This window comes from Mercenaria mercenaria, chromosome 4 (genome assembly GCF_021730395.1).
Source record: "Mercenaria mercenaria strain notata chromosome 4, MADL_Memer_1, whole genome shotgun sequence".
Lineage (NCBI taxonomy): Eukaryota > Metazoa > Mollusca > Bivalvia > Venerida > Veneridae > Mercenaria > Mercenaria mercenaria.
In genome coordinates this window covers 51,618,217-51,762,395 of record NC_069364.1, presented here as the reverse complement: position 1 = coordinate 51,762,395, position 144,179 = coordinate 51,618,217, and the positions used below count along the sequence as shown (strand labels likewise).

At 34.1% G+C, this 144,179-nt stretch overlaps 2 protein-coding genes across 7 annotated transcripts; one reads left to right on the top strand and one right to left on the bottom strand.

Annotated features, from left to right (window-relative positions):
• Window positions 1–28,392: 28,392 nt before the first annotated feature.
• Window positions 28,393–62,296, bottom strand: LOC123551688 (cyclin-dependent kinase 8-like). Of its 2 annotated transcripts, none has more exons than XM_053541160.1 (13): window positions 62,101–62,296; window positions 56,301–56,376; window positions 55,306–55,416; window positions 54,467–54,607; window positions 46,907–46,964; window positions 46,061–46,192; window positions 45,388–45,531; window positions 44,566–44,635; window positions 43,152–43,224; window positions 40,634–40,731; window positions 37,049–37,139; window positions 36,119–36,235; window positions 28,393–31,701 (listed from the first exon to the last, which is right to left on the bottom strand). In XM_053541160.1, exons 1-13 carry the CDS (start codon window positions 62,226–62,228, stop codon window positions 31,588–31,590), a joined length of 1,353 nt encoding a protein of 450 aa, XP_053397135.1. In that variant the 5' UTR covers window positions 62,229–62,296; the 3' UTR covers window positions 28,393–31,587. The 2 variants fall into 2 exon arrangements, with proteins under 2 accessions (XP_053397135.1, XP_053397136.1); XM_053541161.1 differs by having other exon boundaries at window positions 36,137–36,235.
• A 3,841-nt stretch (window positions 62,297–66,137) lies between these two features.
• On the top strand, window positions 66,138–126,840 carry LOC123551687 (uncharacterized). Of its 5 annotated transcripts, XM_053541157.1 has the most exons (11): window positions 72,597–73,928; window positions 82,000–82,126; window positions 97,771–97,869; window positions 98,145–98,217; window positions 109,229–110,187; window positions 111,434–111,550; window positions 111,952–112,086; window positions 114,795–114,950; window positions 115,689–115,847; window positions 119,039–119,106; window positions 119,737–126,840. In XM_053541157.1, the coding sequence occupies exons 5-11, from the start codon at window positions 109,380–109,382 to the stop codon at window positions 121,030–121,032; spliced, it is 2,739 nt and encodes a 912-aa protein (XP_053397132.1). In that variant the 5' UTR covers window positions 72,597–73,928; window positions 82,000–82,126; window positions 97,771–97,869; window positions 98,145–98,217; window positions 109,229–109,379; the 3' UTR covers window positions 121,033–126,840. The 5 variants fall into 5 exon arrangements, with proteins under 5 accessions (XP_053397131.1, XP_053397132.1, XP_053397130.1 ...); XM_053541156.1 differs by lacking the exons at window positions 72,597–73,928; window positions 97,771–97,869 and adding an exon at window positions 66,138–66,242; XM_053541155.1 differs by lacking the exon at window positions 97,771–97,869.
• The last annotated feature ends 17,339 nt before the right edge of the window (window positions 126,841–144,179 follow it).

Genomic DNA, 144,179 nt, shown 5'->3' with positions numbered 1-144,179 from the left:
TGATACAGATCCAATGAAAAATTTGGCCTCTAGAGAGGTCACAAGGTTTTTTTATTATTTGACCTACTGACCTAGTTATTGAAACACGTGATCAAGTTTCGAACTTGATCTAGATATTATCAAGTTGAACATTCTGACTTACCTCTATGAAGATCCATTGAAAAGTATGGCCTCTAGAGAGGTCACAAGGTTTTTCTATTTTTAGACCTACTGACCTAGTTTTTGACCGCAGTTGACCCAGTTTCGAACTTGACCTAGATATCATCAAGATGAACATTCAGACCAACTTTGATAGAGATCCCATGAAAAATATGGCCTCTAGAGAGGTCACAAGGTTTTTCTGTTATTTGACCTACTGACCTAGTTATTGGCGGCATTGACCCAGTTTCGAACTTGACCTAGATATCATCAAGGTGAACATTCTGACCAATTTTCATGAAGATCAATTCACAAGTATGGCCTCTAGAGAGGTCACAAGGTTTTTTATTATTTGACCTACTGACCTAGTTTTTGAAGGCACGTGATCCAGTTTCGAACTTGGTCTAGATATCATCAAGATGAACATTCAGACCAACTTTCATAAAGATCCCATGAAAAATGTGACCTCTAGAGTGGTCACAAGCAAAAGTTTACGCACGCACGGACGCACGCACGGACGGACGACAGACGACGGACGCTGCGCGATAACAAAAGCTCACCTTGTCACTTTGTGACATGTGAGCTAAAAAATGGAAAACCACAGGTCTACAACATGACACAAATGTAAATGTCGCAGGCTCGATTTGACTGAGTCTGTTCATAGACGTGTTAAAAAAACCCAAAAAAGACAACAAAAAACAAAAACAAAAAAAAACAAAAAAAAAAAACACACACACACACACACACACAAAAAACCCCAACAACAACAACAAAACAAACAAACAAAACAAAACTAAAACAATGGAATAAATCAAAACAAAACTAATTGCAGGTTTAATTTGATTAACAAATAAAGGGAAAGATGTATATTCAACAGGGCAAGCCACTATCTGACAAACCACATCTCTAAACAAACTTTACTAAAGTAAATGTTACTTAACGGTTGTTATCATTACATATACATACACTGGAAATAAATATGTGACATTTAAGCACCTGTATTTATAGAGTTATATATTTAGTGCTATACAATATAACTACTGTATTCATTTAACATTCACGGATTGCCTAGACCTCAAAAGTGATGTATATTAGATCAAATATTGTTTGACAGAATGCATTTATTTACGCAGAGTAAGGTAGAAGAAATCATCAAACTTACAGAAATGACAATATAATCAAGTTTTGGCTAAAAGTATGTAAAAGCAATGAAAACAAATATATTAAGCATGTGTATATTTATTTACTGAGATATAATGAATTGCATCCTAGGAAAATGAATTCGGTTTCGTACGCTGAACAACTGTTAGCACGGTTAGGTTTTTACGAAGTTTGGCCAGCACAAGGAGTAGTTGATGAGAAACTATTTTAGCAAATCTTAAACAAAGGGTTATGGATATTTTTGTACAAGATTTAATCTTTGAACATAAATGTACATACCATAACGTCCTGGAGGACGAGTTTCATTTTGTCATTGAGTGCCGTTTTCTCATTTACGTTGGCAATATATAAGAAAATACTATTGGCAAAATCCAAGTAATTAACAGTTTTTGCAATTGTTACAAAGTGAAAACGTAACAGAAATTCGAAATCTCTCGACTTATTTCTATAAAGCTTTTCAATTGAGAAACAGGTAGTCAAATGAACATTAATGTTTGAAACAACATAGATATTTACACCTAGAAAATTTTATTAAAGGCAATTGTCATTGTTACTGTATAACCTTTTCTGTCTGTGTTGTATTGCATTGTGAAAGGCAAAATATTTTCATGTTATTTTGTCTCTCCTACAAAGATAAATTTCTGCGTTTTTGATACTTAGTGATTTTGGATGGTTGCATTTACAGGGTATTAAATCGGAAATGTTTAGCCGTCTTGCCATAATTTTGATATTTAGATAAACTGGATACATGTATTTATCATGCTATGCTGGCAGATCTTGTAGGATTTCATGCAAAATAAAGATTTTTCTTCTTATTCTTCTTCATATCCATAATTGGAAAAGTCTATGCTGTCACATAAACCAATAAATAACACAACTTTGAAATTTGAGTCACTACAGCTACATCGAGCATAATAACAAGCAAAAACCATAATATGCAAGAAAACATTGAATGAAATGATATACTTAAGATGTTTTTATTTCGAAAGCTTTAAAGAATCTGTATTTCCTTCGTGTAACACGCATGAATGAAATCTAATTGTCCAAATTTTCTTTTAAGTTATTAGGTTTGGAACAAAAACGGTGTAAGTGCTATATTAAAAAGAGAATATAAAATGGATTTGCGCGAACCTTCGTTATGACAATACAGGAAAGAAGCTATCGCATAACGTATTTGAGTAATATGTTTTTATTATGCAAACGATCTTAGCTAATATACTTAAATATCGTATTTGATTAAAGCTGCAAATTGAAACGTGCTACGAAGAAAATGATATTTCTTATAAATTAGGTACTGCACATTAGTAAACCAAGACATGATGCCGTTTAGATCAGTCGTTTTCATTTCTCATTTTGGTAGCTGAAGGCCGAAGTTAAACAAAACAATAATCAATTAATTGAAAGCTACATAGTTTGGGTGACATTTTTCAACATGGCCATTTCCACCTAGTTTGACATAGAATGTATATGTTGAGCGGAAATAACCAGTCTGCGAGATTTACAAAACGCGCAGCACATATATCAGATTTTTGTCTGTTGGTTACCTGCGCGACGATTGCGCAGGATAAATTTGCTCTGCGTAGCAGTCAGTCACCAAATTTCAGTATCTCAAACCCGATACAAAATGTAATAAACCCAAACTACTACAGTCGAACTTAGCACATTTCACCAAATCGCTTGTATTATTTTGAAATCTCACATTTGTTTTTGCCAACGTGAGCGTATCTCTCCACATGGCTAAGATAAAAAAAAATAAAATTAAAAGAGACAGAAGTAAAAGAACAGCTTGTTCAAAACTCATCAAACAGTTCTTGGCATTCGAGAATACAGTGAAGAAAACTTTCAGATAATTAAATGAGGTATAGCTCTGTTTTTACCAACAGGTTTTAACTGCAAGTCTTTAACACTAAAGCATTCATGAAAGTGTGATATCCTGTAGGTAAAGTGAAAAATAACTTTATTAGTGATGATAAAAACAAATCGTGAAATTATAAACATGTTTTTATGTTTTCATGAAAAGCATGTTAAAACATTGACATTGTTAGATCTATGCTATTAAAATATTTCACCTTTTTAACATATTTTCTTGGAGATGCATGTCTGTGCTTATATCAAATCCAGCATTTACGTGGATAATTTGATTTAAACATATTTCCCCAAAAATAAAGTACACACATTAATACATGTCATACTTTGATCAAAGCAAGACAGGAAAGGGTGAAATGAATAATTCTAGTATTTTTCCTTTAGAAATGATTAAATTAAATTCATTTCAGCCATTATAACCATACAACTACAAATATTTTACGACTTTCATTAAAACGCGAATAAATTATTACATTTGTTATTTGCGCGGGATTGCCTGCTCTTTACTAATATCAAAGCCTGACTTTACGCCGATGTTATAAGTATTTTCTGAAAATATTACTAGATTATGAATATTTATTTTTATTATTGTAAGATGTCTATATTGTTGCAAACAATGTCAGCGAATACCTTTAGAAATCCGCACCAAGTTACAACTTACACAAATCTCGTATCTATTTATTTGTTTATTATATTGGTTATTTCCGCTGATTGCCCTGCCTGGGATAAGTGACTCTATTATCATCTTTAACAGAAACAGTATGTAAATTACCAAGGACGTGAATATCTCCTTGAAATTTCTGCATGTATATATACGCTGACCACGTTTTTCAATATCTATTATTCTTGCACACCGGACTGGCGTTTCCGGTGATTTTACCCATTCCGGCAAAACCCATTTGGCACCCACATACCAGATGACTCTCGTGCTGTTAATGACAACTAGTGGTTCATGCACTGATAATATATTGTTTATGTAAAAAACGAAAAAAGCAGGTACCTTGATACCTTTATGACGTCACTTCTGCTTACGGACGTTAATTTCCCGCGCTTTGTGTTTATTCTATAAGGAAGAGTGCTACGTAAGTATTTCTACCTATTACCGGTAAAATACGGTATACAAGAAAAATAATCTGCCAGAATGCTAACATGTATACGCTATGCAAGAAAAAATATCAGTCATGTGTTTACGAATCGGATAGAACCTCATTACCGCCTAATGCGCAGGTGCCCTCGGAACGGATATTTCTATCTGATTCGTAGCCACATGACAGATATTATTACTCTGTACAGCTTTATCAAAAGAGCCCGGCCAAATCACACATTCGCGCGTGTCTTGTCTTCGTCAGTTTTAGCAGAAATCAATTTTATGTACAAAAAAAAAAACAAAGAGAAATATCAAACAGGGAATGCCACGCACCAAAAGCGCAGCCTCCTCAAAACGAACCCCCCCAGCACGCAAACGCGTGCACCACACACACACACACACACTCAAAGCTTACACATCAGGACAAAACGAACAACACACACACACACACTCAAAGCCAACACATAAGTCCTCTTACCAAAGGAGATATCCATATGTTATAAGCGCAGACCCATTTATCAAACGCGCAAGGCAGTTACCCTGCGCATATAACAAATGTAAAATAAGGCTGTTGCCCGATTTACAAATCGTCACGCGAATAGAAATTTGTTATTTGCGCTGCGCGATTTACCGAACGCGCTGATTGGTTATTTGCGAGTACACCTTTTTAAGGGCCTATAAAAGGTGTGGGTTAGTCCCTTTAAATCTCTGTCTTACACATTACAAAGGATCAATATAATCTTATGAACTTCTTTTTGTACTACGGAGGTGTCGCTGGGGGAAAAATCCAGGATCATTGTGAAAACTTTTGGTGTCACTTTCGATTCATATATATTAATGTATTTATTGTGTGTGTTATTTTTTGTAACAGCAATTGTAGTACACATACAGATATTTTGAAAATTTATGCTCAATGCTATCAATTAAAAAAAGTCTAACAAATTAACAAACAGAGGGCTTTGAAAAATTTAGTTACTATGGCCACATCTACCATAACAAACAAACTTTTATGAAACTACCTTACACGTGTTTAATGAACAGGGATGTTAAATCGTAGGATCATATTCCGTTTTAATTTAGAAAGCTGTTAAGTATGTGCATTTTCTTCCTGTCATCTGATGTGTTTAATAAATGACAATGGTGCAAGCTGTGTTTGAATTATTTAGGTTTACGCAACGCTCTATAATTGCTACAATAAGACGAGAATGTTCCAATACTTTGGTACGAAACCCTTGTTATGATTATACTGTAGTCAGCGGCAGTTAAGTAGCTTTCATTCTTTTATCTTGTATTTCAGTTTCATTTTATATTTATGCAAACTATTTTTCTAAACATACCACACAAACTTTAATGATCTTATTCATGGACAACACTGGAAAGAGTGTCCTCTGGAAAAACTTGTTATACTTTAATAAATCAGTACTGACAACAATTAGACGCAGACAGGTATGCGATCAGTGTAGATCTAGTTAAACTTTATACCAGGTAAGACATTTTTCTATTACTATACAAATGTTCTTTTGTAGCTAATATACTTGCTTAGCATAGAAGCGACAATTCAGGGCATATTGCATTCAGTGTCGGACAATACAACAGTATTATGCTTGTTTAATATTCACAAATGGCCAATGTATAATAAAAGATAGGTTATCTTACGCATATTTTCATACATTTCATACATTATGGAAAGATTATTCTTGGATATTTTGCATAATTTGCCAATATATTATTGCATATTTTGTAAGTAAATTAGTACTGCTGGAAAAACGTTAAATTCAATTATACAGCATCAGTGAGTAGTGTAAATATAGAGCCCACATTCCTGATTAGACATTTAATTGTGCTGATTAATAATGGTCTTGTTGACATCTTAGCTATGTTTGGAACTCGGTCATTTCAGATGATACATTTTATTCCGTATACCGAAACTAAGAGGTCAATTTCGCATTTGGGTCATAATCAGTCAATAATTAGATCACTTAATAAAACAATAAAAAAACTGCTCACACTACAAAGGCAATTTTCGCCAACATTCATGAAACTCCATCAAACTGTCTGTTTGCCTAGGGTCTACAACAAAGATATTATCTTTTGGTCTATCAGTACTACGTACGCTACTTTGTTTGGCGCGGAGTTTCTTACTTGTATGTGAATTGTCTTACCTTCATTATTGATGACACTGTACAGATGGGTAAATGTAGGCTAGATGTATTTTCTTGTTTAAATTTAAGACAGCATCACATCAAAATTGTTGACTAGATACAACGACATATTAGTTGAAACATTCAGTAAAATTAATTAAAGGTAAACGAAATTCGTCGTCGTTGGCATCCGTCTGTCTCATGAGACAATGGGTTTTGCGCCTTGGTTTAGTCCGTAACGGCAGCGCCTGCTATGACTGAACAGTCCTATTCTAGAGTGTCAAAGTTTATTGCAGTTACTGCAGGCGAAGCCTGTATTAGTCTCTGTGGGCACTGACCCTGCCCTCTGTCGTCTGCGAAGCCCGCCCGCTTAGCTCAATAGGTAAGAGCGTTGGTCTACGGATCTCGGGGTCACGAGTTCGATCCTCGGGCGGGGCGTATGTTCTCCGTGACTATTTGATAAACGACATTGTGTCTGATATCATTAGTCCTCCACCTCTGATTCATGTGGGGAAGTTGGCAGTTACTTGCGGAGAACAGGTTTGTACTGGTACAGAATCCAGGAACACTGGTTAGGTTAACTGCCCGCCGTTACATGACTGAAATACTGTTGAAAAACGGCGTTAAACCCAAAACAAACAAAAATCTGTCGTCTGCGCTCTCTCTTCGCTTCTCACAGATCTTCTCTTATTCTCTCACTCGTCTCAACACTGGTCTTGACGGCAAGTCCCAGGCGTTACGGTCTGCAAACAGCATTTCCTTAAGAAGGAGCTTGCGCACCTTGGTGTTAGCACGGAAGCGGGCGAGAATGTACAGGTTCCCATCACTTCTTGTGCGGATGTAGACGCCGTCCTCCGTACTGCGTACTGCTGCAGCACAGAAAAGAAGATGCCGAAGTATGTAGGAGCAAGGACACATGCTTGTTTCACGCCGCTGCGGATCTGGAAGGGTTCTGAAGATGATCCGTCATATTTGACAGTGCCTCTCATGTCTTAATGGAGGGAGATTATCATCTTCAGGAGCTTGGGAGGCATCCGATCCTGCGCAGTAAGGTAAAGAGGCCACACCTGCTGACCAGGTCAAACGCCTCCGTCAGGTCTATAAAGGCGATGTAGAGTGGTTGTTTCTGCTCGCGCCACTTCTCTTGCAGCTGTCGACAGTCGACCTTCCCGCTCTGAAACCACATTGGGCCTCCGGGTAGACGCGTTCCGCAAGTGTCTGGAGTCTGTTCAGGACCACGCGGGGAAGGCCTTGCCGACGATGCTGACGCGGTAGCTATTGCAGTCACTGCGGTCACCTATGTTTTTGTAGAGTGTTGTGATGTCGGCATCCCGCATGTCCCGTGGGACTGTTCCTTATTCCCAGCACTACAGTAGAAGCTCATGAGGGTGGTCGAGGAGTGCCGTCTTTTTCCCAGCCTTGATGACCTCGGGTGGGATTCCATCGCTTTCTGGTCCTTTACCACAGGCAAGGGAGTCAATAGCCTTGCTTAGCTCCTCTCAGAAGGGTGGAGCGTCAAGTTCTTCCATGACTGACAAGGGGTCGGTGCGCTCAACTGCTGAGTCGGAGACGACGTTCTCCCTAGAGTACAGCTGCTGGTAGTGCTCCGCCAATTTCTCCATCTGCTTGCCGCGGTCCGTTATGATGTCGCCTGATGCGGACTTAAGCGGTGCGATCTTCATTACGCTTGGACCAAACGCTTTCTTCATGCTCTCGTACAAGGCGCACACGTTACCACAGTCAGCAGAGAGTTGGATGTTCTGGCACTGGTTCAGCCAGTAGTCGGTGGCGCAGTTTCGAGCGATCTTCTGGGCGTCGTTTATGGCCTTCCTGAGTGTCTTTTCTGAAGGGACCCTTTTGTACTCTAACAGTGCTGCGCATTTTGCTGCGATTGCTGCCTCGAGTTGTGTGATCCTTGCTTCAAACCAGTCTGGGTTGTTCCTCTCCCGCGAGCCGAAGGTGTCCATGGCGGAGTTGTAGATGGCGTCACGGATGTGCCCCCCACCTCTCATCTGCACTGTTGGTTGAATGGAGTTTGCTAAGCGCGCATGAAGGTCCGGAACAGATATCATGTCTGTGTTGATGCGTGGCCGCCCTTTCCGCTTACAGGTGTGGATCCTTTAGAGCTGAAGGCACACTTTCGTCAGGGCCGTGACAGCTGCGGGTTATGCAGACCACAGTCAGCAGAGAGTTGGATGTTCTGGCACAGGTTCAGCTAGTAGTCGTTGGCACATTTTCAAGCGATCTTCTGGGCGTTGGTTATGGCCTTCCTGAGTGCAGCGAGTGTCTTCTCTGAAGAGACCCTTTTGTACTCTAGCAGTGCTGCGCATTTTGCTGCGATTGCTTCCTCGAGTTGTGTGATCCCTGCTTCAAACCAGTCTGGGGTTTCCTCTCCCGCTTGCCGAAGGTGTCCATGGCGGAGTTGTAGATGGCGTCACGGATGTGCCCCCACCTCTCATCTGCACTGTTGGTTGGACAGACCACGAGGGCCTCTTGGATGGAGTTTGCGAAGCGCGCAATGAAAGTCTGGCACAGATATCATGACAGAGGTGTGGATCCGTTAGAGCTGAAGGCACACTTTCGTCAGAGCCAGCCGTGATAGCTGCGGGTTATGCAGACCACAGACAGCAGAGAGTTGGATGTTCTGGCACAGGTTCAGCCAATAGTCGTTGGCACATTTTCGAGTGATCCTCTGGGCGTCGTTTCTGGCCTTCCTGAGTGCAGCGAGTGTCTCCTCTGAAGGGACTCTTTTGTTCTCTAGCAGTGCTGCGCGTTTTGCTGCTATTGCTGGCTTGAGTTGTGTGATCCCTGTTTCAAACCAGTCTGGGGTTTCCTCTCCCGCTTGCCGAAGGTGTCCATGGCGGAGTTGTAGATGGCGTCACGGATGTGCCCCCACCTCTCATCTGCACTGTTGGTTGGACAGACCACGAGGGCCTCTTGGATGGAGTTTGCGAAGCGCGCAATGAAAGTCTGGCACAGATATCATGACTGTGTTGGTGCATGGCCGCCCTTTCTGCTTGGAGTTTTGGATCCGTTTGAGCTGAAGGCACACTTTCGGCCCGACCAGTGACTGGGCGGTGTCACAGTCAGAGCTGTGATAGCTGCGGGTTATGCGGACACAGTTCAGTGAGCTTTTTCCGGTGACAACAAGATCCAGCTGGTGCCAGTGACAGGATCTTGGGTGTGGCAAGGACACGCTATGGTTGAGTTTTGTCCGGAAGAAGGTGTTTAGTTTCATTATAAGTAAGTAAATTGTTTTTTAACGTGACATGTGTTATATATACAGTACATACATATTGCAATAAATGTTCATTCTTCACAACACCCGTCCCTATATCTCACCTTTTAACACATTACACACTTAAAACATGACCGAAAAATGGGACTTATAGTACTAATATGGTATCATATTTATGTAACAGCAAATATGTGGATATTTCATTAACTAAAACAGTTTAAAAAACTATGATAAGTAAGATTTTCGTCACACATATTGAATACTTTTCTTACTAATTCCAATAGTTTGAAATGATGCATATTCATGTATATAGTGTTAATATTATCTTAAGCTTCACCTTTAAAAAGTTCACTTTGTCTTTTAGCATAGGTTTTTGCGAAATCAACTTCACGTAATCACAAATTATTAATTGTCCGAAAGCCTTAGAAATCAAGATGCATCTTTATTTCAAACTCGATAAACCCGTATTGTTACCCTATATTGGGAATATTTATTTTTGATGCTATTTTTTTTCTAATTGACGACGTTATATGTAACTGGTATTTCTAAGATCGATAACTGAGCCCCGTGTAGTTCTGGGACGATCTGTGTATGAAAAGAATTGGAACCACTGCCTTACACTTTCATGATCATACGAGGCTACTAATCGGGTCTTAACACTTGGTTTTGCTGTGACCCTGTGATTCCAGCAGGTGGGCAAATTTTGACTCCATACCTCATGTTTTTATTTCGATGTAAACGAGATGTGAAACTAAAATGTGTAGTCCTGTTTGGCGCCATATAACCTATACTGTGTTGGCGCGCCGTAAAACCAGATAAATAAATAACTAAAATAAATCAATGACTGAGGAAGTTAAAACGGATAGGTATATTGAAAAGGTCACGTTATCTAATGAAAAAGTACATAGACCAGTATTTAACCAGACAGTCCTGTCTCGGACGTTTGTTAGGTGAGTTACATGCTTGTTACCAATATCAGACTCTCGTATAGTTCGAGTCACATAGTGGGACTACGAACCTTGTAGCATTCATCTGAGGGATCAGTTTGTTTTGCTTTGATGGTTTATTGACAAGGGATTTACAATGTGTTATTGTTGCGGTAATCGCATTGTAGTGAGTCTTAGCAACAAACGGTGTCAAAAAGATCCAATATATGTAAATTTAGTAAGAATACAATAAAGCGGGTAAAAATTGATTATAAATGATGCGCGGCCTCGAAATCTATTTATAACTATGTACCGTTTTCCCAGAATTCTATTTTTAGCTGTAGAATTGTTGACATTGATATTTTGTTTGGACTCTTTAATTTGGTATGTGCATATTGTTGTTACTTCTATTAAATATATTTTCCTCTTTCCTTTCTTACATTATTTTACACTTATTACCTTACGTTTTTTATAGAAAGTATCGCCCTAAACCTAGTGTCCTAGTTTTTAACATGATCATGTTTACAAAAGATAAATTTGGCTATTATACTATATAATTATTATATATAAGCGTGTTTAGGTTGCGCAGGTTATATTTATCGAAATATTGCTTAGTTTTCTTATGAAATATGTCATGTTTTCTAATTTTCAAAATTCATTGTTAGCCTTAAAACAACATAATGAGAAGCAAAGTGTTTACAACATATAAACTACACTACGCGCTAAAGGTTTGTAGCGCAAAGGAAAGAATGATATGGAACAACAAACATGCCACTTTCAGTGGATGGGAACATCATTACATACACATGCCTACAGTCAACGTCAATATGACTAAAAGTAGGTACAAGCCAGTTACTACAGAAGACCATGAATAGATAGGTTTTATATTACCAAACTGTACTTGAAAGGCTAAGCCTGGATATATTACGAGTTAAACTTGTCGTGAACATTGGTAAATTTAATGTGTATTATTTACAAATATATCTATTTTATAGATATATCTAATATTAAAAACCTGACATTGGTTCAAAGGGTATCATTTACCATTAATGACTTATTCATCTAGAGTGAAACGTGGGATACCTTCCGTATGAAAATATACATAAAATGTAGTGTAGATAAACAACGATAACGAAGGAAAAATATGTATCCATTCATTCCTAAAATGGAAAAGTAAACAATTCGTGTATGATGAATGTCTTATAATACTGTATGTAATTGTATTTGTGCAGTTCGAGTATTTCTTGAGTGAAGTGCTTTACACTGAAGTGATGGCTACAATGAAAGTTTACAGATTACCTTTCTTTACCCTTTTCACAGAAAAGGAAGGAAGTAATCCAGATCTTGACGAATTAAGACTGACAAATCGTTCTCATCGCTTGTTCATCTTTTGGAATATAGAAAACTCGTTATTTGCCTTCATACATATAATTCATATATGATTGAAATTATTTCTTATAGGGATGTAGTCCTCACGTAAGTGAAGTTCTCTCCACACTTCTACACGTAGTCGACTTCCTATCGGATGATTGCGTGAAATACTTCAAAACGACGGGAGGCATTGCTTGCATTTTGACAGTATATTCGCGTATTTATAAAGCATGAACAATATTTACAATCAAATGAAGACTGCGGGGTTGGGGGATTATAATAAGGATAAATATTAGGCCACACCAAATTAATTTATTGGTCATCGGATTTTTCCCAAAAAATTTAGGAGCGGACGAGCGAAATAAAAATAAAAATATTTGTTTTTGGATTTCAACTATTTTTGGAGCGGGCTAGGAGCGATTTGAAGAAAAACAAAACAAAAAAAAAACTTGTCACAAAAATCAACAAGCACTGCAAATACATATCAAATGGCTTGAAATTACATAAAAGAACCAAAGATCTGTAAATGTTGAAAGTTTAATGACAAACTGTTCCCAAAATACATGACAGCCACACGACACCTGACTCAAATATATCTATGTTTACCGGGTCGCGCTACATTGTAATATTTTCAAACATTTAGACATTTAAACAAACTGGAGGGACAACAGGCGGAAACAAGAAAATCTGGCAATTTGACCATATTTCTAGTGTATAGAACAAATGTGTTCGCTAAGTTTGTATCCTAGGCAAGCCAGTACCCAGGCCACATAAAGGGTTTCGCCTTAGATTCTATGTCACTACATAAGAATAAGAAAGCTGTTACTCTCATGTAGTATATAACAGAAATCATTATATATATGGAAAATACTGCAATCACCTCACCAGCACATTAGGTACTCATGACCAATATATCATAGTGTATGTCAACTTTCAATGCAATTTCACCAGATTCCAGGAAGTCCATCATCCACTGATAGCCCAATTCACTTGTAAATTCAATGACAAATTTTGCACTTTCTGTTGTTCTTTGATTTCACATTTAACTTTAGTAGATAGAAAAAGGCTGACTTTTGATAAATGCATTATCTTCCTCAGTTTCTTTTTGATAAATAGATCTGATTAAATAATATTCTTGTATTTCAAATCTATATGAAAAATAAAAAGGTAAGCCTTTAATGCATGTTGTCTTGGATTGTGAGTTTGTAAGCTCTTTAGGATTCCTTTGCTCTAATAAAGTTCCATGTGCGTACCCCTTCTCCGCCAGGAAATTGTGTTCATTTTACATTGCTGATAGAAGCAATTTACCATTCCTTAAAATCAAAGTTATTTCAACAATTCATTATTTATGATGTAATATTGGTTGTGAAGTCTAAATTGAATTATACCGCCTGTTCATCATTTAAGTACTACCAAGTTACTGCTGATATATTAATATAATTTTAAGGATCGCAGTAAAACGTTGTTCTAATCATCAGCCACTATTAGATGACACTGTTTAAAATAATGTGATATTGATGTTCATCTTGAGAAAAAAATGTCTTGCGGAAACTCTTCCTAATGATCTTTCCAAGATTTATTTACACAATCTAACTGTCATTTCGGCTGTCAATTTTGCAAACTGGGGCAACACAGTGCCTCAAACATGTTCATCCGGTATCTTAATGGACAATTATGATTAAAAGTATTAAATTTTATGAATTATTGTCTCTTAACAATGACAATAAGGTCCCTAAACAGTGAAAAAATGCCCGCCCTGAAATTTTGAAATCGGTTGGCAAAAACTGAAGCGAGCGGAAGCTGATTTTTTTAAAAAATATTTGTTTTTTAATTCTGGACAAAAATGGAGCGGGAAATCCGTTGACCAAGTAATCAATTTGGTGTGGCCTAATATAAAAAAACAAAACAAATATTTTGCTTAACTTTACACTTTGTCTAAATATTGAGAAAAATGTTAACCATACGAAATACATATATTTGTCATATCAATTAGATAATCCGATTTACGTGGAAACAATATGCATCACATTTGACTTATTTTCTATACTTTTCGGCATTTCTCTTTACTCAAATTCATCTTAAAATTATCGACTTTGATTGAAATCCGAGTCATTAGTTCAATTGCTGTCTAATGATTTTTAATCACACACGAATCACACCTACGGAAAACAAGGCGACTTGTAACGGATTTACATCAGTGTGTGACCCTTAAAATTTTCTAGAGGTAAGCATTTAGCGGTATTAACTACATAATATACTGTTATCACCATAGCAATGTACAACCTCGGCACTCTAATATACAAAATGACACGTCTTACAAAGACAGAAGCCGTTTTCGCGCAGATTTATAATGAAAGCGTGTTTTGGCAAATTAGATAAACGGACATTTTTTGTTATTTTATTAGGCTTTTATTTATTTTTCATGATTTTGTATTTTTCCGAATATTCGAATAGTGAAACAGTATTTGAATATTCGTGTAATGAACGAATATTCAAATATTCGAATATTCGTTGACGGTTGTAGGACATTTGCCCCCCCCCACCCCCAGGACATTTGCCCCCCAATGAGAAAATGTACTACCAGACATTTGCCCCCCAGTTGAAATGGTAGACAGGTCGACAGGTTGACAGGTCGACAGGTCTACTCATCCTATTGATTTATAATAATAAATAATAATTATTAACATGTCTCTTGCTATATTATTTCTTGACAGGTTGACAGGTCGACAGGGTGACAGGTCGACAGGTTGACATAGAAATAAGACAAGTTGAAAGGTCGACATGTTGACAGGTTGACAGGTTGACAATATGATAAATTGTCAGGTCGACAGGTTTACATTTTGACAATATGATTCCCGACAGGTTGAAAATATGACTGATTGCTGGTTTGTGGATTTTTTAAGTGTTGTCATGTTCGGAATTTTATTTGTATTTATGATTGTTCGTAATTGAGTTTTGAGATATCATTCATAAGTATATGGTAAATATCCCCATTAGGCGGTACCTGTGGCGGTTTGAAAATTCTTGCAGTATGGAGTCAATTTTATCGTGAAGGATTCCTTTCATTGATTTGATTTTGAGTTTAACTATGCCCCATGCACCTTCTATTCCATTAGTGCATGTTCCGTCTTCCGATTTGAACTGTTTACTGTGTTTGACGGTTGTATGTGTATATCCTTCTTTTTCCAGTGAGGAATATGCTTTCCTACAGACTGAGTAAATTGTACATCCTTCCGTAACCGACGTTTTAACGATTGGTATCAGTGTTTCTTTATTTCTTTTTTCCACTATTTGGAAGAGTACATTTCGTGTCCCTTTCTCCTTCATACCAAAAACCCATGTGACCTGAATTTAAATAAAATTGATTTTGAACTTTCGAATTGTGTATATGATTTGTGCGTATACACTAAAAGAAACATCACGTATTTTTCACGGTTTTCTGTATAACTTTAAAAAAATTAAACAAACGAAATATAACAAATCAGAACCTGTCGACCTGTCAACCTGTCGATCTGTCAACCTGTCGACCTGTCAACCTGTCAACCTGCCGACTTATAAACCTGTCAACCTGTCGACCTTTCAACCTTTGAACGCCATTATATTCACAGATTAATTTCTTTAGATTTTTTTAATTACTCCCAATTACTTTTTTAATTGAAACAATAACTATTAGGAATTAGGGCTATAAGATTTTTTTTGTATTCCGAAGTATATAGCCTTATAATACAATTCAGTAACCAAATTACTCATTTATTACACCAGAATTTTTTTTTGCTTATACTATACTTGATCCGAAAGATGTAAGAAACAAAGACATTGTTCTCTGCAATATGATAACTATATTCTACTAAGTTCCTAAACAATCACTTGGGGACAAAAATATTGGGTGGGGGCAAACAAATGTCCGTTTCAGAAATAAGCACTGGGGAGGAGGAAGGGGGCAAATGTCCTATCTATCATTTCAACTGGGGGGCAAATGTCTTGCAGTCCACTTTTTTATTGGGGGGATGGGAGGGGGGGGGGGGCAAATGTCCTGGGGGCGAATGTCCGGATCCCTTCGTTGACATCCCTATTTAAAAGCAATTTTTCCATTATATTGTAAATTCTTTTTTTTTGCATTTAGCCGCACTGATATGATATATTGAATTTTTTACACAGTAAACATATTTTGACCGCCATTTTATCTGATAAATCTTTGAAGATTACTAAAACTTCCTCATTGGCGTGTTTGAATTTTGAAAGGATCATGAAAGGATATCAAATTATGTTTATCTGTCATCCACTTTTTGCAATTGTGGTAAAACTTATTTTGACATAAACCAGTATGGTATCATTTACTTTTGAGCACGGTGAACATTTACAGTGAAATTAAAGCGCGCGACTACAATAGAAATTATAATATGAATGACAATTATGTAATATTTACTAAGCTGTAGGATTAGGAGTACCAAAATCTGCATAAGGTAGATATAAAACATTTATTTTGACCGTATCCCATAGTTTCAGATTTGCATATGAAACCGAACGTTTTATCGCTCGCTGAACTAGCTTATAAATAACATTAAAAAGTGGAACATTTTTTAAAACTGAACGACTGAAAAGTCGAGATCTTATATTTATTTAAACATGACCTCGTAAGTAGGAGTCCGAAATAGATGCAATAATTTGCGCAATGATTTGCAACAGTTTTGATTGAGAGAAGGAGATTGAGGTATGTGGTATTTAAGATCAAACACATTAGTCAAGCAACAGCATTGTATTTATTTCCTAAATTTACAAATCTACAATAATACAGTTTACTAATATATGCGCAAACACTGGCCTCACCTGATCTTTGCTTCTTTCGATCTTTTATCCCCTATATTTAGGCTTTGATTGCAAATGTTACTTAGCGCAATCAGTAGTGAGTGTTCCACGCTACGCACCCGGGAATGACCTCTACAGGCTGGTATTTTCGGATGATGCTGAGCCTGGGGAATATTGAAAACACTAATTTGAAATGCGCACTTTGAACAACCGTAGTTCGATACTGACATATCTAACATACGTAACGTCGTAGATATATGCTATAGTTTGTTCCATAGATTTTATAATACATCTATTCGAATAATACTTACCAAACCGAAATCAAATTTTTGAAGAACGGCTGGTAATTCATACAGAAAGGCAAAACAAAACTTGGATACCAAAAATAGTGGCCTTGCAAAAAGCCCACCGAGGCAGCTGAGGCAGACAAAATCGACCGAGGCAGAGGAGGCCGAAAAAATTAAAAATGACTGAGGCAAGTGCCTCGGTTGCCTCAGTAGTCGCTACGGCCATGATTTTGCATATAAATTGTAATTTCTTGCAAGCGACGAAAATCGGGATCGATCCCTCTATGGCCACATGCGATATACCGAATGAGATATATACTATCGAATTAAAAAAGATGTACTTCCGGCACGTGTACTGAGCGTCTGACTTCGGATTTTTTGGAAGAAAACGCTTTTTCCTTGTGCCTAATAAGCGTTCACATAACTTGTCCGAACCACAACGTCTTGTACACCAGTACAAATATGGGCAATACAATATTGTTTTTTATTCCAAAACCTAACTTTAAATTGATAGGGAATCGATCCTGCACGAAGCGACGAAAATCGAGACTAATACGTTTACTTTACATAGTTAATCTTACAGAATTTGCGAGGGTCATGTGTTCGAATCCCACACTCGGAAAGTTTTTTTCCCAAAGTTTATGTGACGATTTTTCCTTTTTAAACTGAACAGGATTTAATTGCAATCAATACTATCTAGAGTTTCGATCACGAAAATGAAAATATAGTAAAACATTTCAAAGGTAGGAGAATGAAAACTGAAGCAACAGCTAACTTTACCGCAATACAAAGTATATTAGTACTCTTTCAAAACAAAGTACATGTAGATACGGAATGCTCGTGTAAAAATCATTCTGGTCAAGGAAGAGTAATTTTAAAAAAGAAATCAGTCATAGGTATTTTAAATTCATGTGGTATTGTTGTTTAAATCAAAACTTTTATATCGTAAGTATTTTTATGATTATGATATATTTGTGTTTCCCTCAATGCCATTAATACCAGAAAAGCATATGTTTTCCACTGTCAGAACTAAAAATAAATGTATTTGCACCCATAATAAATACTGCGTTAGTGAGTCATCGAATAGGAAAATGTCTTATTTTGTGTTGGTCAGTTAAACAACGAATAATGTCGTTATGTATTTGAAAGCTTTATATTTAATAAAATCCTTCACAACAACGGCAATAAAATTTCTCTGTTTTCAAGTTTCAGTTAACGATTTGTACATGTATGATAAATTATGAAGCTATAGGAATTCATACAATGCATTACATATTGTATTTTCTGACACCTTGGGAACTCATCTGTAGATTACTGTTATTGTTTCTAAAAGTTTTGAAATAGTGTACTTCAGGTTGCAGATTCTGGGAACAATTTTCTTACAGGATGTACATGTATCTACTCGTTATGTGAACATCTAATTTCATTAAGTTCATTGTCTTGCTGTGATTCCAATGTGTTTAGTTGATGTCTCAAGTTTTCAATATTTTGACAAATGATATCGTCTTAATAAACCGTCGTAAACTACAATTATTTCGGACATGTACAACACACTCTATAGCCTATGCTTTATTGAAACATTTTTGTATCATGAATTTCTTTACCTGAACAAGAGCATGAAATTCCCGTGTTAAGATAAGTGCATGAGAGTTACTCACGAGTTAGCTATGATCTAGGCTTTAGAATTTCCACGTGTTTAAACAGTTTTTAACAACGTACTGGAATCAGATCCTTGAGACTTTTTCTTTGATGTGTAGAGGACAAAATCAATCAGATAATGTACTTACGTCATGATTCATGTGGTCTAGAAATTTGACAAATACTTACAGTAATAAATAGAACTGTTTTAAAATATCTTGGCTTTGTAGTATTTACTACTCATCACCATACGTAGATAATTGCATTACAAGTAGGCAACTGATTATAATATAAACATCGCAGGAGGTGACATAATAATTGCAGCCGTTTTTCAAATGCAGCACAGTAATTTTGGGAGACCAAAATGATAACCAAGCACGTCATGGACGAATGTAACCCTGAAACTGGCAGTGTTAGGGGGTGATGTTACTTTCAATTATTTGTGTTTCTTAAATGAAATTCCTTTGTTTTTGCACGCTTAACAGTAAAAAACGCAGACTGTTACATACATTGTATTTTTAATAACATAATTGTAATGTAGTGGTGTCATCTATTAACACATGGCACTGACTGTTGTGAAAAGCTTTAAGAACTTCTTTATAGATCTAATACTGACATATATTTCCGGAAAAATTCAATGCATATCATATATAAGTAGCGTGGAGGTGAATGTTTGTAAACTGTATACATTGATAGACCAAAAATAAACTGTATATTTTGAATGATGCTCCTGAATATTATAATATTCTCAATTTAGTATTTCTATTATCAAATCGTTTTATTAACATAGCAATAAAAGCGAAATGGTGAAACAATAAGCCGGACAAGATATCTGGAAATATAGATATATAACATCGTCTTGTGAATGTGAGAACTGTGTATGACTAGAACGTACCTACCGGGGAATAAATTTTTATCGCTCAATAGGCTCAAATTTCGAGAGATGACTAATTTCAAGGTCAGGATTAACGTGATAGTGTTATATTGAACTGGGGAATTCCCCGGTTTGTGGCTTATCCCCGGTACGTTGGTGTGTATTCATACGAAATTACCCAGATGGCAGCGTTTACAAACCCACACACGTGTGTGTGCGTGTGCGTGCTAATTGTATGCACGTCTGCGAACTGTGGGTTACGGTTTGGGAAGGCTGCGTGTTTGGAAAGTGGCTTTACCTGTAAGATATTCATCCTTGTTTTTTAGTTTTATCTGTACAAATTTTACCGGAACCAAATAATGAATAACTTGGCTATCTCCACTAAAAGTTTCATATGCCAGCTGATTTGAATGGCTATAAAGATGTAATTGAGCTCCATGATTTAACAAACAAAAGTGAAAAAGTGTGACGACTAGAGTTCTATAGTTTGGTACAGGTAAAGGTGGGGATTCGAGGGTCCTCCTTGAGGAATATTTTAATTAACAAGAGAATATGGAGGATTAAAAATCATTTCAGGCAAGATACTCAGCTTTTTAAATGTATATGAGAAACATATGATAAACTAGATCATTTGGATAGATTTGAAAAGTCCCAATATTGATCAAACTTCGATAAAAGACTTGCTTAAACACTTTGTTCATTACACAAGAAATAGGTCTACAAATCTTTATTGCGGTATTGCGTTGCTCCTTAAATGATATATGTAAGCAATATTCTGGGTACATTTTGCAACTGACTGTGTTTATATATGGTTGGAGGTAGGCTGAAACCTTCCTCAATAAATATAATATTTTATGGTCATCACTTACGATGCAAAAACAAAAACCTGATCACTGTCCACATCCTCAGGTTAGGGAACTATTAAAAGTTAAATATTAATAAACATGAAGAAAACTAAATGCAGGTTTAAGTTGATATACAAAAAAAAGAAAATTATGAATATTCAACAGGGCAGCCCACATTCAGAACAAACCGCAACTCTAAACAAACTTTACTTAAGTAAAACTTTACGGACATATTAAACAAATGTTACCATTACATGTACATACACTATAAATAAATATGTGGCACTTTAAAGGGATTTCCTATAGCTTTTTATGCGCATCTTTCTGCGCACCCGATACTATCTGTAGAAAAATTGAAGTTTAGTCAACATTTGTTGAAACATGTGACAGACAATCTTAGATATGAGGAATATTGTATTAAATAACATTTTTCAATAAGTTTTATCAGTAATCAAATGTTGATACTGGTTTATTTTGTATTGACATTTATCATGTCTGACATGTATCATGCAACTTGCTATTTGTGGTTGGGTTTTGACAGCGCATTTTAGTACAAAAACAGTATTGTTCATATAATGTTGTAGACAATTAACTTTGTATTGATAAGATAATATCTGCTTTCAAATAATTTAGTATTAAATTATAGAAAGGATTGATTAATTAATTTTGTTAACTTCTACCAGATATAATCTATTTGGTCAAGTTCAGGCCATTTTTTCGTACGAACAGGTGTTGTATTCAAGCGGTCTTAACATACAATTTAGCCTGGTTACCCATATATTTTTGGCTATATTTTTGTTCACAATACAATTATCTACACACCGGGAAAACAGGAAAAAGCAGTTTCTTTACTACGAGTATTTTTCATTGGAAAAAAGTTCAGAAAAGTGAATATGAAACAAGATTTATTTTTTCATTAATACCTATCATTGTAATGATAAAGTATTAAAAATATGACTATGATATGAAATATATATATAATAAATTGATAAAAAAGAATAAACCTTATTTATATTTTGCTGTCTTGATTCATGTTTTGGTTAGTATTTATAGAAAAAACAGAAAATTATGAAAATGTTGAAAAATCTCTAGCAGTTTCAGCAACAGTGGGTGTGTTCAAAACAAATTTTTCACCAAAACAAGCTTGGTGACCCATTTTTTTATTAGTTCATTGTTTTCAGCACAAAATTTCCTATCAGATACGTGAATTTGCTAATAATCTATGAAATGAAAAAATACTATAGGAATTTTCTTTATGCACCTGTATTTATAGTTAAATATTTAGTGCTAGACAATATAACTATTATATTCCTTTAACATTTTCAGGGCTGCCCTAGACCTCAAAAGTGATGTATATTAAATCAGATGTTGTTTTATATAAGTTTTGCATTTTTTTGTATTTGAACCATTGAAAGAGAAGGTATTTTGAATGTAAATTAGTATTGGGAAAACAATGAGTAGAAACGTACATTATTTGTGCGTATAGTAAATTATTTAATGAAATAGGTGATGCTAGAATTGTTCTGTTTGGTAATTCTTTAGGTAGTTATTTTACACTAGCGTTCTTTAAAACTAAGTTTATGGATAATTAGATAACATATGGTAGGGTTCCCCTGCAGAAAGTTTAGGTGTATAATATGTAAAGATGCGCTTCATTTATACACGCTTAATTTTTGTTTTTAATAAAATATGGACACAATATTGCATAATAAAAACAGATTTTTTGAATGTTTGAGACAAAGTAATTCAAGGCAAGATACATTATTTGTTTTGATACATTATAATATGTTTTGACAAAATTTTCAAGTTATTTTGAAATGGTTTTTGTGATATAATTAATAAAAGCATTTAATCATATTTCATTCAGAATATTTTGATAATTCTTAAACTCTTGGCAAGTATTTGATATTGAACTTACTGAAAAACATTGCTATTTTCTTATTTAGGCTTATTTAGACAGGCCAGGTTAATTTTATTTACACAGAATTTCAATAATGGCTATAATTGGAGAAATCAAACTACTGCTGACTCCTTTTATTTAAATGAGTCTGAGATATTCATTACTTTTTAACAGGGGATGAAGTAACACATATACATATGTAATAGATATATGCACAGATTTATCAGTTGTCACACAAACCAATAAATATGACAACTTTGAAATTTGAGTTACTATAGCTACATCGAGCATAACATGCAAACACTATAACATAAAACATGCAAAAAAGCATGACATGAAACATTTAAGGAATTGTTACACATTAATGACTTAATTTTTATATCGAGTTTAATAAATAAAGATTTTTTTTATTTCGAAAGCTGTAAGGAATATGTCTTTTCTTGCTGTCACACGAATTAATCAATTTTAATTGTCCAAGTTGTGTTTTGTAACAAAAACAGTGTTAATACTATATTAAAAAGAGAATATAAAATGGATTTGAGTGATTGTTTTTCATTATGCAAATGATCTTAGCTAATATACTATATATCTTTTTTGATTTAAGCTGCAAATTTAAACGTGCTACAAAGAAAATGATTCTTCTTATAAATTAGGTAATGCACATTAGTAAACCAAGACGTAATGCAATTTAGATCCTCATTGTGGTACATGTAACTGAGGGCCGAGGTTAAACTAAACAGTAACATATTCATTTAAAGTTACATAGTTTGGGTGAAATTTTTCAACATGTTCATTTCCACCTTGTTTGACATAGAATACCTGAAATGTGTGGGTTAGTCTCTTTAAATCTCTATCTTACACATTACAAAGGATTAATATAGTTACCTGTCTACGACTAAATGTTATCAGTACTGGCTTAAATGAATATATCTAGGTTTTCCAGATAACACTCTTTCCAATGTTTTCCATGAATACGATCATAAAAGACTGAGTGATATATTTAGAAAAATAGTTTGCATAAATATAATATGTAACTGAAATAAAAAAATAGAATGAAAGCTATTTAACTGCCGCTGGTTTTGTACCAGAACATTGGAACATTCTCGTCTTAGTGTAGCAATTATAGAGCGTTGCGCAAACCTAATTACTTCGAACAAATCTTGCACCATTGTCATTCATCAAACACATCAGATGACGGTACGAAAATTTTAACATCATCATTCATTAACCACATGTAAAATAGTTTCATAAAATGTTGCATGTTATGGTAGATGTGGCCATGGTAACTAAATTTTCAAAACCCTCTGTTTGTAAGTTTGTTTGATGTTCTTTTTTAAAAAAAAAATTGATAGCATTTTAAATTTTCTAAATATTCATATGTGTTATTGCAATTGCTGTTACCAAAAAAACATTAAATATATCAACACCAAAAGTTTTCACAATAATCCCGGGTTTTCCCATCATAGTTTATATCACAACCGCTTCGTAGTACAAAAGAAGTTCTTTCAATCCTTTGTAATGTGTAAGATAGAGATTTAAAGAGACTTAGCCACACATTTCAGGCATTCTATGTCAAACAAGGTGGAAAGAACATGTTGAAAAATTTCACCCAAATTATATAGCTTTAAATTAACAAACATCTATAAACAGTGTCTTATATTTTTAGTTCTATATTTTGATATTTTTAAGTTAAGTATTTATGTGTTTAATGTTTGAGATGCATAATTATAGTAAAACCTTTTACAAATGTCACCTAACAATTAGGTAAAACCTGGCCTTTAGACCAAGGTGACTTGCATTTTAAAGTATCCTTGCTCTATTGTCTCAATATAGGTTTCTTACAGACTGTGGCAATATCAAAACAATGGTATTTCTTGAGAGGTGGCTGGTTGCACAGCATTGACCGTTTGTCCTTCCAAAATACCAGTTGATCAGTATATGACTTTATGACTATATGCCGTGTGGCGGCTGTAAAAGTCTCCCTGTACTTGGATTCAGTGTTGTTATATTTTCTGGTCCTTTGGGATCATGGAGTCCATTCAACATACGTGTAATAGAGTTCCGCTTAAGCCTGTGCGAGGTGGCGTGAGAGATGTTGCGTATTTCATTACCTCTCATGAACAGACTCAGTCAAACCGAGTCTGCTATTATTCTTCTTGGTCGCATTCTTTGCTTCCAAAGGATCTTTTTACAGATTTTATTAGTCCTTCCTTAAGTATCATACAGAGCCCACATTTCTGATTAGACTTTTATCAGAATAATGGTCTTGATAACATCTGAGCTAAGTTTGGAACTCAGTCATTTCGGATGAACAACTACGTGAGTCTGAATTTAAGCACAACCTTGTGTATACAATACATTTCATTCCATATACCGAAACTTAGAGGTCGATTTCGCATATGGGTCATGATCAGTCAATAATTAGGTCAATAAATAAAACAATAAAAATCCTGCTCACACTACAAAGGCATTTTTCTCCAACATTCATGAAACCCCATCAGTCTGTTTGTCTAGGGTCTACAACGAAGACACCAGTATCGTTATATCGTTATATCATCTCCTGTTCTATCAGCACTACGTTCACTGCATTTTTGGCGCGGAGATTCCTTTTGCTGCATCTTGCAGCAACTTTCGTACTTGTATATGAATTTTCCTACCTTCTTATTGATAACACTGTCCGGTGCAGTTTAAGGTATGGGTAATTGTAGGCTAGATGTATTTTCTTGTTTAATTTTTAGACAGCATCACATCAAAATTGTTGACAAGATACAACAACATATTAGTTGAAACCTTCAGTAAAATTAATCAGTTAAACGAAATTATTTGTTTAGTTTTATTATAAGTAAGTAAATTGTTTATTAACGTGACATATGTTATATATACACAGTGCATACATATTACAATAAATGCTCATTCTTCACAACACCCGGCCCACTGGGTCTATGTCACCTGTTAACTCATTACAAACTTATAACATGATCTAAAATGGGACTAATAATAATAAGGTATCATATTTATTTTACAGCAAATATGTGGATATTTCGTTAACTAAAATAGTTGAAAAGCTAGGATAAATAAGAATTTTACCACACATGCTGAATACTTTTTCAACTAATTTTAAAAGTTTGAAATGGTGCATATTACATGTACAAAGTGTTAATATTATCTTAAGCTTAACCTTTTAAAAAGTGCACTTTGTCTCTTAGCATAGGCTTTCGAGAGATATTTAGCAACCTTTCGAAGATATGACACAACTAATGTTTTTAGCTTAACGTTACTGTTCATTTGGACGAACTGCATGTTTGACCACTGATCCCTAAACATATTGTCTCTATTATTTTTATAAAAACACAGCCAACTAAGAATGAGCACCGTTCTCTACAAAATTTATATTACACAAGGTACAGAGGCTATTTTCTGGTTCTACTCCGACATATCGTCCTGTTGGCAGTATACCTATACGAAATTGTGCAAGTAATGAGCGTTTAGTTCGGTTCAAATTTAATTTAACGTATAGTAGTTTTCTTGCGTAAACGACAATTTAAATGTAACATATGTTCCTAATTTTCTAACTGACACTAATTGTTGAGACCATATATTGGAGTATTAAGTTTCTATTCTAGATTTACACAATTCGAGGTCAATAGCAATGTTTTGGTCAAAGTATTCCGTTGATTCTAGTTTATGTAACATATCCATCAGATCACTACACCAGTTATGTTTGCATATTGAAAACCTGTTTAGAAATTCTGTTGTCATCAAACGTTATAATCATGTTCCAATACCGGACAATACTAAACCACCGTCTGTAATCACTTGGTAGCCATGCCGTGTTCCCCGTTAAAGCCAAAATTGGAGCAAACCTGTGTACTCCGATGAAATAACGAATCACCTTGTTTTGTATAGTGTCCATGGCTTGACTGTGTTTAAATCTCCAGACAGCAGCTGAGTAATTCAGTATAGCCGTGACATAGGAATAGAACATTTTTTCAAAGGTTTTAAATCAATTGTTTTGAATCTTATGTATCTTCGAGATGATTTATTTAGTGCACGTCCACCACTTTTAGCAAGCGCCTGGCAGGTTGAAGAAAAGTCCTTATAAAAGTGAAAGATGACCCCTAAATACAATGTACTTATATGAGTCAACTTTTTCAAGTACATTGTTGCCAATTGTGTATTGATATTCCGTCTATGCGGATTTAAGTTTTCTGAGGGGATACATTTCGATTTTTCAGTGCTAATTAACACTTTCTACTTACATAAGGTCAAGCATGTTGCAAGTTAGTTTCTGATGTTGCTAAATGCGCCATCGTCTGCATATAACAAAGGTGGCAGTTTCTGTTCACCGATTTCTAACCCAATGGCAAGAGCATTTTATTCTGATACTAAATCAGATATCGAGGACTAATTATTTCCCTGTTTTACGCCTGTGACGCAATTGAACCTGTCTATGTATTTCCCGTTTATACATACTCAAGATATATATACTTTTAATAGAACTGTACACTTTTCCAGCAACTTTATTCAGAAGTAGTTTGTACAACATCATATCAAAGTCAATGAAATCAAAGAAGACTGGTAAGCCTCTTATTTAGGAGTGAACTTATATTTTACTTATACATGACAGTAAGCTTATTCCTCTATAATTTATTGGTACCCGGACATCTGTGATCAATTTCGAAATATATGTCGAAACTCAATAAACGTGTTGTTCACACTTCATCAATTATTCTTATTAACAAAAGTAATATTCTTCTGCTATAAGGATGAACTACTAAACAATGGATGTCCAGGTTTTAATGGTGTTTATGGTTGTAGCCATATATCTATTATTTAGCATTTAGTTTTGGCAGAAATTTTGTTAGAAATAAATATTCGAAGAATCATTTTCCATAATGGCGGATTCCTAACAAAAACGCTAGTACATCCTTAAAAAAAACAATTGGGAGGTCGCAGTCTATGAATCGCGGGTTCGTGAGTTTGATCCTCTGGCCAGGCTTAGGTTCTCCGGGACGAATTATATAAAAAAAGACATGTGTCTGAAATCATTCGTCTTCTGCCTCTTATTCATTGATGGAAGTTAGATGTTCTTAACGTTTGATATCCTGATGAGAAACCGGTCATATTAGGTAAAATGATTCAATAGCTCATAGAACTACAGGGACTTTAATTTAAAATGTTTGAAAATGCAATATTTGTAAGAAAATGCCCTATTTCTTCATAATAAATATTTATGTATGCTCAGTACAGTTATAATCACCTTCTTTCCTGTTCGCTGGTGCAATGAAACTGCATGATTCTTTACTTTTTCTTTTATCTCATACAAATTGATAGAGGAAGTTTAGTTTTGACCGGCATCTTGCCTTGTCTTCAAGGAAGTTATTGAATATATGTAATTATACCTCGGCGTGCCGCCCCTTTTTAAACTCCGTGCTCATATTACTCTGGTATTAATACTGATTCCATTCAATGCAATTTATGAGTTTAAAGGTGCTTAGATTTTTTTATACAACTTCGTGTTTTTTCAGTAGTTTAAGAGTTTAGCTTATCAGAGACTAATTTAATTGTATACAGTAACATTCAACAAGATGACCTTATGGTAGGTGTGAGAGGTTGGCCAACCAAGATAGATCTGACTTCCTATTGCCGAGAGTACTGTCCGTTCTAAGGCAGTGTAATAATCCGCTTAACTCCCTGGGACCGAAATGCGACTATAGGCGTTATATTTTCTACCCCCGTAGCGCCGATATCCGACTATACGCGCGTTATCAGGACTCCCCAGGAAGGCGATTGACGAGTATAGTCGCGGCACCGAGATCATGCTGATTGTGACATGTATTTGTTAATTTTTGATAATCTTGGCAAAAGCAAAATTATTTTGCATACTGGGTATTATTTCTTAGATGTTATATTTAGTGCTAATTAGTTCCCTTGTTAAAACAAGTGTTTGCAATTATGCGGCCATGTAAAGACGAAATCCACTGTGTTTCGTTCATACTGTATCATAAAGGAGTAAAATAATGTCGTCTGCCAAAAATCTTTCTTAAAATAAAGAAAATATTAATTATCATGCAGCTTCTGACATATCAGTTCAGTCCGATGATGATTTACATATCAGCACTATATTTTTACATGAACACTAGTGTTGGAGAAGGAAACTGCCTTGTACATAATTATCAGCACTATATTTTTACATGAACACTAGTGTTGGAGAAGGAAACTGCCTTGTACATATCGGCACTATATTTTTACATGAACACTAGTGTTGGAGAAGGAAACTGCCTTGTACATATCAGCACTAAATTTTTACATGAACACTAGTGTTGGAGAAGGAAACTGCCTTGTACATATTGGCACTATATTTTTACATGAACACTAGTGTTGGAGAAGGAAACTGCCTTGTGCATATCAGCACTAAATTTTTACATGAACACTAGTGCTGCAGAAGGAAACTGCCTTGTACATAATTATCAGCACTATTTTTTTATATGAACACATAGCAATGGTGTGCTGTACAGGGTTACCATGTAAGGCACACCACTGCCATTTTACGTGTGTAGGATACAGTATCTGGAACTGAATTATTATCAGTATATTTAAAATAGGCTGTATATATAACTACAATTGCAAAAACACAGAAATATTCTGTATGGTAGACATTTTATGGTAACCAATGAAAGACCACGATTTTCAACATGATCCCATCATTTGCATTACTACAACTACACACATATTTTAATTGAGAGCAAAAGCATTGTTTTGTTTAAGGAAAGACAATAATATAAAAAAATAACTTCCATTCTTGCCATACAACAATTTTTCCATTACTTATTTCATTATTTACTTTCATCTTCCCATACAACAATTTTTCATGCAACAATTGATCAATTATGAAACAGCACATGCTTTTACACAATCTTACAGTCAATATCTTGGCACACAATATTCATACAGAACTGAAAGACATGTCTACTGAAAAATGAACACTTTTATCTGTTGATACAAGGTATTACACAACATTCAATACCATTCTAAAATTCTTTAGTAAAGTTCAAGTGTTGTGACTGAAAGAGCACTTGATATGTTATAATATATATTCAATGCTTTTCAGTTTACAATGTAGCTTTTAAATGTATCATCATCTCTGTGCAAACAGTGGCTAACAGCGTCTTTATATCAAGCGTTTAACCACTTTTGCTCTCAGGTGATGCTATAAAATATGTTATACAAATATGTGACAATGTCAGAACCAAATTTATCTAAAATAAACTAGTAGCTTGGTACAGACAAGAGGGATTCTCTGAAACTTCACCTGATGATCAAGGAATAAACACTTCTAAGTTTGAACAAAACTGGCACACAAAATGAGTAACAATTGTTGAGAGACAGAGAGACAGAGAGACAGACAGACAGACAATGTAAAGTACTTTACAAACGTTTTATCATATGAACCACTAAGGTAAAAATAAATATCAAAATAACATGGCTTCCAGCCACTTTTGTCTCTTAGAAAATTTCTGAGCCACTTTGTCATAAATAACTGATAAACAAATTTAGCTGTTAGTCATCAGAGCAAATGAACCAATCTTTTTTTTTCAAGTTTGCCCCATAAATGTAATGAGTGAGGGTTGGTATCCTGCATTCCAAGAAATATTTACTGAAGCACTGATTGTTTAGTGAAAGTACAAAGGTATCAAAATTATGGAACACCCTGTACAACATTATCTCATCAACACATCAAAATGGAGGTAATGCAATTACTAAAATGGTGTACTATGTAAAGAAAAGTGTACACAAAATATATAACTGATAAAATTACATGTTCCTACAAAGGATGAACTGTTGATCTCCCACCTTTACATATATATATAAAACCAAACAAGGCACTTGCCTATACAATATCAGAATTTATCTGAATTAACCCACTCTTCTTTTTGAAAAAAAATGAGTACAAATGGTAATCTTTTATATATCAATTAACACAGACAATTTTTTTCATTTTTCACAATCATGTAATTTTATGATGAAAATGATTACTACATGGTCCCAAAAGAAAACACAAAAATCACTCACATGGGGAAAATGGAAAGCCTTGACCTTCAATTTGGTGAACATCCATCAACTGATCATCAGAATAATCCATTCACAGCATTTTTTCTATTTTTTATCTCTATAGTAGACCCTTAGTGCAGTCAGTCTGAACTCTATGAACAATTATGAGAAAGATTCATCCAAGGAAGATACTGATTAAGTTTGATGAAGATCCATTTAGTGATTCATATAGAGAAGAAACCTGCTAACATGAAAAACTTTCACAAAATGTTAAAATGGGGCATTTTGACCAAAAAAAAAAAGCCAGAGTTATGTTACTTGCCCTGTAAGGTCAACTCATGATGCCAAAGACATGTATGAAGTTTGACCAGTTGTAGTTTTAGAGAAAACTGCTTTAGTGTATAACTTGTGACACAGATGCTGAAAAATGGGTCACAAAGAAAGCTCTACTACTTGAAAAATTTCAAATAGTCATGCTAAAATCATGTATTTTGATACCAGAATATAACAAAAAGCTTAACAGTCAATTAAGCAATTTTTACATATGCTAGAGTATTTCAAACATATGACTGATTGGTAATATATATGTACTGACATTATGCTGGGATATTTCAAACAGTTAACCGATCAGTAATATACTGACTTTATCATACTGACGTTGCTGGTAACTAATATACACCCTGAATTACCCAATGTATTAACACAACCATGTAATATATGCTACCTCGTTGATAATCTAACAAGTTTTCCAAATTTAATATCTCCCTCTTTCATAGACATTTCATACAGCACCTGAATGTAGTGATACATGTAAGGGGTATGTATATCTGCAACTAAGAAATTAGAATGTCTTTAAAATTCTAATCATCATATTCTTCACTCTAATCCAATGAGGTATTTCATTTCTACAGAAAAGTCTGTTTCTCTTTGTGTCTGCATGTATCCATCATCCTGAAAATGTGTATGTCTTGGCTAAAACTCCATATCTGCATTACACTTTTCATTAATCTTTTTTATAAACTTTAACTCTGTCTACTTGTAGCTGCATTCAGTCTCTGCACAATTTAGATGACAACAATATTGGGATTAGCTACAGACTTGTTTTATTCCTGACCCAGTAATACCCTCCATAAGAATTGCCATGATGTCCTATGGTAAAACTTTCTCAACAGTACATAAAAATAATGACAAAGTCGATTGGACATCTGATCTTGCTCCATACTGTTTTCTGTTTAACGTTTTTCTGTACACAAGTTATTAAAATCTCGGTTGAAATGCTGAGGATGATGACGAGGTCTGTGTGAGATTGTTGTTGTTGAAAGACATCTGCTGACTGCCCTGACCTTGACCTTGCTGAACGTTGTGGAGATGCTATAAACGACAAAAGTAGTTTACATTAATTTTTATTGCTATGAAGTTTATGAAAAATCAAATCTCATTACTGTTCCTTTACTTAACAATGACCATATATGTCTAACTGAAGATTTCTGTCCTTGCATACATTTCTAAAGCAAACTAATCAGCCCTGCAGACTAGTGTTGAACTAGCAAAGTGATACAAAGATCACATTTGGGCTGCATATATGTGCAAATTGTTAAAAAAAAAAAAATTCTTGAAAACTGAAATTTTGTTAAAAAGTGAATACATTGATTACATTTCCATTTTATTTTTATACCCTCCCCACACCCTGAAAAACTGAAAGTTTGGAAAATTATAGTATTCATCAATGCTGAGATAGTAACAAAAACTTAAAGTACAACTTGTTATGAAAATCCTTTGAATCTGTATTTACTCACAATTACATAGATTATACATATCCACTGAACACTGCCATTCAGTGATAACAACAATTTTATACAAAGATCTCTTTTTTTCTGTAGCTCAAAAATAAACAAGAGCTGTCAGTGGACAGCGCGCTCGACTATTCTCAGTGCTTGATAGTATAATATAAGCAATGAGTAAAACTTTAACATTACAATAAGCATATTCTAAGTCGAAAAGGGGCCATAATTCAGTCAAAATGCTTGATAGAGTTGCCTCCTCCTTTTTACAGACTGGGATCATGATGGTAAACAAGTATGCAAAATATGAAAGCAATATCTCACTGGACTTTGCAAATATTTGGGGTGGTACGCAAACTTTAACATTTATTCTAAGTCGAAAAGGGGCCATAATTCAGTCAAAGTGCTTGATAGAGTTGCCTACTCCTTTTTACAGACTGGGGTCATAATGGTAAACAAGTATGCAAAATATGAAAGCAAGATCTAAATGGACTTTGAAAATATTTGGGGTGGTACGCAAACTTTAACATTTATTCTAAGTCGAAAAGGGGCCATAATTCAGTCAAAATGCTCAATAAGAGTTGCCTCCTACTTTTTACAGACTGGGGTCATGATGGTAAACAAGTATGCAAAATATGAAAGCAATATCTCAATGGACTTTGAAAATATTTCGGGTGGTACGCAAACTTTAACATTTGTGTGACGCTCACGCTAACGCTAATGCCGACGCTGGGGCGAGTAGGATAGCTCCCCTATTCTTCGAATAGTCGAGCTAATAAAATATAGCCTGTGACAGTATGCCCAGTTTTATACATACTTCATACATACCATAAGCACTGTATAGCGGGAGGGGCACATCAAACTTTAATTACAAGAAAATCATGCATAGTTAAGAAAATCAGCGAAGCAACATTTTACAAAGAAAATGTAAGTGAAGCAGGCACTGTACAACCCCTGAAAACAAGACCACACTGTTGTTATAGCATTACACACATCAACTATGTTCTTATGATGATCAAACAATACCGATACTCTATAAGGAAACACTTTGCTGTTCTATAATAAATCTCTAGCAGTTTCCATTATATTTTAAATTAAATTGTGCGAAAAAAAAAAAGTTTTAAATTTCAATGTATATTTTTCTTTTTGCTACACATTTTGTCATGATGCCTCACAATCTGTGACTTAAAGATGAAAACCTATGCCTTCTAGGACAGTTTTCATTAGGTAAAGAAATTGTATCTATTTAAATGCTTAAAATTTTATTTGATTTTTTTTTCTGTTATATCTGGCCTTGAAGTAGGATCATCATTGACAAATATAATCTACAATGATACTATATTTACATGAAATACCAACTCCTCTGCAAGTTACAAATTTCTCCACTAAAACGTGAGGATAAATAGAGACTGCTTTTAAAAGAAAAACTTCCCTCACAAATTACTTTATAATGGCTGTATGAATGGATATGAAATATCTGGGTGTAACAAAAAGACTCATATTTGGAGGAAGACGAATTATACAATAAATATTAAGCAGCAAAGTGTCTGTGATACAATTTCTTTTTTGGGTGGAATGTAGAATCAGTTTTTTTTTTGTGGGTGTGGAGGGGGAGAGGGGGTGGGGGGAGAGTGAGGATGTGGTCAGTCACATCAAAATGATTATAGGTCATGCTTAATGGTGGAGGAAGACCCCAGGTACCCCTCCTTGCATTATTTCATCACAGGCAGCACCTATGTAGAACAACTAACCTTGCCTAAGCAATCTGGATAGCTTCATCACATATATATGAAGAATTCAACACCCAAAGTAAGGCTTAAACATACATCAGTGAGAGGCAATTGATTCTAAGTCAGTGACTTTAATAGAAAGGGAAATCATTTAATGTAATGAGGATATTGTATGTAACCATTAGTAATCAAGAAGAGCAAACAGGACGGCCATGGTGACCTTTTACCTCTCACCTGAATACCATTGCTCTTAATTCTAGGTGAAGTTCACAAAGACCCAACCTAAGTACATGCTCTGACACCCATGACTTCAAATAGAAAGTATGTAGGTACAATAATACAAGAGTTACACTGAACGTAAATGTTTAATAGTTACATGGAAATTATTCATAAATTAAGAGAACATACCTCAGCACCCAACAGTCTGACCTCAATAGACCCCTGACCTGACATTTGATTTTACAAGTACAAGAGTTGTTCACAAAATATGTAGACTGATGTCATAACTTCAAATCTTGCCAACAAAGACGTGTTAAATTTGTATCATCTCGAACAACAATGTATCTGCTACAAATATACCAAAATTGGAAATTGTTACCGTGCATTTTGTCTTTATTGCGGTCATTTGTTTAAGTAAGGGTTATGCATACCAGTCCATGCATACCAGCACGTGTTCGACATGTCTCAATAATGTAAATTTCTGTAATCAATATGATTATTTATTTTAATCTATAAAAGTATACTGAACAGTTTCATATTAAAAATCAGAGTATCAGCTGAAGAAAAAGAGTTTTCATTTCAAACAAGATATGAATCTTTGTTGATGTAAAAAGTACATTTAACAGATTTAACAGAATGCATATAGATATTAGAATTTTTTTTAGTTTATTTCTCTGTAAATCATAAAAATCCATTTGTAGGTGCATTATGCCATATAAAGTTATTTATATTATTACTAATTGATGATTGAGCTCTATTGCAAAGATAGGTCAACTAAAACTCTTGTTTTCTTCAGTGATTAAGAAATGCTGTGTTTTTTTTCTGTGCTGAGGTTACAAATAATTGTATTTTATTAGATGCACACTGCAATGTTGTTATGGGCACATTGTACCTGTACTACGCAATGTTTAGATACTAGTCTTGTACTATTAGAATATGGGCAATAACATAATTACTTTAACAATGTGTCTGATTATGGACAGATGGACAAACATAGTAATTACTAAAATGTTTTTATCAAAAGATGGACCCTACTAATATAAGTAGCTGCCAAAGTCTAGTAACATTCATTTCTTCATAGTGCCTGTAACCCTTATCAAGCCGGACATGATTGGTTCTGCCTTTGCGACCAGTGCAGAACATGATCAGACTGCACATCCATGCAGTCTGATCATGATCTGCACTGTTCCCCATACAGTCAGTATCTTTTTGGAATGCATCCCTTTTAACAGTTAATGGTACTGTTCGAATTGAAAGATGGACAAGTTCATTATAAAAATTTAGCAGGGTCAGGGTTAATTTAGTTGCTAGCCTGTATGTAAATTCAGCATCTTGCTGGAGGAATGAATTTCCACCCACTGAAATAACTGGTATGACAAAATTATTGTGTTGGTGATCTAGTATGATTCAATTAATAATTAAAATATCTAACAATCTGACTAGTATTGACATTTTTACAGCTGTTTTCTCTGAAGTTGTAATTCTGTAACTTTAAAAGTTAAAGTTGTAAGTATTTATGGTTTATAAATATTTTTGCAATTTGAGAACTGAATGCAAACTTAAGATTAATGTTACAGATGTAATTATTAAACAAATTCTAACTTTTCTGTTTGCTAAAGGCAGCCTGTAGCAGTATTTCAGCCCTGCGAAGTATAAAGCTCTAAAATCTAATGCAGTACTGAAAACACCATTCTCAAATCCCGCACAACCATTTTGTTATTAAGCAATGAAACTGAGAGAGAATACAAGCAGCATTCACATAGAGTGGTTATTACAATTAACAAGCACATCACAACATTCATTTTCATTCCATGAAACAGCAACAAGTTCATGCTTTGTATAGTCTATTTCATAATAATGGTAATTTTCGTTCTACAACATCACTGATTCAGACGCCTTAAAATCACAATAGGTAAGAATTTTGTCATTCTAAATAGATGGTATTTAACTCAGTAGATGTTTTGGGAACATTCCACAGATTGCATATCTGGAAGCTTCTCTATACAACAGTGTTACCATGACAACAAGTGGTCTGATTTTACCGAGGCTATACTGTACCTGATACTCAGTAGTTACCATAGAGCTTGAGGTAGATGACGTCGGGGGTAGAGTTCTCACCCGCTTTGCCGGGGGTTGCTGTCCATGTGTAGAAGATGCATCATTGCCAGTCTGTTGCTACAAAAAAATTGCAGTTTTTCATCACAGAAAATTGGTTGTAGTGGTTATAAAACTGAGTTTGGAGACCAGTCTCAAATCTCTAGCATCTGATTGGTTGATTCTGAGCACAAATTTGATATTGACCAATGGCAAGATTGCATTCTAAGACTGGTCTCCAAATTCATTTTTATTTATTAAGATATGCACAGAGAATATTGGCAAGCTATACAAGTCCACCTACTGTCTTCAAATCATGAAATTCTATTAATATCACTAAAAATTTTATCTGAGATGAGACATGCTTTTTTTAACTGACCTTAAAAGGCACAAGCATCATAAAAGCTGAAACAAACTAGTCAATTAACACTTAGGTACTGGGTACTAAAAATCTGTAAAAAGAATCATTTTGTTTCAACAACCCTGTGACTTTTTTTTTTTTTTGTTAGAAAGAGAATAACATGAAAGTCAGTTCATTTCAAATCTATAAACATCTCTTATGAATCCTTTACCTAAGCCTAGAACCATGTCAGCCCTTTAGACCTACACATGTCTGCTTTAATTTTCTACATGGTCAATATCAACCGCGCCATGGGAAAACCAACACAGTGGGTTGCGACCAGCATGGATCCAGTCCAGCCTGCGCATCCACGCAGTCTGGTCAGGATCCATGCTGTTCGCTTTCAAAGCCTATTGCAATTAGAGAAACTGTTAGCGAACAGCATGGATCCTGACCAGACTGTACGGATGCACAGGCTGGTCTGGATCCATGCTGGTCGCAAAGCCATTATGCTGGTTTTCTCATGGCATTGCTCATATCAGTATTGTTCGTACCTTACTAGCTGCTCCTGATGCACCTTTATCTTCTTCATCATCGGCCAGAAACTCTCGTTTTGGATATGGAATTTGGTAGGTTTCAAATACACTGTAATATAGAGAAAACAGGCCATAACAAATACACTGTCATTTTGCACACAGTATTTATAAGGTCACTGAGCCCAGTGGCTGTGAGGCAAAAGAAAAAGACACTAAAAAGACACTAACAAAAGAAAAATCGGTGACAAGAGATGCTCATCTGAATGACAGAAACAAGGGAAAACAATTTGGCTGGCAAGTGCTAGTTTGACAACACTGGTACTAAGTATGGTGTCAGCCATCATGGTTGCAATTCTGTAATCTAACACATCTGGCTCTTCAATGGAAGCCAAGGTATATTGCAATTGCAAGGGTTGCAAAGTGGTGTTGGTTGGGGGTGGGGTGGGGGGGGGGGGGGGGGGGGGCGCGGATTTTCATCAAAATTGCAAAAATTGGCCTGATGGTTTAAGAGGAGATGTTGTTTACATAGCTATGATGTATGATGTTACATACCAAGTCTGATGATGATCCATCCTGTGGTTCATGAGAAGAAGTACTTTACAAGTGTTTGTAAATTAAGCTCTAGCAGTCCCTAAAAGGGGCCAAGTGCCCCCTACTAATCAAAAATGTAAGGGACCTTATAATAATGCTTCAGACAATGTTTGATGAAGACCCATCAAGGAGTTAATGAGAAGAAGTTAGTTAAAGATATTTCTATTTTTGACTCTAGCAGCCCGTAAAAGGGGCCAAGTGGTTGAGTGTCTCCAATTGAACAAATTTGTTAAAGGACTTCATAATGATGCCACAAATCAAGCCTGATGAAGATTCATCAAATGGTTCATGAGAAGAAGCCATTTAAAGGCATTTCTAGTTTTAACTCCAGCGGTCCCTAAAAGGGGCCAAGCACTCTCTAACTGAGTGAAAAAATTTTGAGAGGACCTTATAATGATGCTACAGACCAAGTTTGATGAAAATCCATTGAGTGGTTCATGAGAAGTTGTTGTTAAAAAGTAGTTTTATTTTCAGTCCTAACGGCCCCTAAAAGTAGCCAACTACCCCCATTTGAATAAAGTTATGAGAGAACTTTCTATCGATGCTACAAGCCAAATCTGATAAAGATCCATCAAGCAGTTCATGAGAAGTCTTTTTAAAGGTATTTCTATTTTTAGCTCTAGAGGACCTTATAATGCTGTAAACCATGTTTGATAAAGATCCAAAGAGCAGTTTGTGAGAATTCGATTAAAGTTATTTCTAACTTTAGCTCTAGTCGCCTTTTAATATGTATAAAATTGGGAGAGGACCCTATAGCGATGCTACGGACCAAGTTTGATCCACTGAGCAGTTCCTGAGAAGAAGCCTTTAAAGGTTTTTCTATTTTTAGCTCCTGACTAAGAAAAATGGTAAAGACTATGTTTCTAGTGACCTGTTCATGAGTAAAAATGATGACATTTTTTATGGCAACAATGGAATAATTGGAAGCAGAACCTGCTATTTGGAAAGGAAAGGGCCTTCTATCCCGAAAACTGAAAAAGCAAGCTATCTAGAACAAGTTCTTTTTAATGTTGATAGTTCTCTACAGAGAATGGACTTCGTGCATGCCTTTCCTTGCAAATGTGACTCAGTTGTAAACAGCTGGTGTGAAAGAAGAAGACAATATAAGTGGCCTTCACAAAGAACTATAGAACATATCAGACATCTACCAATGTATGTTGTTCCTATGGGGAAAAAGGAAAGTAAAAATGAAGATTTCCAGTGGCGAATAAGTTTCATTATGGCAGAAACAGAACTAATAAAATTGTTCAATAACACTCAGATTAAAGTTCTAGTACTTTTAAAACTTCTCAAAAAACATATATTGCAGCCTGTCTGTGAGGACATTTCAACTTACATCATTAAAAATGTTATGTTTTGGATCTGTGAAGCATATCCACCAAACAAGTTTCGACAAAAGCCCCTATTGAGCCATCTGACTGATGCACTGACGTTGTTAAAAACTTCAGTGCAAAACAAAGACCTGAAGTGTTATATGATTCCAGAGCAAAATCTTCTAGAGGGAAAAATAAATGATTGTGAAAGAGAGACAATAGTTACTAGAATTGACCAAGTCCCTTTGAAAGGACAGGAACTCCTTTACAAATGTTTCAGAAATACACTGACAAACAAAGAAATATATGAGTCTGCTCTTGCACCATCCTTTTTTGGAAACTTATACATGAAAGTTGCTTTGAACAATACTAAAGGCTTAAAAGCAGAAGAAATAGCTGAAATTCATGTGTCAATATATCATATTAAAAGTCAGTTACAGTTAATTTTTCAGATGAGCCCAGACTATATTAAAAAAATATACAGATATGGATGGAAACTTTATTTTGTTAAAGACAAATATTGTAGTAAGCATCACTGGTTACCTAGATACATAGAGAATAAGAAACATAAAACTGAAGCCAGAAATGTACACAAAGAACACAAAAACGTGAAGCAGGACAAATATGCAATTATTACTGGAAGCTTGGATGAGCCACCTAGCAAATCAAGTCTCTGCCTATATAACAACTATAAGACATTCATGAATTTTCAGTTGCTTCTGATATTTTTTTGTTACTGTACAAGTACTTATAGAATATGCTCCTTCAATGTTGCAAGAATAAAAACAATGTCTATCACACTACATCTTGCAGCTTATCTCCTATATCTTACACTACTACTGATTCAAGTTCTTATCATGAAGCATATAAAACTGAAGTCAAAGTATGACATATACTATCCCTGTGTACCACGGGGCTTGTTTGATTTACAGATCAACTTGATGTTTCTAGCGAGTTTCATTCAGTTTGCAATGCTGCCGGACATTTCAACATACATACTAAGATATCCTGTAATGTTTCGGGACATTAGAAAGTGGACATTTGATTACTTGAAACCTGTATCAGGTATTTACATGGAACAAGTAATAGGACTTTCTGTTGCAGCAATATTCATTTGATTTTTTAATCATCTGTGAATGAGTTGTACTCCTGTTAATTCCTTGCAACTGCAAGACGTGTCTTTCGTTTTTCAATATATTTTTAAAAATAGCATTCAGTAGTTGCTTGTGGTTTTCTATTTTATGCAACTCTATGAGCTTATGACTGTTAATCAATATCTGTAACAATACTATCCAGCTTATCTGTTTATCATTAAAAGATATTATATTTGTTTGTTTTGTTTGGTTTAACACCGTACCAACATAATTAAAGGTAATTTTTCCAGCTGTTTATCATGGAGGAGGACCCATCATGCCAAATAATATCTCATCATGGGTGGGCACCTGGGTAGAACCACTGGCCTTCCGTAAGCTAGCTTGATGGTTTCCTCATATGATAGAATCCTACACCTTATGTCTAAGTTTCAAACTACAACTGTAAGGATAACTGATTCCAAGTCAACAACCTTAACCAATAAGAGGCCACTTACAGACATCACTTACAGATTTTTTGAGCTGTGGCTTCCAGGGAAATGTGAGACATGTCTTTTAATATAATCTGGAGATCTGACCTTTAAGAAAGAAAGCAAAATAATACTAACTCTGTAGCAGGTTTTGGTTCTTCAAGAAAATATGGATCCATCATTGCTTGCTCTGAGGTTATTCTTTTGGTCGGGTCCATTGTTAGCAACTTCTGTAGCTGTCAATATCAAATTGTAATGACATGTGAAATTCAAATACTATTACTGCAATTAAGCAACTTAACCTTTAACCTGCTGACAGCAAGTGATTTTGCCTTTGTGACCAGTGCAGACCAAGATCAGCCTGCACGTCCTTGCAGGCTGTCTGTGCAGGCTGATCATGGTCTGCACTGTTCGCTATTCAGTCAGTAAATTTTCAGCAGACTCCTTCGAATAATAAATGGTACTGCCAAAATTGAAAGATGGACCAGTCCATTTTAGAAATTTAGCAGGCTAAAGGTTAAGATTAACAAACTCACAAACAGATCACTATTTAACCTATAAACAAGGTCACCAAAGAGTGTAGTACAAATTAGTTACATCTTTAATGGTATGTCTCCATTGCAAAATTAAATATTAATATAACTCAGCAGGTAAATGAAATAATAATAAGAGTTTTACTATTGAACAATGACACAAATTGCAAAAATATCACACGCCTACACCCCACCCACCAAAAGAAAAACAAGAGGACCATGATGGTCCTGAATCGCTCACCTATCCCCACATGACCCAGTGTTGAACTGAGTATGACGTTGTTATTTCTATTATTTGACATAGTGACCTAGTTTTTGAGCACATGTGACCTAGATATCATCAAGATAAAAAATTCTGACCAATTTTCATGAAGATCCATTGAAAAATATGACCTCTAGAGAGGTCACAAGGTTTTTCTATTATTTGACCTTATGACCTACTTTTTGAAGGCACGTGACCCACTTTTGAACTTGACCTAGATATCATCAAGGTGAACATTCTCACCAATTTTCCTGAAGATCTCATGAAAAATATGGCCTCTAGTGAGGTCACAAGGTTTTTCTATTTTTCGACCTACTGACCTAGTTTTTGACCGCACATGACCCAGTTACGAATTTAACCTAGGTATTATCAAGCTGAACATTCTCACCAATTTTCATGAAGATCCATTGAGAAATATGGCCTCTAGAGACGTCACAAGGTTTTTCTATTTTTAGACCTACTGACCTAGTTTTTGACCGCACGTGACCCACTTTCGAATCTGACCTAGATGTCATCAAGGTAAACATTCTGACCAATTTTCATGAAGATCTCTTGAAAAATATGGCCTCTAGAGAGGTCACAAGGTTTTTCTATTTTTAGATCTACTGACCTAGTTATTGACCGCACGTGAACCAGTTTCGAAATTGACCTAGATATCATCAAGGTGAACATTCTGACTAATTTTCATAAAGATCCCATGAAAAAATATGGCCTCTAGAGAGGTCACAAAGTTTTTCTATTTTCAGACCTACTGACCAAGTTTTTGACCGCATGTGACCCACTTTCAAACTTGACCTAGATATCATCAAGGTGAACATTCTGACCAATTTTCATGAAGATCTCTTGAGAAATATGGCCTCTAGAGAGGTCACAAGGTTATTCTATTTTTAGACCTACTGACCTAGTTTTTGACCGCACGTGACCCAGTTTCGAACTTGACCTAGATATCGTCAAGGTGAACATTCTGATCAATTTTCATGAAAATCCATTGAGAAAGATGGCCTCTAGAGAGGTCACAAGGTTTTTCTATTTTTAGACCTACTGACCTAGTTTTTGACTGCACGTGACCCAGTTTCGAACTTAATCTAGATATCATCAAGATGAACATTCTGACCAACTTTCATAAAGATCCCATGAAAAATGTGACCTCTAGAGTGGTCACAAGCAAAAGTTTACGCACGCACAGACGGACGGACGAACGCCAGGCGATCACAAAAGCTCACCTTGTCACTTTGTGACAGGTGAGCTAACAACAAAAATAAGACAATATACCCCCTATGTAACAATCTTCATGCAACAATACCATTACTTTTAGCTCTTTGTCTTTTCTTCACACTTCTGACAGTCTAAGTAATGATTTATTTGAATTACCAATAGGGTGACTGGAAGAAGAAGCTTTTTATACCCAAAATCAGACTGAGCTCTTAATGAAAACAACCCACACACATCAGTATTTGACTACACTCACCCTACTACCCATTCCTGCATGTGTATTTTTACAATAATCATACTTCTGAGAGACAAGAAAATTATTGGTTTATTTAAAATCAAATCAACAGAAGCTGCTGGCAATAACAGAACCAGATGTATGAAGATTTCTATAACTTACCAAATGGAATGCTTTACTATCAGACTGCAGTACAACTGCTGTATGAAGATTTCTGTAACTTACCAAATGGAATGCTTTACTATCAGACTGCAGTACGACTGCTGTATGAAGATTTCTATAACTTACCAAATGGAATGCTTTATTATCAGACTGCAGTACAACTGTTGTATGAAGATTTCTATAACTTACCAAATGGAATGCTTTACTATCAGACTGCAGTACGACTGTTGTATGAAGATTCCTATAACTTACCAAATGGAATGCTTTACTATCCGGCTTTATCTTATGCTTCTCCATATATTTTGTAAGATTACAATTACCATAACTGAAAAACAAGAGGCACTTCAATCAAACCAAAATCGCCCACCTGCTTAGCTCAGTAGGGAGAGTGAAGATCTACTGATTGCAGGGTTGTGAGTTTGTTCCCCAGTCAGAGTATACGTTCTCTGTGACAATTTGATAAAAGATATTGTGTCTGAAATCATTCGTCCTCCATCTCTGAGTCATGTAGGGAAGTTGGCAGTTATTCAGGGAGAACAGGTTTGTACTGGTACAGAATTCAGAAACACTTGTTAGATTAACTGCCCGCCATGAAATAACCAAAATATTGTTGAACAAGAGCTGTCAATGGATAGCGTGCTTGACTATTCTCAGTGCTTGATAGTATAAACTATGAGTAAAACTTTAACATTACAGTAAGCATATTCCAAGTCGAAAAGGGGCCATAATCCAGTCAAAATGCTTGATAGAAAAGCCTCCTCCTTTTTACAGACTGGGGTCATGATGGTAAATAAGTATGCAAAATATCAAAGCAATATCTCAATGGACTTCGAAAATATTTGGGGTGGTACACAAACTTTAATATTATATCCTTAGTCGAAAAAGGGCCATAATTCAGTCAAAATGCTTGATAGAGTTGCCTCCTCCTTTTGACAGACTGGGGTCATGATGGTAAACAAGTATGCAAAATATCAAAGCAATATCTCAATGAACTTTGAAAATATTTAGGGTGGTACACAAACTTTAACATATATTCTAAGTCAAAAAGGGGCCATAATTCAGTCAAAATGTTTGACAGAGTTGCCTCCTCCTTATTACAGACTGGGGTCATGATGCAAAATATCAAAGCAATATCTCAATGAACTTTGAAAATATTTGGGGTGGTACACAAACTTTAACATTTGTGTGACGCTCATGCTCATGATAACGCTGACGCCGGAGCGAGAAGGATAGCTCCCCTATTCTTAGAATAGTCAAGCTAAAAATGGTGTTAAACCCAAAACAAACAAACAAATCAAAATAAAAAAGATCTTTATGCTATTGTTCAGATTCTATGGCAGCCAGTTTTGTATTTTCTAAATGAAAACTTACAATAATGTCGAGGTATTCCTATATTCCATTTAAACAATATACATACATTATATCAAACGATTAGAACTTTAGAAATATTTAAATTGTAAATAAAAAACACAAAAATGTTACATGTCCTTTCAGATTTTAAAACTAGTAATAATGGAATGGAACGAATACCATAAATCATATATGTTCCTTGCATTTGAAGACAATTATTGACTGATTGAGAAGACATTATTCATTTATAATTACAAGGACAAACAGTCAATTTAGCAGTTTTGATTTAGTGAATGAAATAATATGACTTTCATACTTAGATCTTTTAAAATCTTTCATTAACGTCCCGTGTTCTGGCATTTTACGTATATCTTCCCAATCTTTTTCTGCAAGAAAGAAAGTTAAAACTAACATACACATACAGGGTAGGACTGAGAAGTTAAGAGCCCAACCCTATAATACAGAAATGCCCTTCTATGACGACGTGTTGCCATCATCAAAGTCATCTTGTTTCCACTCACTCTGTCATGAGATATTTTGAGATTTGTAAACAATAACGAATCCAGCTTGTTGTTCTAATACTCCATGATGATGATGAAATACTTTCTGAAGAAGAATCCAGTTTGGTCATTAATAACATTTTTATTTTAGTTTATAACTGCTAGAAAGCTACTGAAGATACTGGCAAATGTTGACAAAATCCCAGGAAGGCAAAATTACTTATGCTGTTAATTATCTAGTTAAAGCAGATTTGTAGTCAGAAAGTTGTTTATCGTCTGACAACAAACTGCATACTTCCATACATCAAGACTCTGACCTGCAGCAAAGTATTTTGATGCCAATAACATGTTTGTTGTAATTACTAATGCCATCAAGCAGAGTACTATCAAGTGATCATCTTGTTAAGCTGGATTTGTCTTCAGAAATCCCCCCTTCATGTATGAGAAATAGAACAAAAAACTGTCACCCAAGACAAGCAGAATATTTTGCACATATGGTTTCTTAGCCTTATTTCTGTTCTTTGGTTTTGGTTGGACATGTGCCGATATTTAGTTCTGTCTTTGCTTGAAGAGAAAGCTGACGCTTGGTAATAAACAGAAAAATCTAATATGATATTGTCACTGTAACAATGTATTACCTTGTGGAAAACCCATAACATTAAATATTCTATCTAGCTGGTCGTGATGGTAGGGATTGCTGGTTTTAATGTCTTCTTGTCGACAGTGAAATATAGGTTCTGATGTTAACAACTCCGCAAATATACAACCTATAGCCCATATATCTGAAAAAATATATATCTAAGAATAAACTGTACATAGAATATTAAAAATGATCAATTTCTCCTGGTAACCTACCAAACAATAGAGAGATTTTGTCCACTCTGTGAAATATCACCTAGAGGGCTTTTCTTCAGGTTTTTTTCTGGCTCCTGTATTGCAGGCACTAATTCTTTGTACATAATTTGGCAAAAATGAGTCATTTTAAATATATTCTGTTCAGCTGTAGATATGAATGCTTTGCAAAGTCTGCATTTTTCTTTAAGAGTCTCAAATTGATGGTGAACCATGAAGGAAATCAAATAGTTCTGAGCAGAAATCCTAAATATAGGGGATGCAAGGTCATATCATTCCATGTTTTAAATTAAATTATCATTCTGTGTGTAAACAAACAAGCTAAGTTTAAGTCTGAAAGTGTTTACAATCACTGATTAAACTGCAAAGATTAACAAATTTAAAACTGAAACTTCACGCACAGGTTTAAATGGCTACCTTTAAATATTGTTCAAAGCACACTAAAACAAACAAACCTACCAATAGCTTTAGTATAATGTCTAGCACCAAGTAAAAGTTCTGGAGCTCTGTACCAGAATGTTACAACCACAGGATCAAGGTCAGCAAGAGGCTTCAATGGAGCATTGAATAACCGTGCAAAACCCATGTCAGCTGTAAACATCAATGTAATGTGTTAACCCTTACCCTGCTAAATTTCTATAATGAACTTGTCCATCTTTCAATTTGGACAGTACCATTAACTGTTAAAAGGGGTGCTTACCAAAAAGATACTGACTGAATGGTGCAGTGCATATCATGATCAGACTGCACAGATATGCAGGCTGATCATGATCTACACTGGTCCAAAGGCAGAATATCTCGTGTCCAGCATGATAAAGGTTAAAATTTCAACTTTAAGTTTAAATAAGCATGTGTTTTAGAGGTGTTCAAGAGAGGTTACATCATTTTAACATATAAAGAACCGAAAGATGAAGTCAAGAACTGATGGTAAAAGACTAATTCAACAACTATGTTAAGATAGTTGCAGCTGATTGTGTTCTTTGACATGATCCTTATTAAAATTCACATCTGTTTTAGATTTTTGAGTATAAGATATATTTAATTCTTTGCAAAAATTATCCAAATTATGTAACTGTATGGAATTAGCTTTACTTTGTTCAACAGTGAAATATCAAATATTTTAAAAACTGAAAACCAAACTGTATCACTAATTCTGTAGAATTTTACCTGCAATCCTGAAATTCCAGTTAGATCGAAAGATCATTTACTACTAAGATTCAGACAAAAATATTAGATTTACAGTCATTTGGTCTCGAACACAATTCATGTCCAATAACTGAGTTTTATATGCCGTAAGATGCTTACCAATTTTAACTCTGCCTCGCTCCTGTCCCTCTCCCATCACCAGGATGTTAGCTGGCTTCTACAAACAGATTATGTACACTGTGATATAACAAGTTCTGATCATTTTTCTATTTCTACCTACACTTAAACAAATTTGGGAGTGGACCTTAAAATGATGCTACAGACCAAGTCTGATGCAGATCAATTATATGGTTCATTGAGAAGAAGTTGTTTAAAGGTTTTACTATTTCTAGCTCTAATCGCACCCTTAAAGGGGCAAAGTTTCCCCATTTGAATATAATTGCCAGAGGACCTTATAATGATGCTAAATACCAATTTTGAACAAGATCCATTAAGTACTTCATGAGAATCACTTGTTTATATGTTTTACTATTTTCAGCTTTAGCGGTCTCTAAATGGGACCAAGTGCTTTCACTTCTTAAAAATTGAGAGATAATAATATTACAGACCAAGTTTAATAAAGATCCATTAAGCTTTTCATGAGAAGAGGCGTCTAAAGGTATTTCTATTTCTAGCTTTAGCAGCCCTAAAAGGGGCTAACTGCCCCCAACTGAACAAATTTGAGAGAGGACCTTACGATGATGCTACAGACCAATGGTCCGAGAGCTCACGGGCTTTTATTGCAACAATTGAGGCCAAAAGAAGTTTATACATTTTTGGAAACAATATTTCATATCCTCCATGAAAACCCATTTCTTAAATGTCAAAGCCGTGCCTATCTATATTTTGTTCACTTATGTTTGTGATAGGGGAGGTAAAACTCACTTGTAAAAATTTAGGGGGTAGGGTAAAGTTTACGTCTACCAGTTTTTTCACTGTTTAATTACAGTAGCTATATGATTGTCAGTAAATGTATATATGTCAACCAATGTCAGCAAAAAGAAATTCATCAAAAGGAATGAAGGGCCAACTTGATATTTAAGGTCAAAGGTCAAACTTATGTACAAATCACAAAAATTGTCATATTTGAAATTTATTTTTATTCTTAAAAATTAGTTGTTATCATAAGTCACTCAGCTTTATATATGTAATGTGTATATATCAGTCAAAGTCAGAAATGTAAATCTTATTGCAAAACGTCAAGGTCAACCCTGATAATTGAAGGTCAAAGTTCATTTTCATGCAAACATATGAAAATGTTACGTTTTACTTTTTCTAACGTTTTTAATATGTATTCAAATTGTTAGTCACTGAAGTTAATTCCTTTTAATGTCTGTATGTCAGGCAAAGTCAGCAGTGCAATGGTAACCGTAAATCTGCCAAGGGTAAAGCTTTTATCAAAGGTCAAAGGTCAATGTTTTGTGAAAAATTGCATGAATAGTTTCCTGTTTGAAATATAACAGCTATTTTTGATCATTATTTGTAATTGCTCGTAATTTTTTTTAATGTATATTTGTCCGACAATGTCAGTAATAAGATATGGTCTAAATTAGACAAGTTCAAATGTGATATTAAGGGTCAAAGGTCATTTTCAAGTAAAAGAATGGAAAAATAGCTCTTTAACTTTTCTTCTTGTTTATGATATTTTGTCGATATTAATCAACAATATCAGTTCATTTTATGTATAAAAAGTAGGTGATATCTGATATATTATTTCAAAACATTCAAGGACAACCATAATTTCAAAGGTCAAAGGTCAAAAAAGTGAATAAAATGTGCAATAATATCACCTGTTTGTAATAATTTTTATTGTTTAAAAGTATTTGTTTTGTCATGTTAGTAACTGATCGTTGTTCATTTTACTGTATATATGTCAGACGATGTCATGGAAGAGAAAATACGTCAAAGTCGAACCTGGTATTAAAGGTCAGGGGTCATTTTTGTGTAAAACATCAAAATGTAGCATACTTACTCATTACTTTGTTAAAAAGTAATAGCCTTGTTAGAATTTTCTGTTAGCAATTTATTTTAATGTATACATATCAAGCAAGGTCAGGAATGTAGGCCTTATCCAGATAAGGTGAAGCCAAACCTATTATCAAAGGTCAAAGGTCAAATCTGCGTGAAAATTAGCCAAAAAACTAGTATTTTTGCAATGATTTTTCGTTATTTTTTGAGGGTATTTAAAAACTATTAACTAATTATTATTCATTTTAAAGTATATATAACAGATGATATCATTCTTGAAATAATAATAAACAAGAGCACCGCCTTGCGGGTGCTGACGCTCATCTGATTTTTTTTGTATAATAGAAATATTGTCCTACCCATGATTTTCTAAGTCTAAAAAGGGCCATCATTCTTGCAAAAAGCAGGATAGAGTTATGTTTCTTGATGTACAGTGTCCACTTATGATGGTGAAAAACTGTTGCAAGTTTTAAAGCAATAGCTTTGATAGTTTATGAGAAAAGTTGACTTAAACATAATATTCAACCAAGAAAATGATTTTTCTAAGTCCAAAAGGGGCAATAATTATTGCAAAAAGCAGGATGGAGTTATGTTGCTTGCTGTACAGGGTCAGCTTATGATGGTGAACAAGTGTTGCAAGTTTCAAAGCAATAGCTTTGATAGTTTAAAGAGAAAAAGTTGACCTAAACATAAAACTTAACCAAGAAATCTGATATTTTCTAAGTCCAAAAGGGGCCATAAATCTTGCAAAAAGCAGGATGGAGTTATTTTCTTGCTGTGCAGGGGCAGCCTATGATGGTGAACAAGTTTTTGCAAGTTTTTTAAAGCAATAGCTTTGATAGTTTAGGGTAAAAGCTGACCTAAACATAAAACTTAACCAAGAAAACTGATTTTCTAAGTCCAAAAGGGCAATAATTCTTGCAAAAGGCAAGATGGAGTTATGTTTCTTGATGTACAGGGTCTGCTTATGATGGTGAACAAGTATTCCAAGTTTCAAAGCAATAGCTTTGATAGTTTAGGAGAAAAGTTGACCTAAACATAAAACTTAACCAAGAAATCTGATATTTTCTAAGTACAAAAGGGGCCATAAATCTTGCACAAAGCAAGATGGAGTTATGTTTCTTGCTAATACAGGGGCAGCTATGATTGTGAACAAGTATTCCAAGTTTCAAAGCAATAGCTTTGATAGTTTAAGAGAAAAGCTGACCTAAACATAAAACTTAACCAGGCAACGCCGACGCAGACGCCGACGCCGACACCGACGCCGACGCCGACAACCGCTCAAGTGATGACAATAACTCATCATTTTTTTTCAAAAAATCAGATGAGCTAAAAATTAGTCAAGGTCAAATCTGACATAAAAGGTCAAAGGAGAGGACCTTCAAAAAAACTCGCCATTATGAAAAAAAAACTGGCTGGAACAAGTTGGGGAGTAAATGCAAAGATCCTCTGCAAGTCTACACAGGCAACGTACGTACATAGCAGAGTACGCATAAACCCTCATTGGTCCCTGCTTCCAAAACCAGTAAAGATAAACTGGGCAAGGTTAAATTCAGGTTCTGGGGACCCATCCCGGGAAGGAAAACAACTCAATAAAATAAATCGAAAAGACAGCCAACCCTGAACCATTACAGACAAGACGAGAGTACAAAGCTTTTGCCCATGCAGAGAAGGAAAAGAGACTACCATCCCACCCACTCCACTCAAAATTCGAGAGCAGAACCAAGAACAGACTAAAAAGACAGAGTCTTAACCACATCGTCAGAAAAACTGCAAAAAGGGAAAGCAGCAGCACTGGACAAAGAGGCAGAGCCGCTCGAGCTTAATGAATGGGTTCCCAGACAATGTGCCCCCAAGATCAGATTGGAGGTCCCAGGAGTAGAGGAAGGGAAAGCAACACAGGCTTACCAACAATCGCTTACGCTAGAAATGATCAATAATCGCTACCCCAGCACACTCTTGGATCCAAGAATATACCAAAGGATCAGGGGAAAGGCAGTTCAGAAAGTTTGGGGGTGGTCCCACATCAAATTTCAGACAGCTTCCTCCTTCATACTCTCTCATACAGTCGGCAAGAGATGCTCCAAATACCGATCCAAGATGCAAGCCTCAATCGGCGACACTCAAACAGTATGAGCGAGGAGAAAAGGGACAATATATTCTTAACAGACCTCAAATCAGCTCTTCAGACTCTCTAGCAGGTTCGTCAGACAACTTAATCAGACAGCTGTTGAAAAACATCAATCTCCTGCCTGAGAAAACAATATAGCATTTCGATAGATTCTGCACATTGGGCATAGCGGGAAATGAAGCTGCGCACAAAATCAAAAAAAAGACAGCAACCAGGCAAATACAGTCCCACCCTCCAACTTTATACAGAGAAGCTCAGACTCTGTGGAAGGACAGCTTTGCGTCAGACTGGAAAGACATAAAGGGAAAGGTTACCTGCCAAATCAGGACTGTCTACACAAGCTTAACAGCCATTAACTGCCCTTGTGTCTGCGCACTGAAGACTGTGGCCTGAGAAAACATATGAAGAAGTGGGAGTTGCAGAGAAGCTAAATGTCAGTGCGGATCAGGGGAAACAAACCCCGGGTCACATTTCTTCAGAGCTGTTCCTATTGGAAGAAGCACGCCAGAAAGTTTGGCCAACAGACATCCCATTTGAGACCAAGCCATGGAGAGATATAAGCGACCTGCAGAATACGGTGCAGTTCATTCCCGCATCTAATTATAAACTATAAAACGGCCATAAGAAGATGGAAGGCAGTAAGGAAGTAAGTAAGTAAAGGCTAACATTAAAATGAATTAACATCAAGTTACAACAAGATATGTTTGAACAAAGAAACAAAATAACAGTGCAAACTTTTGAATTTATTACCCGAAAATGAATTTTAAACTTTACCATCAGGGCTGATCTAGATCCATGTCTTATAATATCTCCATTGTTTTAATTTGACCCTATATAACATGTATGAAAACCCCAAAGGGAAAGACCATAAGATATTGGGTAATGACCAAAATACCTTTAAACAATGAAAAGTTGCAAAAATGCATTTTTGCGATCTTTCACGCGAATTCACCTTTACCTTTGATATAAGCTTTACCAATCACTCTTTTGAAATTAGATCTGCATTGTGACATTTATTTACAATAAACATAAGACAAACTATTTTCAATGAATAAAAAAGACAAGATAATTTGTAGCGAAGAAGAAATTAAAAATGCGGTATTTTTAATTTTTTTCATGAAAATGACATTGACCTTTAATGTCAGGTTTGACCTGACCTTTTTTTTGCATTATTTTTTCACAGAGATATTGTCAGTGTATATACTTTAAAATGAATACTAATCAGTTTTACTAGTAGTGACAGAAATAACCTACGCAATAAAGAATCAAGCCTTGAAATGTCTGATGGTTGCGGGTTTTTGGTAGATTTATTTCTGTTTAAATGCCAGTCAATGAATATAACTGAATGAAAACAAATAACAAATTTAATGTGCCTCATACCTTAATGAACTCTGCCTGACTCAGCTTGTGATGTACCCATGGGCTGGAATACCTTATCATTGATAGATCTTTTATATCTAAATGGTTAGTGTGAGTGGATACAGGTTGAATAAGAAATGCTTGTTCATTGATAATTCATCCCACTGTCATGAATGGGACTATTTGTGCAGCACATGAACATCTTTGGGTGTGATTCGGAATAAGATAAAGATGCTTTGATTGTCAGAAATACACTTTTAACTTCGGCAGCGGGATAAACCCGCAACCAAAAATCATTGCAAAATTCTTGTTATTTTGCGAATTCTTACACAAATTTGACCTTTAACCTTTGATAATAGGTTTGCCTTTGACTTATAATGCTAAGACCTATATTGCTGACCTTGCTTGACATGTATATCTTAAAGTAAATTGCTAACAGTGAATTATAACAACAAGTTATTTTTGATCAAAGTAATGAGTATCTGGTAAAGGTTGTGATTTTTTATACAAAAGTGACCCCTGACCTCCAATACCAGGTTTGACCTTGACTTATTTTCTCTTCCATGACATTGTCTGACATATATTAAGTAAAATGAACAACGATCAATTACTAAAATGACAAAACAAATACTTTTAAACAACAAAAATTATTACAAATTGGTGATATTTTTGCAACATTTTACTCATTTTTTTACCTTTGACCTTTAAAATTATGGTTCACCGTGAATGTTTTGAAATAATATATGCATACCAGACATCTCCTACATTTTATACATTAAAATGAACTGATATTGTTGATTAATATCAACAAAATATCATTAACAAGAAGAAAATTTAAAGAGCTATTTTTTCATTCTTTTATTTGAAAATGACCTTTGACCCTTAATATCACATTTGAACTTGTCTGATTTTAGACGATATCTTTATTACTGACATTGTCGGACATATATACATTAAAATAAATTACGAGCAATTACAAATAATGATCAGAAATAGCTGTTATATTTCAAACAGGAAACTATTCATGCAATTTTTCACAAAAAAATGACCTTTGACCTTTGATAAAAGCTTTACCCTTGGCAGTTTTAGGGTTACCTTTGTACTGCTGACTTTGCCTGACATACAGACATTAAAAGGAATTAACTTCAGTGACTAACAATGTGAATACATATTAAAAACGTTAGAAAAAGTAAATGTAACATTTTTCATATGTTTGCATGAAAATGAACTTTGACCTTCAATTATCAGGGTTGACCTTGACGTTTTGCAATAAGATTTGCATTTCTGACTTTGACTGATATATACACATTACATATATAAAGCTGAGTGACTTATGATAACAAACTAATTTTTAAGAATAAAAATAAATTTCAAATATGCCAATTTTTGTGATTTGTACATACATTTGACCTTTGACCTTAAATATCAAGTTGGCCCTTCATTCCTTTTTGATGAATTTCTTTTGCTGACATTGGTTGACATATATACATTTACTGACAATCATATAGCTACTGTAATTAAACAGTGAAAAAACTGGTAGACGTAAACTTTACCCTACCCCCTAAATTTTTACAAGTGAGTTTTACCTCCCCTATCACAAACATAAGTGAACAAAATATAGATAGGCACGGCTTTGACACTTAAGAAATGGGTTTTCATGGAGGATATGAAATATTGTTTCCAAAAATGTATAAACTTCTTTTGGCCTCAATTGTTGCAATAAAAGTCCGTGAGCTCTCGGACCACAAGTTTGATGAAGATCCATCCAGCGGCCCATGAGAAGAAATTATCTAATGGTATTTCTATTCTTGGCTCTAACGGCCCCTAAAAGGGGCCAAGTGCCTCATCTGAACAAATGTTTAAGTAAAAATGTTGAAGCAGGACAATGGACAACAGACGATGGACGCCAGGCCATCTACATATACTACTAATAGCTCACCCTGAACATAAAATATTAGTGCAAGTGTAATGGCCCTTGTGTCATATGATGTGGGTTATAATGAGGAATGACTATTTTAAGTTTGAAGCAATTCCATAATGAAATAACAGAGATGACGTGAAAGTGCATCAAAACTGTAACCAAGGTATGGACATGGAAGGACGCCAACACTGGGTCAAGTAGGGTAGTTCTCCATATACTTTGTACAATCGAGCTCAAAACCACTTTTTTGCTTTATCCTAAAATGTGGTATTTAAAAACAACTTTGAGAGTATACACTTACCAGATCTCTGTGTAGCACCCAGTTAGCATGGAGGTAGTGTATACCGTCCAATATTTGATATAATAAGGATTTCACCATGTTCTTTGGCACACTGATAGGTTTCTTTGTTGCCTTCGCTGATCTATGAAATTTTATGATATGCTGCAAGAAAATCAGGGAACTGGAATTAACATTGCTGGTTTAAAATGACAGATATAAGGAAACGGTAATGCTTTTGAATAGTTAAATCTACTGGTCAAATCTGCCAGAAGTGTAATACTGTTCTTCCATATTACAGTGTGTATGTTGCAAATGACATGAATTTAACAGACCTACTGGTAAGTATTCTATGCTTTGAAATGAGGTATACAAACTTTTTAAGTATGTCTACTCTAATAATAACGCAGAAAATAACAATGTTAGGAATTCATCAAAACGTCTGCATAGATAAATCAGTACAAAAATGCCCAATAGATGATAATACATGTACAAAGTCAAATGTATCAATTCTGGCCAAAATATGAAGAACAAAGTAAATATTTTGATTTGGGGCAATAATTCCAGTTATTTTGGTAGTTTTGAAACAATGTCCAGGCATTGTCAATTGCATAATTCAGTCTAATTACAAATTAATTTAAAGGCACGTTGATAACTGATAAAGTGACAGACAATTTTACCAAATTTAGGAATTATTAAAATGTCAAAATTTCTCAAAGATGAAAAAACTTTGCCGACAATCACATCATGAATATGATTCATCAACAGTATGATTAACTAGCACATCACTAGAAATAGTGTTTTATTCGATGTTTTAATTTCTTTCATCAGTGTGCACTAAGCTAATCAAAAAGAGTACTCACCCATAGATCATGTTCTGCATAGTCAAACAGCAGCCATACTTTTCTGTCTGTGTGAGATAGGAATACTTTCTGTAAACTTATTACATTTGGATGCTTTAACTCCCTCAGCAACTGAAAGTAAACTCAAACTGATAATGTGAAATATGAGAAGATAACAAACAAAGTGGCAGGTGAAAATTAATCCTTTCTGTCTAGAAAAACTTTGTCTCACCAGGGCCAAGACAACTAGTAAGTAGTAAAATATCAAAATTTTCAGAGCTCCAGATAAGCTTTTGGTGGAATTGGGTATTTACCAATCACTTTTTGTCTGAACTGGGAATTGGAAATCTGAATTGGGTAAAAATAATATCATTACCAAGGCTTTTCAAAAGTAATTGGGTATTTACTAAAACCATTTGGTTATTTCACCAATCTCGCACAAACAAATGAGTACCAGTATTTGTTTTTTCTTGCGGCTAAATGGTACTGGATGAAAAAAGCTTACTGTTACAGCATATATCATTAACCAGGTTTGACTATCTTTCTACATGCCCGTAAGCAAGGTAAACATGTGTGTATTATAATTTTTAGTTCTAATTATATGTAACTTAAACCAAGGATATTTTTTTCCTCCAGTTGTTTCATGTTTTCTGGGATACTTTCGTTCCAAAACCAGCAAGGCATGTCAAAAGTGCTAGTATGGTTGCAAGTTTACAACAACTTCTCTAAGTATTAAATCATTTGTGAACAGGTGTGGCTGGCGAAAACCTGTTGTTAAATTGACATCGTATTCATGTCAAAACATGTATAACTTAAATAAATTCAAAGTGACTTCTATACTACTTTAAGTACTTATCTCGGCAAGTTGAATTCAGTGGAGGCAACTTGTAAAAATAAAGAAAATTAAATCTATCACTGTAAACTTAACTCCAAGTGAGTCAGGGTTAACAGTCATAAACTAAAATGTGAATGCTAATATTTTTACTGAAACATTACAAATAAGGAGAAAGTCTTACAGCTATTTCTCTGCATGCAGACATTGAGATTCCCGTCCCTTCAATTTGCTTCAATGCATATTCTTTCCCATCAGAACTGAAACAACAGAAAAACACTACTATCAATATTGAAGTATTAAGAATAGTCATTATTTTCACAGAAAAACAGCCAGACAATATCTGACTAAAGAAGAGTTTCCTTCTGTACCTGTAAAATTTCCCACAGGTTTACGAGACCACTGAGTGATGCGAAAAATGTGTAGTCTGTCTGGATATCAAACCAATGACCCTCTTTTTCAGGGCGAGTTCCTTACCAACTGAGCTGATCAAATGCTTACACATATTCACAGTTCTAAAAACTTACCCTAAGCCCTTTTTATACAAGGGAAACAATCTATTTATTGAGTGAAATTGTTGAGTGAACAATGTTTGTCAATGATAACCCTGTCCATGTTATATCAGTGCCATGAAAAATTAAGCCATCTATGTAAAAAGTATGTTACCTGCTATACATGCATGGTAACACAATCAGCAGTAATTAAAACAAAGTAGTAAGTGCTTATTCCTTACTCAGTAATTTATCTGGTAATTGATTGCAAATGCAAACTGCAACTCATGTGTCAAAATGTTTATTACACGTATAACTTATCACGGTTGCATTCTCGATATCGTCATTATAGGATAAATCCCGTTTTCCGGTATTAACCTCCAATAAACACCCGTTCCCGGTTTTACGGTGAGGGGGGTATCGGCCATTTTTATGCAACATAATGGTAGCAGGGCCTCCTCTGGGTTTTTTTTATACTTGTCGCCAACCTTTTCGCCAATTTGAAAAAGATGGAGCCACTTTAGAGCCATTTTTGAGCCAAAGTTCTGAGCCACTTTTATTTCTCTTAGCTTTCATAGTGTGCATAGACAAATAAAATATTGTAAATAATTTCATTAGGAATAATAACAACTTTTGAAGGTGTATTAGTTTATTGGAGAAGTAAATTCAGTTTGTAGCTGGATATTAAGAATCGTATCTATCCATGTCAGAATTACCAATATTTCAGGACTCATTTATTTTCAGAAAGGAAAATTTGGATTTTTTTCTATTTTAGAAGGTCGAGTTGAACACTCGTCTAATGATTTTTATGAAGCCATGGTAGCAAGTGATATCTTCCAGTTTCTGAACATAAATATTTTCAAAGAAATTAACCAGGTCCAGGATACAATTTGAGGCTGTTGTGTTTTTGTGTTCGGATCCATCATTAAAATATTTTATGAACTGAGGAATTACAAAATTAATTGATATATTTGCAAAAAGTAACAAATTAAATGTATCTTTCGTACTTATTTAAAACTTGTCAGTCATACAACTGCATGCCACAAACATGTCGATCTTTTTTGTAAAAATTACAACACATAAAGTTCATCGTAATCAGCGTTTATTTTGGTGAATTCTCGGCAGAGGTCAAACATACAAGCTGGCAAATGTTTTGATTACTGATTAATCATCAATTCACACATTATTACGCAATTATCTTCTCAAAGTGTCAAACAACTTCAATAATCGAGTTGTCAAATACACCGCCTAGACTGGTTATCGATTTTATTTACTACCAGCGCCTAGGTAAACACGTGTATCGGGAACCAATTACTGGGCCGCTTATATCACTACAGAAGAAACAAATTTCTATTTCCTTTACATCATTTTGATTGTAAATGTTACTGTATATATTTATGTACATGATATATCTAATAAATACTGTTTATACCAAGAAACAAATGCCGAGGAAAAAAACATGTGCCACTTATTTTAGCCAGTTCGGAAAAATTAGCGCCAAATTCTTAAAATTATCGCAAATGGCGACACTGGCGATTGACAGCGGAGGCCCTGTGGTAGTGTTTAGATTATCCTTTTTTCAAGGTTTAAACAAAGAAAATGAGTAAAAAAGTATTGCAGATTATCATAAAACTTTGTTGAAATTAAGATGTAGCAAAAATATTCTCAAAGTTTACTTTATTTTTGAAATTTTATCTTATTCTACACTCTATACCGAAGGTGTGAAATTATTCGCATTTTTCAATGTCAACAAATTATTTTTACAAAAATTTTGTTGCTGAGGTCGTAAAATATTTTCACTGTGAGAAAGTAAGAACTTTCCTATATATTAATCCTAAATCCTTATCTTCTGGCAAAAATAATCGCTAATATTGTACACGGTCTTTATATTGGTTAATCTCGCCAGCCCCACTGACCCTATTTACGGAAATACCGGAAGACAGGATTTATCCTATAATGTCGATATGGTCAATAAATCGCAGACTGCTTAATATCATTTTTTCATAACACGAATTGAAAGCAATTTATCCGAACCACTCAAAATTGTAGAAAGATCATGATTCAGAACAAACATATATGTAGAAATTTCCATTTTCGCCACTTGTGATTTTTATGAGCCACTATTATCGCAAATTCACCAATAATTTGGCTCAAGTGGCAAAGGTCACCATGGTAAAGGTAAGTTTTATTTACCGCCACTTGCTTAAACAATTAACATAAGCTCTATAGAGCTTTTCTGCTGGGTCGACTGAGGCAATCGTGAAAAAGTGCCTTGCCCAAGGCCACACCGCAATCGGAGTAGCCAGGATTCTAACCAGGGGCCTTCACCTCCATAGGAAAGCGTCTTAGCCCTCTCGACCAATGCGTCCACTGGGCTCTGTTTTCAGGACTTCATTTGATAAAAATAAAGTTATTAGAAGAGCTACAGGCGCTGCGAAGCGGCGCCGACAGCGTCGCATTACGGTTAAACGTGTGAAAAACAAAATGAATAAAACTGTGTAAAGAATTACTATCGAGTTGAAAATTCGTGGTACTTTTTTGGAATCGGTGTTGTTCGGGTTTCTTCCAGCACACAATGCTCATAGTAATTAATCAGTAAGACGTCAGTAGACGCTTGCTGTTTACGGTTGACAAAAGCGTTTCGCTTACTGCTTTGAACGTTGAATAAAAATGTAAATGAGCGTCTGATAATAAGAATTTAGTGCTAAATACATTTTCTATGAAGAAAAAAAGATAAAATACAATAATTTCAATGCGAAACGATTTTCGTCACGCTTCCATAACCGAAATTTATTATATATACTTATATTTGAGTTGATGACGTCATACTTCCACATTGGTGCAGTGGTTAGCGAGTTCGCGTTAAAAACCAGAAGTCGGGAGTTCTCACCAAATGCATTTTTTTTAATTTCAGTTTCTTTTGTATTTATTCATTTATTATGAGTTTTGAAAGCATTGTAAAAAATAAAGTCATTCATGTGAAACTTAACAAGTGTTTTGTTAGTGGTGTCAGGTTCCAATGTACTGTCTGTAGATAAAACTTATTTTTAAAAAAGGTTTTGGGAACAAAATATACAGGCATTGAACTGTGAAAAGCACATAATGCTCTTCTCCCCGTTAACATATATTTCACCCACAAGCTTAAAAATCACTGACCACAATGTTCCCAGAACCCCCCAAATGGGAGTTTTTCACCCCCAGAATGGTACTTTGCACCCCCAGTTTTGGAGACAGCTGTTATATATCTCTTAGTGAGGGGGTGCAAAAGTGCAAGAAAACATCAGTTTTCACCCCCAACTTTAAATGCCAGTGGGAACACTGTCAGACCAGAGTTTATTACTAGGAAAAAAACTATTGCCTATGAATTATCAATAAACATCAAAAAGGCTCCTACTACCATTCATATTCTATACCAGCAGTGCTAAAAGATTAACCATAAAATGTCATAGACTGTTAACTTTCAGTTCAGTAAATAAAACAGGAGTTTTCGAGAATTTCGGCAAACAGTGATTTTCTCTGGGTAAAATTCTCATCACTAACTTTTAAAGATGGCTAGTCTTTTGGATTTTAAACAAGCTTTTTACGTGTAGATGATTTTCATTTTCATTTTCCCATACCAGACGTCTATCATAGCAGTATTTTTGCCTTAAAGTTGGACACATTCTTCCTTCTAAAAAGAACCGTAACTTTCTTTAGTTCGTATATAGCATATTTGTAGAGTTTTCGCATGTCAAGATTTAATCTTAATGCATTCTAAAACATTCATTCAGAAATAATGAATTATCATCAATTCTTAAAATTTTAATAAATCTTAATGAACATAAACTTCCTAAAACGGATCCAGATAATCCAGCAGCACTCCTTTATTTTTCAAGGGGCACTGGTGATTTTTCAAGGGAGCTCTGCCTTCTAGGTAGAACCTAAGTTCATATTAGGTACGGTGAATAGAATGACCGGAAAGCACTGGATAGCACCGAAACACCGGAAAGCACTCAAATTTCGTATAAAAAACATATAAGGGATGTTCTGGGCGAGTTTTCAATGGTTTAAATCGATTTATTATTGAAAAATACGTATAATCTGATAAAATTTTGACCAATTAACTTGCTTGTATCAGGATAGTATGATAATTGACAATTAGCAAGTGCTTTCCGGTCAGTGAAAAAAGAAGAAATATATATATTTCTGTTAGAAATATAGTGCAATTTTATCTTTCTACATGCTTTTAAGTGGTTTTACTTATTTATTAAGTAATCTGTTTCACATAGATTTATATTTGATCATATTGATGATGTGACTATGTTCATCTGAGTAGTGCTTTTCGGTCAGAATTTAAAAAAAAATAAAAAACGTTAGATAAAGTAATGTGAGAAATATTTAAGATATATAATAATGATGCCAAAAAATATGTAAATGATGCAATTACGTTGGGTCTATGTGAGTAAACCATATTCCCCAAGCTGTCGAAAAGCAGTTCATAAAAACATAACATCTGAAACCGGAAAACACTAACAGAAGTGTTTTTGTAGAAATTGAATAAAAAATAAAATAAAATAAAATAAATGTGTTTTTATATTTATATTTTAGTTTTCAATATCTGGATTATATGTAGCAAAAACAGACCTATATGAACTCACTTTTACTGACTATTAAACATTTCTAGATCACCGGAAAGCACATAAGACATCACAATATATTACTTAAGATATGTAATGTTAAAAATAACACGCTTTATTTATAAAGTTAGACAGTTAATTCATCATTAGAATACCTGATAACCTGATAAGAAACTTTAATTTAAAAAAAACCCCTATAAACACAAGAAATAAACACGAAAAAAACGAGCAAGAAACAGACTTAATAAACTCAATATTCACTCGAGATCACCGGAAAGCACACACAACGTCAGCAGGATCAGAACTATTATTACTTAAGATTTTTAATTCATAAATATAAGTACTTTATAAGAAATATTAATTCATTATTCTGTGTACTTGATAAGAAACATTGATAAATAAAATTAACGATAACCATTAGAATTAATAAAAACAAGTAGATCTAGCAATAGTATAACAAGTGTTAATCTAATCAATGATTAACGGTTTAGCGGCCTTACAGAGGTGTTAATTTAATCAAAGATGATTAACTATCATACTATCCTGATACAAGCAAGTTAATTGGTCAACATTTTATCAAATTATATTTTTTTTTTTCAATAATTAATCGATTTAAACCATTGAAAACTCGCCCAGAACATCCCTTGTATGTTTTTTATAAGAAATTTGAGTGCTTTCCGGTATTTCGGTGCTATCCGGTGCTTTCCGGTCATTCTATTTACCCTATTAGGTATACTGTTAAAAAATACTAAAACCTGGTTTCTATTATAATTGAATGCTCATTCATTTTTGGAAAAAGACATATGCTTTGAAAGAAAAACCCGTTATTTTTCATCATTTTTTGTAAACAAAATATCACTGAGTGAGTGAGTCTGACCTATCCTTGCTTTTAGCCTTGTAAACACTTCCGTAGGTTCCTCTGCCAACTTTGCAACCTTCATAATCAAATAAATCTTCAACTTTTTTCCTTTCTTGTGCAGTTTTCTGTTTATATTCGTAGTCCATGTTGCTTAAGTTGAGGGAAACCTAAAATTACTTTTTTGCATTTTTTGCAAGTGCCATTTTACCATGAGAGTAGCCTCCCTTGCTCTAAGCGCACAAATAAACCGAAAGAAGTTATTTAAAGGACCTAAAGAGCTACAAGTGGGGAGAAGAGAGTTTGAAAAAAAATGGCTCGGTTTAGCCTAAATATATATAAATTGTCTGTTTTTGAGTATTGTTGTTCATGATGTAGTCATAACATAGAATCTGATACAGAGTCTTCCCTCAAAAATGAATTTCCCCGTCCCACCCCCAAGTCCTTTGCAGAGATAGGACCTCAGTTAAAGTAGGTGGAATATATATAACAGCTGACTTTCATCTGAACAACATAAACTAAACAGATATTGTGGAATCATTTGAATAAAACTAGAAATTTAAAGCAGTTAACCTGTCTACATAGCACATACGTCTCATAGAATTTGAAAAAAAGTCCGTGGCTAGATCTTGTCCTCTACCTTAAAGGCAATAAAATTATTCTGGGAAATTTCCTCCCAAAAGTTTTACAAAATCTAGAACTTACTCCCTTCTTCAAACCAGGCTGTAGAACCAGTATAGTCTAAGACTAGTTCTGAAGATCTTGGATAATCATAGTCTGACACGGATGTTTACTAAATCTATCTACTAAATATATCCAAAACCAAAATATTCTCGACCTCGAATTACCCTCTAGTTGACAAAGTTGAAATTATTTCCAGTATATCTGATTATGATATGATCTATGCACGTCCAGCTACCCGGAATCTATTACCTTTTCAATAAAGCAAACTGGCCCGAGTTTAAGAAAGTTCTACATATACATGCATCAAGCGAAGAAGTAATACTAAATCCTGACTCTCTTTCAGCTATAGGTCTCATGATGGGCATATCTCAAAAACAAATCTGAAGCAAAAACATTGCCCTGCGTAATAAGAGGCCTGACCAGAAAAGTAAAGACAAAATTCAACCATACGCAGTAGAATGAATTTAAGAAAGTAAAGGGTCTCGTTAAAACTAATATAAATCAATCCTATATTAATCTATTCATACATAGAAAACATTCTTGAAATTACTGCTTCTGATAAGACAGACACACAAAATACCTTTTCTTCTAAAATTATGCACAGTAATTAAAACCCCAAAACAGGACTCATAAAGCGTCTCCCTTCTCAAAGACCAAACATCAGGCTGTCTAAAAACTAAGACCATAGACAAATCGAATTAACATACTTAATATACAGTTTCACTGAGTTTTCTCTAGCAAGGCCCCACTATCCTTGAAGCAAACATTCATTCAAACAATACGATATTTATCTCCTCTGCAAGATTCTGCGTATTCTCAGATGCCTGACATCTCTATCTCAGCAAATCTGGTTTGTAAATCTTCTTTGTAATCTCAAAACATAAAAGCTATTGAACTAACTTGATAACAACATCACCTTTGGCAACCAAAATGACCTTATTCTCCTTAGCTTTAGTAAGGCATTCTACAAGGCAAATAATCTCAAACTACTTGAGATTCTCCAAGAAAATGTTGCTTTTCCTAAAATTTTTATTGAAACTGTATGAGATGAGTAAAGGGCGGCTTTTTTAAGGGTAACAACTCTAGTACAATTATTGGACATAACTGTTTCGATAAAATGCCCTTGTCCACCCAAATATGGTGATTTATTCAACGTTTCATTTTAAAGAGCACATAATGTTCTGAAGTTGTAACATTTCGTAGACAACCAGGAAAAACGACTGGACATAGAAGCCCCGACAATATGCCATGTTCGCATCATGTTGATGATGTACGTGATTTATTTCGATTGGTTGAGTGCATATCCAACTGAATAGAGGCAGCATATACTTAGAAAGATGTTGTAAAATGGTATTAACGTATCAATCATGCAACAGCTAATATACACTGAAAACCGTTTTTCATAACATGACGAGTATTTATACCAAGATACGTTCAATCTTAGGGACAGAAAAAAAGAACTAACCTAAAATGTTTGACCGCTTATTGTGACTTTGACTTGCGTGCGACACGCCGAATAGTAATGTTAAATGATTATGTCAAGTAATTTGAAAATCCATTCTGTCATGACAGAATTATTGACAATGACGATAACATTATTTGTATCGTACTTTCGAACAAAAAGAAGATTAATTAAGTATAAACAGCAATAATTAGCTACACCAACATAGACAGGAATTTTCACAAAACCAATGAAAATGAAAAGATATTTACACACCAACAAAGGCAGGAATTTTCACAAAAGAGATAATTCTAAATTGTTACTGCGTGTAACAGTCTTTATAAAATTTAACAGAAATACTCATTTAAATAAAGCATGAAAGTCGTCATCAACAAACAACTGAAGGAAATCAAACATATAATTTAGACCAGTAACTAAACCCGGAAAGCGGATATAAATATTTATACATAATTTTGAATTATTCTAATATGCAAAGTTCAGTATCTTAATTTTTAATCTTACACACGCATACTTACAGCAAAATGTGTTAATATCATGAGAAGAGCAATACACACAAAAGTCATGTTTGTCAAGTTTATTTGATAATATGGTTACTATCATAAGGTAATTTATAGAATAAAATATAAATTTCAGCATATTTCTTTCCAAGTGATAAGATTGCACGCTTGGCATTTATCAGCGATTAACGTAAAATAGTTAAAGGAAAAGATTCATTTTTTTTTATTTCGGATCAAATTTATATGCAATGTACTAGTATCACGAATATAATTCACGACAGTATCGCAAATGGAATCAAGTAGAAGTGAAGACGAAGGTAAGTTTATATTTGAATAAATTATTTTGCAATGTATAATTGTAACGTGTTCGAAACAATGTTAGCAATCTGTAGCCTCTATTTAAAGAACTACCTGGTCATTCTCTTGAGCGGAGATCTTATGCGTGTATCACTGGGATTTAAATGCAACGTTTAATAAAAAAAATTGTTTCAATAATCAGTAAAATCGTTCCGAATATACGTCATGTCTAAATTCGTGTAAACATCGGCGGTGTACTTTACTTTTAAGTTCATGCAATATAGTGCATAATCAAAATCGAAAAAGCAGTATTCTGTAGGGGAAAAATACCTCTGCATGCATGCCTGATTCAGAATAAATCTCCTGGTCATACACAAACAATGTCAAAAAGATTCCTTAAGATATGTTAATTGCCGTGTACTTTACCTTTTTACATGATACTAGAAAGATAAAAAAACAATAATAAGATTTTCATTATAAAAACTTTGAAATAGATTGCGCATCAAAAGTGATATTATGACATTGAAAAATGTTTTCAAAAGGGATAGAATAACACGCATTTGGAGCCCGAACTGAATGTGGATTGTACCACAGGGCTCATTTAAATATGAGACAGGCATGTTCGAATTTTAGTAGATAAAGTGATTCGAATTCAATAAAAAATTTGTATATACCAAGTAAAAGCATAATAACTTCAAAATAATTTTAAAGTATTTGCAATGGTTTAAAAATGAAGACGTAGAAAAACAAATAAAAAAATCGAGGGTGTTTTGCCTACTGGGTAGGAATATTTGCTTTTTTTACCGCAGATCATTTAACATTTTGTATCATTCTTTATTTGAGGATATAAGATACAAAGCGCCAATTTATATGTATTTGTAAAGCTATTAACTGAAACTTAAGATAACTGTTTAATATGAATACACAAACATTGCGGGAAATTTGACTCGCTATTGTTCTATCTCGAATGAATATTTGAGTAGTTTTACTTTTGAGGTGTTGTTATCTTGTTTCCTAGAAGCTGATATTAATAGCATGTTCATGGAATGTAGTTTCATTTTAATTTTTTATTACGAAAGTTTCAGCAATTAAACACTATTCAGTTGTGTATATAGGTGTAAGAGCTAGTCTGTTGGATATTTTGAGAATATTTTTCACGGATATACCTGGACAACTTATACTTATGAATCATTATGCAACTGGCTATCTCCCGTGGTACCTTGGTAAGTAATTCTTTTGATGTCTTAGTTGATCATTTCAATGAGGCAGAAGGGAACATTTAATGAGAATGAATATGGATTCATCCCGTTTTAATATGTATTTAATGTTTTGTAAAGATATTTGCTTGCATATAAGGGACAGTCAATTAATTTTTTTTTGCTTTACGATTTTAAACCTATTATCCTGATAATTATATATTATGTTTTATATTTCACTTAACGCATTTAAAAGCGTAAATTTGGGCAGTATAAATTATATCATAGCCGCATTTACAATTATTTTGCCAAATTTAATACAATTTTAAAACTCATATTGGAAAGGTTATGCGATCTCATCATACATCACGTGTTACAAAACCGTACACTTTCGAAACATGTGTAACTTTGAAATATTATCTCATTTAAAATTCTTATAAAGTGAGGACAATATAAGGAATGCTACATCTCGGCGCAAGCTAAATTCCTACCACCCCGCCAATCCACATACATGAGAAAGGATTCTAGGCTTTAACCAAGACCAGAAAAATAGTTTTTACCAAGGTTTGGGCGACCTGTCCTTTTTCCTATTCCCTAACGTTCTTATTCAAACATCACTACATCAAGGTTACATTCATGATGACTAGAAAAGCGCATTAATTTTGTTTCTCCATTTTTTCAAAAAGGACAAAAGCACCACACCATTAAACTACAGACTGGTATCTCTAACATCCATATGCTGGAAGTATGTTGAACACATTGTCCAAAGCAACTCGATACCCTTCTTTGATAAAAAACAACATGATTTCTGGAAAAAGAGGTGAAACACTCATCATTACTCCCGGAGTTATACTGCTAGACAAGGTCTCCATGAACGTCTTGCTGTTAAACTGCATTACCATAGTGTGAGGGACAAGACCTTGGAATGGGTCAGAAGCAATCTTGCTCACCCACTCACTGTTATCTTCCTGTTCTTCGTCGGTCACATGTCACTTTCCTCAAGGAACAGTCATGGGTTCACTGATCGTTTTAGTCTACATAAAAGACTTATCATCAAGAGCTGACATTACGGTTAGCTTTAATGTTTATCTAGTTTATTGATTGCACTATCAAATTGTTCAATGTCATTCCAAAAATACTATCAGTAATCAGACTCTGCGGAAGACCCCAAGCAAGTACAGGCAGTTGTAGATCATTTAGGGCAATGAAAAGATGAGTGTTCCTTGAATAATGTGAATAAACTAGAATAGTAAACAAGAGGCACTCCATTTCTGCCAACTATTCAATCTATGGTCAACAACTGCAGTCGACATCGAAAACAAAATACCCCGGAACTGAAATAGGCATCAAGTTGTCATGGAACTCACATACACATGCGTAAACATATGAATATACCACAACCCCGTAATATTTCGAAATAATTTGCTCAGTATGACCATTTTCTTTTACTGTTACATTACAGTGACAAAAAGTAAATGTTTAAAAGCATATTCCGAGAATAATGATACAATGCAGACATAAGTTCATTTTCTTTTTTGTAAAAATATAACGAATGTAAATATGGCGTAAAAGCCAGTAAACATGTTTGTTTTGATGTTGTCAAATAAAACGAATATTTAACTTTACGTCTTTCGTTTAGATGAATATATATCATATAAACGATTGAAACATTAACAGTTTTGGATACAAATAATTAGTATAATTAGGACTGATTTTATAACCTGTTTACATAACACATTTTTATCAGAAAATGGTATTTTGTCCATTAGAAGCATTCTACAATAGATCGTTTGCCTAACAGAGGCTCCGTGGACACTAATGAGACAATGTAGCGTTGAAATCAATTGTTTCAGCTGCACGAGGATCCACAGACTGTCTCTGCAAAACAGGTGGTTCATTCATTTAGAATTTCTTAATTTGAATAACAGATTTTCAAACCCGATCATTTTTAAGTTTAGGTCAACCCAATATATTAAACTGCATCTGAGTAGTAATACTTAACAAACGGAATAGATTTAGGGGCCGAACATTTGATATTCGGCCGGGGAGGGTGATGAGTGAAGGGAAAAAAATCCTAACTTTGGTTCGGCTTGAAAAAATATTCTGACTTCCAACACACTAAAAATATTCTGACTCCTAAACTCAGTGATTTTTTCTTTCCATTACTCTGAAAGCCATATCATTTGTCTTTATATTTGATATTTTATAATTAGATAATAAGGTTACTGTACTTTCATAATATAACACTTTTCTTCATTAAGAAGAGCAGCATTTCCATCAACGTTTAAATATTTAACACTGTCGAAGAAGAGTGTGAGATTGATTTAAAAGTATTAAAGCTGTGTTGTGTAATTTTGATGCAATATGTTATACTGATACTTTTAGGATATGAGCAGTAATCTTTATTGTGTACATAGACGTAAGGGTAGGGATGTGGGGAAGGAGAAGCAATCTTTTGAGAATATAATATTTCCTCTTTATTTATAAGACCATACTGACAGTTTTATTCTAAAAGCTCACTAGAAGTCAACGTTTGGCTTTTGAAATATTCAAAATCATCTACATGACTACTTCCTGCAAGAATCTTGCACCCTATTGAAGATTTCTACTTAAATACCTTTTTATGTCCCCCTTTTTTGTGGGAGGCATGTCTGTATGTTCGAATGTCCGTCCGTACGTCCTGAAATATTGTTTGTCAAACTCTCCCACACTATAAGCCTGATTTGCTTCAAAGTTTCACAGATGAACAAGCTTTATCTGCAGATGACCATAAAGGAAGGAATTTTTGCTGTGACTATTTTCACCAAGGTTATGATCGTTTGATAGTTATGCTATATAGAATATAGAGAAAGATCTTGTGTGTCCAACTCCTCAAACACTCTTAAACTGATTTTATTCCAACTTTCACAAATGAAGTTTTATGTGCAGATGACCATAAAAAAACTAAAGTTTGTTGTGACTATTTTACTGCAGTTATGGCCCTTTTATAATTTTGCTATACATGTATATATATAGAATTTAGAAAAAAAACGTGTGTCCAACTCCTCAAACGCTATTGAAAGAATATGCTTGAAAGTTTCAAAGATGAAGGTCCTTGATGTGATAATCATAAATAATGGACTTTTTCTGTGGCTATTTTTCCCAGAATAATGACTCTTTCTTAATTTCACAAAATATGCCATAGTGAAGAAATTTGGTGTTTCCAACTCCTAATTTTCATTATATAACTTAAGCCCAAACTAATCGACAACCATAATTTGTTAAAGTCACATTAGAATTCAAGATATGGCATGCACAAATTGCATAATTTACGGTGGAGGACCACCCTCCCCCTATACAGAAATAGTACAACTGTTTCTCGAAATAATTTTATTTAGATCATCTCTCAAACACATAGACCAAAGAGTGTGAATAACAGTATATATAGATTTTAACTCTTATAATAGATATTTATTTAAAATACAAACTTTTCTTCAGGAAAAGTAAAACACTTGTGAAACTTAAGCTAATAACAGAGATGACCTTGTCTTAAAACTCAGTAGATTGCTGGATTTAGTGTTAAAAATACCAAAAATATTGTAGGATGAGGTTCCATGAGAGAGCAGAACACAGACCCACTGTCTTCTAGTTATACAAGATATTTTGCTTCTTTCCCTTTTCTATAGACATTGTATTAGGTCTAGATAGTTCACTAGACATTTTTGCTTGCATTTACATCAGATAAGCCACACAGGTCCAGAGGTCAGGGCACTCTCATGATGTTCGCAGGTATAATTATTATATTAAAAGATCCAAAGGTTGGGAGAGTATGTCAGTTCAGTTCAGTTCATTCATTTCCTTGGGAGCATGCCCCTCCCCCCATCAATTTGTCCCGATCAACATCCAGTTTGCCCATTGGGGCTCATTTATCTTTTAGGTATCAATTATATAACTTATTTATATGAACATTAACAGTAGTTCTATTCTACCATTTGTGCTTGGAGAAGTACATTACTGTGCACAAAATAAGGAACTGTAATTTGGGTCAAATTGCTTCTTATTTCGAAAGAGACTTGCATTTAGCTATTTCATGTGCACTTAGGCAAATTACTCAATATAGAATGTATGTCTTTAACGCGCTTTTTTGTTTTGAAAAACGTAAGTATAACAAAAATATTTTTAGAAAAAAAAAAAGAATTATCTTTGGATTAATCTGAAAAAAAAAATTTGACTTCCATAGGAGGTAAAAAAGATCTTGGCTCCAAGCAAAATCGCAGCCCCTTCCCAGAAGTTCAAATGGTCGGCCCCTCACACCATCAAACGATGCGATGAATGTAGAATGTAAGAAGAAGAAAAAGAAGGTTTTATTTCAGATTCAATAGGCCATAGGCCCATGTGAACATATACATGAATTACAATTACATAACAATAGCAAGTCACGTGACAAAAATTGTGTTGATATAAACCAGCTTTAAAAAGTGCATGTATAAACACAACGTTCTGCTGAAAATAAATAGCAACGGGACATTCCTAACTAGCAAAAGTAAGAAAGATTAAGGGTTCAGCTGATCGTCAAGTAATTTGTTGTATGCGGAGAAGGTGTCATTTCTTATTTTGTTTTGACTAGCTGAGTATGAGATTATATCAACACAAATTTACATATTTGTACAACATATGAATATACAATAATGTATGAGACATCAAATTTCAAATAAAATCATGAAGTAAGACAAAATCTGAAATATACGATTCTTGTGTGTTAATTAAAAAATTACATTTACAAACAAATGTTTTGGATGTCTCAATAATTTAGACATTATAGAATATAGAATATAGACATGCATCTTTTGTCATACATTTACGACTTTGACCCTGCTACTAAAGGCATAAAGTTAAATATTCGTTTCATTTAAGGTAAGTAGCACATCATTTTGAATATCCCGAAAGCCTTATCAAAATTCAGTATATGAAAATGCTTTTATGTTGATTAGTTTTCTTAGATATGATCATAAATGCAAGTTATTGTACCAGAAAATGTCTGTGCTGTGCAATTTATATCGAAGCTTTATAAAGATCAATGACAATAATTGATACTTATATACAGAGCAAAATACCGATGATAACCTGTAACAAAAAAGGCAAAAAAAAATGTCTAACGTTTACTTAAAGATATCAGATAAAATTTATTGTTTCACGCTGAAGTTACCTAATCTACGACTTTCAACTTACTCATGAGTCATGATTATCTCTTTATTACCACATATCTTTATCAGTTTAACTAGATTGATTATACAAGAAATCACGTGGCCAAGAATATGTTGTCTTATACTAATTTACCTAATCAGTAAGAATACACAATTTTGGGAACAGAATAAAAGTTATGAAAAAGACTTCCATAAAAGGTAAAAAAAGCAATTTATAGCATGATGATGTTATTTAAATATATTGCAGTGGCGATTTTGAACAAAATATATTTTAAAAGAATAACTCAACAGATGTTTAGGAAATATATTCAGTTGATATTGCCGATAAAGAAATAAACATAATAACAAGGTTGTTCCATCAGTCTTGATGGACAAAAACAGTATCTTTATACACGATTGACACACTATAAGACATTTTGCCTTCGTGCAATTACACTCATTTATAGATCCTGAACATATTAATGATATGATAGATAGGTAGATATTTCAGTCTCATTATCATGTACATCATTACATAAAACAAAAACATACATGTATAAATTCATATACTCATTATATAACATGGTACACAGATGTCACTCATTAATGAGTTATAAGAGATTAATCATGTATATCGCAGATGCTATACAAATACAACACTTGGAGTTGTTGTGTGAGTGGGTGGATGAGTGAAAGACTTTTTGGTGGATATATTAGATTAAAAGGATGCATCTAAAACAAAACAAAAGGGAACACATAAAATATAACTTGTGCATTAATAAGAATGCTAGCACTAGTTTTTTATTTTGAAATTGGAAATCCCCTGTCTGTAAATGAACTGATTAGCTACTACTCCCTAGATCAAAGTAAGACAATGTGGGCTAATGCAAATTAAAATATAGGCATTACGAAATAATAAGTATACAATTTCTTGTTTGCTAGTTTGTTTATGATCGTCATCAATAAATATGTCGCGATAAGTCCGGTGGCGTGGCCAAAGTTACCGCTGATAACAAATCCGATAAAATACCGTTGAAGTAAATAATGTTGAAATTTCAAATGTTATTATATAACAAATAAAATTTCACTGGTGTTAGATGGCATTGACTATTTGACAAATTACTATAAAAATTATACTACTTGCAGTTTTACTAGTGAAAATGAATAGGAATACATCAGTGATATTGACAGAATATAAACCTTCGTTTCGATGTTATGAACAAAGTGATATCTATATCAAAGTTTTGTTTTCGCCGCCATTTTTTGCCAGGGGAACTATCTTTATTCCTTACTATGAAACCTATTGTTAGCATCTTACGTAATGTGTATCAGCCATTAAAGACAACTTTAATATGTTTATCTAGTTTATTGATTGCACTATCAAACTGTTCAAGGTCAATACAAAAATACTATCAGTAGACACAATGTTGCTCATTTTTCTGTAACTAAGTTAAAATAAAAAAGGCTCAGAGGAACCATTCATTGAACCAATCTGGCAATATTTTTATTTTAATGTTACATTATTTCATGCTAATCTTCTCAGGAAACTTTAGAAACTTAAAATATAACACGGTACAAAGCGAACAAACATGTGCTAGCATGGAAACACTGTTTGTCAAGGTCACTTAGAATAACTTGAATTCTTTTAACAAGGTCTGCTAAGACTGGGTTAAATCTAGATTCTCACATTCTTAACTAAAGTAGAACAAAGAAATTTGATACGAATTTTTGTGCAACATGCCCCATCTCAAGATAGTTTTAGAAACATTATACAATTCGAAAACAATACAAGAGAAAAAATAAGAATGCTACTGACTCGAGATTCTGCAAAAAGATAGCTCAGAATAAAATATTGATGGATTGTCACGGTCACCGAATCATATATGTCCTTTGCGAACCTCTCCTACTTATAAAAATAAAATACGTGAAAATATCATTTATAAGCATCGGTTTGGTTGAGTCTGCTTATACTATATGAGGTATTGAAATGTGCAACATCCTTCATCTCACGCCATCTATCACCTGCGTTTTATGTCTCGAAAACACTATCCTATAGATTCGTTAGTATGGCTTGACACTGACCTATCTATAAATGTATAGTGTTGCTTTATTTTGTTCGTGATTATTACAAAACAGACCTATAGGTAAATGACAAATAACATTGTTTTCCAGTTCATATCTTTATTTCTGATTTAGTTAGCCTTTACTTGTTTATCTATGTTGGAGAAACCGATAACGACTGAATTAGACATCTTGTTTACGTTTTATTTCAGATCAAGCAATGCCAATGTCAGTTTACATATAGTTGAATTTTTTTGTCATATCACAGTATATTTCAACGGCAGTGCTTTTTTTCCATATTTGTTATGTTGTTCTGTCTATGCTAAAAATAGACATATATTTACAAGTGTACTGTGAGATAATGACTCATTGAACAAGGTCTAAAAGAGAACTTAGTTACGCGCGATTTGGCGTTTCTAATACATTTTAATGAACCTGGATCTTGTTTGTCGTAAAAAAACTCACAGGTATTATTTTTATATTGTATAAGGTAAGTGATATTTCCGTTTATCTTTTAAATATCTAGTTTTGATAGAGTTCGCCTGTTAGAATTTGATGAATCTCAGGTTATATCAGAGACCGTTTGTTTCCGATTAAGATAAAATCAAAGTAAAATTTAAAAGTTCTAAAGAGCACCTTTTCTTTTTTATTTCAAGATTCTTTTTTCAGTATTGTACTGAAAAAAGGTAGATTTTATGACAGTATTCACTGTCTGATTCAGACAATAATGAAAAATTTCACTTACAAACTGACATGAAGTATAACCAATCGAAAACTTAAAATAAAGAATATGTCAGACTAGATATTGGTGTATATTTATCACCAATAAAATATACCTCATCATCCTGAAATGAAAAATAAATCGTTTATGTGAAAGCAGTGATGTAGTCACATTACATAATTGCGTAAACATATCAAATATATTCCACTCAAGTTGAATTTTATCAAGAGCAATAACTTGAAAATTTGTGATTTGTTGAAAACTAACGGAAAACATGGAAAAGTATATGGGCATCACCAATAGAACTTATACGTCTAGATCATTTGGTTTAATAATCGTGCTCGATTATAGTGAAGAAGAGAAAAACAACTAAACCTGAATGAAAATTCTAAAGATTTTTGACCAGTCTTATATATCAAATTGATTATATCCGATACACTTCTGGTACTTCCGATGCACTCTTATGGAACACTTATGGTTGACATTTCACACTTGACTGAACAGGTAATGGATACAAGGTACTGTCAAATGCATCTGATTACCTGTAGGGCCCCGCCATCTTGGACTCAAGCATATTCATTACAAATAGCCTCTATGCCAATGAGTGTTCATGCGTTTTTATCTATTTAAAATGCAAGTTATACACAGCAGACCGACAAGGAAAATAATCTGCATAGCGTGTTAGCCTGTGCATTGCTTATTTGATAATGTAGACTAGAGATTAATACAATTTATATGCATGATCTTTAAATATCTGCAACATGATGTTAAAAGTCAGATTTGCTTAAAAGACAAAATATTTCATATACGGTAGAAGGAAATTTTGCTAAGCTTAATCTTGTATACAGCTATCTTGAACTTTTAACTGGAGTGGGTATTTCCCGTTTTGGGTTGAACATGATATTCCTGTTTAAGTTTTAGTCAGTATTTATTCATTTTCTAGAAAGTGCATTGACTGCTGCTTTCTAAGTTTTGCTTTAAATTTCATCATATTTTTTTAAAAAAAGCACTTAGTCAATGCAGACAAATAAAACTCATTTAAACCGATGATGAAACGTAACGTACATGATGGGCGTCACATGACAGTGCTCATATGGCTTGATAAATTCACATCATATTCGTGTTTTCTTCGTTTATACATTACTAGTATCTGCTAGTGATTTACTTTTCATTGTGATAAAATGAATGTACATGTATTATATAAAATGGAAAAACGCAAAAAGTAAATACAAGTAAAACATCATTAAAAATAGGTGGTAAATCCTAAAAAAAGATAATTATACTTGTCATTGGCCTAAATGGAAAATCCATTTATGCTTACATTTTAAAATCAGATCTATCTTCATATATTCGTATACTAGTATCCTGATCCATGTAGAATAGTCTGCCAACAGACCGAATCATGCTTGTTGCACATTACTTTGCCTCTCATGAACAGATTCAAGTCAGCCAAACACTATTTATTATCGTGCATGGCTGCGCTCTGTAGTGCTTCCAAACAAACTTCTTACAGATTTTATTAACTACTCGTATCACAACCGCAGTTTTTAAGTGCCGTGCGATGGATGTAAAGAGAATTTCCGTACTTGAACTCATTGTTATTTATATTTTTGGTCCTTTAGGATAATGAAAACGTTCAAGTTCTCATAAAAAGACTCAATCAAACTGAGCCTGCTATAACGTTGCTTGGTTGCTTTCAATGTGTCCAAGGGCTCTTCTGATAGATTTTATCAGCTATCACACCAGCTATCTTTAAGTGCCGTGCAGCGGCTGTAAAAAGTCACCACATAACTTTTTGTGATGTTTCTTCTTCTAGTCCCTTGTGATCATGGAGTACATTGAATTTTATTATAACAGCATTCCGCTTTAGCAGTTGCAAGGGGTGGGAGGGATGTTACGCATTTCATTCCTTTAGTCAAAACCGAGTCTGCAAATATTTTGCTTGATTGCATTTTGAGCATCCAAATAAAATGTTTTTTGTAGAACCTGAAAAAATAGAATAAAAAACGTTTACAATAATATTTCCTGTATGTTTGTACAATATGCTTCCTGTATGTTTGTACAATATGCATCTGGCATCTGAAGTACTATTTGTAGTATGATAAGTTGAAGTGGTATTGTATTTCATCGACAAGTTCAAAGTACAAGGAAAATCCTTAGTATATCATTTGTACAGTTTGCCTTGCAATACGTGATACAAATAATATCCGATTTGAAGAGATTATTAAAAGAACATGACTAAGACTAAAAAGAGGTTTTAATTCATTTTAAATGAATTGGGTAGCGCATATGGAACAATTCAAGTTCCCTACCAAAAAGTAAATATTTGTATCTGAACTGTCATCAAAAGACAATGGTGTCAATTTACTGCGAAACCTATTTTAAGTATCTGACGTAACTTGTACAAGCTATTAAAGATAATGTTAAAACTATCTAGTTTAATTAAACGTAAAAGTAAGTAGTGTAAATTACATTTACAGGTAGATTGAAGAGGTTTTTAGCTCGACTATACGAATAATATGAGGAGCTATCCTACTCGGCTCGGCGTCGGCGTCCACACCTTGGTTAAAGTTTTGATGCATTTTCTTTCTCTCTCTATGTGTATTCACTTCAAAGTTAAAATAGTTATTCCTCATCATCATCCAATTCATATTGCACAAGGGGTAAAAACTTTGACACAAATGGTTCTTTGATATGTCATATTTTAATTAGAATTTCAGGTTAAAGTTTTGACGAACATTCACTCTATCTCTATTATTATTGAATTGATCTGCGTTTAATTTAGAAAAATGTTCCTCACCATCAGCCATATCATATGACACAAGGTCAATAATTCTGGCACCAGTATTTCATGAATTATCCCCAATTTTACTTAGAATTTCTATTTAAAGTATTTGTGCATTTTCTTTCTATTTCTGTTATTGCAAAATGAATTTTATTCAAACTTGAAACAGTTGTTCAACATCAATACCACATTATATTACACAAGTTACATGACTCTGGCACCAATATTTCATGAATTTTGCCCTCTTTGTACTTAGAATTTCATGTTAAAGTTTAGGGACACATTCATTTTGTCTCTCTTAAAATACTTGTTCCACATCACCACCCACATCATTTGACACAAGGTCCATAACTCTCAAACCAATATTTTATGACTTATGCCACTTTTTACTTACATTTCTGGTTAATTTTGATGCAGTTTCACTATATAGCTTTGTTATTACTTAACCGATATGGTTCAAACTTAAAATGGTTGTTCCACATCATCACCCACATTGCATGACACAAGAACCGTGGCACTGACAGAAATATTTTATGATTATGGCCCCATTTTTCCTTATAATTTTAGGTTAAAGAGGTATTTGCACCTTTCCTCTATCTCAGTAATTACTAAATAGATTTCATACAAATTTTAAGATAGTTGTTCCACATTATTAGCCACATGATCTAGCAGATGGCGCGTTAACCTTGCAGAAATATTCCTTGAATTACATTCATGTTATACATAGTTAATGTTTTGACTTTCACTCAATCTCTGTTATTAACTAAATACATTTGATTAATCTTTTTTCCAATATTGTCATACACATTTGAGTAATTAAACACTCCAGTGATAGCTCCAGCTTTTTCTAATGTGCCCTATTTCACTATCCAGCATCGAAATAGTCGAGCTCGTTATCTCCAGGGAGAGCTTTTATTTGTTTGGCAATACAAAATTGCACTATTGTCGCATTGATGGCATTTTACTAAAAATCTGTAGATAATATAAATCTTTTTTTAAAAAAATAATTGTCTTGCGTCGTGCGAACACAGCTAGATTCAAAAAGCTACAATTAGTTGTCAGTAAATTCGAGTACATCTAAAGTATTATATTATGCCATTTTTTTTTTTCATGCTAAAATGTGTATTTTTTTTTCTAAATTTAATGGAAATAATCCTTTTTTAGAATAAAATGAGTTTACGATTTATCCCAATATTTTTCATAAATTGGGAATAAAAAATTACAGATTAATTTGTTTTCTTTTGTTAAATATATTTTTTTTTTATAAAAGAACCAAAGTACTTCTTGAAATTATCATGGAAAGTAGTTTGCAACAGGATAAACATGTTTGAAATATGCCTCTTTATAAAAGATTTAGAATGATCCATTGACGCTTGTGTACATCACAAAATATTAGTAATATGGAACGTCTAAAATTTCTCACTTAAAAAATAACTTTCGCTTAAGCCGGTGCTAAGGGCATTAGGGGTAGTGCACATTTCATTACTTCTTATGAACAGTCTCAAACAAACATAGTTTGCTATTATTAGCCCACCATCATCAGATGGTGGGCTATTCAAATCACTCTGCGTCCGTGGTCCGGTGTCCTTCCGTCCGTCCGTCCTTCCGTTAACAATTTCTCGTTATCGCATCTCCTCAGAAACTACTAGGGGGATTTTGACCAAACTTTGTCAGAATGATGTATTGGTACCCTAGTTGTGTCCCCCTGAAAATCAGACTGGTTCAACAATTTTTAGTAAGTTATGACCCTTTGTTTATTTCTATAATTTACATAGATTTATATTGGGAAAAACTTTGAAAATCTTCTTGCCCAAAACCACAGAGCCTAGGGCTTTGATATTTGGTATGAAGCATCATCTAGTGGTCCTCTACCAAGATGATTCAAATTATTTCCCTGGGGTCTAATATGGCCCCGCCCCGGGGGTCACATGGTTTATATAGACTTATATAGGGAAAAACTTTGAAAAACCTCTTGTCCAAAACCACAGGGCCTAGGGCTTTGATATTTTGTATGTGACATCATCTAGTGGTCTTCTACTAAGATTGTTCAAATTATCCCCCTAGGTCAAATATGGCCCCGCCCCGGGGGTCACATGGTTTACATAGACTTATATAGGGAAAAACTTTGAAAATCTTCTTGTCAAAACCACAAAGCCTAGGGCTTTGATATTTGTAATGTAGCATCATCTAGTGGTTCTCTACCAAGTTTGTTAAAATTATCCACCTAGGGTCAAATATGGCCCCGCCCTGGGGGTCACAAGGTTCATATAGACTTTTATAGGGAAAAGCGTTTAAAAACTTGTCAATAACCTACAACATTCAGATTTGGACCACATGTATGGTTTTGAGTGGCAAGATGAACCTTGACATGAGTTGACCTTGATTTTGACCTAGTGACCTACTTTCACATTTCTGTAGCTACAACCTTCAAATTGTGCACTGAAATAAACTCTGACCTTGACATTGACCTAGTGACCTACTTTCACATTTTTGAAGGTACAGGCTTCAAATTTGGACCACATGCATAGTTTCGTGTTCCGAAATGAAATTTGACCTTGATTTTGACCCAGTGACCTACTTTCACATTTCTCAAGCTACAGCCTTCAAATTTGAACCACCTGCATGGTTTTATGTACCGAATCAAACTTTGACCATTACATTGACCTAGTGACCTACTTTCACATTTTTGAAGGTACAGGCTTCAAATTTGGACCACATGCATTGTTCTGTATTCCGAAATAAAATTTGACCTTGATTTTGACCTAGTGACCTGCTTTCACAATTCTCAAGCTACAGCCTTCAAATTTGGACCACATGCATGGTTTTGTGTACTGAAACAAACTTTGACCTTTACATTGACCTAGTGACCTACTTTCACATTTTTTAAGGTACAGGCTTCAAATTTGGACCACATGCATAGTTTTGTATTCCGAAATAAAATTTGACCTTGATTTTGACCTAGTGACCTACTTTCACATTTCTCAAGCCACAGCCTTCAAATTTGGAACGCTTGCATAGTTTTGTGTACCGAAATGAACTTTGACCATAAGATTGACCTAGTGACCTACTTTCACATTTCTGCAGCTACAGGCTTCAAATTTAGACAACATGCATAGGATTGTGTACCGAAACAAACTTTGACCTTGACATTGACCTAGTGACCTACTTTCACATTTTTGAAGGTAAAGGCTTCATATTTGGACCACATGCATAGATTTGTGTTCTGAAGTGAAATTTGACCTTGATTTTGACCTAGTGACCTACTTTCACATTTCTCAAGCTACAGCCTTCAAATTTGGACCATTTGCATAGTTTTGTGTACCAAAATAAACTTTGACCTTAAGATTGACTTAGTGACCTACTTTCAAATTTCTCAAACTACAGTCTTCAAACTTGATGCACATGCATAATTTTGTGTACAAAGAACTTTGTCCTTGAAATTGATCTAGTGACCTACTTTCACATTTCTCAAGCTACAGCTTTCGAATTTAGACCACATGCACAGTGTTGTGTACGGAAATGAAATTTGACCTTGAACTAGTCAATAAGTCTTGAAATTTGGAACACACAAAAATGGCACATTGGTGGGCGCCAAGATCACTCTGTGATCTCTTGTTTAGTATGGTTGCGTTCAAACTTTTTAAATTTTACTAGAACAGTATTCCACCTAAGGTGGTGCCAGGGAGCGCGAGTGGTGTTGCACATTTCATAACCTCTGTAGAGAAATTCTCTGCTTCCAAAGGATATTCTTATAATTCTATTAAGCGATCTTTATCTTACTTTCGAATGATATTCACACTTTCTTTAAATTTTCCATATTTTGTTAATCACGTTATTATCCTCCGATATTTGTTGTGTTATCCACTGTTGAATATGCTGACCAAGAATTTTAATTCAAATATCAAAGTGGCTATCCAATATGAATATTCAAGTTGGTCAATAGTGCTTTAACAATAAGTTTGATTACAGCTGATACTGTGAAATTCAAGGATGATATTCAATAAAAATTCTTTAAGAAACTATATATTACGATTTGGATTCATTTACTTGTTACATGATCTACTGCTATATTTATGAACCTCTCGTGTATCTAAAGTATGCCCCATGCCTATCATTGACACCTTGGATTTTGAGCACATCTGAGCATATCATGTGCAAATGTTGAGTTTTACTTAGGCATGAAATACTGTCCATGAACAGGCTCAATGTAATAATGTAACAATGTAATGTAATAATTTCATTTTTATCACTTTGGACGACTTGTTGAACTTTTTCTGTTTGACTCTGTCTGTTTAGTGGTGTAGTATATTTAAGAAATAATATATCTCATCCAGTTATTTGCCGTTGAATAAATCATTGTTTGGAGTTCAGATGCGAAGGAATTATATCACGAGGGCGCAGCCCGAGTGATATAATAATACGCATCTGAACGACAAACAATGATTTATTCAAGAGCAAATCACTAAATGAGATATATTATTTCGATTCTAACACGTTACCAAGGATTTTTAAGTAGCTCTACATCCTTAATGACAATCATTAAATACTTGCCCGTTTTCAATCGGTTTCTTTTCCAGCGCGCCGCTATGCCGTTTGACGCCATGACGTAATAACTGTGACGTCAGAACAGTGATTTGTTGTATGATAATTCACTGTTTTCTGCCTTCTTTGTTTAATAGAAAAATGAATCGGATCGTGTTAGAATCTTTTATTTATTTTGGTCATAACTGATAAAATTGCTCTGTTATAATGATATATATCCGAATACTAAAACGTTATCATGCCTTTAAATGCGTATTAGTGGTGGGAAAGCTAGTACATGTATTGACAGTAATACAATTTATATTGTTTATGTGCTTTTGACAATTTAAATAAGCATTTAAAGAAAAATATTCAAGTACAAGGCATTGTACAATATTTATTGATGTTTATCGATAGTTCATTTAAGGACATTGTGATAATAATACTTATTATAGTAGACCTTAACGTACTTCATTAATTTTGTCAGCTGTATATCTGTCAGACTGGTTTTATAATTTTATTTATTGCTTTCAGAGAGTGGCAAACAGTACAAAAAGGGTCTACAACATCTAAAATTACATTTAGCGTGAATAGCTTAAAAGACTGAACCTGGATTATAGTATTGTGAAATTCACAATAGTTGTTTCTTTACCTGTGTAAGGTAAGTGGTGATTATTTTTGATTCTTTGAACTTTATAACTTCTGCGATAACAATATTATCTTGAATATCACTTTCAACTTTAATACAATTATTTTCTCTTTTATTGATTATGATTAAAATTTATGATATTTAACCCTAACTAAAGAGTCGTAAATCCGTACAGTAAGAAAGATGTTGAGTAGGTTGTGTAGTATTTCGTGCCGACTTTCTGATCAACAATGCGCCTTTGATTTTAAATAAAATCTGTACATTCTTACCCAAGAGTGTCGTATAATGTATGATTGTATAGAGATGATGTAAATAAGTGGTTTCATCTAAACAAACAAATAAACGCACATACACACTAATGCACACTCATGCATACATTCATGATAATTAAAGACAATATTTCATGAATGTAAGCTGATATAGATGCCGTCTGCTTTGTTATACTAGTATATAGCCAGTGAGGGACTGTTCAGTGAGCACTTTGATGATCCGAACTCTGATGCAAATACCACACGAGATGTTATTGGGCCAACTCCTTCATCTAAGTAAGGGACATGTTGTGAGTGTTTCCGAATTGGTCCCTCTCATGACCACTTCTTCCGACTTTAATTAGGACACTGACTACAAAATTATGATGCACTTAAAACTTACTTCCACATATAGCATGTTTTCCGCTGTAAGGTTTAGAGAATATTTTTAGTTCAACTTAACATGTGAAAAAAATACTAACTAGAAGATGTTTTTGCAGAAAAGCGAATGTTTACCCAAAAGCATAGTAGTAATAGGTAAGAAGTCAATAGACCACAGGAGCGAAAATCAAAAAGACACTGATGGTTGGCTTAGTGACTGGAATGCAATAGGGGTCATCTACTCGGCATGTCCAGTCATCCAATGAAGTTTCAATGTTCTGGGTCAAGTAATTCTCAAGTTATTGATCGGAAACGGTTTTCCATGCTCAGGCCTTTGTGACCTTGACCTTTGATGAAGTGATCCAAAATCAATAGGCGTCATCTACTCTGCATGATCAATCATCCTATGAAGTTTCAACATTCTTGGCCAACTGGTTCTCAAATTATTGATCAGAAACGGGTTTCCGTGTTCAGGTCCCTGTGACCTTGACCTTTGATAGAGTGACCCCAAAAACAATAGGGATCATCTACTTATTAAGCTCGATTCTGAAGTTTGAATCGTTCGCCAGTTTTGATCGGAAATGAAGTGTGACGGACGGACGAACGGGGCAAAAACAATTTGACTGCCCCCGTAAGGGGTGGGTGGGCGTGTGTGTGCGTGGGGGTGGGGATGGGGAAAAACCGATTGACCTAGAACGTTCAAACTTCAAATAATGATAGGGGTTACAGAGCTGATGACCCTTGCTGATTTAGAGTCACTATATCAAAGGTAAAGGTCACAGAGCGCGTGACATGGAAAATAATTAACAATCAATAGCTTGAGAAGAAGTTGACCCAGGAGGTTGAAACTTCATAGGATGATTGGACATGCAGATGGTCCTGTTGAGATTGGGGTTTCTTAATCAAAGGTCAAGGTCACAGGGCCTGAACATGGAAAACCATTTACGGCTGGAGTATTGAAACTTCATAGGATGACTGGACATGCAGCGTAGATGACCTATATTGATCTTTGGGCCATTCTTTCAGTGGTCAATGTCATAGGGACCAGAACATGGAAACTAGTTTCCGATCAATAACTTATACACTTGACCCAGAATGTTGATTGCACATGCCTAGTAGATGATCCCTATTAAATTTCAATCACAAAGCCAACCATCAGTGTCTGTTTGACATTCGCTGCTGTCCCCTATTGACTTCTTGTACTAAACATGTACTTTGTTTTAGTTTTTTAGTTAGTACATTGATATCAGTGTCATCCTATGTGACTGGAAAACCCAGTGAATCTATTTTTAGACGTTACTGGTTTCTTGATATATTCTATATTCACTCACTGTAGTTTCCGACCAAAAGTCTATTATATCATCTTTGGCAAAACTATTTTGAAGCATTTTATTGACTATAACATGTAGTCATTCCGTATTAATAAAGACATACATTTTATTACATTATAGATACATTTGTTCACAGAGGGTACATTTTATCTAAAAGAATGGAGTTTCTGAACAGAAATATGATTTTCATGCATCGTGTGTTATGGTTTTCCATAAATCTAACTACGTCATGTACTCGCTGCAGATATTATAGGTGAACCTAATGTAACATTATCCAGTGTACCATTAAATGAGCCGTGCAATGGGAAAACCAACATAGTGGCTTTGCGACCAGCATGGATCCAGACCAGCCTGCGCATCCGTGCAGTCTGGTCAGGATCCATACTGTTCGCTTTCAAAGCCTATAGCAATTAGAGAAACTGTTAGCGAACAGCATGGATCCTGACCAGACTGCGCGGATGCGCAGGCTTGTCCGGATCCATGCTGGTCGCAAACCCACTATGTTGGTTTTCTCATGGCACGGCTCAAATAGTTATGTCATATAAATTGCATATTATCTAATTTTACATATTTTGATTAACAGTTCATAAAGTCAGAGTTTTGCAAAAAAAAAAAAATAGAAACAAGACTCACATACGTTTAAAGCAAGCAATAAAACAACAACAGAAGACTAAACAGGAAAAACAAAGGACGCAATCGAGATAAATATACAAGATGCACATGTGCATACACACTCTACAATAATCTGTAATAAATTTCCTTATTTTTAACGCACAGTCAATTTACTGATATTTCTGTGTTTTTTTCAGGGAATAATAATGCAGGGATAACGCATGTTTTTTCGTGTTATAACATCTGCAGAATCCAGAGGGATTGGTTGGTACCCGAGCCCGTTAGGGCGAGGTTACCAACGTATCCCGAGGGATTTTGCAAATGTTATAAATCGAAATGAACATGCGCTTACGCTATTCTAGCATAAAATGCGTAAAAACTGATAAATGGATACAATGTCTCTCAACATCATTAATTTTCCACGAATTGCGCGGGAATGTCTGAGTTGTTTTTTACGTTGACGTCATTTCGTTTTGAATTATCCGTTTTGGGGCTGAATGACATTTACGCTTTGCCACGGAACGCGCATATATAAAAAGGTGTTATAACAGCACGCGAGCGCGAGAATCTCTCTGTTAACACACGTTTTCTCTCCTGTTAAAACACCCCCGAAAAGTGACAAGAACAGCAGTTTTATGCTAGAATAATAATAAACAACTGATACAACGCAATTTTACGTTACGTGAAAATTGCGGGAAACAGACAGCAGTATAATAGACGCAACGTCATAAATTAAAAATCATGTATCCAAAGGACTCAATTTTAAGATTATTTTATGGCATGTAGTTCCCTAATCATTCATTTTATTAGTATCGTTTGTTCCTATTCGTCTTCTTCCTTGTTTTTTTTGTAAATGTTGAGTAACTCTTTCGTATTATTACTAAATGCAATTGTGCGGTAACGTTTAATATTACAATTAACCCTGAACCTGCTGGCGGCAAGTGGCCAGTGCAGACAAAGATTAGCCTGCGCATCCGTCACAGGCTTATCATGGTCTGTACTGGTCGCTATTAAGCAAGTAAATTTTCAGTGAATATCCATTTTGAATTTAGCAGGGTAAGTGTTAATATGGAAAACAACCATATTTTTAATAAATTCCATTAGCGTTTCTAACTTGTCAAATACTTATTCATTTAAATGTTCTTGATTAATATGTATAACAGTGCACTGGGAAGCTCTAGCTGACCGTATTAATAGCATGAGAAAGATATAAATAAATTGTTTGTATAGTTGGTTAACTGCCAGTTTAAACCTGCACAAAGCTCGTTATCTCTTTGGTCCTTTTCAACCCGGAAGACTTTCACCACAGTCTGGCTGAAGATGAAGATAGAACTGTAGTTGTGATTTATTTTGCGTATACCCCCTGTGTTGTGTTTATCGGATACCCCGCCTCCAGAAAAATAGCGTTCCATTGTCTTCGTGACAGACGGAAAGATCTGCGTATGATTTCAAATGTGGTTGAATGACTACATTTCAACATAAAATATTCTTATGCGTATAAAGTACGTATGGTTATAGCATGCCTTTGATAATGACTATTATTTTTTTTGTAAAGAAAGAACCCATTGACCTACTTAGAGTACCAGTGCATTACTTTTGTCCTTAAACTATCCCACGTTCTTCTTAATCACATTAATTAACGGGGGTTTATCACATGAAAAGTCGTTGATTGGACTGACTGAGGAATGATTTAATTTCGTCTTATTGATTTACATTTTCATGAAATAATTTGACAGATAATGGCCGAAAGACTTTAAAAACAACAGGAATATGCTCACCCTGTACTTCCACATAAATTCGGTCAATTGCAAGTAAATTAATAAATGTATAGCTTTTTTTCAAAACAAAACTTTATATTTTTTTCAGATTTAAGACATATATATATATAATAAATCATTATCAAATTAATAATATTTTAGCAAACTTAAAAAAAACTGGTACGCTCTCAGAACTTTTACATTAAATATGGATATTTATAAAACAAAATAATGTAGTATTGTAAGCAAACGTTTCATATTTCTTGGAATTAAGATAAACATATTTTATAAAATCATAATTGTATTAATCATAATCGTTCAAAATTGACGAAGAAAGTAAAACAGAGAAATTGTTAAGGGAGGCGTAATGACCGAAACGGGGACAAGTTAATGGGGGTAGTGGTTGGAGGCGAGTTGACTAGGGGACGAATAAACTGTAAAAGAAACATCAGTACATCACAAATATTAAAACACTTAGTAATGTGTAGAATATTACAAAAGTTATCAGCTATAAATTAAAGTTAAACCGAGTTTGCCTTTTGTAAATATACCAGTTTTGATATCACCATGCGTTACAAGTATCTTTTTCTTAAATAATGTACATTGTAACAAATATGTACGAGTATTGTGTTAAGTAATTTCTCCGTACACAGATGCCGATGCCTCCACCAAGAGAAACTAGTTTTGAAAGTCTGTTTTCTCTCTTTTGCGTTAGGTTGTGGATTCATATAGGTTGAAGAGTGCTAAATGTATTCGCTAATACTTTCTATATAAAATAGCAACGTATTACATTTCTAGTCTTTCACTTCTTGCCATTGTCTTGAACCAATAATGCAAGGAAACCATGATCGCATGAGACACGTGATAAAAATGCTAACAGGTAGACATCTTTCACTTTCATTTTACCTAGCAGTTTAAACACAAAATATGAAGCATATAAAATTATCCATAAAATCAAGCGTCAATAAAGCTTATATCTGACTACAGGCGGGAAAATGGCACTATTTACAGACATGAGTTATTACCATCATACCTATACCCGTATCTAAAATTGCGCAACACATTAAACATTAAACAGTATGGTTTAATTATACCCCTACTGAAATAACAATACATTGTTTTGTTTACATTTTTAATTTATTGATAGCATGCTTGAATCGGTAAATAAAAGTACTTTTTTTGGAACAACTTAGCCTACTGTCTCAGTTTTGTCATGCATTTAAATGTTTATCAGATTTGGAGGATCAACATTGACAGAATTAGTTTAATTAGTCCGTTTGAAAATAGTGATTTTTCATATAATTTTTTCATAAGGCGTGGACAATTAAAATTTACATTTAACGTATTTACTTAAATTTCAATTTTATTATGCCATTCACAGAGAGATGCGTATCATATAACAATATGAGCCGTGCCATGGGAAAACCAACATAGTGGATTTGCGACCAGCATGGGTCCAGACCAGCCTGCGCATCCTCGAAGTCTGGTCAGGATCCATACTGTTCGCTAACGGTTTCTCTAATTGCAATAGGCTTTGACAGCGGACAGCATGGATCCTGACCAGACTGCGCGGATGCGCAGGGTGGTTTGGATCCATGCTGGTCGCAAACCCACTAAGTTGGTTTTCTCATGGCGCGGCTCAATTATATTATTTCAAAATATGTTTCGCAATGGAATGAAATGAAATAAAAGTTAACATTTTCGTGGAAGTCTGATGATTTCGCAATCCTATTTTTTTTCAGAGGTCGTTGAACCATGAACAAACTTTACAAGAAAATTCAATTTGCATTTATTGTGTACTAGTTTAAATACTAAAATCTGGAGTAGAATAACGCAAATGTAGAATAATTTTAAGTCGGTAAGTGCTATTTATATCCTTTCAGTTATTGTATTAACTTTTTTTTAGATAAGATGTACAATACTCGATTACATATTTGACTTAATATCACACAGATCATTTACGTTATTTGCAATAACCCTTTCCTAAATATAAAATGAAATTCGTAAAATGATACTGCAAATATCTTAAAATTTATTCAATGATCATGCTAAATAAAGGGCTCTTATTAACCATGTTTAATAGCTTAACACATCTTTTGTCGTACTCTTAATTTGGTTTCTGTCATATACGAGAGCGATGGAAGTTCAGCATGTTCTTCATTGATACATGCATTCAAATAGAAAAGCAAAACAATGAAATATAATCGTTCAAAATTATTGAATAATAGCACATACTGTGAAATCATTGATATTCATGGGGGACTAATTTTCGTGGATTTCGTGGTAGAGTCAATCCACGAAATTTAATCCCAACGAACAAGTAAAATTCCCATTCATTTTATGTTCAAAAGTTGAAGTCCACGAATTCATATCCCCACGAAATTGCCATTTTGACCCAAACCACGAAATTTCATGCCACGAAATTAAATGATTTTACAGTAACTTAAAGACTCTTAGAAAACTGACATCCGTAGCTAAGTGGTCAATGTCTCTAACTTTGAATCTGTCGATTCTCACTGTTTTTGGGTTCGAAATCTTGCAGTAGATGTTGATTTGTTTTGTGTTAGGGAATTATCCAGCTGAATAACGTAAAGTCGGCGATTTTATCCAGTTATTGCATTTGCGAAGAACCCGGTATATTCCTTCTACAAGCCTGCTGGATTGTAGCCGAATACCCTAACTACTTGGTCACGTTGGCCCCGATAAAAAGTTAAATTCTTAAATCAAATAAATAAACACACCTACGCATACGCGGATAATAATATACCGTAAGCGTACACACATGAGATTCAAATATTTAAAGTTCGACGTTTTGTTAGCAAAAGTAGAATCTGGCCAGTATGGAGTGTTTACGATTCCAGTAACAATATACGATTGCTTGCCGGCCATTCCTCTCTTTCCATTTCTTGGCGTAGAAATGGATTTAATAGACTACTTTCCCGTCTTGAGTTCAAATACCTAAATTTAACATAAATTAGCTGTAGAAATCGAGATGTATTTTATTCGCATACGAGAAACGTAAATGTGCATTATGATTTAGAATTATTTTTATTGATAATCACATTTCTTAATCCCCAAATCATAATGACTGCAAAGTAATAGCTTTTGTTCTCATTGTGTGTTTATCATTGAATGAGGAAAGTATGATAAAATCTGTGAAAAGATCCTTTAGAATCGGGAGAAAATAATAAAACTTAAAATCTTAAAATATCTTCTCCTCCAAAAGCACAAGTCACAGAGCTTAGCTATTTGGCATGTAGCATTGTCTAATGATCCAAGATTGATCAAATACTGCCCATTGGGTCAAAGTTTGATCCGCACCGGGGTTGACTTGTTTTACATAGACTTATATAGAAAAAAATCTTTAAAAAATTCTTCTAGGCTAAAACAATAATACGCTTAGCGTAGATATTTGGCATGCAGCATTGTGTATCTTCTATAAAGTTTATTCAAATCATGCCCGATGGGATCAAATTGGCCCTGTCCCTGGGATTCACTTGTTTTACATAGACTTATAATTATGTGAAAAAGATTTAGAATCTTCTTGTCTAAATACTCAAGGTCTTGAGCACAGCTATTTGGCATGCAGCTTTGTGAAGTGGTTCTTTACCAACTTTGCCCAAATCATGCCACTGGGGTCAAAATTGGTCCTACCACTTGTTATACATACACTTATATAAGAAAAACTTTAAAAATCTTCTTGTATAAAACCTAAAAGCATATAGCTTAGATCTTCTACACATTTTGTTAAGTCATTTGAAAAATAATGCTCCATCATTTTGTTAAGCGGTATTTCATTTTGAATAAATGAAGTGCTTAAGGGAAACAGCTTGACTGTGTTCTGTTTGTTGTAGATCACTGCAGATAATTTTCCATTCTTTTATCATCTGTTTTGGATTCTGAAATAACTTAAGCATCCTAGCACTACATGTAAATGACCATCGCACGCATCTATTCTATATAACTTTATTCCTCGGACTGCTAGTATCATATATATCACGTAATACATTTGCTGCATAGGTTATTAGTCCCCAACTAGTTTGGAATGCCGCTTTCCTATCCTTCTGTAACTTCACGTTCGCTCTGTAACTTTCCAAAGCAAGGGCCGATCTTCAAACTACATCAATAAAAAAAAAAAAAAAAAAAGAAAAAAAAAAATGCAGGCCTTATCAGGGGGGTTGTCGCCTGCAATTTACTTCAAACAAATATTAAACATAAAGAGACAATGTTCCATGCGCAAAAACAGATCCGTATCTCAAAGATGAACGTCACACTAATGAATAAAATTTTTTTGTCATTTTTCTTTTCCTGTTATTAAATAACTTTGCGATACAGTGATTCATATTTAACTACCTTTGCACAAACATTCACCATAAGAAGGTAATGTTTAAGGGACAAAGACCAACCGTGACTGTTTCGTGTCCGGTCCATAACTCTTCTACCAATATTTAACGTCCTACATCTACAAGGACACGGTCGCATTGCATATGTTAATTGGAAGGTAAAACAATGACTATACGACGTATTTTTTGTTGTTGTATTTTCGTTTTTTTTTCGAAGAAGACGACAGATCTAATGCACCGTTTCGCGTTTGTCGTGCTAAATCGTCGTCTTTTCGAGTATTCGCGGGGGAAACAACTACAGAGTGAAAAAAACTAAATGACGACGAAAACGTCGTCTCATTCACCATACATTTGATTATTGATGATGCATGTTGTCTAATCTATTTTTAGCTATGTACACTATTTCCCTGAATTCTATTTAAAGCTGTAGTTTTGTGGACGTTGCTCATTTTTGGAATCTGACGTTCTGGTAAGTGCAAATAATTGTAGCTTTTATTAAATATAGTTTCATAATCTATTGTACATTGTATTATTGTATGTTACTCAAAACGGCTCATATCAATAAACAAAGTTGTTTACTATTAAAGGTGGTCAATCACAATTAAACAACATTTATTGACATTTTTTACTTTTTGTATATTCTGGTAGAGAATTATTTAAGGAACAAAAAGACCGATTACATAGAGTTAGATTCCTATTTGAAATGTATATTTTATTATTTTTATAAAATTTTGTAATTACTCCCCTTTAATATAAAAGTATATAAATAGCTGGGTATTTCTTTTTTTTTTCGATACAATGTCTAGTTTTACATTTGCATTTGATAGACATATCAACTATTGAGCAATCTGAACCAAAATGCAAGTTTAAAAGCTGTGTGTAGCTTCTGAATTCATTTATTTCCAATCTATCTTGGTTGCGCAACCAAGATAGGCGAAGGGAGGTAATAATAATTTTTCAAACTTGCGTTTCTAATGAATTCCATCTAAATACATACTTTTTAATGCAAATATTTTACAAATATATTACAATATGTCTAATATTTATACATTTCCTTAGGCAAAGTATGTTTATTAAATTTATACTTATGATAAAATAACTCTATCTTGGTTGGGCAACCAGGATAGGAAAATGAAATTTTAAAAATACCTCCAGTGAAAATCTAATTTGTATTAAGTGTTTAGTGAACATAAATGTGTGTAAATGGTCAGATGCTAAAGTTTCGAACAAATCCGTTACATGGCCAAAATCTGATTATCCACCTTTAAACTGGAATGATGCATTAATTAACCTAGTGTCCTAGTTATTAGCATAAGCATGTTCATGTGATTGTGACTACATTATACTAAAATATATAAACGTGTTAAGCAAGCAGATTATCTTTATGGCAATAATGCACTTGTTTTGTCTGTGTGAAGAAAGATAAAAGAAACGTATTGTTAATTTTCAAAACGACTTTAATACTATAATATGTGACGCGTGTACTCTGAGGTTTAAATAGTACACTATAGGTATAATAGTACCTCAAGCTTATCAAGATGTAATATGATTATTTCATTCACAAATTAAGTTTAGTAAGGACAAGATTTTTTGTTTTTGTGAAACTGAAACTGAAAGGCACGAGGAATTTGTTGTATTCTAAAAATAGTTCAAGGTCATAATTGTTTTGATATGCAAATCAGTAGTGACCCGAATGATAAAGCTGATGTAATATTGCAGAACAATGATAAATTACCAACATTCTGATTCAGTTTTTAGATGGTAGAGAAGGATTGTATTCATGCAACGACACTGAAATAAAGCTCAGCTTTAAATATTTTGTCACAAACCGGTATAAATTGTGTATGACTGAAAGAATATACTACTGTGTATAACCCAGGTTCGAGAAATACAAGTATTTGCTTACTGAAAGTATAACAGAAATAATTTAGAATGAAAATCAAGAGTAAGAACTACATGTAGATCATTTGAAGAGATATATTGCAGTAGTTCAAATTTCGATTAATGGTATTTCATTTAGTTTCAAAAATATTAGACAGTAGCTTTTTAGGTGAGAGATAAGTCTGCCGATTTTTCAGAACAAATCAAAAGGCTGAAAAAGAAAAGTAGCCGACCAGCTATGGGGGTCCGGGGGCATGCCAACACCCCCAGGAAAATCTTTTTAATTCAGCGTTTCATTTTCTGCATTCTGGGGCATTTCAGGAGCATTTGTTTCCACAGCAATTTATTATATATATTTTCAAATTTGTATGAGTTCACCTGTTTAATTTGGGAAAATAATAAACTTAATTTTTCTTAAAGGTAGATCTAATATTCTTTGTTTCCTTGAGAGATAATTAACATAAATACAAATTACGTCGGTTCGTATGTATAGCAGCAGCCACATACACTTTGAATGCGGTCCTAATGTTGCCTTTTCGAAAAACCATTTTATTTCCTTCTTCTCTTCTTTCCTTTTTTTAAGGATTTTCCAGGGGGGATCCGGACACCCGGACCCCTCTCTAGATCCGTGCATGATGCTTAAATCTATCACTTGCCTGATAAACCAATAAAAATACGGAACTGGGTTGTCACACCCTATATGGCTGTCTTCGCAGTGACTTTTTGATGTGGTTTAAGGTGAATGCCTGTCAGGGTATCTAAATGTTTTGTTTATACTTGTAACATATGCATATGTTGAGTTCTGCTCAACCAGAGGTAGAGCGCATGCATTTCAACTGACGTCCATGAACATACTCAAACCGAGCCTGCAAGGTATTTTTTGTGAATTGTTGAAAGTCCAACGGTTTTAATATTTCATTTAGAAAAATGTTAAGAACATGGATTTCACATATTGTGTTCCATGATCGAATGCCGATTATCGATTGGTTTAAAGAGATTAGGTTTGGCGAAAATATGAAAAGGTATTTTACATGCTACTTCAGAAAGACAAAGTTACAGCAATTATTGTGTGGTCAGCGACAGTAAAGTAGCGTTACTTCAACGTGCTTTAGTTTTGATATTTTACTTACATTTTATTCTTATATAATATTTCTAATTATACTACGTAATCTTTTATTAATCAAATTACATTTGTATAGAGAAAAATACAAACGTGCTTTGAAGAAAAGAAGGTATCGTTTCAGTCAAAGTTTTATTTTTAGGTAGGCGGAGACCGAAGTTAAACTGATACATTATCATTGCAGCCTAGTTAAAAGCAGCCTGTTTTGTAAAAACCCAAACATTTTAAACTTTATAAATGAATAATCTAATTATACATCCCGTGTCGTTTTACGTTTTTGTGGGGGTGAAACGATGAAAAGAATATTTCATTTTAGTCGAGAGAAATGTTCGTGGGATAGCTACAAACAGATCAGTTTTACCAAACGTATTGAACATTCAAATAAGAATGCAATGGGCTTTACAATAACATTTAAATACATTTCACAGGCAAGAGGTGTTCAACTACATTACAAACAAGAAGTATCTTTAAAAAAGATACACGGCTGCACCAGTCAAGGCACACTTTAAGCTACGAAATGTGCAGGCAGTTTTACATAGGATCGGGTATTTATAAAGCAAAACAAAATATAGTTTATCAATTAAAATTTTCATATTTTACATCATAACTACATGTATATTAATCATAATGTAGGAATTTTTGACAAAAAATGACTATTTTTTTTTGAAATCGTCAAGGGATACGAAATGACCAAAATGGGAACGAGTAATCTGGGGGACGAGTTGACCAGGGGGACGGGTGTTTACGTTTACGAAATTACGAGTCGAACTCTGCCGCAGGGGTTCAGGTTTATGACGCATCACAAGCCATTTCCACGGGAGCCTTGCAACGGATTATACTGTCTAACATTACAGCTCAGAGTACCTGAACACCCATTAAGAAAATATTATCTATTCCATTCGGAAACCTGTGGAATTTATCATCCACCAGTCAAAATGTACAGTTTTAAGCAGCTGTTAAATGGCCTTCACCCTAGGTATATACAGGAAGTAAAGATGAAATCAATACCCGCCTGCGGCCGGAAAAAATAAACTTCGGCTGATACGCTTTCCTGTACATATAGAAGTACACCTTTACATACATTTTTATGCACATGTTTTTAGCTCATCTGATTTTTTGAAAAAAAATGATGAGTTATTGTCATCACTTGAGCGGTTGTCGGCGTCGGCGTCGGCGTCGGCGTCGGCGTCGGCGTTGCCTGGTTAAGTTTTATGTTTAGGTCACCTTTTCTCCTAAACTATCAAAGCTATTGCTTTGAAACTTGGAATAGTTGTTCACCATCATAAGCTGACCCTGTATAGCAAGAAACATAACTCCATCTTGCTTTTTGCAAGATTTATGGCCCCTTTTGTAATTAGAAAATATCAGATTTCTTGGTTAAGTTTTATGTTTAGGTCAACTTTTCTCCTAAACTATCAAAGCTATTGCTTTGAAACTTGGAATACTTGTTCACCATCATAAGCAGACCCTGTACATCAAGAAACATAACTCCATCTTGCTTTTTGCAAGATTTATGGCCCCTTTTGGACTTAGAAAATCAGTTTTCTTGGTTAAGTTTTATGTTTAGGTCAGCTTTTATCCTAAACTATCAAAGCTATTGCTTTAAAACTTGCAACACTTGTTCACCATCATAAGTTGACCCTGTACAGCAAGAAACATAACTCCATCCTGCTTTTTGCAAGATTTATGGCCCCTTTTGGACTTAGAAAATATCAGATTTCTTGGTTAAGTTTTATGTTTATGTCAACTTTTTCTCTTAAACTATCAAAGCTATTGCTTTGAAACTTGCAACACTTGTTGACCATCATAAGCTGACCCTGTACAGCAAGCAACATAACTCCATCCTGCTTTTTGCAATAATTATTGCCCTTTTTGGACTTAGAAAATAATTTTCTTGGTTGAGTATTATGTTTAAGTCAACTTTTCTCATAAACTATCAAAGCTATTGCTTTAAAACTTGCAACAGTTTTTCACCATCATAAGTGGACACTGAACATCAAGAAACATAACTCTAACCTGCTTTTGGCAAGAATGATGGCCCTTTTTAGACTTAGAAAATCATGGGTAGGACAATATTTCTATTACACAAAAAAAATCAGATGAGCGTCAGCACCCGCAAGGCGGTGCTCTTGTTATACACAATAATGCACTGCTGTTCATTGCATCAGATTATGGCTTGGGTGAAGGTAACAACGATGTATTTTAAAAAAAAAAGTGGAAACGAGTATGAATACATGTGTATATTAATTCGAGTCAGTTGTGACAGCGCGTGAATTACAGTCTTAGCATAATGTACTGGAGGTTTGTCCATGAATATTGATTCAACACAAGTGTGTTTTCGGAACAACAATCAGATTTATGTTCAAGGGATTATGTTAATATAAAACAAACATCAGATCTGTTATAACAAAACACAAAAAGACAGTAAAATGTTTATGTATTTGACAGTTCTGGTGCTAAGTTTATAAAATAATCCCATTTACAAATGATAAAGAAAAATGACCAATACTTCAGTAACACTTAGTACTTGGCATAACATTAAGATGCGTGCTACGCAAATGCATGCTTGTTGTATTCTAGTTAATTTTGTTGAGTCAAAGCTAAAATTAATTATTTGCTCGATTTCGTTAGAAATTTTAAATAACTTTGATACGGTTTCGAAATATTTTTGTCTGTCGTTTACACAGAGTTCTGTTGTGGGGCTTTTGCGCTCTGGAACCTTGTCCTTCATACATTTGGCTGGTATTACTATTCATGACAATGTTGATTTCAAGATTGCTTAATTATTTAAGGCATTTTGAATTTCGCTTTGTCTATTATTGGAGAAATATATGATCATGTAGAAATTTCGATTTAGGTGTTTTTGAGATCTGTCATTGACTGACACACATTAGCTGAAAAAACGAAACACACACAAAAAACGGTAATACATAAATCTATCAAATATCAAATAAACCAACAAAAAAGATGATTTTGAAATTATAGAAACTATGTCTACATCTAGCATACCATGCAATACTGAAGGAAAATATTGTACACGAATAAATAGTTTTAATGAACGCGGAAGTTAAATCGTTGAATTCATTGTTTTCTCTATTTAAAAAGCTGCAAAACATAGGCATTTCCTTCCCGTCATGTGAAATTTTCATTGTATATATGTCAATTGTAGAGGATTAGGGGTGGCGCAAACATAGTTTACGTGCGTCTTTAAAGACAGAAACTAATAGTACTTAGTTCGGTAGCTTTCCTTGAACATGCTTGATTTACATGGAAAAGATATTGTAACTCTTATTGGATTGAATCTGTGTAAACGGAATTGAAGATTAAAAAGAACAAAGTTATAACGTTTATACGTAGGCAGTATTTCCGTCAGATTATTGAAGTTCGGTAAATTCCGAGGTCAAACATATATGCATGTCCATGTAGTTAAAATAAAAATTATTTGGTAAAATTCCCTATTTCGCACCTTGTTAATGAATAATGGTAATGGAAATCAGATTTTGCAAGTTTTTTGAGTGGGTGAAAGACAAATAAAGGTAAATAGATTACTATTTGGAAACTTAACTTTTCATAAATTGATCAACAGGAATGTACGTGGGATGCTATACTTACACTGCTTCCCTTTTCTGTGTACTATAATTAGCTCATTACACCTTAAAAAAATTATACCACGGCTGTAATCTATCTTGAGCAGCCATAGCTTCTGTATAATTATTTTAAAGTAAAAAAGTTTAAAACAATCACATGCTAACTTGTGCTCACATGTTGCTAGGAAATAGTATGACAAAATGATGTATATGACGTTTTTGAATGACCATTTTCCATGCCATACCTTTAAATACACCGGAATTTCAGGACCTATATATTGAGGGCTACAAATAACATTCGCGTTAGGCGGCCTTAGAAGCGATGTAATAATTAAAAGGTAATTTATCTTTTGCATATTTCAACTGTTCGTTCAAACATATTTTATTGCTCTTCAGTTTTACTTCATCTGTCATAAAACGGTTATGATTGGACAGAGGCAGCACGGAAATAAATGTTGTGAAAGCAATTTGGTACAGGATAAAATATTTGTAATTGTAAGTATAGGACATAATTTCTGTCCATAATCAAATACTGGAACGAGCCCACGAATGAACATTTGTTGGGTACAGAGAATAATAGGTAACGGTAAATTCAATTCATTCCGTAGTGTTTATTGGGTACTTTTTGTCGCATATTGGATACTTTTTAACAAAAGAAATACCCAATAAAGGTCCATCTGTGTGAACGATCGTTTTAAGTTCGAATAATGTCCGTACTATAAATATTTAAAGAAGCATGTTTCCAAACTGAGAAAAACTTTTATTTGCAGAATAGTTAGATTGCAGACATATGTGCGAGGACTAACATTGAAACCAGACCACATCAGAAATATGTAAATGAAGGTAAAACTTTATTATTACTAAGCTGAAACAAGAAAGTTCGGTTGGAATGTATGTAGTCAAGATTGTTCCAAGCAATTCTCAATGAAATATCTCTAAAATGGCATATATAAAAGTAATTGAGCCGCGCCATGAGAAAACCAAAATAGTGGCTTTGCGACCAGCATGGATCGAGACCAGCCTGTGCATCCGCGCAGTCTGGTCAGGATTCATGCCGTTCGCTAACAGTTTCTCTAATTGCAAAAGGCTTTGAAAGCGAACATCATGGGTTCGGACCAGACTTCGCAGATGCGCAGACTGGTCTGGATCCATGCTGGTCGCAAAGCCACTATGTTGGTTTTCTCGTGGCGCGGCTCAATTATCTAATAAAAAGTAAATCTAATAGAGCTCTACTCAAATAACTGATAAATAATGACCCACATTTCCTTGATGACTGCACTAGAAGTAATATGTATAAATAATACTTGAATCACTGTTCAGGTGTATGGTATGTAAAGTTATGTTTATTTTATGCTATTATCATTTAGATAGTTGACAAAACATAAAATATAAATCAAAAAATCCGTAGAATGCTTAATAATAAATAGTTCAAGAGTAAATGCGTTGGTTGCATGGGTGCATTATGTAATTTTGTTAACTCTAATTACCATAATATAATGTATAATAAGCATATAACTTTTTTTTCAAACACTATCTATGCTAATGCTATTGTATGACATTTCTATCTGTATAGGGAAATTTAATACCTGCTGTAATAGGAGAAATCTCCAATTCTTTTAAGAAGTATTGCTGATCCTTTGATTCCGATGTGATATTTGATAGCTTCAGTGTCTACTTCAGTATATGAAATAACACACATGCATATTTGGTAAATTTATGCTCAGTTTTACAAATTGTCATTCAACCAAAAATAAAACAGTTTTAAAATTTGAGTTTCTGGGTCTTCATTTATCATAACATTTTACATTTTAATAAACAATTGTTCATAAATCATGAGTGTTTTACATACGAGTTTTAAGAATCAGGATGTCGAATAGTTGAATTCGAAATTATTTTTAAACCTGCTAAGATTATGCCTTTTCTTCCTGAAAAATGTTTCGTTCAATGAATCAATGTAAATTGTCAAATATTTGTAAAAATTAATAAGGTTTGTAATAAAGCTATTATATTAAAATGCTAATTCAACAACAGTTTTCCGTCAAACTCCCGTTATGGTAATGCTGTGGTCAGCATCATTAAAGTAGCATCCCTACAACGTACTTGAGTTTTAATATTTGAGTTATATTTTTTAATTTTACAAACGATCTTTCTAAGTATACTACTCGTACTTTTGTTTTAATAGGAGTATTGAAATGTGTTACGAAGTAAATTTAGGTATACTTAAGTAAGTCTTAGAAGTAGGAAGTATGTCAGTCAGTGTCTTTTTTTTTCATTTCGTGTTAATCGAAGTTAGACAGTGTACTAGGTCAATAAAAATTGTTGATGCAAGTGAATACATAAATAATAGATTCGTAGAATATTAGAGTAACATAATTCAAGGTAAAATAGAATTATGTGTTTGATTTCATTATGAAATGTTAAGTAGCTTTTTAACATTATTTAAGAAGCATACTATTCTCTTCCATTCAGGATGTTTTGGTAATTTCCAGACGCTTGGCTAGACTTTGGTTTTGTAATTACTGTGATGAATGTTAATTTTAAGATAGCCAGATTCGGCACTGTTCAGAGTTGTATAGATACTGAACTTCTGTCTGTATATGATGAGAAAGATTTCAAATCTATTTGGAGTCCACTTCATTGTATTGTTTTGATATCTTTACTATTCAATTTATCAGCAATTGAAATAACAAACAAAAATGTAATTTTGTACTCAGATTTATCAGCGTCAGAAAAAAAACACAAAAGCCCTAAATGAGAACCGACCCCCACTTCCCCTCCACCAAAAAAAAAAAAAAAAAAAAAGAAAAAAAGAGTCGAATTTAAGGTTTGATTTACATTGCGGTTTTGCTGCATCTAGCAAAATATGCAGCAGTAAAGAAAAATGTATATGACTGATCTTTATAATAATCATGTGCTTTATGGGGTGAGGATGTAAAATAGTTTAATTCAGACTTTAGAAAGGTACTTGAAAGTTTAAGAATGAACATACATTTTCTTCCTATCACACGATGTAGAATGACCTAAAATGTCAATTGTCATGGATAGAATTTAAAATGATAACTGCATTAAAAACAGAAAATTATAACAGAAAGTTAAGACAGTTTTACACCAAACACAGTTGAGTTACGTGTTTAGTAATGTAAACGATACTTTCTGATCTACCAGTATATCTTATTTCATTGTAGTTGAAATATTTTATGAAGAAAATTATTTCCTTGTAACAAAGATTGGTCGCATTAAGGTGAAAGTATTAAATTAGTGATTATCTTAGTTTATTTCAATATTTGTAACATTTGTCAGGCATCTTTGTAAATTCATCGCAAAATAAGATCATCTGCATACAATAATCAACTAAGTCTTTGTAAACTAAGAATGACCAGGTTTTGCTGTGTAGGTGAAAACAATGAAAGATAATCATAAAACAATCTGGAACCTTAACTTTTCATGGATGTCACGAATTGTCTCATTGTGGACCAGCGGGAATGTTTGGGATAGATCGATAGAGATCTAACTGAATATATTCAGGAACTACTGTTTTTTACATAGGCGGACCGTTTAAACAATTGAATATTAAAAACAAAAGAAAACTATATATCATTACCAAACGATAACGACAAAACTGTTCATGATAGCATTCCTTGGTTTTTGAGGGTGGATATCTGACAGTGCATGTTTGTACTGATTATAAATGATGCGTGTCCTTGAGTCCTATTTATAACTGCAACGTTTAGATTAAGATGTACATTTGTATGGATTCTTACATTTGGTAAGTGCAAAGCATTTTGTTTTGTTTTATTAACCATTATATAATTCTTCCTTTTCCTTTTTCGCACTTTATTTTAGCATATGAAATATTTATAGTAACACTAAACAGAAACAGAAAATATCGCGTGAACATATTGTTAGCTCACCACCATTATCACCAGATGGTGGGGCTGTTCAAATCACTCTGCGTACGTGGTCCGTCGTCCTTCCGTCCGTCCTTCCGTTAACAGTTTCTCGTTATCACATCTTCTCAGAAACTACTAGGAGCATTTTGACCAAACTTTGTCAGAATGATGTATTAGTACCCTAGTTGTTATTTTTATAATTTACATAGATTTATAGGGGAAACTTTGAAAATCTTCTTGTCCAAAAAAACAGGGCCTAAGGCTTTGATATTTGGTATGTAGCATCATCTAGTGGTTCTCTACCAAGATCTTTCAAATTATTTTCCTAGGGTCAAATATGACACCGCCCCGGGGGTCACATGGTTTATATAGACTTATATAGGAAAATCTTCTTGTGCAAACCACAAAGCCTAGGGCTTTGATATTTGTAATGTAGCATCATCTAGTGGTTCTCTACCAAGTTTGTTCAAATTATCCCCCTAGGGTCAAATATGGCCGCGCCCCGGGGGTCACTTTATTTATATAGACTTACATAGGGAAAAACTTTAAAAATCTTTTTGTCTGTAACTTACAACATTCAACTTTGGACCACATGTATAGTTTTGAGTGGCAAGATGAACCTTGACATGAGTTGACCTTGATCTTGACCTAGTGACCTACTTTCACATTTCTGTAGCTACAGCCTTCAAGATTGGACCACGTGCATAGGTTTGTGTACCGAAATAAACTTTGACCTCGACATTGACCTATTGACCTACTTTCACATTTTTGAGAGTACAGGCTTCATATTTAGACCATATGCATAGTTTTGTGTTCCGAAATGAAATTTGACATTGATTTTGACCTAGAGACCCACTTTCACATTTCTCAAGTTACAGCTTTCAAATGTTGACCACATGCATAGTTTTGTGTACCGAAGTAAACTTTGACCTTGAGATTGACTCAGTGACTTACTTTCACATTTCTATAGCTACAACTTTCAAATTTGGACCACATACCTAGGTTTGTGGACCAAAATAAACTTTGACCCTGACATTGACCTAGTGACCTACTTTTACATTTTTGAAGATACAAGCTTCAAATTTGGACCACATGCATAGTTTTGTATACCAAAATGAACTTTGACCTAGATTTTGACCTTGAGCTAGTCTTGAAATTTAGAACATTCAATAATGGCTCGATGGTTGGCGCCAAGATCAATCTGTGATCTCTTGTCGTATTTATTAATACTACCATGATTACAAAATATATACTAAAGTATTACATAACGCGACTACTAAAATAAAGTATATATAATCTGGGTTAACGTGCAGATTACATTTTATACAGTTAAGAACTTATCCGTCAATAGTCAAAACTGTTGCCGAAGGTCTGAAGGACCGTGGCTAATTAGTTTTGACTTTTTACCGGAAAGTTATTCAGGATGTCCTCAAAATAAATGTTCAAAAAATTGTTCCTTCTAGTTTTGACTTTTACCACGTGTCTTAATTATAGAATCAAGCAATTCTTTTGCACCATGCATTCTTTAGCAACAATATTTACTAACTTTAGTATCAAAAATTGCTGTAGTATCAAACATTAACTTGCTACTGTATTGAGCATTTTTATAGTATCAGTCATCGCTGAGGTATCAAGTATTTCTAAAATATCAAGCATTGCTTTTGTATCAAGTAGGTTATATGACCTGCTGAGTGGTCACTGTACCGCTGCAAACAGTTAGTAGTCAGCTTCACGTTAGCACAAATTAATAATTGTTAAAATAATGACTGCCATCCTAGGTTACTACATACTGCTATAATCTATACATACATGTTGCTTCCATTTTGAACTATTTTAGTCTAATTAACATTTGTTTCTATAATATAAAGGTACACAGAGTATTAATAAGCCTAGCTGTGATACAAATTTTATTGTGATCTTAGTTAACTAGTTAATGTGTGTTTTACTTATGTGAAACTATAACTTTTTAGTTACCCAACTACTGGATATTTTAGCTTAAATTTGTCTATCTATCTATCTATCTATCATCTATCTATCTCATCTCATCTCATCTTATCTATCTATCTATCTATCTATTGGTCCGAAAGCCTGAGTAATGTAGCTGCATCTATAACTAAAAAGAAAACAAGAAAGCCGAATTGTCGCCTACATGAAATATTCATTTTTGATAATAATCGTTCTGTTCTCAAATTGATGACCCTAACTGTTACGTATTACTGATTATAAGATTAATGAGCGGTAAGTATAAAATGAATTGAATAAAACAGTGTTAAAGAACATATTATTTAATAAAGCAACATCAAATCTTATAATCCTGTCCCGGACTGTTGTAAGGTGAGCTACATGCTTGTTACATATATAAAACTTCCTTTTAATAATAGTTCGACTGGGAATATAAACCTAGTATCATATATCCGCTTTGGGTGATGGTCTATTGACATAGCATTCACATCCAGCATTTAACTTTTTTTTTCGCAAGCATCTGACTATTTATCAGTTTTGCCGGGAATACCTACGTAGTATTTGTAAGTGTTATCAAATCAATATCTCGATCTATAATATATACATTGGATACATTTCTAATTGATAGAATTTTGAAATGATGAAGAAATGTTTGTTTTTAACCAGGTTTTCAACGAAAACCTGAGTTATTAGATTGGGGTATGTCGTTGGGCGGATGGGCGGCGGCGTCAAACTGGTGTTTCCGGTCAATAACTTTTGTTTCGGTAAAGATATTTGAATAAAACTTGGTATGTATGTAGCTTATATCAAGACAAAGGCTGGGATTGATTTTGGGGTTTCTGGGGTCAAGGTCAAGGTCACTGTTACTTAACTAGAAAAAGGGTTTCCGGTCAATAACTTAACTTAGGAATGAGCTATCATGATGAAACTTGGTGTATAGAAAACTTATATAAAGTTGTAGCTTGGGATTGATTTTGGGGTTTCTGGGATCAAGGTCAAGGTCATTGTTACTAAAAATAGGGTTAGGGTTAGGGTTAGGGTTAGGGTTGTGCTTTAAAGTGGTGCACTGTGATTCAGTATACTTTTTTATTCTTATGAAAAATGTTGAAAACCTGGTTTCGTGGCATTGTCGCGTTTCTTGTTATATATTTGTTGTGCTTTTGTGGAGATTATCGTATTGTATTTTTTTCATCACCAACAAACAGTGTCGAAAAATATATGATAGTTGAAGTTATTTAAAGCAGGTATCTGGTACATGATGCGCGACCTTCTGATCTATTTATACTTGTGTACTTTTCCCCTTGAATTCTATTTATAGCTGCAGAATATTTGATGTTGATCTTTTCCAGGTACGTGCATATTGTTGTTGCTTCTACGAAATATATTCTCATTCTTCCTTACATATTTTTATTCTACTATTAACTGACGGTTTGTATTTATATATATACAAGGTATATTTGTTTACAGTTAACAAAACCGAAAGTACTAACCTAGTGTCCTAGTTATTTAAACATAACCATGTTTACTAAACATAAATTAGAGTTTATCATGTTATTATATATGCGTGTTTACCTTACAGGTAGTGTTTATCGAAATATTGTCGTATTTTGCCTGATTAGGAATATCATCGTATACATTGCCCTATTAAAGTTAGACGCAAAATATTTTTACGTATACACTATGCACGAACAGATTAAATATGTCACTTTGGGTGGAAGGGAATGTCAATAGACGCTCATGCTTTCAGTCCACACCAATATATAATTTACTATGAAACACACATATATAACCGAAATGCGTGGTTACAAAAGGATTCATTTGGTCACTTATTAAGACTATGAAATGTGTACAAAAGCTATTTGCCCGGTCAGTCGCCTCGTACTCTAGTACGACTTAAACTACCGATGAATTGAAAAATGAAATTTTCAAATTGATTTTCAGGCAATATCTTTTTGAGATTTTAATATGGAAATAAGTATTCTTCTATATGTAGATTTGATTTATTTGTGATAATATATCGTTATAACATAGTAGTAACAGATGTCACATACAACAAACAGTACTGCTTAAGATATTATGAATTGCTTACCAATTTTGTCACACACACACACGCATGCACGCACGGACGCACGCACGCATGCACACACGCGTATACACACACACACAGACGCGCACGCACACACACACATATGGAGAGAGAATTTATGCGACAAAACCAATTACGGCAAAGCGCTTACAGAACAAGTATGATTTTAATGAAATAGACATAATGGGAAACCACACATCGCCTGACGCGATATTAAAGCTCAGGTTGACTGAGCTTGTTCATGGACGATTTTGTGAATGTAATAACGTCTACGCCCTCAATTAAGATATACCCGCAGCTGTATTTATACGGTGGTGCACATGGAACCTTCAATGGTACACAGATTGCATTCTTTAAAAAGCTAGTTATGGTCCCCAGTGAAAATGAAATAACCTAAAACTCGGACACATTGCTTTTCTCTTAAAATTTATCAGTGATAAAATTCTATGCACATGTTTACTATAACATTCTTCCTGCATTTAAACAATATCTTTTTCAGTGTGATATGTACATTCTTGAAATGAAACATGTTGAAATATTTCACCCAAACTGGGAGCAAGTAGCTTTAATGTCAGACTTTTTATGATATTCACGAACGCGTTAAACTCTGGTAAAATCAAAATGTGTTTGTACACAATAAATGCAACGATGCACTGATTATGTGGTATTTAATTGTGATTAAGGGAAAGCGTAAGTTACTTTTTTTATTAATTTTTGTATTTGGATGATCATAGATGTTTGTTTAAAAAGAAATTTGACACAAGTACATTTTATACGTAACAATCATGTAAATATGAATACAAGTACACGGGGCTTGTATTAGCCTTTAATACTTATGGAACGCGTGGACTGCCTTGACAAGATATTTTTTATTTAATTACGTAGTTATTCCAGATTGTGTTGTGATTTTGCTGGTTTTTGCTGTACAATTAATACTTCGTCATGTGCATTTTCCAGTATATTCGGTACAAATTATAATTTGTTATTTAGATAAAACAGTTTTATTGTACATTTATTAGTTTGTCGGGTACATTTCTTAGTTTGTGTTATGCATTGACTTGTTTGTTCTGTACAATTAATAGTTCGTTATGTGCATTTTCCAAAATATTCGGCACAAATCATAATTTGTTATGTAGATAAAACATATCCGATACAAATCGTAATTTGTTATGAAGATAAGACAGTTTGTTATTTACATTGACTAATTTGTCCTGTACATTTCATAATTTATGCTGTCCAATTGATAGTTTGTCATGTGCATTTTCTAGTATGTTCGGTACAAATTATTTTTTTTTTTGTAAATAAAACAGTTTGTTATGTACATTTATTAGTTTGTCCGGTACGTTTATTAGTTTTGTGTTGTGCATTTAGTAGTTTGTTCTGTACATCGAATAGTTCGTCATGTGCATTTTTAAATATATCGGTACACATTTTATAATTTGTTATGTACATAACATATTTGTTATGTACATTTACTAGTTTGTTCGGCTCATTTCTTAGTTTGTGTTGTGCATGTAGTAGTTTGTTCCGTACAATAAATAGTTCGTCATATGCATTTACCAATATATTCGGTACAAATCATAATTTGTTATGTAGATAAAACAGTTTGTTATGTACACTTACTAGTTTGTCCTGTACATTTCTTAGTTTGTGATGTGCATTTAGTAGTTTGTTCTGCACAATTAATAGTTCGTCATGTGTATTTACCAATATATTAGGTGCAAATCATAATTTGTTATGTAGATAAAATAGCTTGTTATGTGCATTGAATAGTTTGTCTGGTACACTTTTATCAACATAACAAACTATGAAATGTACCAAATATATTGGAATCTATTAATTGTACAGCACAAACTAGTGAATGCACAGAACAACCTAAGTAGTCAATGTACATAACAAACTGCTTTATCTACGTAACAAATTATGATTTGTCTCGAATATATTGGTAAATGCACATGACGAAATTTAATTGTACAGAACTGCACAGCCAAAACTAAGATATGTACCGGACAAACTAGTAATGTACATAACAAACTGCTGTATCTACATAACAAGTTATGATTTGTATCGAATATATTGGATAATGCAGATGACGAACTATTAATTGTACAGAACAAACTAAAATATGTACCAGACAAACTAATAAATGTACACAACAAAATGCTTTATCTACTAAACAGATTATGATTTGTACAGAATATTTTGGAAAATGCACATGACGAACTATTAATTGTACAGAACAAACAAGTCAATGCATAACACAAACTAAGAAATGTACCCGACAAAGTAATGAATGTACATAAAAACTGTTTTATCTACATAACAAATTATAATTTGTACCGAATATACTTGAAAATGCACATGACGAAGTATTAATTGTACAGCAAAAAGCAGCAAAATCACAAGGCAGCCAGAGTAACCAGAATTCCGGCTACTCTGGCTGAACTCTTACTATTCTGGCCAGCCAGAGTAACCAGAGCTATGACTTCCCTGGCTGAACTCTGGCTACTCTTCATAATTATATTAAATTTGAATTACTGTGCATACATCTACCATAATACCTGTACATGAATAATTATTATTATATCAGGAGTTTAATGAATGAGGATGTTAAATCCTTGCATTGTGTCATTTCCTTCCTGTCACATGACGTATTCGTTGAATGAATGTCAATTCAACTTGATTATACTTTTTTGCGCAAAGGTATCTAGAGAGTGTGCCAAACCCGTGTTTATATATAATATGGAAATAATAATATAATTATGTTGTAGAATCCCATCTTAATCCTTAATAGTGATGACCAATGCAATTTTACGAAGTTCATGTGATAAGAAAGAAACTTAACCTATCAATCTATCTATCTATCATCGAATACTGCTTAACTCCCTTTTCGGTTATTATTAGCAGGTGCGCAGTCAGTGCAAGTGAAAGATGTTTTACAAAATTATTGTCAGTGAGATGTCAAAGTGAAAAAGTGAGACTGAAAAAATGGTCAATCTCAACTTTTCATAGATATAATTGTTATATAAATATGGATCTCATTCTGAGCGGCAGAAAAAATATACGTGTGATACTATGTGATTATCATAATAAACAATTACTGAATGATCTTTGTTTCTGTTTTAGATGTATGAAGTTGAACTACAAAACCATTCTAAAGATTTCCTATGGAAGACCCTTAATGCAATTACATGTTATATTTTAAATCGAAATATCAACTTGCTAACTCAAAATGTCAGTTAACTAACGCGAAATTTCGACTTACTAAAACAAAAGTTTTAAAAGCTTCTAGAATTCTTTCATCAAAACCATCCAGCTGGATTACGGACGTGCCTGAAGTAACGTCCGGAGGGCCAGCTCCATACAAAAACTGGAAAGTCACCATATGACCTGTAATTGTGCCAGTGTGACGTTAAACATAATAAAGTAATTGATATTGTAGAGAATATCTATGCTATTGGATTGTTTATTTTGGATTTGCTTTGAGATGCTCATAATGTTCATAGATATCAAATACATTAACTGATGGCAAAAACATTATATTAGATAAATCAACTCAATATTTCACTGAACTGCACGGAACTTCTTAAAAAGTTTGGAAATGCAACCTATGTAGGGAAATACACTATTTTTTTCGCAAAAATAATAATGTAAGGTAAATATGCGAAGTGGTCAAACCAAACATGCAACATTTACATTTTTGCCATGCTTGGCGGCCTGTGGATTATGCACTTTTTTGCTTCTCTGGTTTCTACTTGATACAGTAAACATTATCCAATAGCCTAAACCTTGTACAAAATGTTTCTGTAACTATGTCTTTTGCATGAGTTATACTAGATGGTGACCTTAATTGAAATATTTAAATATTTTACACAACGTGTATTCCGCATGAAAATGCTCTTTATTCCTGTTTTAGATCTCATCATTAGTCATCAGAAAGTGGAAAGGAAATGCGCAGTCAATACTTCCTGGTATTCATATTTTACTGCATGAAAGCGATATATTGCCAGCTGTGTCAGCAATGACTTGATCAGAGCTAATCTAAATTTAGCTTGTGATAAACAAATATGGGGAATTGTGCAGCTCTTTCTATAGAATGGAAATTTGTTGGAAGGGATGCAGAAATGAAAAAGGTGAAGGAACTTCTAAACAAGAAAAGATCAGTTCTTGTTTTTGGAATGAGAAAAATTGGGAAGTCAAAGTTCACTGAAGAATTGTACAGAGAGTTGTGCAAAAGTGAGAATTATAAATGTGTGATCAAGGATTTTGAATCTGACGACATAGAATCAGGACATACGATATATAATTGGTTTATCGAATTCTTTATTTCCATAGATGCGGATAAAGAAAGAGAACGTTTTATAAACCAATATCCGTCAGAAACAATCGCATGCAATTCATGTGAAAATTGCCAACTGCCTGACAGAGACAAGTGTTTAAAACGGAACGATCTGATAAAGAAAGCCATTAATTCCTTAATAGATACCTTAGGCAACTGTAAAAGTGAATTTTTGCTTTTCCTAGATAATATCGACAAAATTATGGATAGCCCATTAAAAGACAATTTTCTTCATTTTCATCGCCAATCACTGAAATGCCTAAAATTGCGAACAGTGCTTGCATCAGCCAACAAACCAAAACAAACGACAAGAAATTATGTATCTTTTGAACTTAAACCGTTAGACAAAAAAGCAATTTTGGAAATACTCTTTGAAACAACTGAACAAAGGGAGAACGATTTAGAAGACGAGGAACATTGTAGTGAAACTGTAACATATTCACCAGAACTTAAGGTATTCAAGAAGGAAAACAAACCATATATTGATGCTCTTGTGGGTTTATGTGAAGGGCTTCCCTTAGCGGCTATAATGTCAGGTGAGTTCTTATATTCTTTTCGGAAGATTGGTACTTTCATTAAATACCATACAGAATTAAATCATTACAGAAGAAATATATTACTGTTAATATTATGCAATATATATGTAATAATATACATACAAAAGGCATTTTACTGGAATTGCTAAAATGTGGTATATGTTGTTATTTTACTCTGTGGTCCTTTTGCGGTCATGTAGAAAGTCTGATATTATTGTCATAGAATTTCGCTTACCGGCTTAGAGAGACCTTTAAACTAAAATGACCTGTGAAGTTTCCACTTTTTCTATTTAATGACGCCAAACCTGTTTTTTATATAAGTGGACTAGTTTGATCACTACTATTTATTGTAAAGAAAAGGAAGATTCAGGAAGTGTTTCTGCACATGCGTGTTATCGAATGTACTCAGTTGCTACCGTAGAAGAGCGCTCTGCTCTTTATTGCTGGAGGTGATGAAGCAGTTATATCAATATAATGGCGTCCATAATAACTATGTGACGCTTTCATTTTCTTTACAGTTTTGACATTAGGTCACTCCCAGACACACTCTTCAACGGTGAATTCAAATAAAATACTAGCAATGTTGATGTTTCATAGCCCCGTTAACATTTGCTACTTTCCTCCGCCAGTTTGATACTCGTATGCAAGTTAAACTGTAGTTCAAACAAAACGCTACATCTGTTAACTAAAAGCAGTTACATACAACATTTAGAATTTGCCCAATATGTATTAAAGTCATGCAAACATGAGCTTACACTATTAACGATGATATTGTTCTCAATTTGACCAAATGCATAATTTAACAATAATCTTTGTCATGTTGTCTTTTCGATTGAATTTCTGATGTGCGTCAGTGCCCGTGTGGAAAGCATTACTTGTTCCTGACTGTTGTGGGTACGGAACCATCCTATAGATTTACATGGTATACTTGCGTGTAAGGTTTACATTCAGCTTGCTTACATATGACGTTCAAAGGTAGTTTGCCGTGCTTGAAATATTACCTGTATAGTCTTCATCATGAGCATGCTGTTACAACGCCATTTTCAATTTTTCTTCATAATGAAACAGTTTTTATGAATTAAACGCTTTGTATTTCAGCCAAAGGTCAGTTTCTGAATACAGGCTACACAAAGTGTCAGAAATATTTGAATTTGAATATGAAAACGAAGCGTGACTAGATAATTTGAACAGGTTAGCAAAGGAGCAAAAAGCTTAGAAATAGACGAACTAATTGTCTCAATTTCAGGTATGTTGTTGACCGAGGATGATTGCTTACTGACACCTGCAAATCTTGTAGAAATTCTGATTTGCATGCGACTTACGAGTCTCAGCCCAGACAACTGCCCACCAGATGATCGCTTAGGTAAATATTTACATATATTGTTGATATATTTTGTTTCCTGTTATTTATTTGGTGCTTGTTTGTGCACATTTTGTCATATTTTCAAAAATGTTTCAAAATTTACCAAAGTTAAATTTAATTATGTTTTAGTTAGAACGTTCTGTGTTTTAACTTCTTCTACAAAAAAAACAACACAGAAAAAAACAAAACAAAAAAAAAAAACAACACAAACACAAAACAAAAAAACAAAAAAATAAAATAAAAAAAAAAAACAAAAAAAAAAAAAAAAACGAGAGTTGCCGCATGACCTAAATTGCGTCAGTGTGACGTAAAACCCAACATTTTAATGGTATACATTCAGGATATAAGCTTGTTAAATCGAATACACTTGCGTTAACCGAAAGTTGATTTTTTCCCCGCAGAAATCTATAAACATCCGATGGAAGAGGTAAAGGGGGTTGCAACATTTTTCAACTGCCTGAATGAAAATATGACTGGCACGGAGTTTAGTATCGACCAAGCAGTAGCTGCTGCAAGTGATGCATCTGATGGTGTTGGTAAGTTAAATATTTAGAACTTTGCAGACTTGTTAAAACATATGACAGAAGAGAGGGCAGATCTCGTAGCCAGCATGGTATAAACTCAAATGATGTACAGTAAAACCTGTTAAAATCGACGTGGATTAGTAACATATGAATGTTTTTTGATTTATAGAGGTTGCCGGGTGAAGCAAGTAAATCATAAATATACAATGCATTTGTATTTAAACTCATACATTTGTCTAAGTCCTATTTGATGATAAAATGATCTAAATGAAATCAACGTTTCTTATCTGTCATTATTTATTATACCGTAACACGAGAATCTTATTATATAAAATATAGAGCATTGAATAGTTGCAATGTTATGTCTAGGGCATCTGTTGATTTGTTGATGTAGTATATGATTGTATTTCTTAACATGGAATAATATACACGTAATTCATTCAACGCAATTTAAACAATCCTGCAAGTCGCAATAATAAGAGCTCTCTGATGACAAGACGCTCGGCTACTAGTATTTATTTTTGTCTTATTTATTTGCAATAGCTACTAGACTAAGTATAAAAACATTTAAAAATCGCAAGGCCCAGAGCTTAGACATTTGATATGTAGTACTATCTATTTCATCTCTAACAAGAGTGCTCAAGTCATGTTCCTGGGTTCAAAACTGACCCCGCCCAGGGGTTCGTTTGTTTTACATCACTTTATATAAGAATTTGTTAACATTCTTGTCTAAAACCTAAATGCTTAAAGCTTATATATTAGGCATATAGCATGTTTAGTGGTCCTGTTCCAAATTGTTGAAATATGCAACTGGGATCAAAATTGGCTTCGCCCTTAAACCCTTCTTGCCTAAAACCTCAATGCCTTAAGCATGTACCATTGTTCAAATCATGCCCATAGAGTCAAAATTTGCACAGCCCTGTGATTCACATATTTAAAAACGGTATTGCTATGGGCTTAGATATTTAGCATGCATCATTATGTAATGGTCCTCTGGGGGTCACAGTTTGCCCCACAAATTGGTGTTCAATTGTTTTATATAGACATACATAAGACACCTTTTAAAGGTATTTGATCAGCCAAAACTTAGATATTCGTGTGTTTTGCGTAGGCCTATTGAAGAAAATTCTTCAAAAATCTTCTTATTTAAAACTGTAATGCCATTAGCATAGATATTTGGAATGTAGCGATGCGTAGTAGTCCTGTACCAGGTTTGCTGAAATCATGTCCCAGGTGTGACAAAAACCCAAAGACAAATATCAAACAGGGAATGCCACGTACCAAAAACGCAGCCTCCCCAAAATGAAACCCACAGCACGCACACACACGCACACGCACACGCATACACACACATACATACACACATACAAAGCCAACACACAAGGACAAAACGAACAAACAAAGGAACATAATGGCGCCCCGCCTTGGAACGCTCAAACTTGGCCCCGCTCAGACGTTTACTTTTTGTAAAAGAAAAAACTTAAAAATCTTCTTGCCTAAAACATCAAGCTCTAGATCTTGTAGCCTTGTGTGGTGGTCTGCCAAGTTGTTCATATCATGTATCTGGAGTAAAAATTGATACTCAGTGTTCACCTGTCTTGCATAGACTCGCATAGAAAAACGTTAACGTTCTTTTTGTGGGAACTTGCAAGACATAGAGTTTAGACATTTTGTACGTAGCCCCTTCTAGTGGTCCTCTAACAAGTTTGTTCAAATCAAGACCATGTGATCAAAGTTGGCCCCTTAAGTTATTTCACATTCTTTACATAGACTTGTATAAGAAAACATTTTAATAAGATATCAGAAAATTTGTTTAAGAAAAAGAACTGGTTTATGAGACCAAAGATCAGATTGCATTCCAAACCTTTCAGATATGTAGTGGATGAAAAACCTGCTTACAGGCGTAACAGTATTATGTTGTTACAATGCAAGCCATAATTTAGAAGTCATTTTATATGGTGGAAAGGCTTTGTTGTGTTTAACGTATCGTTTATTTCGTTACCGTTGCATGTGTCATCTAGCGGAAAAAAACTGTTATTTACACTTTTATGTGTCTCTGGTACACGTAGTGTTTATTATTGAGGTTTGGTGCGCATCATAATCAGGGTTACACTCCCCTGTTCTGCCTTTGCCCGTGACCGTTCCAGGGCGGTGTCCTACTGTGTTCCTGTATTATATGTTTATTTTGTCTTTTTTATTTGCCTCCTTATGTTTGTGTGAATGTCAACAATTTATACATTTATATACATACTGTAGGGTTTCTTTTCGCAGAGGCTGCATTCTTTGAACGTAACTTTTCCTTAAGAATTACTTTTTAACGAGTGTGAAAGTATTCGGTCTAATAGTTACTAAAATACGTATTTTTTCAAATTTTATAACAAAATGTATGAGCGAAAAGTGTCATTATATTGTTAAAATGTAAGCTAAATTTATAAAATCTATCTTGTTAAGTAACTTCATGATGACAGATAATAATCTTTCAACCTAGTAATTGCTGAGAAATCAGGTGACATGTTTTGACGCGGATGCAGATACAAACGCCAATGCAGACTCTGGCGAAAAGATGACAAAATAGTTTTTCTAAGTTGAAAACTTCTTTACATTTAATTCGTACACACAAAGTTATATTTGACAGTCCTAGTCAAAATTATGAGTTGTCGTTAAATGGTAACAATGGCCACGTCGATTTACATTTCTACAAAGGGCTTATACCATTTCAGAAACAGAAGCTATGGTGAAACACAATGTTTTGAAAAAAGCTTTGGATAGGTCTGTCCTGTCCATACAATCACTGTCAGGGACGCAGCAGCTGAACTGGCATGGTATATTCCGGGAATGTCAAGCAGCGCTAAAAGCTCTAGACAGTATACCTTCTGGTAGGTATTAAACGCAGCATATATTATGCAATAATTAAAAACAAATGCTAAAAGTTTCATGTAGTTCACTTAAATCCTAAAATAGTTTTAGACACACTGTTGGACTGTAAGTTGGTTCAATATAGACAGTATCATCATGATTAAGAAAAAATGTCAAACACTTCCGTGTTGTGATTTGTTTTGAATTATACAACATAAACCATGAATATGTTAAGTGTAAACAGACCTTAACCGCTTTTCACACTGTGTATTACTGAATGTTCTATGCACACCGCCGTATGAATACACCTGTGTCTCTAAATTTATTTTATTTCGATACAAGTAATATGTGTAAATGTTGAGTTCTGCTTAACCCAGGGCTAGAATACCGTCCATGAATAGGCTCAAAAAGACTGAGCGTGCAACATTTTCATTTATGTCTTGTTGGGCGACCTGTGGTTTTCACGACGTAAAAAGTCACTTTCTCTAGTAAGAAAATACTTCCAGTGTGTTTCTCTAAAATTAATCACCAAACTGAAGTTATATATCAATTTAGATCGGACAGCCTTCGGAATCGAACGGATGTAGAATCTCTTAAATTGAAGTTTCGGGGTTCTGAAACTTATAAAAATTTTAAAATGTGCATAATCCAACCAATCGAAAGAGATTTCAGCTTCCTGTTTCCTATTTATAGGATTATTTTGATCAAAGTTTTATAATGCGACACAAATAACATGACTATGTTTTTATTATTAATAGGCGATGACACTGCCTTTGCGAAAGATATGGTTTTGAAATTCATGAAAGAAAACGTTGTTAAAGCTGGACTAGAGTTTGACGAGGAAGTACTGAGCAATCCAAAATCTCTAGAGTTTGCCATCAAAAGTCTCTCTTGCAAGGAGAAAACTCCTCCACCAAGTAATCATACTTTTATATTTGAGAATATAAAAAAGGGAACAGCGACGTGAGACTGAAAAAAGAAAAACAGTAGAAAGTATTGAACAGAAATAATATTCATATTAGTTGTAAAGACCAAGAGGTTAACATGCATATGTTAGTTATTAATCAGGTTCTATTGAACACATATATCGCGGTTGAGGGGTACTTTTATCTCTCTAACAGATATATCGCGGTTGAGAGGTACTTTTATCTCTCTAACAGATATATTGCGGTTGAGAGGTACTTTTATCTCACTAACATATATATTGCTTCTTTATGTAGTTTAGCACATGTTTAATTGTGTATGTTTATTTGTTGAGTCTAACGTCATACTGAATATTATGTCAAATGGCGACTTCCAACCTGGACAGAACCATCGGCCTTCAATTAAGCCCTGTTCACAATGTCAGTTATTAAAGGGTAGACATAGCTACGTTTAAAAAACGTAGTAAAACGGCAGTGAACGTAGAAATGATGTATTAGATATGGCTTGACACGATATACGTAGCACTAGTAAATTGTAGTCAAAACATACTAAAACGTAGTTAAAACACATGAAATTCCTTCGTACAGAAAAATACTTAACCAAATCTGACTACCACCCAAGTACTAATACGTATTATAGGCTTTAATACGTCATTACTACATCTTAGTCTACGTGTTAGGTATTGCTTGGTATCACTGAGTATTAAGGTATTGGACCCGTAATACAGTATCTTCTTTTTGAAGTATTCAATTCCTGCCATAATCCTACTTTGACTGCAATTTTCAGGGGGGGGGGGGGGTAGGTTCAAATCCCACTGGGACCAAATTTTTTTTCTCCATTCTTTCCTTTTTTTCTAGTAAGTTTCTACTTCTTTCAATACTCATTATGGATGAATTGTACAAACATGGAAAATTTTCATTTTATAGGCGATGTTTTTGCTGTTCAATGTGTATTTACCTCTAAATCAGGAGGGGTAGAGTTAGACATCTTTAAAAATACTGAGTTACTTGCGGTAAAAGTTCTCTATTTTGCCATCATTCTTTAGATTACATATTGTGGAAGAAATGCTATTGCCCCAAGGTTATTTTTGAATAAAGTGAGCAAAATTCAAAACAGACACACTGGATTCGACCTTAATTTTTCAATGTTGGAGTTAGAATTCTGTCTCATTAAATCTGTTTACTTGAGGCACCCTAGACAAAATGATTTTTAAAGTTTTATTTTGTGTTTATAATTGTTTAACAATAGTTTGATGTTTCTTTTATCAAAATTAATGTTGTAATGAATTCTCTGCAAACGTTTTAGATAGTGGCCATCACAATGAATTTTGTCTCTTTTAGAGCGTGAGAAAATACCATAAATTATACAAATTTTACAAAAACGACACGGTGAAAGTTGTTTAAAATTTGCAACACAGTGTGAAATAGGATCAACTGTAAGAATATACCAAGCAAACGCCATTTTTAGCTCATCTGATTTTTTGAAAAAAAATGATGAGTTATTGTCATCACTTGAGCGGTTGTCGGCGTCGGCGTCGGCGTCTGCGTCGGCGTTGCTTGGTTAAGTTTTATGTTAAGGTCAGCTTTTCTCCTAAACTATCAAAGCTATTGCTTTGAAACTTGGAATACTTGTTCACCATCATAAGCTGACCCTGTATAGCAAGAAACATAACTCCATCTTGCATTTTGCAAGATTTATGGCCCCTTTTGTACTTAGAAAATATCAGATTTCTTGGTTAAGTTTTATGTTTAGGTCAACTTTTCTCCTACACTATCAAAGCTATTGCTTTGAAACTTGGAATACTTGTTCACCATCATAAGCAGACCCTGTACATCAAGAAACATAACTCCATCTTGCTTTTTGCAAGAATTATTGCCCCTTTTGGACTTAGAAAATCAGTTTTCTTGGTTAAATTTTATGTTTAGGTCAACTTTATCCTAAACTATCAAAGCTATTGCTTTAAAACTTGCAACACTTGTTCACCATCATAAGCTGACCCTGTACAGCAAGAAACATAACTCCATCCTGCTTTTTGCAAGAATGATGGCCCCTTTTGGACTTAGAAAATATCAGATTTCTTGGTTAAGTTTTATGTTTAGGTCAACTTTTTCTCTTAAACCATCAAAGCTATTGCTTTAAAACTTGCAACTGTTGTTCACCATCATAAGCTGACCCTGTACAGCAAGCAACATAACTCCATCCTGCTTTTTGCAATAATTATTGCCCCTTTTGGACTTAGAAAAATCATTTTCTTGGTTGAATATTATGTTTAAGTCAACTTTTCTCATAAACTATCAAAGCTATTGCTTTAAAACTTGCAACAGTTTTTCACCATCATAAGTGGACACTGTACATCAAGAAACATAACTCTATCCTGCTTTTTGCAAGAATGATGGCCCTTTTTAGACTTAGAAAATCATGGGTAGGACAATATTTCTATTATACAAAAAAAATCAGATGAGCGTCAGCACCCGCAAGGCGGTGCTCTTGTTAAAACATTACAATTAGGGATCCAATACCTTAATACGTTTTACTTCGAGTAGCTACGTTTTACTTCGTTTTTGGTTTTTGACTTTACATGGTAACCCCTAGTCGAAACGTACTGGATCGTAGAATAACATAGCGAATCGTGTCAGACATATATTAAAACATATCCACTTGTAGTGAAAACGTAGCACTGAGCCGTTTTGTCAATCATTATGTCGCATGGCATAAACCCAGGATAAACATAATATCCCCAAAATCGGACAAACTGTGCATAGGGATAGGAGACGTTACAATACATAGCCCTCAATACCTGATAGTTTGACTGGGGATTTAGACAACTGGGTGTATTCTCATGAAATAATTCTATGCCCCAAGCGTGGTTGCGAACCAATGGCGTTAAGGGAACAGCATACATTCAAATAATACTTAACGGTGTTTGAACACACCAAAAACGCTTGTTAAAATTGCCATATAAAATATAACGCAATGGCGTATGTAAAGAAGGCCAGCCAAATGTTATAATCTTTAAAATGTCCTGCTTTCATCTTTGAGCACAGTGAAATTCACAAGTAATTTGAAATATAATTAATGTTTCATTGAACATCGAACGAAAAGCATTAGAATTGTACATACACTGTCATAGTTTTCACAGAAGTTATAACTCTTGATTTTCTTCAATGATTTAATCTATTTTCAGTACAAGTCATGGAAGACGATGAGGCGGTAAGAATGTCTCTACTTAAGGAACATCATTTGGCTAGCAAGGTACATAAGCAAATAGTTCTGCTTAGCACATCTTAATATTATACACTATCTGATATATTTTAAGAATAACTTCTGTCTGACACGGTCATTTGTCGTGTTACAATTTAATGGCCCAAAGTACGTTGAATATATAACTTTTTTAACGATATAATTTTGCAGTTTTGAGCTTTTCAATTTATTAATTTCTACAATAAATGTGTCAGAGGCTACATATGTAATACTATGTGATATTACATGGTTCCTTCAGTAAGCCGTTCAGTAAGTGTATACTTAAACTACATTTCAGCGCCGTTTGTTTTAAATCTCAGTAGAAAAAACAAGAAATACACTTTGAATTCAAAAGGCGTTTCCTTTTCAAGAAAAACAAAATATATAATGAAGTCTCTCTTCCTAAAATATCAGTTTCAGATCTTTTGGACAGTATTTTATTTTTTCTCTTAGCCAGTTTGAACTCCCTTTCTCTGAACTTGGAGCTTTTCACAAATTTGCCCATAACGTATATGAAAGACGTGTATTAAAGTTTCTTATGGTAAAATATCTATATTTTTGGAAGTGTAAACGAGATTTTTGATTCAAACAGTGTTATTACGTATAACAAAAGTAGATATTTAATGTGTTTTACTTTTACAGAAGGCTGGCACAACTGAGTTTGAAACAAAACAGTTACCAGTTATGAAAACCCATAAAGGAGTAGAACATTACAAATCTGTGGAAAACAGTCCGCATAATGACTCCCGAAAAAACAAGAAACTTGCCACTCGTTACTCCGTTTCTGAGGGAAGTGATAGCAGTGATTCCGATAGTCTGAATTTACAATTCACAAATATTAATCTTAGACAAACAGAGGGTTCGATGATGAACGATGTTAACGGGATTACAAACGGGCTGCACTCCAGAAGTCCACCTCCATACACAAGTCAACCAGGACCCTTGGAGACAACAGCACCCTGTCATAACCAGAATGGTGGAGACGGAAATCAATTCCGACCTATTAACACTCAGTTTGCAATGAACTCTGTTGGAGAGCCTCCACCTTGCTACACTTCAACTGACCCGATCCGTTTTGTTCAAGGCATGTCATCAGACGCGAGAAGACAATACGCTGATAACGCTTTACCACACAATAACTCTGATTCAGTTAACCTGTATGAAATTCGATCGCGTTCCTTGCCATCAGTCAACAGCCGATCGTATAACTTCCAAGTTCAACAGCATAATCAAGAAAATACTCGAGAAAACTCCTATCAGGTGAACCATAGACGCCAGGCGAATAATGACAATCCAAATTTTCATCGAGCGGGATCAGATCCAACTTTTAATCGTCCCGTGAACAATGCAGCTAGGCAGCTAGTGGATTATCCGAGGAGAGAAGTGGAAACATCAGTAAGCGACTCTTTGACAGGTCCGCCAGCAATGAATTACATTCCACCGAATATTCAGTTCCACAAAATGGTTCACAATCATCAGGCGGATGGGCATCATGCCACTCAACATCTGCGTGTACATCCAAACACAGACATGAGTAGGCAAGCTTCTGGCCTCCGGATAGCTATACAGAAAGAGCCAATGACAGACACGCATGTGGACCATACATCCGTCCAGTCAGGTTTTTCCTCACAGGGACCAGCAGACATTTCATATAAGCAGTCGCTTAATAACGATCTCAGTGTGGATCAGGAAAATTTCAACCAGGTCTCGCATATTCCATCTTTTCAATCCGACGCTTCATACCATGTTAGACATTTTGGAGAATCGCCACAAAGGTTATTAGTTACCAGCAGCAAAAATGAAACAAAAAGACGATCTCCAACGGCTATAGTCAGTCCTATGCCTAAGCGCCGATCTCCACCTAATATCAACAAGCAGTTACAGAACGAACCAGGGATAGCAACTGTGGCGCCGTCTGATAGATCTAATAAGGTTTAGACAAATATTAAAGGAAGACACAATAGATAGAAAAATTGTTTGAAAGAAAATAGATACAATCGTGCTGTGTCTAACACAGAAAGGACGATGTGAGTGGTTAACACTATGTAACTGAAAACGCCTCAAGGTAAACAAAATGTATTCCAGCAAGATACTGAAAGATGTTTAAATGTGCAAAAATAGTAAACGTCGAACTCTAGTCAGTAGATGGAGGAGTACATTCTCATAACAATATCGATGCACTTTGAAATAGATGTGAATGTATATTTGTATAAAATATGGCAGCTACTGTTAAATTAGAATTTACTCACTGCCGTAATATTATTATGTATATATTATTGTCGCTAATTGTATAGTTTTAGAAATGCAGTAAAATCTTGTATTAATTAATTGTAACACGGCGAAGAGGTTATACGTCTCGCATAGTTATCTTGCGATGCTGTCGTCACGGTGATTTATTGTGTGGAGTATGCATAGCTGATTCAGAGTGTTTAAGTTAATAAAACTGTTAAATCTTAAAAATAATTAATAAATAACCAGCTTCATGTTTTAGCTTTAATCAGTAGATCAGGAACAACAAAAGAAATGACGTTGACGACGTCACATGGTAATGACGTCGCATATATCTAAAAATAGAACAATATCACAAAAACCACGTTTCTGTTATGTTGTGTTTTAATTTGGATACGTCAGTGGTCTTGCTAGGTTGAGATGACGTCGCCGTTGTCATGTTTTATTTTATATAACGTTAGAATTCATGACAATTTAGGAATCGTGAGTCTTCCATGATAACTTGCCATAACTAACTTGTGAAAAACTTTACCACCATAATATTTGCAGTCAGGGTTTGCATTGCTACATGAATAGTTTTCTTAATTTGTTTTATTTACTCATTCGTGGTTTACCTCGAAACGAATCTCATCTGTAAATAGTATTTAAATCTATATGTAAATCTTGCTTAATTTTCACACACTGATTTTTAACGTTTTCAAACTAGATATTATTAGTATGAATGCGTCTCATTGTTACATTTTTAAGAAGTATTGAATAACTTTTACAGTTGATAATCAGAAATTATAGGAAATCTTGCAGATCAGGCATTTATTGAATTTTAGAATATCAAGTAGATATTGCCAAGATTTATGTCATTTGTGTATGTACCATAAAAAGGCACTTATTTGTACATAACTGTGTCATTGTAAATATATTTCTGTTCCAATCTTTTTTAACATTATGTTAATGGTTACAATTAAAATTCTATAGGTGATGTGATGTTATGCTAATAAACATGTCAACTAAGTAGGAATACAATATACAGCCATAAACATACATGACAAGGATCCAGTAGGAATTTCTAAGTCACTAGTTCATTGAAATATAACGATAATATTTGTCCCAGTGAGAAACATCAGCACTACAACATTGTCATTAACCAGAGAAAAATAAACTGTCTAGGAATTCTGAATTATGCATTTAATTTACATATCTCAAAAATATGTTTGTAATTGTAATTGAAGTAACTTTCATAGAACTAGCTAAAAACGTCATGATGTTTCACGCGAAGTTGTACGTCAAGTAAAAGTTGTCCACCCCATTGAAAGACATGCTTCTTTTGTTTGTTTTACGTCTTAAAACTAACATCAAATTATATACTTCAACTACGGATACCCGAGACCCTAATATTATACATGGTGTCCATTCGCAGATTTTCTTCTTACGTTGAGCTTACGTTTATTATACAGCATAGTGTACGTGTATCTTAATGCCATGGTAATAAATTGGTCACATGGGTTGATAAGATAAAAAGAAATCGTTAAGTTATATATATATTTATATATGTTTATATATGAAAGTGTAACTTTTCAATTGTGTTTTTTGTTATTATAATTCTTAAATAGATACATCTTGCCGAATAGTTCGTGTAGAACATTATCTCTTTTCATACCATGAATTATTATAACAATGTTTACTTGCATTCTCATGACACAAATGACTGCGATTGCAAAGGTAACCGTTTTTTTTTACATTTCTTTCTTGCCATTTTTTTAAATCCGGTTTGAAAATATTTATTCTGTATTTTAGTGTTCCTGTTGTACTGTAGAAACACTTTACAACTTTGAGTTTTGTTCTTATGGCATTTTATAAAATCTGACAGTTTATAAATTTTTCGTAGAAAGGTGCTTTTACTTAAATTACTTGTATTACAGCTAATTAATTTACTTCAGTTACTTTAGTTGAGTTAGTAATTACCTTTGCTTTAATTATAAAATTTCTGTATTATAAAATAAACTTGGTTGTACATTTTCCAAAGTATTTTATTGTTTTTAATGTAATCAGATGAGTTTGTAGAATTGATTAATTGGCATAAAGTGTATCATTACTAGTAATGCAATATTATGTATGATACATAGCAGTGTTTTAAGGAATAATATGATGAATGGTTCGATTTATCATTTTATGAGAAAGAAATACAAGAAAAGCTGGCAATCTGTATCCTAGTTACAGTGAAATTCTAAGGGATTCGCATTACAAATAGAGAATATAAACATGCCTTTTTGCACAATTGTTTGTTTTGAAGGCAAACTATTTTTGGATAGGTTTTGAATCTTTCTTGAAAAGTAAAAATTAACTTTGTTACAATTTGTGACTTAAAATATATATAAATTGTTTTGTCGACATTATACAGTACCGTATTCAAAGAGGAAAATGCTGTAAACTATATCCGATACAAGCATGTTTTTGCAAGTTATCTATATATCTTTGGATTTATAAGCATTAAATGTGTGTATATTTGTGCTGATGAGTTCAAAACAATATGTTTAAGGTTGTATTGTTTTTTTTTGACAAGGCATACAACACACATCTATACAACGCATTTTTTTCAACGATTGAAGTCGTAGTCTTAGCAATTTTTAAAGCTGATTTGCCTGTTTGAAAATTCTTCCATCGTGTTAAAAGCATAACTGTGTAACTTCATGATATTTTTGAAAAGTGGTGCCATATGTGTATATATTCTTTTTTTCCTTAATGTATGTAAAGAAGTAGATATGCTTTAGATGTTTATTGCTATGGTGCACATTGTGTAGATAAACATTGTTTTACCAGTTGTTAAGCAATTGAGTAGGAGTTAGATGTACGAGGAGGTCATATTTCCGAATTATGAAATGTAGAATTCGGAAAGTGTTTTCTTCCTCGCTTGGTGCTCAGCATTAAGAGGGTTGTTCTAGGAGTGATCAGCCCGGTGTCAGTGGTGCCAATGTGATTGGGTGGGGTATCATGTCCCGTATCTGTGGCTTCATATTCCAGTGGGGCAGCACTCTTCAAATTTGTTGAAAAAGACGCTTAGCCCGAACACGCACACACTTATGCACTGGGAGAAGGGAGAGAGAGAGAATTTTATAGCTGCCAAAGAATATTTGTTGAAGGTAGACAAAGACATATACTCGACATACAAATTGTAATCACTTTTGGATAAAAGGGTTATATGAAGCAACGATTTGTGTTGTTAATAGATCTCAATCATAAGTACAAGTTTCGACATATACTTAGTTGAAATGTATTTTTTTGTGTATTTGGGACCAGAACAAGACATTTCAAACAGGAGGGCAAAATGACAGTATTTATTTTTTTTTATACAAAACTCTTGCTATTTGACACGTGCGTCTGTCAGTCCGTCCGTCCGTCATATTTAGTGTCCGGAGTATAGCTTTAAAACCATTCAATATACCGACTTCAACCTTTACATATAGGTAGGTGGTGATTAGACGATGCGAAGAATAACCCAGGTCGGTAGGTCAGAGGTCAAAATCACAAAGTGAGCTGAAAGGTGAAATCTGACGTCAGATTTTGAGTCCAGACAATTATATTTAAAAAGCACTCAACCCTCGACCCCAACAATTACCACATTACCTCCATTCCCACAACATGCTCACATACAACAAATTTACTTCATTGTGCTGAATGATCAAATAAGCTGTAAGCTGGCATGGATATATAGCTATATCCCAACTTTGTGGAGCGCCTGTTATAGGTTGTGTAATTATCTCTTATAAAAAAGTTTTCTGAAAGAGTCAACATACAATTGTTTCAGCATAAACATTGTTGACGTTATACGTTGCACCTGACGTTTTACCTGATGCAGTATGAGAAAGCTGTAGTGAAACTTTTCGATCTGTATATGTCTAAAATGATTGTGGACTTTTAAGAAAACAAGCAAACAAACAAAACGAACGAAATAAATGATGTGTTTGATTTAATTGTTGAATATTGTGAAGGAAATAATTAAATTGATGAGAGGAGGAAATTGTATAATATACAGGATGGAAGTTGTTTCATTTCGTCTAGAGAGCAACCATGGCCTAAAATAAATACTCTTTTGTCGATATACGATATGTTGACTACTTCAAAACAGTGGAAATTGTTTCATGTAAAATATGACGTGGATTCAATTTTGTATCAATTCTTTTTACATGTATAACATATGTTTAAGCAACTTGTATATAGATATGAAATATTGACATATGCTCGTGTATATATAGTGAGGAGATGATTAATGATTTTTTTTATTTCATAAAGTAACATGTGTTCACTTATTATATTGCTAAAGGTTTATTATATGGTTCAGCATGAAGAGTTCCTTTTTTTGTGCAAAAACATGACAGACGTCTAAAGTCAGTTATGTCAGTACTCAGGTGACCACATTTTGCAAGTTTAAAATGGTGCAGTATATTTGTTATAACGTTTAGTATGTGCATATTTTCATGATGTATGATCCAGGTATTGACGGCATTTTACATACTTCGGTATCATTTCCTTTGTCAGTCATTTCGTAGCTATTACCAAAGTCAGTGCAGCATTACCTTTAGTTTAATAGATTACTTGATGATGTCCACGTTTTAATTTCAAAACATACTAGACTATGGATATACATTTGTTTCTACGCAAATGGTACACTCTATATAGGCATTTATGCTCCTAGAAATCATCTAGGGATATGGATAACATTCGACTTCTTTTGTATTATGCTGCACTCAGTGTTTCAGACCTGTTTATCAGACTTTTCATCTATTTACACAAGAAAAATGCAGTATTTTACAATAATTCATTTCGTTTTTAAAAGATCTCTATCTGAGTGTATTTTGTAAATTATAAAAGATCTCACTCCAACTGAAACGTCTCGACATATTTATGGTAAAAGTTGTATCAAATTGTTTAGTTGCAGGGTACTGTTTATATATTTGTTTTGAAACTACAAAACTAGCTATATACATATAATAATTTACACGGACAAAATAGTTCCTTTATAGCTTCTTCTATTGTACCAATATATAAGTTTTTAAACAAGTACTCAAGTCAAAGAATGAATCGGACATTCATTGTATGTCCCCTTCTTGTTCGAACTAGATACTTGCATCTTATCTGTCAGTCTACCACATTCCTGTTCGGTCAATAACCCGCAATTATGCAGGTTTCAGATTCCAAGGTTAAAGGTCAAAGCCATTTTCATCTCTGATCTTTTCTTTTTATGTATGTATTGATATTGAGATATTTGTGTATATAAAGTCGACTGTTACATGCAAGATCCAGACAATTAGCTAAAAGGTTATTTACCTCGAGAACATCTCATATCCATGAATATATATTCACACACAGTCACCCATAACAATATAATAATATATTTGTATTGTTTGGCAAATTTCTACCACTTTTCTATTTTGATTAGATTGTAACATGTTTAAAAGAAAATTAAGGTCGGCCATTCCATTTGTTGTACATATGTTGTAGTGTGAATAAATACGGAATATTTCATTTTTGTTGTTGTTGTTTGTTTGGCCGCACGCATTCGCAGTTATGTTCATGTAGCATCTTCCAGCTTAAATGTCTCTGCCACGATTAATCATTCCTTTCAAAACCAACTTAATGTTATCCTCATATTAATTATTATTATACACATAATATATAGCTGGACCTAAGTTATGTGAAGCTATATTATCAATTATTTTGCGACCATGTAACTCGACTTTACATGGACATTCACCCAAAGTTTTTGGAAAAATGAGCTTTTACTTTACAACATTTATGTTAACGAGAAATAAACATTTTTGAATGCGTAAGAGGTATTGAGTTTTCCATTTTTGTTTTTCACTATTTGTGCTTAAGTCGTAGTATGATGTAGAATATTCTGTCAGCAATCAAAACACGAATTTGAATGTGTAATTCTAAAATGTACGTGCTTTCTGATAGTCCTCAAAGGTTGTTTTAGTAAGTAAACTGAAAAGCAAATAGAAGATATTTTTGTTGCCTCAAGTATTAACGCTTCCAGTTTTTGTCAGGCATATTTTTTAGCATCTAAACACCTACAACAATAATCCTATGTTTTGAAACGCACCTCACCACTTCTTTTTTGTTTTCTTTTTTTTTCATTTGCCCAGTCAAACATTTTTTATAATTAAACAGTCATGTAGGTCATTAGAATCAAATGTATTCAGGAATTAACGTTTCTCGGTAATATTTCTATTTGTCTCATTTTTATTTTGTGTTTTTTTCCTCTCCACATAATGTCAACGTTGTTCATCTTATTATTTTTTTCCAGTTCCTAAGCTTCTCAAGTCCCCTCAGTCTCGTGTGTTGCCCGTTGTTAGTTTAATGTTACATGCATTGCCCTTTGGCCGTCTCTTTTTAGATCACCTGAGCCGAAGGCTCATGGTGAGCTATTAGGATTGATGAATGTCCGTCGTCCGTTCGTTCACATTTAGTTTGTTTACATTCTAGCATCCACAATTTTGAAGCGATCGTAATCAAACTTGGTCAAAATGTGTTTTGTCACAAGACCTCGGATATGGGCTAGAGTTTTTACTATGTCCAGAGTTATGTGCCCTTGATTGACAAAATATGCTATATTTCACTTTGTTTACACCTTAGCATCTTCATTAAAATTTTCTTCATCAGTCCTAATCATATTTATACAGAATGTGTATTACATCAAGATCTTAAATTAATTAGATTATTACCGAAATCGGGCTTGTAGGACAAGAGTTATGTGCCCTTGATTGACAAAATTTGCTATATTTCACATTATTTACACTCTAGCATCTTCATTCCTTCACCAATCCTAATCATATTTACATAAAATGTGTATGACCACAAGATCTTGGATGAGTTTGATTATGAGCAAAATCGAGCAGTTAGGACCAGAGTTATGTGCCGTTGATTTACAAAAAATACTATATTTTACGTTGTTTACACTCTAGCGTCTTCATTTCTTCACCAATCTAAAAGGTATTTACATAGTATGCGTATTGCCATAAGGTCTTGAATGAGTAAAATTTTGATCAAAATCAGACAAGTAGGACCAGAGTTATGGGCCCTTGATAATATTTACACAGAATGTGCATGATTAAAATATCTTGGATGAATTCCAAGAGCTACATCAGTTTATTAGGACCAGAGTTATGTGCCCTTGATTTATAAAAAAATGCTATATTTCATTCATTACATTGTTTTGTACTTTTAGTTCACCTGAGCACTGTATCTGTATGAAACTTTGTCAGAATATTTGTCTTGATGATCTGTAAGACAAGTTTGAAACTGCGTCATGTAGGGTTAAAAACTAGGTCAGTAGGTAAGATCAAAGAAAAATCTTGTTAACACTCTAGAGTCCACAGTTTATGTTTGAAACTCATAAGAATTAGTCAGAATGTTTGTCTTGATGACCTCTAGTCAAGTTTGAATCTGGGTTATGTAGGGTGAAAAACTAGGTCACCCATTCAGATCAAAGGAAAAACTTGTGAACATTCTAGAGGCTACAGTTGTGACTCAATCTTTATGAAGCTTAGACAGAATGTTTGTCTTGATGATTTCTAGGTCAAGTTTGAAACTGGGTTATATGGGGTAAAAAACTAGGTCACTCGGTCAAATCAAAGGAAAAGTTTGATAACACGCTAGAGGCAACATTTAGAAACTTATGTTCATGAAACTTGGTCAGAATGTTTATCTTGATGATCATTTGGCCAAATTTAAATCTGGGTTATGTGGGATCAAAAACTAGGTCAGTAGGTTATATCAAAGGAAAATCTTGTTAACACTCTAGAGACCACAATTTAATTTTGAAACTCATGAGAATTGGTCAGAATGTTTGTCTTGATGACCTCTAGGTAAAATTTGAATATGGGTTATTTGGGGTCAAAAACTAGGTCATTCTGTCAAATCAAAGAAAAACTCTGTGTGTGCAATTGGGGCTGCATGTTTGACTGGATATTCGTGCAATTTGATCATAATGATTTTCATGATGAAATTTAGGTCAATGTTGAATCTGGGTTATCTGGTGTAAAAAACTAGGTCGCCTGGTCAACTAAAAAACATTGTGTATGCAATAGGGGCTGCATTTTTCATTTGATGTGCATGAAACTTGGTCAGAATGTTTGTCTCTATTAAATCTCGGATGAAATTTTATCAAAAACCAGTTCACCAGGTCAAATAAAAGAAAAAGCTTGTTCACACTCTAGGGGACACATGTTTTATTCTATCTTCATAAAACTTGGTCAAAATGTTTGTTATCATGAAGTCATGGACGATTTCGAATCTAGGTCAAGTGGGGTCAACAACTAGGCTACTATGTCAGGAAAAGCTTGTTTACACTCTAGAGGCAACAATTTTTCTCCAACCTTCCCGAAACTTTGTCAGAATGTTTGTTTCCATGAAATCTTAGACTCATTTTTATCTTGGTCATGTGGTATCAAAAACTAGATCACTAGGTCAAATCAAAGAAAATGCTTGTTTACATTCAAGATGCCATATGTTTGGTCCAATTATAATGAAAATTGGTCAGAATATTTGTCTCTATGAAATCACTAGGTCAAACATGTTTACACTGTTATGGTGTGTTACTCAGGTTACCGACTTAGGGCCATCTTTGCCCTTTTGTTCGTTATAATTATCTGTCTGTTACCTAACAGGTGAATAATCTAGCTTCATACTGATCGGCTATAGGTCTATTTCATATGAGATTACAGCGGCTCTCAAAATCGTTTATCTTTATCATGCGTCCAATTCACTTCTTCATTTACACGATTTTTTGGTTTCTTATTGCGTACACGATAGTACATTAAAAAATGTACCAACATTGAATATTTTAATATACAACTTTTAATTGTCGTTTATAGTTGTACTACTTACATGTCAGAGTTACCATCTCTAGTTTTACCATACGCCAGCTTTTCCCGAAAATAAAATACATCATTCAAGCGACCTTCCTAGCGAAATTATAACGGTGATTGTATATTCTTAGGATGGCCAGCACATTTTTTTACAATCTCGCCAGGATACGTATGCTTTTGACAACACAAAAATGACGTCAGATGGCTTTCAGCTTTTCCCAGAAGTAAAGAAAATGAAATTACACAGGCTAAACTTGAGAACGAAAGTCACATTTGCATTGGTCGATAGCCAGGGTCCATGCGCAGGGGTCACCCCGTCTAGATGTATATGCGTGGACTTCTTGTTTTTTGTTTGTTTTTGTTTTGCTAATAAGGAGTCAGTTTTCAGCAGTTTCTAATGATTTGAAAACACCTGAGCTTTAACACGACATGTCAGCTTTTCATCTATAAAACATATTTGGACTCGGAATGAACACAAAAATCCCACAGGGGTCTGTAACGAAGCAAGGGTATATGGAGATTTTTGGAACTTCGTTAAATCGTTCAAAAGGTCCTATTTGATGTTGTCTAAAAGTGTCAGTATATGCCTCGGATGTCAGATATTTCCTTATTTTAGAGCTGCAAACATTTCAGAAATATTTTCAAAATGAATTTCGTGTAATAAATGTTGATTCTACGGAAGCGTGAAAGGACCATCGGACGTTAATACGTTTAATTACGTTACGGCCACGGAAAGGATATAACGCATTTATCGTTCACTCTAGTAGAAATTTGGAATAGATTTAACATTTGCATTGAACACGCGGCAGAATTATGCCATGCAATAATGACAGTAGGTGACATATTATTAGATCTTAATGATTATTTATAAAACGAAATTGCTGAGTAAAATAAATGAATGCTTAAAGACACTGATTCTGGTATGCCTGGTATGTGGCCTATGGAGATGATAAGGTCTGCGTATTGGCGATAAGGGCCAATACACAAGTCAGGACCATTGGTAGACTTGCTTCTGTTTATCATAATAAGCTACTGTATAGCTACTGTGCAGTAAATAAATTGCAGGTGATATTTCTCACCTTTATAGCAAATCAGTTCTCACCTTTATAACGGGCTTAGAAAGCTTGATTGAATTAGGGCTAAATAAACAAAGTGATAAGATACAACAGTGTTTTATCATATTTTTAATAAAGTAAGTTTTTTTTACAATTACATCTCATTATTGCTGTTTTTTATTATCAAAAATATAAAAAATGCATTCAGGCACATAGCTTTTAGAAGAAATAAATTATTGTGTATTTTGAACAATAATATATCTTTATTGCTGGATTTTATTATACATAAAAGAAAGTTAACATTATTTAGACAACACAAGAGGAATTAAGCATTTTTAATATATAACATCCTTCTGTCTATATACCTTCTTTATCTATTAAAAATGCAACTGAACGCTTCTTTAATTTCTAATAAAATCCAGCAATTATCTTTTTTTTTTTTTTTTTATTTTGTTACTTTTGATAAAAAGATTATAATCATTGAATAAACAAACTTGTAATTTCTCTTATTAAGTTTTGAATAATTATTTTATAGTGAGAAATGCTTTGCTATAAGAGTTATAATTTAATTGGCCAGGACATTACTCAACATGACTGAGCAATCAAAATTAGTATCTTATCAATTAAAATAATTTTGTGTACATGCTGAAAAAAGACTAAAGAAACAAAAGCATTTAAATTAATGAAATGCAAAACACAGGAAATAACCAGTTTACCTGTAGGCAATAAAATTTATGATTCTCTGACAATAATTAGGCTACATGTCAAGTCTACAGGGGTTTTATGGACCCTTATCAGACTGGACCAGACAGGATCTTGTATATTGGGGATTAAAAAGTCTGGTATTTGGGGGGGGGGGGGGGGGTCACTTATATAGGAGATTTTCTTTGCCTTTAAACAGGGCTCACACTGGCCTCCAAAAAATAATAGCCGGCTTTTTAACCTATCAAAAATTAATAGCCAAAATTGATTCGGATCTTTGCGTGCAATTTTTTTTATAAAACTGATAAATTTTAACATACATATTTTCTTAATTGCTTTAAGAAGTAGTAGGCCCGAAAAGGGGGTGTGGGAATCGGGGATTCAGGATAATTACCTCCTAATATTGGTTTTGGGGTCCCACTATAAATGTTTGAAATGCTATATTCTAATGGATTTTGAAGGCATTAACAGGACACATATTTAGTTTGTGTAAGGCAGCTGAAATGGTTGATATTGACTGACATTATGGACTGGGCAATGACCCAATTAGGCCCATTCATGCACACACAATATGGACACAGTTGCACACAATGGACAGTTTACCAAGTCTTTGAGTATCAATCATGTTTATACTTTTTCTTTGTACATATCAAAAGTGTTTTCATGATTCTTTTGACCATAACTGCACTTAAATTGCTCGAAAAGTACAAAACAATCATGTCGCGAAAATACGTGATATTTGGCATCTATGCACACTATTAAATTACAGCTTTTTGTCAACAGGTTTTTAATGCTTTATTCAACAAATATTCTATTTTTTAATTGTTTTAGAATGTTTTTACTTACGCTAATTACAGTATACAAGCAAATTTATTTTTTGATTTTTTTTTAGTTTGCCCGTATCGGCCATGTTTCTAAAATAGAAACAGGACTGGCTTCTCGATAATTTTTTTAATTAATGTGCAAAACAAATATTTATTATGCCAAGTGTCAGTATATACCTCGGATGTAAGATTTTTCTTTATTTAAGAGCTGCAGATGATTATCTATAAAACGAAATTGCTGAGTAAAATAAATGAATTCTTAAATTGACTTACCTTGCTTTTTTATGAGAGACTTATACTCATGGAACTGTCCTGTTCTGTGACTGTTCCGTTCGTTTAGCGCCAAATCAACGATGTCTCCGTCTACCTTTTCCTACGCCCATTTCAACGAGACTTTTCACTTTAAAATGCACGTTTGTACTTGTAAGCAGTGTCACATTAAACATAGTGTATCTTGGCCTAGGTACGATATCTGAATAAAAGAGATTGGTGTACTTTACAGGCATTTATATTCAATTGTATTTATTTTTAAATGATATAAATATAAAAAGTAAAAATATCACCGTGACAAGAAGTTTAGACTGGAAAGCTGAATACTTATGGGTTAACTAAACAATTCGTTAACTGACAAAACTATATCAGAAACGGTTTAAATGGTGTGGTTACAAAAAATACTATTTTATGCCGGAACCAACTGGCCATTTAATGTTCCTTAATGGTTTCGACACATTGTATTGGGACTGTGTTTGTTTAGATGAGATAAAAGGTACAACACTCTGCCAGCTAATACTCACTGATTACATATTTGCAGTTATCAGACAACTCATTCATACTGATAAAGATGATATATATAGAACCACATATTATGCCCGTGTTTGCGAAAACTGATAAGCTTATCTTATCCATGAACTAAGCAAACCTTCCCTGTTACAAAATAGCCATTTGAAAGGTTCTTGATTTTTGCGTGTTATTAAGAAAAAAAAAAAAAGAAAAAAAAAAGGCAGGCTACACATTTAGAATGGGCGCGGACGCTAGCAAATATTCGGACGGCAGTTTGGACCTGGCCTTTGTCGGGAGAGAAAACGAAATGAAAATGGTCAGAGAATTATTACAGAAATATAAAACGATCGGGATATACGGGATGCACAAAATTGGAAAGTCAAGGTTTCTCGTCGAATTGTTTCGGAATATGAATGAAAGTGGAGCTATTTGTCTAATGAAAGATTTTGAACTGGATGATATCACGTCGTCATACGTACATAACAAATGGTTCCATGATCTGTTTAGCTATATCGACTTGCAGACGAAATGGACAGATTTCAAAAGTAAATTTCCTGGAGAAAACATTGTGTGTGATATATGTAAACGTTGTGATAATAAATTGTCTTGTGAATCAAAGAAAGACTGTTTAGAACACGCTGCAAATGCAGCTATTGAAAGTGTTAAATCTTGCAAGAAGCAAATAATGATCTTCTTGGATAATGTTGATAAAATCATTGAATCAGATTTAAAAGACTGCCTTTTATATTTTATTCATGAACTGAACGAAAAGTGTCCAAAGATTAAACTTATATTTTGTTCTAACAATGAAGTAAAATGTTCACATAAATCATATGGAAGATTAGTGCTCGGTGCTCTTGCTGAACGTTCTTTTGTCAAGTTAATTTACCTGACAACTGAATGACCAGAGGATGTATCAACAAGCGAGTATGACGATAATGTATCAAATGATAAGGATGCTCAGAACAACGAAACTGTAGAGGACTTGTTTAAACAAGAAAACCTATATTTTACTCCAGAAAACAAAGTGTACATGGACAAAATTGCAACTTTATGTGAAGGTCATCCTTTAGCTGCAATTATATCCGGTATGTCAAAATATTTGTATTATATCTAGCGATCACGTATCTTTTAGTAAACTGCATTCTTTCTTCAAATTCATATGTGAAAATATTTCATTTTTCTTAATTATTCATCATTGCATTATTGCTGTCTTATAAACAGATCAATGAAAGAGGTATTAAGATTTAGCTGAACAAATGTTATCGTTGAACTGATGTGTATCATAGATCAAATATATTTCTCTAGGTTCGCTGCTTACGGAGGATGAAGGGATTTTAACTCCGGAAGAATTAATGGAGATTCTCACAGAGGCACGGCTGGAAGTTCTAGGTCAAGACCATTGTCTATCAGATGACAGATTAGGTATGAAACATTGAAATAACATTTACTGCTTTTGAAAGAGAATAAGCAAAGAATAACTATGTTTGCAACTTTATCATTAAAGTGTTTGATACATGATATTTAGTTGATAATCATATGAATAAAATTTTCAGATACGAAAAAGTATTTTCCTTGCAAAGAAAGTCAAAGGAATGACTAAATTGAAAGCAGTTAATGATACGTTTCGAAATACAATGCCAGTTATTTGATGTAATATACAAATTTGAATTTCCTATCAAAGCGTGATACATTTCAGATGCTTGTGAAACACCACTGCAAAAAGTAAAATCTATTTACCGTGTTATATTCAATGAGAAACGAATTGCATCAGAAGGTAAGCGCAGAAATCTATCTTATACTAGTAATTTAGACAAAAGGTCCATCAACAAATGAAGTGTTGATGCACACAGGCTTAGGTCCGTATTCATTATTCAAAATACGAAATTAAAATTCCACGACCTGACATGAACACAATGACGTCAGAATGTAAGTTTTTTAGTTTGCTTCTGTTCCCTTGCAATTTCAGAAATCACAGCAAATTCAAATTAGTATAAATTTGTCATGAGCAGAGATATTGCAAGATAAAGATTTGCTGTTTTGATATTATATAATTTGATTACAGTATGATAAGTGAATGTCAGTATGCATTGAAAATTCTAAGGGATCCCTTGTTTTTCATTTTATTTATTATTTGACAAAACTAAGAGCTTTAAATTATATCTAGTTACAAATTACAATTGTTTTATTATATTGTAGGCATTCTTTGCGATTCGAGTGTACTTTGATATTGTGATGAGGAGGTAAAAGGTAAATACACCTGTTCACTGTGGATAACTGTGATGTAATAATTGACAGTAGGCACTAGACTACATGGAATATTCTTTTGCCGAACGGAATGTCTAAAAACTAAACCCTATATGACTGCACGGTAGTGCTTATTCTGCCGTTGCTCAAGATCAGGCCGTAATCGATAATTGGCTTAAAACTGAAAAAAAAGGAACAATTTCATATATTCTAGCTGTTACTGACGCATTGATTTGAGATCGCCAGTTAAGTACACTCAAAGTATATTTCTTTTAACTTTTTGTGCGTTGCTTTTGTAAGCAATATGCTGTTAAAACGTTTTACATTTATCTGCTACAGAAAAAATAACAAATATATATTGCTTCAACAAGTCATGCCCAGTATGAAGTAAATTTTAACCCTGTTTTAGTATGCGTTTTGAGTTGTTATTCATTAAACTATATATATAGCTAACACAAATATTTAATAAAACAAAAAACATGGAAAACCCCCAACAGATCAGTAGGTAGAGCGCTAAATTTCCAATCTAGCAATCGGAAGTTTGATCCCCGCCCGAGGCGAATGTTCTCTTTGAGTTGACAGACTATAATGTCTTGATGGGGAGTGAGTGTTGGTCGTGTGTAAACGAGCTGTTACCACCGGATACATCAGAGTATGTCTGTGATGCTGCACCAAATTGCTACGACGAATGCATTTAGGTACACACTTGTTTCCAGTTTCAAAATTTATACGTTTGACACGATTCTTCAAATTCCCGTGTTTTGTGAAAACGTTTTTGCAATAAGAACAATCGTAAGTCATTTTTCTTGGTAATTCAGGTTGATATTGTTCACCTAAGAGTAACAAAACACTAAATGACACAGGACAGCTTACATTACAATTATTATATGATTAAATATTGACAATTTACACGTGAGTAGCGTTTGTGTACATTAAAACAGAAGCAAATATTAATTGAATACCACCTAAGGAGGAAGGGTAGATATCTGAAACACTAATCAGTTACTTGGACCTTTAAAGGACAAAACACGTAATTACATACTACTGCTAATATAATACTACTGTTAATACGAATACACTAAATAATTTTTCGCATATGCCACCGTCCCGCCGCAGAAAAAACTTGATTATCATAGATCCTTCTGCATCATATCATATCTATTTACACTAAACTTTAAAATTCAGCTACACAATATACATATTTTCTTCTGAACATTATATGCATGTCAGTATATAGGTAATTTCCATTGAAAACACTTCACAGTCTAGTACTTTCATACAATTTTCATACATTCTTTTAGCGTTGCTTCTTGTCGGCATGGTGTTCGTTGTGGGTTTTCGTTTCTCGTAGGAGGTTATTATTTTAATCAGCAATACAATTCATACAGAAGGGCTAAACCTTATTTTCCCCATTTCCTTACAAACTGAGCGAGCTGTTGTTGTTTTTCCAAACATGTCTTTCAATACAATCGGGAACCGTTTTGTTGCATCCGCTAGTGACTCGCACGAATAGTCACTTGTTTGATTTTCACCAAAATATCTATACAAAGTTCAATTAGCACATATGCATGTACCATAGTTAGTTTTGTGTACGTGGTTGTGTCTAAAATGGCTTGGAAGTTGATAATTTGTCTGTTAGATTTTCATTTTAAGGAGGAACCAAACCTTGCCCGTGCCACAAAACACCACGCTTCTAACTATGGGCCTGGAGATTTACAGAGTGTTTCACTGAAGGCCCTTGATGTGGCTAAAGTGGTCGATGTCATGGATTGGTAGTGAAACTGTTTGAATATCAAAAGTTCTCGTGCGTTTAAACAATGTTATATTTTTCTAACCAATAATATATATATAAACATAGGTTGACTTTAAAAACAGTCATACTGAAATGGCTTCACTACAATATTCATAATATTGGCTTGCCTGTCTCCTCAGCAAAGTCCAGATCTGCTCATGTAATGTTTTCTTGCAAAAGTTTAGTGAATGGTTCTATCAAGGTGCCCAAAATATTTCCTAGAAGGGCACCTAGAGTCATTATCCACCATTAAAAGCTGAGAATTACCCGCAGTGTGTCGCTGTGACTTAATCCCAAACAAAACACAAGCGGGGAAGTTGTCAGGTATTTGCAGAGAAAAAATGCGAACACAAATCTGGGTAGGTAAACTGACCATTGTTACATTAGTGAACATTCAGAGTGATGTAATGTGCGGTAGGTATCCAGCTGCCTTGTGGACGGTTTTACTTATGTTGTCGTTTACACATGGCTCGATAAGCGCTCTTTTGAAAGATGTGTTTCAATGATTTAAAGCAGTAATTGAGTTGTTTCATTAGCTATTCCTCTCGCCAAATTTTCCAAAATGAGTCGAGAAGTTTTTGCCCCATTTTTCCCATAGTTTGAATACTGTCTCTGCTGGATTTTCGCATAATTTGAAATTTTGATCATCCTGTGAAATATCACATTCTTGAATGCCTGTTTTAGGATTAAAGCAAATGAAGTGCTTGGGTGTTATCGCGAGATTTGAATTGATGTCATCTCCAACATAGACTCGGGTCTGGAATTGACGACAATTTCGGCTTCTTTAATTACTGTTTAAATTGTCTTTACTCAGTTACCTTCTTCCGGTCATTCTGCTGAGGGATTTCTTTACAATACTCACTAAGCATTCATAAAACCAACTCAACTAAGGAGCACGTTTGCCGATACATATCCAATTCCTAGACTCGTATAATAGTTTTGAATTTCCTCATTCTTTTCAATATTTCTCCAGACCAATTTAGTTGCTTTTTGGCTAATTTGAAGTGCTTTCCATTGTCAAAAACAATAATATTAGCTGTTTCTTTGCTTTAAATGAATCTTCTCGGACAATTCAGAGAGACAGCGGTTGTCATGTTAGGTTAGGTACTACTAGTAGTTCCAGGTGTAAGGCTCGTATAACCAAGCACTTAAATAAGCTAATACATACCTTTCCAGTTTCCTTTTGCCCTCTTACATATGACTGACCAAGATTCCAGAGTGTGCGAAAGGAGGCGATTCTGTTACTCGTGTTTGTGGAAATGGTGCCATTAATGGCATGGACCTTCAGTCTGACGACATGTCAATCTCTGATTTAATACTTTTCTAACCGTTGATCTGCCTTAAGAAATCGAATAATTGTCGAATTAAATTCAATGTCTATAAAACACCACCATGCAGCGATCTTTTTTCGCTCCCTTTTCAATGATCAAATTAGTAAATTTACTATTTCCGTGTAGTAACATTGGAATTCTGGTCCACTCGTATAAGTATGCGTGTTCTAAACGTCCTTTTCAATGTAACACTCCTTCTTTATTTGTGTGTAATCCAAGTTGTGATTGTAAGTTCTGCCTTTTGTTTGCTGTACTAGAGCTGAAGATATCTTCATAATTATTTCTTTGCACATGTGTCATAAATTTTTAGTTCCCTGAAATTCCTTTTAAGTTGTAAAACATGGATCGACCTTTTCGCATTCCAGTTTTCAATAAATCTTAGGGTAAGCACTGTTAATTTCAGGAGACAAAAATCGTTTAAAGTCAATTTCAAGAGACGAACTGAACGGATATACACTATGATTTACTTGGTCACCTTAAGCTTGTCGAAAAAAAAGTTATTTGTTCGTTTTTTCACTTGTCTCCGCTTCAGTCACTTTTGTCTTAATTTCACATTGAACATTGAACATTTTGTTTTTCTTCATTAGCGCTTTGTTGTATTGGATGGTCATAATGCGCATTCGTCAAACATTCCGGCCAGTGCTACCCAAAGTGTTTACTGGACAAACTTCCGGTATCTGAGGATTACATCCTTTCTACGGCACAATGTTTGCAGTAAGGATCATGTCTTTTCTGTCCTTTAGCTGTAGATCAACCTGCGCGGAATTTGGTTTTGATCGACTTACTCTTTTCACTTTCACAGGTTACAAGCCTTCTTTCTTATTCTCTTTTCTTCTCAATGTAAAGATATTGCGGTAATCGTGCTGTGATGTACGTTGAGACCCTAAATCAAGTAAGATGCGCATATTTTGTCTAATGTTTAGCTTTGGACCATGCTGTTTGCATCAAAACAATTTCGCAAGATAATAAAAGAGCATTTCCTCTAATTCTGGTGTTGGTTTCGGTTCGTCTGAGACTTCCCCGGAAACATTAACTCTCTCCTGTTCAGCAATAGTTCTGAAGCGCAACCAGTCAGACAAAATGTATAAAATCTAATATCTTGCAAACTTGTTGTTAAGGTTTAATGGAACGACAGTCCAGCCGGACAATATGGAAAATAATAACAACGGCAACAATCCTACCTATCTTTCAAGTACACCTGAGAAAATGTTTGATGATCTTTTGCCTACAGTAACGAAATAAACATTGGACCAGTTGAAGAAAATTTTATATTAAAGTAAAATTTGAAACATGATGCAAAAATTACTTTGAAGGACATCAGTAATGCTATAGACAAAGTAACTGCCTATGGTAAAATTAGGGAGCACATTTTAATGCCATTTACCCAGACTGGACTAACTGACCAGACTTACATCACACTAGTTCCGTCCTTACGCGTTTGTCGATTTTATTGAAAATAAAAACGGCATTTGGTGTTATTGGCACTTCTCTTGGTGGCAATAATGTTCACGATGTACAGTAGACTTATGTAAGATTAACTGAGCCATATTTTGAAACAACACAAATATTTTGGCCAATAAGTTTGTTTGCAAATTGAATATCTCATATCCTTTCCGCAGCCTTAACGTACTAAAGCGTATTAGCGTCCGATGGCCCTTTCACGCTTCCGTAGAATCAAATTCATTACACGAAAATTTATTTTGAAAATATTTCTGAAATGTCTGGGTCTGCTGCTCTCAAATACGGTTATATCTTACATCCGAGGCATATAGTGACACTCTCAGACAACATCGAAAAACGACCTTTTGAGCAATTTGATGAAGTTCCAAAGTTATCAATGTACCCTTGGTCCGTTACGGACCCCTGTGGGATTTGTGTTCATCCCGAGTTCAAATATCTTTTCGTAGATGAAAAGCTTACGTGCCATACTAAAGCCCATGTAATTTCAATTCGTTTGAAAGTGCTGAAAATTGACTCCCCAATAGCAAAAAAATAAAAATAAAAAGAAGTCCACGCGCATACATTTAGACGGGGTGACCCATGCACGCGACCCCTGACAATCTACGAATATGGCTTTCGTTTTCAAGTTTAGCATTTCTACTTTCATTTTCTTTACTTCCCGAAATAGCTAAAGGTCGAGTGACGCCATTTTCTGTGTTGTCAAAAACATATATATGCCTGGCGAGATTGCATAAATATGTGCTGGCCGTCCTAAGGTTATAAAGCATCATTACTAGTCTATTATAAATAGAACACCAAAAACCTAGGAGCCTTTTGTCCGGTTTTCACAGATGTGCGATCGGTATTGTCAAAGTTTTAAATAAATTTTATCCATAAAGCTAGTAAAAATGCAACTCAGCGACATATATAATTTCATGATGTCGAATTTTTTTATTGTTGATAGTTTAAACGTTATGTGATAAATGTGATAAAATATATGTGCCCGTTTTTTTAATAATTAACAATATTCAAATTTTATCAATGATAAAACTCAAGAATATATAAATACAAATTAACACAGATTAAAATCAGGAGTTTAAAATTGTCTCACATGCGATTGGACGATAACAAAATGTTTATTTTTATCGTCCGCTCTGATAGTTTCATGCTTTAACCGGACATACTCGTAGTAATTTATTTACAGCTCGCCGCATTACGCCATATAGCGGACAAATAAAAGCTGCATTGTTTTATGTTAGCTAAATATAAGTAATAAGGGAAGTGTTCATTCTCAGAGTCATTTGTTTTTTAACATGGACATCGACACGGAGAATATGATATAGGATAAAGCTTAACAGGCATTGACGAAGCATAAAAGATATATTTTGCATTTTAAATAAGGTAAGCCAAAGTCCTTACATTTTTTAATTAAATAATCTGGCATGGTGAAATCGTTAGTTCCCAAGAAGTAATGAAAAACATCAAATCCGATTCGATGAATCTACAAGAGGCATGCTCAAAAATCAAGAAAACTAAATTACGTGTGGTGCACTATATATTTGATAAAATGTTTTGTAATATGTTTTTTAAAGTTCATGTACAAGTGTAAAGCTAGATTATTTAAAACTAGATTATTTTTGTTGAAAACTCACAGTAATTATTTGTATATTTTATAAAATAAGTGTTATTTTATCTTTCTTTTTCTATTTTTCAAACATCTAGTTTGGAACTTTTTAATCAGAATAAATATAGTTCCTTTGTTAAACCTATTTTTCAAATATGATGCGATGATGAACCAGCCCGTTTGTGTCTGATTAAGATGAAATTCTAAATAAAGTTTACAAGTTGTTATAACGCATTTTCCTTTTTTATTTCAAGTTCTTTTCAATGGTTTACTTTTTTATTTGAGTATTCACTGTCTCTTTCAACCATTGAGATAATCAAGACATTATATCCCTTGATACGCGGAAGATTATGAAATACAAGTAATCGGAAGCTTACAATAGAAGTATTTGAAATAAGACACGGATGTGCATATATACCACCAAGAATACAAAATACACACCCACCATACGAAAAGGAGACAAAATCATGTATGTGAAAATAGTTTAAAATTTCATCACATTTCAAAATGATATATTTGCTTAGTCAGTACAGCCAAATACATTTCACTCGTAACATAAAACAAAGATTAGGTAAAATTTGAAACAAAAACATGTTAACATTACAGTTTATATGATTTTCACTGTAGCTGGAAGAGCTCTTGAAACAAGCTATTGAAATAGAGCGAAAGACGCTCATGATAAAATGAGCCTGACATTGCCCTTAAGATAAATAAAGGTTATCGTTATCAACATATTGTTCATATCGTTAGATTATTTCATATTATATTGATATGTTAACATCTTTTCTTCTTTAAAACGCATAAAATAAATATACCTTAAATATCATTTAAATGTGGGTAGTAAATTTTAGAAAATGTGAAATTTCTCAACTATTATGCTTCACGAAGGGGTCCCTTAAAGCTCCTTATGCTACAGAAATTGCGGGGAGCATCCATCGGTGTTACCAATTACCTTGTTATTATCTTTAAAAACAACAACAACATCATTACCTGTCTTTATTTAATATTTTTATGTCAACTTAATATTCTGGTTTATTCAGAAATAGAATCAGGCTCACATGTGTTCAAAAAAACAGTCTGAAACATGTTACATAGCGGGTCGTTTGCTGATGTTGCTGTAGTCCCATTTGTATATGCTTTTCAACTGCAGTGATTGCGCATATCCCTTGATAGCGAAAACAATTAACTATTATTAAACTAAAATAGGGTTTAAAATGATGGAATTACGCAAAACTAAATATTTACTCTTTGATTCATGAAAAGTTCATATAACAACGTATTTAATATTATAAAAGATTACATAACATAGATGTAATCAAAAACATAATGGGTTAAACAAAAATAAGGCATCCCGACGATAAAGTGGTAACACACTTTGACTGTCAATTCAGAGGTCTTTGGTTAGATTCCCAGTAACGGACTAGAAATTTCACATTTAACTATGGGGCAAGCACTGGCTCTTCTCAGGAAAGGCGGCATGGCGTGTAGACTTACATTTGACAAAGAGCTAGGGTAAATTGGTTTTAACAGTATTTTATTGATATAATTTTAATTGTTACAGTAATTTGTTAAATGTACAACAATAATGGATTGAGTAGGAAGCTATAAGCATTTTAGAAACTCTCTCCCGAAGCTAGGGTAAATTGGCTGCTCTCTCTCTCTCTCTCTCTCTCTCTCTCACACACACACACCTCCTCTCTGTTCGGGTTTTTTTTCTGTCTGTAATAAGTTAATAACTCATTAGTGTGTTGTTATAACTGGCTTCTGGTTTGGTCTGACTTTTGTACTAGTCATGAAGAATAAAAATATGCTTTTACATTTTAAACAGCATATGGTTTTTATTTGACACTTTATGATGATTATGTTTAGGATTGATAACCAAGATAAACACCAGTATTCTAGATGTCATTATAATGTAGCTATAATCCAAACAAACTATCTATTTTTTCAGAGGACAATTTACTGCGAAACCTGTTTAGTATCTTACGTAATTTGTACAAACTGATTAAACGCTCTTTGAAATATTTATCTAGGTCACCGTTTAAGTTATGCTGTTCAAGATTAATATAACAATTCTATTTACAGACATCTGCATTATTATCTCTTGCGGCACTTACATGTACCATAGAGCGGACATCTGACTAGTTAGGTGTAGATAAGCTATCTAAGATAAAAATAGATCAGCCTTTTAAAGATA

Bases quoted from the DNA above. Each gene is read 5' to 3' on its own strand.
- LOC123551688 (XM_053541160.1), bottom strand. From the start codon at position 62,228: ATGGACTACGAATATAAACAGAAAACTGCACAAGAAAGGAAAAAAGTT. The intron at 40,732-43,151 runs GTAAGTTATAGG...TGATATTGACAG, and splicing joins ATAGTAAAGCATTCCATTTG to CTACAGAAGTTGCTAACAAT. The intron at 37,140-40,633 runs GTTAGTATTATT...TCTATATTACAG, and splicing joins GAACCAAAACCTGCTACAGA to TGTATTTGAAACCTACCAAA.
- LOC123551687 (XM_053541156.1), top strand. From the start codon at position 109,380: ATGGGGAATTGTGCAGCTCTTTCTATAGAATGGAAATTTGTTGGAAGG. The intron at 111,551-111,951 runs GTAAATATTTAC...TTTTCCCCGCAG, and splicing joins CCCACCAGATGATCGCTTAG to AAATCTATAAACATCCGATG. The intron at 114,951-115,688 runs GTAGGTATTAAA...TATTATTAATAG, and splicing joins TCTAGACAGTATACCTTCTG to GCGATGACACTGCCTTTGCG.